At 41.9% G+C, this 133,396-nt stretch overlaps 1 protein-coding gene across 3 annotated transcripts; it reads right to left on the bottom strand.

Annotated features, from left to right (window-relative positions):
* Positions 1-46,058: 46,058 nt before the first annotated feature.
* LOC115568524 (GDNF family receptor alpha-1-like) lies at positions 46,059-98,186 on the bottom strand. Of its 3 annotated transcripts, none has more exons than XM_030395864.1 (8): positions 86,820-86,897; positions 73,301-73,597; positions 70,696-70,767; positions 68,919-69,273; positions 67,269-67,378; positions 58,248-58,382; positions 55,372-55,508; positions 46,059-46,507 (listed from the first exon to the last, which is right to left on the bottom strand). In XM_030395864.1, exons 2-8 carry the CDS (start codon positions 73,455-73,457, stop codon positions 46,289-46,291), a joined length of 1,185 nt encoding a protein of 394 aa, XP_030251724.1. In that variant the 5' UTR covers positions 73,458-73,597; positions 86,820-86,897; the 3' UTR covers positions 46,059-46,288. The 3 variants fall into 3 exon arrangements, with proteins under 3 accessions (XP_030251724.1, XP_030251722.1, XP_030251723.1); XM_030395862.1 differs by lacking the exon at positions 86,820-86,897 and adding an exon at positions 77,243-77,356; XM_030395863.1 differs by lacking the exon at positions 86,820-86,897 and adding an exon at positions 97,558-98,186 and having other exon boundaries at positions 46,289-46,507.
* Positions 98,187-133,396: the final 35,210 nt, after the last annotated feature.

The raw sequence follows: 133,396 nt of genomic DNA, 5'->3' as shown, positions 1-133,396 counted from the left end.
CAGAAAATAAGTCATTACTTTTATTTTACTATATCACATCCGTCTCTCAGATTTATTTTCATCACTCAACTTCAAGAAAAGGGAGAACATTGTCTTGCTTTTGGTTATCAACAGAGTTTCGTAGGTGCCCACTTCTAATTACAGGGAAATAACAACGAAGACTAAGGGCTCTGTCTTATGCCAACAGCACAGCGCTGCCCACATGTAGTTGCTAGTTTCCAGCCAACGTCGTTGTCATTTTCACACCTAGTGACCACAATGTCTGTTAACAGTCATAGCCGTGTAGGTCTTAAAATTAAGCATTGTTCAGACATTGCTTTATTGAGGCGGCAGAAAGTATTTTTCACACATTTTTTTGATAGTTTTTTTTTTTTTACCATAAAATCATTGGACAAAAAATTATTAGGATTCCACTTAAGTTAAGACAGCCTGTGACTTTTCCTAACAATCTTCATTTTCCTAATAGTTTCTAAGCTACAGTACAAAGAGTAACAGTCCATGTTGTCTGTGTGTATTTATTGTTTCTGCCATGTCTTACAACCAAATATGGAACATGTTTTGTTGTTCATCAAATATTCAGATTTTCACCTCTATTGGTGCTAAAATGTTTGGCTAAATAGACAGTTCATCCCGAGATAGATCATTAATTTGTCATTTGATTTTAATAACCCTTTCAGTGTTTTATTGTTTTTTATTAGCTGCTGAAAAATTGTATTGGCCTTAGTGTGCGCACGTGGGTTGTGGCTCAACTCTACAACCTGTCAGTACATCTTGTCATAGTTTATGAGCCCTACACATCTTGTTAAACTCTGACTATAGCAAAGTAACAGGTTGGCCCATGTGTTGTTGGTACTGCTACTGAAGAGGAATAAATTACATTTATATGCAGAATTGTTTTTCTGTGGCCATATATCAAAAGATTTCCCTTTACTACGTTGAAAGAGCCAGGAAGCAGGAGGGGGGATGAGAGGGAGTAAGGGAGACAAAGTGAAAGTGAAAGAAAGAGAGTGCCCAGGAAAGAACTTTCCCCTCATCTGATGTGTGTGTTCTACACATACAGACATAAAACTGTAAAACACACACAACATGATTGAGATATTAACCAGTAGGCTCCTGCTTCACACAAAGTGAAATTAAAATAGTAATTACTGCCCACTGTACATTACACTGTACCTGCAACAGTACTGTTCCAATTTTGTGGCAAAACATAGTATTTTGGAAGTCACTGGTCACAGCACTGATACATGGATGCAAGTACAGGCATGCCCATTCTGTGCAGACATTGCGCCAAGGTGGCAGCTTTTCCAAAACATCATCAGTGGTGAACGTCTTACACCTCTCCACATCATTAAACTGTTCAAAGTGAGGAGTACCATGTGTGTTTGGAGGCCGCAACAAACATAAAATCCTTGTTAGTTACTTTCTGAAACTGCAGGAGGCATGCTCATGATTTGTCTGACATTTCATGGCTTCATATGACGGGATGAAACAGGTGTGAAAGGCGCTTGTAAAACAGGTATTCTTAATTTTTATTTGTCACCTCCTGTTTCAGGTATAGATTTTGTCAACAGCGTCTCAATTAGAGGGTGACTCCTTTTGCCCTTTCAGCTCCACTCGCTGATTTAGACTGAAAGGACAGGAAAATTTCAAATTAGCACGTGCATAATACAGCTCTTGGATAGAGACAAGTGCTTTCCTGGTGATATTGTTAATTTGTGAGTGTTGGCTCGGCCGGCCAAAAACTCATTACCTGTTTTCAAGTTTAATCCATCCAGTCCAGTCTAGCTGCACTGCAGATTCCACAGGGCCATTAAAACAACAATAAAACTCATCAAAGAACGGGAGAGGGTAGAGAGGGGAAAGAGGGGGGTGAGGTGGGGGTGGGGGTGGGGGTGGCGAGCAGATGATGGTGGATAGAACAAAGTTGTTGAGATTTGAGAGTTTCTTTCAATGATTTAGACTTAACATGAAACGAATAGCAAAATTACCCCAAACATCAGTCCTGGCGGCTCTGAAGGTTAGAAAAAAGCTGAGCAGATATTGACAGCTATCAACTTCAGAACTAGCTCTGCAGACTCGAAATGATGAGGCGGCAGACTGACTGTCCTATGTAAGTCTACAGTAAGCTGAACTTCATGAGATGCTGAGACAGAAAAAGACTGCTCATAATCCATTCTTGACTGAATGACAAAACTCCCATTGAAAGCATTCCCCAGGACCCCACTATTTAGTCGGGTGAAGAGCCGGAGAGCGGTAAGAGCAAAGGAGGGGGACTTGCCATTCACATAAACAGCAGATGGTGCAACCCTTGATATTACTCTCAAGGAATGTGTCAGTAGCCCGGACTTGCTAATGTCAAACAAGAATAGAGCCCCACAGCCAATCTTGCAGAGCATATCTTGCCACAAAACATACAATCCCCTTGTCCAGCAGCAGCCTGCGACCACCAGGGCAATCAAGAGATGGTCCAAACACACAAGACCCTGAAGGGCTATTGTGAGGCACAATTAGGAGGTGCTTACTTAACCATAAGATGAAGACATTGAGGGGCTAACACTGCATCACAGGATACAGAAGTTTCCTTGTGGACAATGTTGTTTCTGCCTACACTGTTTCCCCAACGATAAGTCCTCAGTCACCAAGGCACTTCTGAATAGGGAAAGGTAACAGGGAGGTGCTCAAACCTAAAGAGTGCTAAGGGGCAAAGTCTGAAAGGAACCTATGGGACACTGATAGGAGGAAGATGGAGGCCAGACTGCAGAGAGAGGAGAGGCAGGAGGAATGAGAAGTGTGACTAGCTATAACCAACTAAAGGCTAATTTAGACTCAGAATCCTATATTAGGGCTGGGTAGAGTGTTAAGGCTGCAGCAGAGCAGACAGCAAGGGGTGCTGGAAAAAAAAAAAAAAACGTTATCTGTCGATGACAATCACTAGCCGTTTTTAGACAGAGCACCAAGCCACCAATTTGTCCGTCCTTTTAGCGGCTCGGTCCGCGGTTTTAGACAGAGGGCGGCAAATTGGGGGTCTGTTTTGGTCCGCCGATTTTCTGCCTCGGAGGGAACACTTATTGCCACCTCACCTGCTATCTAAAAACGAGGCGGCAATGTGCCGGCCCCTGCGTGAGGTGGGCGGAGGTGTCGATGACCTGCACTGTAGTGCGACTCACAGCCAGGGAGTTTTAAAACCAGGAAACAGCTGATCACAGCAGTCAGTCCATCATTTCATCCGTGGACATTAAGATGAGCAACTGGACAGCCGCTGAGATCCAGGAGATGCTAGTGTCTCCTCGGTCTCTGTAGCTGTTTGGTTCTGTCCGCTTGTTGTTCTGTCGGCAAGCGAAGGACGGTCGCTACTTTCAAATTAAAAGCCCCCCCGCTAAGAACCCAGTTCTAAACTCCAATGGGGTGCAATGTAAAGCTCTTATTTTGAAGACAAATGTGTTATCACGGTTCACAGCCCAACTTCGAGCTTCACGTCACGTCACATGTTTACACCTACCTTTTGGAAAAGGAGGAATATTACACCTCCGTTTTAGACAGACAGGCCGGCACATTGCTGTCCTTACCTTGGAGCAAATGTGCCGCCTTTTCTATCTAAAAAGGGCTACTGTAGGATAACCTTGCGGCCACAGTGCCTGATTTGGTCTGAATAAGGGCAGAAATCAATCAACCAACCTTCCTGCCCATCTGCTCGTCTTTTGTGGAAGGCGAGGTATCTTGACAACAGATGGACAGATTTGTACTTCATGCACTGGAGATATTCACTCTAATTTGAGGAAAAGCCTTTGGATTTTGGACGAAGTGTCCTTGTTGTGTCCTAACTTTATAGGCAGAGTGCAATGAAATCTGCTCAGTACATTCAAGCTTGTAGATGAACCATCTTGAAACCTTATTTTGGTACTGAGGTTATGGTTGTCGCAACACTACAGGTAAGTAATCACCTTGTTCCCCTATCCAATACTTTATCCAATATTACAGGGTGTTATTAAGTTTACGTCCTCTAGGGGCCACTAGCTAATCTTTAGATTTTTAGTCTTGTTTATTTATTATTATTGATATCCTGTTATGAACTGTAATGCATTTGTGGGTATCAGTCAATTCCATTTCATTGCTTTTTGCAGAGTGGGGCTGAATTAGAATTGGGGAGAGACAGATGGGAGAGGCAGGGGGGGATGAGTGAGGCTGATGGGGGTGTACAGCTCCATTAAGACAACAGTTAAAGTAGTGGTGACTACAGAGCAGAGAGGAGACAGCTCTGACCAAGAATTATTAGTCAGCAGCACACTACTCAGCACTGAGGACAGGGCCAGGGTCTCTTCGTAGTACGCTCCAGTACACGTGACAGCGTGCTTCATCCCTGTGCCAGCACACCACTGTAGTTGTTATTGGCAATCACATCTCTACCTGTGGCGCTGGCGTCTCTCCAGCTCTGATGATGATGACTTGTTTCAACTGCGGTGAGAAAGATTCTACCTGCAGTTACGACGCCTCTGCCGAGGATGGAAAGGGAACAAACTGCGAGAATTGCATTTCCACCTGACTGACCCTGGTAGATTCCTAAACATGTGCGCATTTCAAGCTCGCATTACAAGGCATTCTCACCGTTCTCTTACATGGATCACATGTTAACAGCAGGTTAAAATAATAACCTGGCAACTTTTCCTCACTTCCCTCCTCATATCACTGTTCCTTCTTTATATCTGTTAGGGCTCAAACACAGTAGGCCATCAGCTCTTAATGACGAATGACAAAACCTACCGCTGTGCACTTCAGCTACTGCTATATTGTTCTAATACTGTAATGAGACTGAACGAGCAGTGTGTGTGTGTGTGTGTGTGTGTGTGTGTGTTGTGTTATCGTTGTCTAATGGTTAGACTTAAGGGCTCAGATGAAGATTCAATTACTGCGGCCTGTTGTTGTTCGTAGCCCATGGCCACGCACACACGCGCACACACAATCAGGTACACACACCCTCACACAAAAGCATGGATCTATACACTGTCACAAGATTGCCCCCACACACACACTTCATATGATGCTCATAGTTCATTGACTCAATGAAATTTGAATGCCCTCAACACGCAGATAAACAAACGCGCACGCACACACTCACAACACACTCGACAACAAAGTCATTTGAGAACCCTGAAGGAGCAATATCCAAATCTGCCAAAGAGAAAAGAATGATAATTCTATTGAGAGTCAATCTTGGGGCGTTTTGTGATTATGGTTATTTATTTGGAGCCGCGCGGTACAGTCAGCGTCAGAATGAACGCAAATATCGATCTCTTTTAGGATATGAAAACACCTGCAGGCCTCAAATCATTTCTCGTCTCTCTCTCTCCACAACACTCATTCATTGGCTCTATCTCAACTCCTCTCACCCTCCTCCTGCAGCTCCACTTTAGTTTCATTTGCTTTTTACCGCCTTCTCATCTTCTTTCGAGACGGGTCATCTGGGGAAAAAAGTTTGCCACTTGTGTTTTTGGACAGTTGTTTGCATGGATCACTTTTGGAACTTGTTTTCACCAGAAAACAGCGGCCAAAACAAATATCAATAAGTCAAGAGAGTGCAGTGTGAATTTTTTCCTTTGTGAACACAGCAGCAGAGAGGGCTATGGATGGAGGTTGTAAGAGGTCTGAGGTCAGTCCATCAGTCCACCACACATATGGTCTCCAGAAGATGGTTCCCATATTGGTTGTCAGTGTTACCCTTAAATCTTTTATCAACATTGTTTTTTCGAAAAGCAGGTGTCCGGTAACACAATTTTACAGGTTTGGTGACAGGCAACATATTTGAATTTTTTGAATAAAGTCATAGTAATGTATTGAAAATCACCACAACACAATTAAATAATAACAATTATCTACTATTTTTTAATAAGCAGTTGATAAATAGCTGCTAATGTCTTGAAAAGGAAACTTCCAACTGAATACCCATCAGTAGGCCGAAACTAGTTTGTAATTAAGCTGCAAAAACTTAAATTAAAAAGACATGAACAGCAGAAGTTTAACTGAAACCAGGTCGAAGTGTTCTGGACATGGATTCAAAGAAATTAGCAGCTCTTTCTTTAACTGCTTGTTGGAAAATAGCAGCATATTATTATTAAATCATGTTGGGGGAATGTTCTGTATATTTTCAGGTAATTTGTGGGTCATTTTAAAGTGATTTTAAAATATGTTGCTTGGTAAGTAATTCCTACTTACCTCCAGAACCGTTGGATGAAATGTTACCCTGCATCGCATCACACACGTCTATACATACTGAATTTGTTAGATATGTACTTCTGTTACACCATGTAAACAAACCACAAAAGTATCAGATGTGTGCTGGAGATCAGACTGGAGACACTATAGATGAAGAAGTTTGTTAAGATAGAGAGACAATCCTCCTACATTTGTACTTTGGTTCCATGATATAGTATATGGAAAACAAATGTTCATCAAATTTCAATGGATTCTCATGAATCCATGTCCCAGAAGATGTACAGTACTGATTGTCACTCTAAAGACATTTCCATATAACATTAGATTCAAAGCTTTACTTATTAATAAGTTGATACAAATATGACTCAAATGAGGACCTGCAACGAAACAAACCAATGTCATGTTCAGTCTTCAGTTACTGTCTAACCTGCCTTGTCCAGTCATGTCCAGACTATTCAACCGACCGTCCAGCCATGTCTGATCTCGTTGAGTTCAAAACAAGAGAAATTCAGAGAGACGCGCGCAAAAGAAAAGCAGTGGATACATGGATCAATAAAGCAATCACAATAAAGTGAGAGCAATAAGGAAAAGCCAAACCAACAAAGAGGACAGGGTGGTGGTGTGAGGAAGAGGTGGAGGAAGATGTCTGATGAACAAAAGTGTATCGGGCTACACTAAGTTCAGGAGTCAAGCAGACGATACAGAGTGGATGTGAGTGATAAAATAAAAGCGATCATCAGCATGGAAAGAGGTATTTATCAATTATTTACAGGTTGGAGGGATTTACAGTATATGCCAGCTGACTTAGCTAAGGACCCACTTCCTCTCCATCTCATTATTTACTCATCCCATCTTCCACTCTGTTTGACCCCCACCTCTTTACACACACACCACACACACACACACACACACACACACACACAGTACATCTACATAAATAACATCGCTTTCATCTTTTTATGTTCTCTTTATGCCTCTCCCAATAATTTTAGCCCGTCGCCACTTCATCTCTTACTCATCTTTCAGCAATCTGTCTGTCCCAGATTTCTAAACTAATCTCTTGCCTTCCTCCTGTCTTTCTTCACTCTCTGTCACCCTCCACGCTTTTTTTTTTACTTGTCCTCCTTTCTTTTCATTCATTTCTTATCTGTCTCTTCGATAGATTTTTGCACTGGCCATGTTTCTTACAGGACATTTTCACTTAAATCTGAATTTTGGCTTGTTCCCTGCATGTCTGGCTTTCCAGTAGTTGCTTTAGGTGCCTTAGGTGGATTGCCATGAAATTTGGTTCAGACAGTTATGGTCCTCATCGGATAAATCCCAGAAATTTCCTGGGTTTTCCAGTAGTAGCAGTACGTGGATGAGATTTCATTCTGAGGTAATATGTTGACAGCTCATATCAGATGGATTGCAAACAAACCAGGCAGTGATATTCATGGTCTCCAGAGGATGTATACATGACTTTGTTGATCATGAATTCATGCTCCACACAAGATAAATTGTGGACCTTTGGCTGCCTCTGACTTTGCATCATCATCATCATCATCATGGGATCAGAAATTCACTTCGTATAATGCTTTGTTTAAACTATTACCCTTTAAACATCTATATGTTAACAATGTAATTGCTAGCATGGTAGCATCCTGGCACTAGTAGGGGTGTGACGATACGCTCAGCTTACAAGACGATTCATGATATTGGATTCACTAGACGTGACAAGATTTTAACACTAATCTTAAGAAAAGTTTTATTTGAAAGTCTTTGTCGTATTTTTTTTAAGTGCAAACCATAATCAAAGTAGTACTCTCTCAGTACTTACAGTGCAAACAGAAACTGAATAATTCAAGAACAATACAGAGCGGGGGGCTGGCTATAACTACACCGCCCAGCCTAAGATCTTTTTCAAGAATATAAGCATGTCTACGTTTTCTGGCAGCAGTTGAGACCTTTGGGCACTAACTATGTCTTCTGCAGTTGAAAAGACATCCTGACTTGTAAAGGAGGTAGCAGGGATGGAAGGGTATGCCATCTTTGTAGAAGTTCGGGACCACGGATGGTTTATTTTGTCTCCAATGTGTAAAGGAGTCGCGGATTTCCCACCCCAGAAAATGGCCTCATATCAGTTGCAATGAAAATGCCAATGTCTTTTGTTATTGCAGTGGCTCTTGCACTTGACTGTAGAAGTTGAGATGCAAAGGCATTTGTCAGTGTTGTCTGGCCTTTCAGTGTTTTCTTCACAGGCGCAGCTGATTTTAGTAGGCGCTGTGGTGGTTCTGTAGGTGTCTTTGCATAGCGCTCCTGTTAGCTACAGTGTACGGCCCTATTTTCGTACAGTATTGTTTATTGTTTCCACTGGGTTTACTCCCCAAACAATTTACAAGTGGAGGGGGCATCCTCTATGATAATTTTTTATTAAACATCAGACTTTGCCATACCGCTACTGCTCTGTCTGTTATGTATTGATATTGCAAGAAAGCTTTCCACCTCAACGAGAATATCATCATGTTTTAATCTCATGAGATCGGAGTCACAAGATCTCATTACATCCCTAGGCATTAGTACTCAGATCAAAGTACCACTCAGAATGAAATAGAATCTAGAAACAAATTTACCAAAATCCTCTATGTGTACTGGGAGGTCGTGTGATGGTGGAGAGTAAATTGCAGTCCCCTTGAGCTTGTGAATTTAGTATTGAATATGTAAACATGGCACTACACCAGATTGGGATTACGGTTGACAGAAATATAACTGACTTCATATAGAAGTAATTACCATGACCAACTGTAGAGAGGCCTAGTTTATCAAACAAGCCACAATGCAGTTTGATTTGAAAGAATGACTGAAAGGCAATGACTGTGGAGAGAGCCACCCACAGGTTTCTGACGAGTCAGAATGAAGCTCAAAGTGGCTGGTACTCATCTAACTATCATTGACTTACTGCACATTAACTACAAGATAATTTTGTCTCTGACAAAATACCAGGTACTTTGTTTGTTTTTTTTTGTATCAGGCTGTATACATGTTTATTCCTGCTGTAAAATTTTGATAATCGATTTTGGTGACTTGGGGGCATCACAAAAAGCCGAAACATCATCAGTGACACATCACCACCTTATGAGGTCTTCATACTGTAGATAGCAATATCTGTCTTACACACTGAGCAGACATGAAGCACTAGTAGCATTCATTTGGAGACATAGCTCTGCCCAGATTATTAAGTCTAATGCTGCGTTCGGACCAAACACATTCCGTTATTTGTGCAAGTTTGATTGTGGGTGGGATACGCTGAGTGGCAGTTTCTTAATAGGTATGTTAAAATCAATAAATAGTAACTATGATCAGCAGGTAGACTTAAACTGAATTAATCTGTTTATGCACATCAGTATGAAGCCAAAACAAAGAGATTTCTCTGTGATCTGACTGCAATAAATGGATCAAAGGACGTTCCATCATATAATGCCACCTTTCAAAATGCCTGAATTCATGCTTCGTCAGGTCTTTCAGCCAGATGAAAAGCATTTTTAACTCTTACAATTTGCGTGGTTTTTCGCGCAATTGTTTCAAGTCACATATGTCGCGCTTCCGTGTGCAATTAGATGTGATATTGCATCCAATCACTTCTAATTACTGACTTTGTATGTTATCTAGTCGTAGGTCTGAACACAGCATTAGATTCCCTCTTGTTTTAGCTCTGCTTTGTTCTCTACCAACTCTACAACTCTACAAAAATATCTGGCTCTTAAGCTGTTAAATATTCTCTGGTAGTTGCTGCTGTTGTGTGATACAAACAAACAGTACACCTGTTTCACCGCAGTTCCATCGTAGCGTGTTGCTGGAAGCATCAGCTTTTGCCTGCGCAGCTGTTACTAAAAGGGAGCACACAGAAGTTTTGATTTTACCCGCCTAGGCCTCAGTCTTTCACTCGCTGGACGAGCCAAGATTGCCCCGTGCTTACCAAACACGTTCTCATCTCTCATCTCTCTGCTCGGGAAGTTGCAACGCCTTTAATCCACGCCGAGGAAGTAAGCTGGATAACAGAAAACATGCTATCAAATCAAATCAAATCAACCTTTATTTATATGGCGCTTTTCATACAGAAAAGTATCGCAAAGTGCCTTACAGAGATGTACAGAAAAAGAGAAACATCAAATAAAATCAGGAGAAGAAAGTTAAAAGAACCCAACCCTCCCACCCCCACAGTCATGCACAGAGACATACACAAATATGTATACGTTCATACACACATTCACACATACACACACAGCCACGCTGACACACAGACACACAGACACACACACTCACACCTACACAAACACTAGCTGTCACTACAGAGACACGGCCGGGCAGCGAGACCTGAGGTACAGAGGAGGCTAGAGGAAGCTACCTTTGGGGGGCCAACCACACTGGGAGAGATCCCAGTCCAAGGTCGCAGGGAGCACCGCCACAGAGACCACCCCAACCCGGGCAGACAGGAGGCTCCGCACCAAGGTGCAGAGCCCTCTAGTCGCCCGGGCCGGAACTGTCCACGGGACAGCACCCCCCGCGGCCAGACCAGAGACAACTCCCAATCTGGCAGGCCCCCTGAGGAAACACTGGAGATTAAAAAGTGTTGCCTAAAACAGTAAAGGGTTAAAATATGGAGGCTAAAAACATGAGGGACTAAAACATAAAAGCATAAAAGCACAGAGGCTAAAAACATGGACTAGAACATAAAAGCATAAGAGCATAAGACATGAGAGGCCATAAAAAATAAAAGCATGAAGGCTAAAACACAGAGATTAAAACAGTAAAAAAGGATAAAAAGTGCTCTGATTAGCACTGTCTAAAAGAAATCAAAAAGAGTTAAGATTTCAATTAAAAGCCTGGTTAAAAAGATGGGTCTTAAGCCTCTTTTTAAAAACCTCAGCAGTCTCCGAGACCCTGAGGCTCTCCGGCAGGCTGTTCCACAGTCGGGGCCCATAACAACTGAAAGCCGCCTCCCCGTGCTTTTTTGAACTTACCTGTGGTATGGTTAAAAGGCCGGTGCCGGAGGACCTCAGGGTCCGCGGCGGCCAATAAGGTAAAAGCAAATCAGATAGGTAAGAAGGCCCAAGACCGTTAAGACACTTAAAAACTAGTAGAAGAACTTTAAAATCAATCCTGAAACGCACTGGGAGCCAATGCAGCGACTTTAAAACTGGTGTAATGTGCTCCCGCCCTCTGGTCCTTGTCAGCACTCGTGCAGCTGAGTTTTGTAATAATTGTAGATTCGAAATGCTCTTTTTGGGAAGGCCAGAGAGCAGGGCATTACAGTAGTCTAAACGACAAGAGATAAAAGCATGCATCAGCACCTCCGTGCTGGCCTGAGAGAGAAACGGGCGGACTCTGGCTATGTTCTTAAGATGGTAAAAACCTATTTTTGTTATATTTTTGATGTGTGGAATAAAACTGAGCTCAGAGTCAAAAACCACACCCAGATCTTTTACAGATTATGATAGTTTAAAATTCTTTAACTTTGGTAAAAGTTTCTCTTTCTGGCCCTCAGGACCAATGAGTAAAATCTCTGTTTTGTCCTGGTTGAGCTGTAGGAAATTCCCTGCCATCCATGTCTTGATATCTAAAATGCAGTTAAAAAGGACATCAATAGGCCCTGTGTCATCAGGAGACACGGCGATGTACAGTTGCGTATCGTCAGCATAACTATGAAAGCTGATGCCGTGCCTCCTGATGACGTCCCCAAGGGGAAGCATGTAAAGATTAAAAAGTGTTGGACCTAAAATTGACCCTTGGGGAACACCACACTTTATTTTGTGGGTTTCTGAGGAACATGTATCCATACTTACAAAGAAGTGTCGATCTGTGAGGTAAGAAATGAACCAGTTAAGAACAGTACCAGAGAGGCCGACCAGGTTCTTCAGTCTATCTAATAAAATGTGATGGTCTACTGTATCGAAGGCGGCGGTTAGATCCAGTAGTACCAAGACTGTGAGTTCATTGTTATCCAAGTTGCACCTGATGTCGTTTAAAATCTTTAGAAGGGCTGTCTCTGTACTGTGGTTCGTCCTGAAACCAGACTGACACTTCTCTAAAATGTTGTTTGCAATTAAAAAGTCATTTACTTGATTGAAAACAAGTTTTTCCAAAATTTTACTTAAAAACGGTAAGTTGGATACAGGCCGATAATTATTAAAGATGTTGGGATCTAAGTTGCTCTTCTTCAGAAGGGGCTTCACCTCCGCCGTTTTAAAGGAGGCGGGGAAAACCCCCGTCTGAAGAGAGCAATTCATCATGTATAACAGCTGATCCTCAAAGAATCCACAAAGTGTTTTAAAAAACGGTGTGGGAATTGGGTCTAATAGGCAGGTTGTGGACTTTACTTGGGAGAGGACTCGACCAAGTGTCCCCGCATCAACCAGGGCAAAACTCTCCAGTGTTTCCTCGGGTAAAATCAATGATCCAGGTGTGTCGACATTGGAAATCTGTTGGGGTAAAAGACTCGATCTGATGTCACTGATTTTATTTCTGAAGTGGTCTGCAAAGTCCTCACAATGGGCGTCAGTTGATGTTTTGGAGGATCTATTAAAATTTTTGTTTGTTAAAAGGTCAATTGTGGAGAAGAGGAATTTTTGGTTGTTTTTATGTTCGTTGAGAAGTTTTTGGAAATGGGAGATTCTTGACTGTTTGATTGCGTTATTGTATGTTTTGAGATGTCCACGTAAAATTTCATAGTGAACTGTCAGTTTTGTTTTTCTCCATCTCCTCTCAGCACTCCTGCAGTTTCTCTTTAGTTTTTTAGTTTCTGCATTTCTCCACGGGGGTGTCGGTCTTGTAATACTTCTTTTTATTGAGAGTGGAGCCACCAAGTCCAGCGTTGATTTTATTTTATGGTTAAAATTGTCAACAATAAAATCACATGGTGCTGGTAAAATTTCTGCAGGAGTGCTCTGTAAAATCTGGATAAAATTTGCAGCCACTTCAGAAGTTAGGTAGCGTTTCCTCACTGTTCTCACTGGGGCCTCCCGCTGGTTAAAACTGGTGATTGTAAAAAACACACAAAAGTGGTCAGACACAGCCAGGTCCACAACAGAGGGCGCACCAACGGACAGGCCATAGGTTATGACCAGGTCCAAGGTGCGCCCCCTGCTGTGGGTCGGCTGCGTGACATGTTGATTAAAATCTGAGGAATTATCTATGTGTAAATTAAAATCACCGGTTATTAGTATTCTGTTATAAGTGCTATGTGTTATTGACAGTAGCTCTGAGAATTCACTGTTAAAAGAGGTGGAGTAGCGGGGTGGTCTGTAGACTGTCATACAGAGGATGGGGGGGCTGCTAAAAACAAAGGCATGATACTCAAATGATAAATATTTGTTAAAAAAGACTTCATTTGACAACATGGTATCTTTGGTGATTGACGCAGTTCCGCCTCCTTTTTGTCCCCCTCTAGTAGAAAATAAAAAGTTAAAATTTGGTGGGGAAGCCTCAGTGAGAACAACAGGTGCATCAGTGCCAAGCCATGTCTCTGTAAGGAGAATGCTGTCTAGGTTGTTATCTAAAATTACATCGTTAATGATAAAGGATTTGTTTAAAAGAGAGCTATCACAAGTGAGGCTTAATTAGTGTCTGGGCAGATACTGTGCCTCTCCACTCTGTGGAGCTAAAGTGTTAACTATGCAGCCTTTGAGCGTACAATAAGCCGCATTCCTACCAAGGATCAGTGAAAGGTGATTCAAGCCTGTGCTCTAAACACTCTCTACTAACCCACACGTAAACACATGCATAAGCTCAGGTGAATGCATACACATAGTCTCATGAGCATCAGTTGAAAACTAATCGTTAACGACCCTGCTATATAATGTGATGTGTGTCGCGGTAGAATCCTCACCAATTTCAGAACATGGGAGTCCCACTCGTCAAAACCGCACTGTGATTCAAGGCACCTGTTAGATAGACAGACACTGCGCCATTGATTGTTCGGGCCTCACAGGGTCACCTCCATTGACCAGCCTTGGGTATTTGTGGCCACGTCCACCATCTTGAACACTTTGTGACATCATCTTCAAAGAGATCGTTGCTAGCTTGGCTCTCTGCCATCTCTCGTCTATTTCTTTGTCTCTCCGACACACAAACACACACACACACACGCACACACGCACACCTACACACACGCACACACGCACCCACACACACCACATGCTAGTCTATCTTAGTTTATCTTAGTGCTTATTGATTATTGATCAATTTGCTAACATTAACACATCTTATAATATTGTGCAGAGGAGTTTTCTGTGATTATTCGTGCATATGTTCTGTGACGATTACTGTTATTGTAATGGTCAGTGCTTGGATTCATTTCCGTCACTGTTCCTTTAATTCAAAATATTGTACAAGTATTTACAGTACTGTTTTTCCATTTGGTTATTGGTTCCTGATTCCAGGGTGGTTATTTCCAGTAACATAGCACTTGCCCTACCATCAATTTCAACAGTCATCTCATGACATTTTCCTAAATTGACCATACTCCTTCAGTACTTTGTACTATTGTCAATACTGCTGCAGATTTTTGTTTTGTTTATTATTTTTTTTAAAAGGGACATTAATTGTACATGAGCACCAAGGTCTATCATGTACATGTGCCAGATTAAGCCATACAGGCTTATTTTCAGATGCAGTTACTGGCAGGTTGATGACATTAAAAAACACAACACATAAGCACAGACAAGTAAACTAACACAAGCACTACTCCAAAGCATGAGAGCTCTCCCTGGCAGGTTGATGACATATGAAAACATAGCACATACACATACAGAAACATTTTTTTGTTTTTATCACCATGTGGTTCGTCCCTCCATGTCATTTGGGAAAGGCTCCTATTTTCAGTGTAATTACAGTCTCATCAGCTATATCTGATCACAATATTACCAGCCCTTTCCATTCCCATTCTGGGAGCCATGGCTGAGACACCAGTGAGGATCTCTGTTCAGTCATAAAGATCTGTATTTACATGACTGAACACCTCTAGTGCCACCAAATCCCCAAATTTCATACAAGCTCCATATGTTGAAAGCCAGCATAGCGCACTGTTGAATTTCAAAATAGCCATTATTTGAAATGTTGTTACATTTTGTGATTTGGGGGCACAATTTGCACCAAAACAAAACTGGGCAGTGCTTCTCTAAAATGGATGACTTGCATCGTAGCAAGCAAACAAAGAAAATAGAGTGGCAGAGTGTGTGTGCTCTAAGCCCCCTGCCACAATGATCCCTTCACACTGCCTCATGATTTAAGACTGGGAGATAACACACCAGATGCTCTCCTGTGGGGAAAAACTCTGCCATGAGAAAGGAATGGCATCAAAGGAATCAGAGAAGTTTGGATTAAATAATGCATTCTGCATGTAACTTTAAATATCCCCAGTATGGTAGTTTAAATTCAGAGAAACTTCACTGTCCATCACAAAGTTAGTGTTTGATGTGACACATCTTACCAAACAGACTAGCAGATATAGAATAGAACAGAACACAAAAGAGGCATTACAATGTGGCAAGAGTGCATTATTGTGCTTTTGTTCTTTACTTTTTCTTCTTTATGAGAACATTGTTTGGGCTGAAGTGGTACAATAAAGCATTATAATGAATCAGAAGTACACTGTCCCTGCGAAGGATTATAATCATTTTACATAATGGGACACCAGTCGAGTTAATAATGTAACACCAAATTAAGTGTTATTTTCTGATCTTTGCCTGATAATTATAGTGTAACAAAAGACAGCCTTTATCTAATGGGTCCTAATCTGCTGTTATCACATCACAGTGCACTTGAGTAAAAGCAATTGTGAAAACAGGAAATCTAAGACAGCCAGTGAGAGTACATGCAGCTTTAAGATGTAGGGATCCCAGTTACATCTGAGATGAAAAGACAACCCAGCATGAAGATTACAGTAGCCATTTCTTTTGTGTTACTCCAGGCTAATAGAGCTCAGCACTCCTAACACTTGGCAGAGCTTGTAAAAGCACAGCTTGTTGTAAAGGTTTTTCAGACAGCTTTGGAGAGCTTGGAAGGCATATTATTTCCCTTTTATCTAGCAATTTCCCGCTGCTCTCACTCTCTGTGCTAAGCTAGGCAAATCATCTCTCCATTAATGTATGTCGATAGGTCTTTTCTGTTCAAGTGTGTATTTGGGGCCTGTGTGTGTACAAAAAAATGAGTACTGGTTGAAATAAAAGTAAATGAAATTGATAATAAAAAAGATACCTTGCCACTACTTAAGTACCTTCCTACCTACCTTAAGTAAACTTCTTACACCATTGCCAATGAAATACTTGCCAGCACTCACTAGACTGAAATAACTCTAAAACTGTGGCTCATGAGGTAGAGTGGGTTAACCATTAATCACACAGTTGGTGGTTCAGTCTCTCTGTCTACATGTCAAAGTGCTCCTGAGCAAGAACACTGAACTGTACTCATGGCCCAATGGACAGAGCAGCTCCACCACCATTGGTGTGTGTGAATGGGTGAATCACAGGTGCAGGGCTTTGTCTGTTTAGGTAGATGCAGTCTGTTCATCATTATTAGAGCATAGAGAAAATGGTAGGCCGACAGTATTTCTGACCCTCCCGTAGATGTTACCAGGCAATTTGCTGCTGTTTCTTTTAGTCGATATATCGTGTTTGCCCCTTTTGGAAAGCATGTATCAGAACCATCATAACCTGCAAGAGTGGCAAAGAAGGTTTTTATTTTAAGGTTGCCACTACAGTCATAACCATCAGGTGGATTGCTGGAAAATCTTGTATGGACATTCATCGTTACCAGAGGATGAATCCTAATACCATTCAGCGGTGATGTCTTTTCCTCTCGTCCCACCAGCAGGTTGACATTTTTATTGAAATGTCTTGAAAACTACTGGATGGACTGACATGAGATTTAGTCCAAATATAAATGTTCCTCACTAGATGAAAAACTTGAATGTGTTGAATATTTTGGTTTACATCTCCAAAGGAGCTGGACTTTAAAACCTGCGGACACTATGTTGTCCCAGCATGATGTGACAGTGTTTCACAAAGCTTAACGATAAAACCAGAGGGTGGAGCATGTCTCTGAAGGATGGAGTGGTGCTTCTCCTTGGTCAGGGTTCTGTCAGTTCTGTACAGGTGTCCGAATCCAGTATGTATTTGAAAGTACAAATGGAGCTACAGTGCCACCAATACACCTATACACCAACATCTGATCCATAATGAGCAAACACATTACTATTATTATTATTATTACTAAGCTGTTTTAGGCCTTCATGCATCAGCATCACAGAAAATAAAGTTGTGTTGCAGCTGCATTTTCTCTCTGAATTTGCTTCACTTGTTTTAGGGGATTGAATACAAGTAGTTCGATCAGAATTTTTTTTTTTTTTTTTTTGCAGTGCAGCTTAGATGTCAGGCACGTAGCCAGTCAGTCAGCCAAATAGTGTTATTAAGTTTCCTGCAATGCTTCAGTTCTTCATAAAACCATAATAAAGGATCTGCTTTATGGATTCTCGTCAGGATGCAAAGCCATATCCATATTACAGTTACAATTCAGCTCATTAATTTTTGGGCATTATAATAGTTGCTGCTGGTGTGTGTGAGCGTGTGAGACTGACTGTCCTGTTTTCTTTCAGTGTACAGCTTTAGTTCTGTTCATTTATGATACTAGCTTTGTGTTGTTCGCTGTATCAATATGTAATTAGAAGCTAGGAGCCTCTGCAGTGTGTGTGTGTGTGTGTGTGTGTGTGTATGTTTGTAATGCCATGAAGTTCCTTTATGTGCCATCATTATACTTATGAGGTACAGACAACAGCCCTACAGCCACTGGAGTGCGCAAACACACACATATCAGATGCACATACACATGCATGCACACGCACGCACGCAAGCACACACACACATGCGCGCACACACACGGACGGTTTGCTGTTTAATGGAGCTCTCCTCTTCTTTAATGAGCGTTGTAGTCGTTCTTCTCTCTGCTGTCCCCCTCATTACCTCTCTGCCTTCTCTCTCTCCTTCTTCCTCCACTCCTCTGCTCTTTTGTACCTGCACCTCCCTCTTTCTTTTTTTCTTCCCCCACTTCTTTATCCCATGTTATCTTCTTTCCTTCTCTTTCGTACTGTTCTCTTCAGTCTTTCGTGTGCGCCCTACTCTTGCAGCGTTTTTTTCCTTCTTCCTTTCCTAATTCTTCTCTTTCTGCGTTCTTTTGCATCCTCCTCTTATTTCATCTGTATTTTCCCTCCTTTTGTTCTCCTTTCTTCTCTCCCTTCTTCATTTGCTCTTTTCACTCCATTTTCTTAATGGCACAAATGGCACAATGTCATGATAACATCTTGTCTAAAACATTAGTGCTAACTCAGTCATGGGCATCTCTTTGAGAAACTTTTCTCTTTTTTCTTGTGTTCTTATTGAGCCATCGCTCTCACTCTCTGATGACGACTTCAGTGTGATAAACTGTAGACAACATTTAGCTTGCGGTAGTTTATCTCATGTATCTTCTGAAGTGCTAATTGACTGGAGCACACTGATTAATGTATAAACCTTCAGTATGACAACACATTAACATTCCAACAGCTACTGTGCTTCATCATCAGCATAATACACATATTTAGTCCACTGACAGCATGATTATGACTTGATTGGATAATGAATACAACAGGTAGGTGATCTCATTAGACAGCAAAGTCAGCAAATGTCTAGTCATCCACACTGTTGGAAAAAACAGTGGAAAAGTGTTTTACTGACTCAGTTATGATAGCAGTGTATCACACAAGCAGCAACCTTCGGGCCCGAAAAAATTAAGGCAATGCAGAAGTGCCATTAACTGCAGTTCCTCGAATGGCCACTTTCATAAGAACCCTGGTAAAATGTCCTACATTACAAAAGAAATAAACAAGCGGAAATGTGGCGGAGTCAGGTACTGCCAAGATGGCGAACTGTGGCTCCTCATTAAAAAATGCTGTGCAAATGTAAATGGTTAAAATGTTAAATACTAATTTACTGACATTTTAGAAGAACTTAGATAAGACCCATGGGATTTACTCTTATGTCCTTGCTCCATCTGATTTATTAATCGGGATGTTGTTGTTTCCGATATCTCTTAGAGTAGTTCAACAAAATGTTTTCATAACTAAACTAATAACTTGTGTTATTTTGTCTTATCTATGCAGGTTTACTGGCAAAAAAGCTAAACAATCATGTTGTGAATTTGCCCCAATTATACACTTCACCAATTGTGTCTTGATCTGCTGACCATTTGCTTTGGGGTGTCCCCAAATCAAGGTTGAAGCACCGGGGAGATAGCACATTTGTAGTTGCAGCCCCAAACTCTGGAATGAGTTGCATCTTTATAAATCATGTCTTAAAACTCAGTTTTATTCCTTGACTTTTGACTCCGTTCGTGGGTTGCCTTTCTTGTTCTTATGGTCTTTGTGTTTTATTGTGTTGTTTTTCTTTGCTATTTCTGACTGTTCAGCACTTTGGCCATTGGTGTTGTTTTTCAATGTGTTTTATAAATACATTTGGATTGGATTGAATAAGATGACATATGAAAAGTAAACCTAACACATACTGTTTATAATTATGATAAACTGCACTTTGTCTTGTTTTGTTCTTCAGTGTTGTGAAAAGAAAGAATGTAACACATGCCATGATCACCTATATCAGACAAATTGAAGTCCTGAGCCCCCATTCTCCAGGTCTGCGCCTCCTTAAATATATTAAGAAATGTTCCGATGAATCATTTGGTGTATTATCAAGTGAGGAGAACTCGTCTGTGGTTTCTGTGAGGTGAGTGACGACATGTCTGGTTTGGGCTAATATGTTCACAGTTGTGGATGCAGTGAAAGCTCTCTGAATCGATTCTAAACTCAAAGAGCATAGTAAGCTGTACAGCGGTTACACTCATGTTCCATATTTGGGGAATTTTTATGTGCTGTTTAATGTTGCAATGCATCCCATGGCGTTGCACCTGCATCTGTCCATCTTTACCTGACAAACGTAGTTGCAGGGTACCACGCAAAAGCTTGCCAAGTTGTGTACACTTCACACAGGTACAATTAGGATGTGTGTATCACTGAGTGATTTTGAGATATAGCACATCTTGCTTGTGTCTCATCATTTCACAGAAAAAATGCTTAAATAACAGACCTGAGTTTGACAGAATTGTAAAAATGTATTTATTCAGTCAAACTCAAAATAAACCCTCTTACATTAAAGCATGCAGATTTTAGTACACACTGTTCAAAGAACATTCCCTGCTCATCTGAAACCTGGAATTCAGAAACCAGTTCCTTTGTCTTTTTTTTTCTGTGTATCACACACTCACACAAAAAACTGTTCCAATGTGCTTGTAACATGGGATGAGGGGGACAGTGTAAAAAGGCCCATTTAACCAGCACAGAGGTTTTCTGAAGAATTGGATCATGTGGTCAGGTCTTTTATCCTATAGACCTAATCGTGGATCAATGTCATCTAACTGAAGTCAACTTCACGGCAAAACTGTTTGACATATCAAAAGCCCAACCCACCTGCCAAACAGAAGGTTGATAGTGGATAATGCTGTGAAATCCCATCATTTCTAATTTGGTTTCCTAAAATATCAGCACGTTCCCAGTAAAAACTCAATTAGTATTAAAAGCAGTAGTTGGTTTAAAACAAATTAGTTTGAATAAAATGAAGAGAAACAGGAACCTACCACTCACAATCCCCACACAAAGCTTCGAAGGGTCTTCAACACATGATTAAACCATTTTCCAGAGAGGTGATTTTCAGAGGTTGGTCTATTTTTATATACTGATCTGTTATCTTGAACATAATTTTCTCCAGAGCAGGTCAGGTGAGCAGCTTAAGACACCATAGAAATGTACCCCGTTAAGAAGTCAACCACTGTTAGGGTACCACTGGATTAACCTAGGGTTAACACTGAGGTTACTTCGCTAACCACAAATCTGGCTTTGTTATACAGACCCCTGGATGTCTAAATCTATCTATTTAAAAACCGAAGCTAAATAGCAACAAAACAGAGCTCATGGTTGTGTCCCAAGTTGCTCCTCAGGAAGGCTGGAGATCTTTTTCCCTGAAGTTGATGGCTGCTACATCTGCCCATCCTCATCCTGGACTCCATCCTCTCATTCTAGTCACATATCAAATCCCATCACTAGTCAAAAGATAGACCACCATCACCAATCAAAAACCTCTCTAGAAATCAGCTGTTAATTTTAGATTCTGTGGCAGGGACCTTCTTCCATGCCTTCATTATATCCTGTCTGACAATTACAATCAGGAATTGTCCAGGATACCTAGTACAGCCCTGGACAGGTTCTACCATGTGCAGAACTCAGCTACCAGGGTTCTCATCCGCACTGAGCCCAGTCAGCACATCACCCCGACTCTCATTCACCTTTACTGGCTTCCTCATAACCTGTACAATTACCTTCCTGTCCTACAAACCTCTCCATGCCCTTGTACCTATCTGAACTCCTCCACCCCTGTATTTCACCACCCCTATACCCCAGATCGGCAGTCTTCGGACACAGGTCTGCTCCCCATCATACACCAGCCTGCAGACTTTGGGGACAAAACCTTCAGTGTGGCAGCCCCCAGACTTTAGAAGTCTCGTAAGATATCTGCAGAGCTGCATCCATCCCATAACAAACCCTGAAAACCTGCCAGTCCACCAAAGCTTTTTGGTTTTGGTTAATTTTCTTATACCTGGCAGACTTTGCTACTATTGTGTTAATGTTATTCTGTTATTTGCATTGTCAGTTATTATTATTATTATTATCATTATGATTATTAGTAGTAATGTTTATTGCCTTCTATCACACCTTGGAGCTGTGTGAAGTGGGTCAGCTTGTTGGATAGTCAGTTTCAGAGGTTATGGAAATGCTGTCCGCAGGCCCTCCAGTTTCGATGGCTTTATCCTCCCAGTGATTTAATTAAGTTGTATTTTTTGGGTGATTCACTCCCCTTACGTGTCATATTTTGCTATGACACACGTATGCCTTTTTCCCGCCTGTTTTCTGTGTTCACCTACGTTTCATTAGTGAATTAGTCCCTGTCAATTAAGTCGGTATGTTTCCATGTTCCAGTTGTCAGGTTGTCTGCATCTGTACCTCAGTCCAGCATTTAATTGTCATGTTTCTTGAGTGTTTTTATTTGTAATGAATCGTTTCATTTATCATTAGCAGCTTCTGTTTTGGTTCGTTCGGAGTTAAGCATTTGCCTTTATTTTTTTCAGATTTGCCCCAGCCTACTTTTTCATTTTCTATTGAAAGCCAGTTTCTATTGTCTGGACTTCAACTTTATATTATTAAAGCTCAGCTTTTGTTTGTCAACCTTCCTGCCTTGGTGTCCTTTTTTTATTAATCATCAATTAATTAATTAGTCAAACCTGACCAATCATTGACTCAGCAGCTGCAATTTGTGGACCTGATTGAGAACCTGCTATTTCTAAGAGGCTTTTGAGAATAGAGCTTTGTGTGGTATATAAAAAAAAGTGTCCTCAAGGTTTTTGTTAAGAAGCTCCATTCCTGGGTGGATCATGGATTTTATTGATTACTCAGTCTCTCAGTCAACTAACAGCAGCACTTTAGCATCCAGCTTGTAGCTCCCATACAGCTAACCTCCTGCCAGCTCCAGAGTTGGCTAGCCACCTGCCAGCCAACATCCAGCCAGTCTGCCATTCTTCAAACATCGAGCCAACCAGATCCTTGCTTGATCCTGCCCTGAAACCACCTTCAAGAAAAGCCTCCAGAACGAAGCGTGGCTTCTGCAGTGGTCTTGCTTAACTGCCGCGGAGCTCTTCATCCTCACCCCTGCCCAGTTTCTCTTTCTCACTGCTTTGTGGAGGTCCCACTGTCCAGCCACCCCATGTTGGGTGTCCCAGCTGATGCCTTGTCTCATCTTGTGTGACAGGTCCTAGCCCATCCTGTTCCTGGGTTGGCCAATGCCGCTCCTGTTATGTCCTGTCTGCTCCTGTGCTGAAGGTGCAGGCCGACGTTCTGACCATTCCCCTCCCATTCCTGTTTATCTTAGGGTCCCAACTGCCTGCTTTTGTATTGGTGGTCCACGAGCATTTCAGCTGTTGCCCTCTAGATATGCTGCGTCCATCAGACTTGTCCCCAAGCTGCTAGTCTGTGGTCTCTGGTACCCCTAATTCCCTCACCTTTGTGCTGTCTTCCAAAGATTCCCACTTGCCTCTATTCTCCAGCTGTCTAGTATTCAGGCTAAGAATTTTGGCTTTTTGTGAAAGGCTTTTGTCCCTCCCATTGACCCCTGCCACTAATTAGCTAACAGGGACGTCAGTAGTTTTTCAGGTACTTTATCTTAGACCAAAGTTGACCTCAGCTTTAGTCTTTGTTTCTAAATGGAATGTGGTAAGGACTTCCATTTCTGCAGAAGAATTGTAATCTTGATCAGACAGAGTAATTCAGCAATACGGCTCACACGCTCTGTTGCCAAACTCATTGGCATTCTAGAGCTGAACAACTGAGGCATCCAAATGCTTTCTTTCACATATGGTGAAGATTGGATCAAGTACAGTGGAGAAGATGCAAACCATTTGTTCTTGGCAAAATTCAGCTGTATGACTTGGCTGAAATTGACAATATCTGCAGGAATCATCTTGACGCAACTGTGGGAAAAATAGAGAGCTTTACAGGTACATCTCAAGAGTTGTGGTACAAATGACAAATGCAGTTGGGTGCTAATGGATGGAGAGTACGTTCAGCTTTTTACCTGTATAAATTATCTGAATAAAGGTGTAGTTTAGTCAAACAGCCACAGTTACACAACAGTCATAAACTTGAACCTGAGGAGCCTATGACCTCCGACATGGTCACTTACTCAACCAGTTGCATTCTGTTACATTGGCTAAACACAAACACTTACCTGTTCTCTTCCTCTTTCCTTCCATTATTTCCTAAATCTCAAATAATTAATTACCTCAATCTGTACACCATATGTACATTTCTCTTTCCCTATTGGCCTATTCAGCTACCTTCTACTTCCATGATAACATAAATGTCTTTTCATCTCCTGTTGTCTCACTTCTCCTTACTCGTCAGTGAGTTTAAATCATATCTTGCTTTTCTTTAAAAGGTGAGACTCACCTGTGCTAAGTGGAGAAAACCAACAATGGGGACCCAGCCATATTTGAACGATAATTCATCCATTATATGTTTAGATATAGATAGATATCTTTTGAATAAAATACTGTGGTTCTAGCGTGCTGCTGGCATTTTCCTTATTCATGTTTTTTGGGTGTTTTTTCTACCAATTATCAGCTGTTGAGCCTGCTGCAGGTCTGCAGGCAGAGCAAGATGGTATTATTACTATTAACCCCTAACTGCATGATCTTCTCAATAGACTTTGTATTTTGAAAATTAAGTTGAGTTTTTAGCACCAAGCATTTCCAAAAATCACATTTGCAAAAATGCTGAAAAACACCAAGTTGAGTTAAAATCTAAACATAGCTTTTCCACACGTGACTTTGTTTATGTGTTGAGCCATGAATACTATAATCTACCGTGTTATTCCAAGGGACATGATATGCATCCTGTTCTTCACACCAGAAAATATCTTTCCCCCTGCATTGTGCTGGTAAGGTATGTGTTTATCTGACCACAGCAATATACAAGATTAATACTTGTAGAGATGGAGTGTGTTTGCTGCGCAGCAGGCAGTCATCCAGGAGATGTTATTAAGGTTTCTGCATTGCCTCCGTTTATCGTAAAACAATAATAAAGGATTGACTTTATAGATTTCACTCCAGATGCAGAGCTCATATTCATATTATGTCTGCAGTTCAGTTCCTTGGTTGGCTGGTTGGTTGAATGATTGGCTAGTTGGCTAGTTGGCTATAATAAGCTGCAGATCAGCAGTATTGCGTTAGTTGAATCTGGTAGAATCTATTAGTTCTGGAGAATTTCAAGTGAATGTGCAAATAGAGCCGACACTATCAGCTGGCTGCACACCTGGAGAGAGAGCAAGAGAGCGGGAGAGACAGAAAGAGGAGAAAGGAGGAGAGAGAGTGGTGAGATGATGCCTAATGTGGTGTGTAATGCTGTTTTTCTGTCTGTGATTGGCTCCATTTAACCCTGAGTAACCCCACACCCCACCGCCACCCTCATCTGCTCCCCACCTCTTCACCAGCCAGCTGGATGACTGGCTGAGCTTCTGCCAACCTATAGGCAGTACAGATCGTTTATGAGGAAGTGTACTTTTGCTGCTATCGCTACCTGCTTTTGGAAGGAAATTCATCTTTATCGGTCCTGACCCAGTCGCTGTTACCTGGCCGTGCTGTCTCAGCCACATCTAGTGCGAATCAGCACAAACCGGAACCCATCACCGGTTACACGGAGGGAGATTTCGATAAGTGGAGAGAGGTGGAGAAAGTGGAGCAAGAGAGAGAGAAATTATTCCAAACAGATATCATCACATACTGAGAAAGTGGCATCTGCTCCTGATACACATGTATCACATATCTGACCCACGTCTGATATGATTAACATCTGAAAATTCATTATGAAAAAAATAGAGTGATATACTAGAAAGAGACTGTTGTGGTGTGGCTGCAGATCCATTCACTAGTGCCATTTGTAAAAAAAATAATCATCTGATAAAGTGGAATTTTTTCTTAAATGTGGAGTAGCCTACACAGTCAGCTGTCATATTCAAAGGAGATTAATATTCCAGGGAATGTGGGTGATTAAACATCAGTCACGCATAACTCATCATTCATAACAAAGTTTTAACTGGTCTGGAGTCTTCTTCACTATCTATTGAGGATGTGTGCACAGCCAGAAGGCAGAACAAATTGGAACCATGTCAGAAACACTTCTGACTTACTGGAAAAACAATGAACTGGTGTGTTTAGAAGTGCTTTTTTTATGGGACACTCATACTGAGCTATCCATAACCTTTATGACAGCATGCCACTCAGTGATAGACCAATGACGGCCAGCGTTATTATGACAGGCCCCAGCATAAGATTGAGGGTACTTGATGTTAAAGGGCATGCGCACATTTAAGCGTTAGAGAACATACAAACTCATGCACGTACCCCATTAACACTTGTCACTAAAATGTGATCTGTATCTGCAGAAAAATCATTTTAATGCCAGCTATAAATTCACACGGAGTGTATTTGGATCAGCCAGGCCAAGTTTGGAGGTTGTTAGGCCTGGGACCAGCATCCACCGTCTACTTGTATTTATTTGGTATTTATATTTCCTTATCAGCATGGCAAATGTCAATGGCTGTATGTGTGATGATACTGTAGTAAGGTGAGCCAGCTGAGAAAATGCACATCCGAGGCTTCTACTGGCCGAGCAGGCTGACTTCTGCTGGCTTTCCCGCACACTTGGGCACAATGTTTCATCATTCCATTCCCCAGACTTTCCACATGTTATTGTATCAAATGGTTTACTTACTCATCTTTATTGTAGAGCTTTTGACCATCACCTTCATGCTGAAATAAGTGTTTGTAGTATAATTATATCAGTTTTATAATTATGAAATTAAAAGATTTTCTACTAAACAGCAGTTAAGGCTTTACATATGTAAATTACAGGGCGCAAGCTGGCCACCAACAAAAATGATAGTATGACTTTTAATGCAGAGGTTTAACATGTAAAAGTAAAGATTAAAAATAAGAAAAAGGATGTCATTTTACAGATCTGTGCAATCTGTAATGGACACCTTCACACTTTTTGTCCTTCATGAAACATGACTGAACACCACTGCTGTGACAGTGTCACATTAAAAACGTACCATAAGGTATAACAGTATGAAATTTACCACAGGGTATTATCTAACTTAATATCTATCTCAAAACCTTCGCTTGTAAAGTCCTATTCTTTTCAGCTGGGAATGTAGTGAGTCATGAATTTCAGTGAACACACTCTATAAAATGAATATGTGGTGTTTTGGGAGGGAATCCATGGGGGAGACAGAGAGATGTGTTTAGGGAAAGTGTAATATACATTGTGGGATATTCTCCCTGACAGCAACACGCTGTAGTTCATTTACACATTGCAAGATGACTTTTTTAAGAGCTACTATATTTTTCTTTGTCTTCTCCCCTTTCTGTCTCTATTTCTCACACTGTCACTCTCTGTTCTCCCCTTAATACTCAGTCTCTCCCCCTTCTCTCTTGCTCTTTCTCTCCCTCCCTCCCTCCCTCCCTCGCTCTTCCTATAACCAGCAGTGATTTGATTACTCTGCGTAGCTACGGTCTTTCTTTGTTATCAGCCTTCATAAATGTTTAAGGAGCATTAAGGAGACGCAGACGGACAGAGGGGATATCTTAATGCTTAAATGACCATTACCCGTCTCCATTTACAGATTAAAAGCTTTACTTTGTTTCCTCTGCCTACTACTCATCCTCCCCACGCTAACCAACAGCCCTGTCTCTGCATTTGTCCATTGGGGCTCTAGAGATTTATTTTTGTTTAGGTAGATGATAGCAGTGAAGAAAGGATTATACAGAAGAGAAAGAGAAGGGCAAAGGAATAAAAGAGAGTGAAAGAAAAAGAACTAAAATTGGTTTATATAGGTCATAATTGGAGTTGCCCACTCTCATCCCAACTACTTTACACTCCAGGAAAACTGCAACAAGTTTCAAAAAGGATGGTCGAAACCCTGCCATCGACAAACTGGATGTTCTACACTCATCAGCTTCAGAGAGTCTGTTCATAAAAAGCTTGCACAGGCTTTGTGAAGAGCCATTGAGATTTAGGACTGCCTAGTCCTAGTTTCCCAATCCATCAGTCCCTCCTGTTAGGGAAGATGTTTCAATCACTAATCTCTGTAAATTATGCACAACCTTGGAATTTTGTCTAAACACTGCATCATAGTGATGATTGGTCGAAATTGCAGAAAGGTTGCAGTGATTGGAAAAAAAATTCTTCCTCTTGCAGAAATCACAAAGACTGGTGGTGGCAACATTGCAACCTCCTGAAGGCAATGCTGTTGGATGATTCCATACCACACAGTTTAAGTGCAGTACCAATGTAGGAGGGCTTAAGTTTGAGTCCCCAGTTATCACTAGCCTTTCTATGAACCTTAACCATACTCTAACCCCGCTAGGTATTTTACTTGCCCTACCTCATAGATACCTTAATTGTAATTTATTTGCCATAACCACAATCATTTTCCATCCAGTAGTAACCATATGCAGATATTGTACAAAGCAGGAATATTTTAAACAAAACAAAACATGACAGACAAGCTGCTGCAGAAGCTGTTTGAAAAAGGGCAGAACCTTTCAAAAAAAATACTTGGCAGATGATTGGACAAACCATCTGTCTGTCACAAGCTGACTTTACCCGATCAGATAAGTAGGAGGGCTCTAGAACCAGCAGAGCTAGTTAAATCCAACTCTTACCACGAGCCATCAATGCCATGCTTTGTCCATCTTTCAATTAAATATACTCTCCAGTTCTGAAAGCACTGATGCTACAACATTTCAACTCTGTCTGCAAAATGTTGGCTAAATACAATCGTGCAAACCCACAAAGAAATTTAAACTAGACATTTCTTTATGTTTCAACGTTGCTTTTATTTAGGTACATTTTTTCAAAATATAATTTTGTCACAATGCTGATGCACTTATCCTCCGATAAGGTTTAGACACAAAGGCCACTTAAGGTCAAGAGAACATGTAGTCCTTCGCATAAGACCACAATTAAATAAGACCTTAAGAAACTCATTTATGATACATATTTTTGAATAAGCAGCGCAAATATTATATAGTTAGTGAGTGATACATTTAATCTCTAATCAAAATGTAGATTGAAAAGGTTTTACATTGTCCAAAGTTATAAGTAGTCCTCCTCAATAAAAAAAGATAGGAGCTTTTCCTTTTCCAACCTTCGGGATCAGACCCAACTTGGATTCAGATAGGTATGATTGACTTAATGCAATTCTCACTAAAGTTTGATGCTGAGGCTGTTTCCAGTCCTGGTCCAGTATTCAACGTACACAACAACACAACTGCCAGAATAAATGTTGCAGTTAACATTTCTGTGAACCACAGACATGCTGAAACTTTGTATTTCTTAAGGTTGCAACTTGACATTTATTTTGGCTTCAATTTAATCTTGTGTCAATGCTGTGCTTACAGTCTGGGCAAGTTGAAGTCACAAAATACACATGGAAGATAAACTTAAAATAGCTGCTTTTGTCACCACAAACACTATGTCTTGTCAACAACATCCAGTGGTGTGACATGTACAAATACTGAAACACTGTCCTTGTGGCCTGTACACTGCCATCACCTGATATATGAAAGTCAAATATTAACATGGTTTGAATGTGATATGACACATTTTGGAGAAAACCCTATATGGTGCCTAGCCTATGATGACTGAGTCGTACACAGGTATGATGTGGAAGCCCACCAAAAAAAGAAAAAACCCAAATCTCACCAGCCACCACTGGAAATTATGTTGAGATGATGTAAGGGAAAACAGAACGGAGTGAAAAAGTGAGTTTCAAAGTGTACAGTGGTGGTATGAGATCAAAGGAATGGAAGCGGGTTCGGTGGTATAGAGGAGCTGAAGCATAGATTCAAACAGGGTCATTGGAAAGAGATGAGCCATGGAGGCTGAAAATACTCAGAGCTAATTCTGGAGCTGCTCCTCAAAGACGGAATGGCAGTGCTGGAGGAGACACAACACACGCACAGCCAAACTACATAGATGTGTGCATTTGTGTGTGCGCACCTACACACTGACATATGAAGTCATGTAACTACGGGCTCCCTCTCTTTCTGTCGCACACACAGATAACACACACGCAGCAGTTTGCTGGGGAGCAGCCAATTGGTTCTGATTTTTGCCAGTGGGGAAGAAAACCCGTCTGATTATTTAATAGGGTCTCAGAATGGACCTCACAGGGAGATCTGTGTATGTGCACGTTTGTGTGTATGTGTGTGTGTGTGTGTGTGTTCAGGTATCTCTGTCTTTGTGAGACTGTTCATGTATTTCATGAAATGACAATTTATTAACCTGACGTTCAAAAGCTTGTTTGGCATTTGGACTTTAAAGTGAAGTTAATAACCCATTACATATATATAAATGCTCACTTTTCTATTTTCAATCACAAATTGCTACGACACAGTAGTAATTCAAGCAAAACCCACTTTATGAAAGCTTTTATATTTGCTTTCCCAAACACCTGGGGCTCTATCATTGTGAATCAATGGCGCACAGCACCAGAGCACAGGGTGTGGCGAGTGATTTGTGGTAATTTTTGTGGCCTGAGGTGCCCAGTGCAACGGCAGCAGAGTTGAAAGCAGCATGAGATTAGTAAGAATACATTAACAGCTGGTGTGGTGATGACCAATCACATCAGCCCTTTTCCTGCTCTGTAAAAGCAGGACTCTACCGGAGCAGATGGACCACCTGACAATGATGGACAGCAGTGTCCTTGTGCAGAGGAATGTGTAGCATCATCTCAGCACTTTAATTTAATCATCTTTTCACGAGACAAAACATTTAGTCGCTGTTGCTTGAATCGGTGGGGGGGGGGGGGGGGGGGGGGGGCGGGGTGCTGCTCGCTGCTAAATGTAGCAAATGGGAATTAATGGAGGATGAGGTCACTGTTTCTTGACTCCACGCATTGTGGCACATAATGACAGTCTTCTGTAGATTATACAAACGCACACCATTAACGCACGGCTTGCTGGGCATGAAGTGGTAATTTCAATGTAATTTCTTATTTTAATTCCAGCTGAAATAAAATAAAATTTTTTCATGATACAGCATACCTTTCACACTGTCAGTTACACATCCCTTTCTTTGCTGTCCTTTTTGGCATAACAGTGCATGCTGTGTCTTTGCATTAAACAGTCAGACCCTTCACTTCTCCGCCTGTGTAGATGAGACAATTCTCTGCATCAAGACCATCAAGTGGTGTGGGTTTCCAATGCCTTAAACAATTTTTCTTGTCCTAACCCAAAATCACAGGTCCCCTTGGTACAGCTGAACTGCTTATTCTTACACAAACCAAATTCAAGCAAATATCGCTCATTAGAGAAACTGTGTGGCTCCAATCTCCACGTGCCAGACTTCCCATAAGTTTGCAGTCCAAACTGTAGGAAAAGGCAATCAAAGATGAGCAGTTACCAGGAAGCAACAGTAATAGTCCCCCTATCCTAAATATTAGAAATGTTATATAAATGATATTTTACACATGCGACCTTCTGGAGGAATAAACACCTTGAGCCACATCAGATTCTGCTCTGATCCGGAAGCCGTTTACCCGAAGGAGGCGAGATCAGAGATGACTTAACTTCACTCCTGTTTATCAGCCTGACTGCAGCAGTGATCTGTAGTGGAGACCTCTATTGTATTTATAAGACTAAAGAAGTCTTTAGTCTAATATAGAATAAATGTTTAACGTAGCAAATGTCACACATCTCCCTGCTGGCCAGTGAGAACTTTGAGGCAGTAGATGTCTGGCTTGGGAGACAGACCTCGTTCATATGTTTTGGAGGAGTTACAAGTTGGTTTACATTGTTGTCTCTGTGCCCTGCAGGTGCAGCTGTCTAAAAAACACATTCACTGGCATGCCTCACTTAGAGGCTTAAGAATAACAGAACAATAAAAAGGAATTTTGATACTTCAAAAGGCCTGATTGTTCTCAGTATTTCAAATATTTATACATTAAATATGCTATAAACAATATGCATGTATAAAATTAAAGATCAACTGTCATGAGATAACTAACTGTAATTGCAGTTGTACATGTCTTTGTGCTAAGGTTAGGTTCTGAAATAGCCAAAATTCGAATGGAAGTGAACTCTTCAATCTTTAACTGTAACCACAACTGAAGATGACTGGATTAAGGGTAATACATCACAAGTAGAGAGTCCTCTCACAAGATCGTATAAGGCCGCATCCACACAATGTCTTACTGAACTGTGCGAGGCTGTGTGTTGGTGCTCGTGCATTCAACTTTACATCTGTAGGAAGACGATTGTTTTATTTCAGCTTTCAGGAGGAGACCGAAGGTAGTCCAGGAGAGTGAGGAAATTATTTGATCAATGACAGGTGTTTGCATGTGTGTGTGTGTGTGTGTAGGTATGTGTGTGTGTGTGTGTGTGTGTGTGTGTGTGTGTGTGTGTGTGTGTGTGTGTGTGGATGTGTGCTTCTTTGTGTGTGTATTCTTGTGCTTGTTTTCTTTTGCGCCAACATCAAATGAGTTTTTAGATATCAGTGTGTTTTCATCAGTCCCACACTGACAGGCTCTATTAAAAACACCCTTGGACTCATTCTCATCGCAGTTTGACAGGAGTAATTCCCATGGCAAGCAGGATGACGAGATGGGGAGCAGACAGGAGTTAACACATATCCAATTGTAATGTATTTTTATCAAACTTGACTTATTTCACATCAGGACAATATTAACATGCAGGTTTCTCAGCTGCTAAAATAAAAGCTACAGGACAAACGGCTCACAGGGCTTGATTGAACCTGAAAGAAGAGCTCAGTGGTGTTTTTCTTCAGTTGCCAGGAGCAGACTTTTTACTGGGTTGAATGTGGGAATCAAGGTATTGTTACCGATGCTTGGATCCTGCTGTATCAGGCCATTTGTGGGGACTGCAATCTGTCCCGTACTTAAAACTACTGCCTGAAGGAAAATCAATCTGCCTGTAAAGTCGATTCAAATTATAGCGATCCCTGCATGTAGTACGTGTGCATCATTATGTATGTGCATGCCTATTACTGTGGCCATATGTTCGAGCAAATGCCGTCCCTAGTGACTGTGGATATCACTCTGTCGTTTTCCGGCTTGATTAATGCAGACTTTTGCAGATGCACAGAAATGTTTACTCTTCATCCTTCATCTGTATGCACCATGTGCAGCCCGACATGTTCAAAGCAACAGTTAGCGTGACTGTCAGTCTCATTATCGCCGGACGGCTATTCACTGAAAACTTCGAATCAAGAAAAACAGCTTCAGTAGGTTTTAACATGATCTGATTTATGAGACTGAGAGTTAACAGCTATTTTCCAGCAGTAGAGACACTATACTTAAACTTCTTTTTTTAGAGAATAAAATTAATATACGTCCAGTATTATCTCTCTGTCCTGCTCTTTAGCTGCTAATAGTGTGATTTCACATTTTTCATTTATTTTATTGATGTTCCCTGTATTCATGAAACACATGAAAATATACATATAATTACTGAATAAACTGTTATTTTACATATTTATTGTCGAAGCCGTTACTGTAAATTAACATCAAATGTACATATTTTCTTACAGATGTTTTGTCCTTTTCCAATTTAAGTTGTAAATGTTTTATTGAAGTTTAATACTGTCATAACATGCATGACCTTAGTTAGAAGTTTTCATGTTTTACATAGATTTGAGGTTCACAACAAGAACTTGTTTTTTTGATCAACTTAGTAGTAATGCACTTCCTAGTGATCAGCTTTACTGTGAAGCCGTCACTTGACTTTGATGTGTTTCCCATCATGCATTGTGCCGAGGAGTTTGCTGTTTTATGTAATGAAATGCATATAGGCACTTTGTTGTCGCTGTATAAAAGAACACAACAAAACTGTGCTTGCAGCACTATGTCATTGCACAGCCATCTCTGATCACCAAAGGGTCACTTGTCAATGGCCCTTCTATCCAGCTCTAGTGGTTTGTGGGACGGGAACAATGGGCATATTAAATGGGGAGCACAACAACAGTCAGCCTGTTCTCACTCCCAACATGTCAACTACAGCAGCTTGGCCAGTGGTTCAGCGCTTCTAAGTTTGACGCTGTAGTTACCCCTCGAGTGTCATTTCTTGAAGATCCCTTCTTGTGCAGTAGTATAAATAGCAAGCCTGAGTCAGGGACGGGTTGGGTGGGTCACCAGGCTTTACCACTGGAAGCTGGGTTTCACGTTCTATTTGTCACAAAGAGGCAAGAGTGATTTCTTTATAACTGATGGAACACAAGTTAACGTATGTCAATGATGTAATAAGGTAACTTACTTTATGTAATATATTATGTGACGTAAGTTGATTTGCTTATGTGACCTGTGTTACGAGACTGAATGTAGTTTTTTTAAGCCGAAGTATGATTTTTTCCTGAACCTTACCAAGTATTTTGACTATGTCGTAATATGTGAACTCTTTGTCAGCATGCTTTACATTGAGAGTGTGACTGGATCCTATTTATTACAAATCATTGCTATCTTGACCACAGAGCTCTTCATTTTTCCAAGCTGACACTGGAGGGATGGGTAGAGTGTTTAGAAGCTTCAGGCCACTGACCAAGCTGTCGTGTACGAGTTGGGAGTGAGAACGTGTTGGGATGGTGTACTGGTGGGTGGTGTTAAACTAATTGTGGGGAGCTGTTAGGGGCCAAAAATATCAGGGCTGATTTTTGTCATCAACTCAACACTTTTTGCAAAGCTACTTTGTGACCAAATGAAATGAAATCAAACAGCAATAAAACACAGAACTGCTCCAAAAGACATTTGAGGACAAAAAAGGGTGAAGAACCTCAAATAAGGCGACAAAAGTGACACTTTAATCCACAGTTGCTTTAAAATCCAATGTGGTAGAGTAAAGAGCCAAAACAACAACAAATGTACGCATGTACACAAGAAATCACTAGAGAAGAACAGAGACTGAAAGTCAGGGTAAGGAAATGTCAGCTTGTACATTTATTTTATTATTCACAGGTGAACACGGCAGAGGCATGGAGTGTTTCATATCCCCTCAGGGCACATTCAGTGGGGCAAAATGTCAACGAACGAATCAGAAATGAAAATGTTTCATGCGGGGCCGCATATATGCCCCCCGGATAGACAAAGTATTTCACCAACACAGTTTAAAACCAATCAACCACTGATCTCTATCGACTGAAGTCAATGTTTACTTCTATTTGTTTTTTTGTTGTTGTTTTTTTTTAGTGTTAGTGTGGAGGAGAACCCAGTTTGAGTTCATGTGTTTAAGAAACAGTCAAAGTTTCACCGACAGTCCAACAGGCAGAAAGCACAGGACCAAAGGAGCGTTAATATGGATCACACACTAAAATGAGAGAGAGCAGGGAAAGCCCTGTGGTGATACGCCTCTCTCACTCTGGCACTGTACACTGACATGCTTTAGACAGGAAGCGCGGGGGGGGGAGTTGACGGGAGCCTTTTCAGCCTCGGTCAGTGTTCTTTAAATGGAGTACATTTATCTCCACCTGCTTGTCTCTCGAGCCCGGGCTTCAGTTTGGAATTACCCAAAGGAAAGGTTTACATTTGACAGAATGAAAGAGAAGGAGAGATCAGTCCGTTTCCACACAGAGGGATGAAAGAGCAGAGCAGAGTTCCTTCAAGTGACAGCTCAATCCACGCGGCTGTCTTCCCTTTAGAGAGACAACTTTTCATCGAGTCAGACTGCAGCCGCTCACTCATGAAAGCCAGTCTCATTTCCGAGTCCATGACTCTGTGTTTGTGTGTGTGTGTGTGTGTGTGTGTGTGCGTGTGTGTGTGCGCGCGCGTGCGTGCGCGTGTGTTTGTGTGTGTGCAAGTGTCATCGCCTCAATCTCCATGGCGATGATGTTCCATTCAACCAGGCACCTGCCGGGATAAGAGGTGGGGGGGGAGGAGGGGGTTCAGTCAGTCAGTCAGTCAAGCAGGGAAAAAGAGCATCAAAATGGCCACCGTGCCCTCGCCAGGTGTTTGTGTACTGAAAAGAATCAGGCTTCCGAAGATCATTCAGCTCCATTTACCTTTTGGGATCACCTGGGGTGCAGCAACCTAGGTGATACCTGGGTAACCAAGGCAACCCATGCCGACATTGAAGAGCTTGTGCATCTGCGTCGGCTCAAGAAAAAAAAACAACAACATTCAGCTGAAGACAAAAAACGCTTTGCAGAAACACATCTGAAAAACATCATTTCTGGGCCAATGCAGTAAAGCGGTTCTGAAAGAGTCCAGGAAGTCCAGGGGACACCATGAGGGGAGATCTTGGGTGTCCTAGGATGCTTCCGGAAGTCCCCAACAATGAATTCACGAGAAATGTAACTGTATAGACATTTTCCCAGTCAGAGGGTAGAGGGATGAGGCAATTACACAACTGAATACTAAATCAACAGCATTAATATTCTCACATGGGCCTGGGAATTTGGTTCAATTATACAAAACAATGGTAATGAACCGTCAGACATTGCACACTATTCCCTTACTACACACATTATGACACAGTTTAACAAACAAAAGGGCGAGGCTGGTTGAGAGACACTGCTGTGTCGAATCAAATGGTTTGTAAAGAAGTGAGAAGTTTTGTGCTTGTTGGAGGGCTCAGAGTGTGTGGCCTGTATTTGGATCCAGTGATACATCGAGCAGATGTTGGCCTGGACCTCCACAATGACAGGGCTCCATCTCTGACAGCAACTGTTATTAATCTATTTTCCTCATTTTATGTCAAATGTACAAACCTACAGCATCTTTCCCGAAAAAAACTGTATATCCAAAATGTAAATTCAGTCATTATTTCCTCCTCCCCGCGCTGATCATGTCGTAAATAGCGTCTCTTCACATCAGTTTGTGATCTCGGGACTCTGAAGACTTGGATAACAGCAGACGAGCTGTATGGAGCCACTTGATGTTTTTCTGGTTGTTTATCCATTTTAAAACGATTCCCCAGCTACTACAGCTGTTTAGGAGAATGCTGCAACACTGTTCTGCTACGAAGCTTCAGAAATGTTTTGTGGTCTACGAAACTACCTGACTTTTCCATCAGCATGGAGGGAGGAGAGGATGACTGGATTTTCATTTTTTGAGAGGATTTAACACGTTCTCCCACATATGAATGGAAAGTTTAACGCATAAGAAATAAATGCACACTTGCCCAAGCGGCTACAGCCTTTCAGATCTGGTAGGAGTAGTAGTTTTGTTAGCATTTTTCAGCAAAATGTAGATATAAATGACTGTGTATCTGATGTCACTGAGTCAAGTTCTTATGACTCTTCCGACATTTACCATTATTCCATTAATGATGCTTGTGGCCAAAGAGACCACTGTTCAGCAGATGTGACACAGATTCACTTTGATTAGAGTGTTTGATTGCTCCATGATAGCCTAAATGCTGTTTCAGAGTTATATGACAAGATGGATATTACATTACTCTGTGTGTCCAGTTCACAGATACAATCTGTTCAGGAGTGTTTGGCTGAGCACAAATACAGGAAGCTAGGGGAATGGCTAACCTTAATCAAATGTGTAATATCACACCTTTTAAATAATTCCAAAGCTGCCATTGCAACATGTTGTTGATGTAACTGCTCATTAAACAGACCAGTGTCTGTGTAGAGACAGTCAGTGTTAAAATGTTGGATAAGAACGGGTCAACAGAGACAGCAACAGAAACCTACTGGAGCCGCTCAAGGTTGTGTTTCATCAACGTTTGATGAACATAAGATTGCATTTTCATTTTTTTTTTTTTTTTTTTTTTACAAATGATACTTATGTATTAATGTTTGTCTGACAGCAAACAAGTGTTCATGGGTTAGGAATGTCAAGCAGCTCCTTCCCATTTTATACGCTACAATAACAACTGTTGATTTAGAACATCAAAGTTAATCTTAAAAAAGGCCAGTTCACCCAAAATAAATCAATCAATAAATAAGTAAATAGAATCTTTACAATGCATTAGGGATTGGAATCACTGTTAGCATTGTTAGAATGAAATCTCACATTTAAGAACAATGTAATAAAAATCATCATATTTGGAATGAACACATAGTGTCATGCTTTGAGATATCTGTCACCCTGGCAACCGTTTTCATAGAGACCTTCAAACTTTTAATGAATACATTATTGAATCGCAAAAGTAAGTTATATTTTCTTCAGTTTGTTTTTATACTTATACAAGGGAATGAGGAGGCCAATAACCGTTTTGTCAGCATATGTTATTCTGAAGGAGTTGCGTAGATGTTTGGGGCAGTTTTCAGAAGTAACTGTTAAAAAGTTAGTTAGACAGGCACATTATTTCTGTTACTGAAATGAAACCTGACCACTGCAGTGGACATCATGCTCCAAAAGGCGTACTCTCTGTACTGGGGCTGTATTTAGATCAGATCTGAGGGCTGTTCATTTATCTATTCATCTATAATATTATCGTGATTTTAAATAAAACATACCTTATAAGGTCTGAGGATTATCCAGAATAATCAGGATTTCATCCATGCATTGCTGCATTATTAGGACCGTTTTTTGAAATTCTTTTAATGAAACAATCAAACTTACATTCCCATCCAGTGACTTGGAGTGAATGCAGGAGACGAATATCAAACAAAAATGTGCATGTGTACAGACATATACCACAGGAGGGGTTTTTGTTTGTGTATGTTGGTCTCCTCTCAGCGTTTTCCGTTACACTGTGATTGAATAACCCTGTCGTTGCATCAGCTCCTCTCTGACAGTCGGCCATTGGTGCAAAATAACAGTTCTGAGAAGAAAAAAAACCTCAAAGTGGATGCTCCGCGGCATGTCACCAAAGCTGGTTTACAAAAAACAAACGTTGAAATGTTTTAGAGGGGACTCTTGTGTTAATGTCTCTTGAACCCAGTGTCATAGACCAAGAGCGTATCTGAGGAGCAGGGAGAGAGAGAGAGAGAGAGAGAGAGAGAGAGAGAGAGAGAGAGAGAGAGAAGGGCAGAGCTGCAGGAATTTCAGTTCAGCCACTGTGACTGTGTGCTGGTGCATCTTTGTTTATCTGCGTGCATGACTGAGAAATGGCGGGCGAACGAGTGTGTGCGAGTTTGTGAATTACAAATCGAAAAGGGAAGGACTGAGCCTGTGTGTCTATGTGTGTGACCGTGTGTGTGTGTGCGTGTGTGTGTGTCTTTGAGCGCCGATGCGTAAGGACCTACAGAGTGTGAAATGGAGCAGGGAGGTTCAGACTTCAGCCGCCACGCACACACACACAAACACACACACACACACACACACAAACATACGCAGACACACACACACACACACACACAGACACACATCTCTCTCTATGTTTCCATCTCTTGCTCTCTGCTTCATTCTCCTCCTCTCTCTACGATCATTTCCCTCTCTTTCCACACTTCCATTTTCATCCCCTTCCTCCTCTTTTTTCTTTCTTCTGCTCCCTCCACCCTTTTCCCCTCTCCTTCCATCTCTCCAGCCTCCTCTCTATCTCTCCGTCGCCGCTTTATTCCGCCTCTTTATCTCTCAGGATAAAGCTCTCCCTGCTGCGGAGTTAGTTTTTTTTCCCCCTGCTCTGCCTTTATCTTCCGTTTGGATGCCGTGTATGTGCAGTGGCATGGGGAGAGAGACGGAGACGGAGAGAGAGAGAGAGGAGAGAGACAGCATCCCCATGTCAGGCCAATGATGGATTAGAATACTAAAATACTGGAGAGAGAACGCAGACACACTAGAGTCTCAAATCTGACATGGTGTGTGTGAGTGTGTGAGAGCGTGCGCTTCAGTGCGTGTAAATCTGCTGCACGGTAATAGAACAATAAAAAGAACGCTTCTTTCCAAGCACACGCGCACACACACACACACATCCTCCTTCTCTATTCCTCTCTAACCCCGGAGGCTTTCTCTCTCTCTCTCTCTCTCTCTCTCTCTCTCTCTCTCTCTCTCTCTCCCTGAGTTGATTTAACGCATGGCTTCTCCGCTTGTTTATTTCAGTACATATTAATGTAAATCACCGGTGTCCACTCCCTCCCCTCTCTCCCTCTGCCGCCTCTCTTTCTCCCTCTGTCCATCCCTCTTGTCGTCCTGCCACAGTGTCGGCCCTGACGACAAACAGCCGAGACAACAATTAAAAGTGAACAACGGGGCCTGGTAAAAGGCCGTCACTCCGGCCCCCACCGGCCACGTCACTCAGACGCCCAGCCTCCCCTGCTGACCTCAATTAACCCCCCCTTTGGGTGGTAGGAGGTGGGGGGTTTAGACCTGGCTATCTAATTCTGTGTAATGGAGGGGAGGATGGAGGCAGTGATTGCAGGGTCAGAGGAAACTGCTCATCGCCTTTTGAGATAATTTACTGTTCACTATATGCTCAAATTTGGACAAGAATTGCCCTGTTGGTACGGACAAAGCGCAGTCGGGAGACACTGGGCCTCATTCATGAAATTTGTTCTTAAGTCCCACTTAGGAAGATTTTACGAAGATTGTGGCATTCATGAATCTTTTCTTATCTAGGATTTTTTCTTCGGCAAGAACAAATCCTACGAACACTCAGGAGTACTCTTACGCACATTTCAGTGCCGAAATGTTGGCATAGTTGTGTTTTCTTCTCTTGTGTAGTTCAATAAAATGCAATATTACAGTGATAATTCTGTCATATTTATTCATTTATTTATTTATTTCATATTTTTGGTAATTTACAAAGAATTTAAATTCTAAAATAAATTAAATGTGCCAATGATTTAAGATAAATCAAGTAAATTGGAAACATGCCATCAATTAGTAACCCCCCCACCCTATTTATACGTGGCATTTCTCCATCCAAGGCCCGCAAAACAATGGCATATATATTGCTCCTGCGGCTTTCATCAATGTAAGAACACAGCGGCGAACAATTCTGAGGCTTACGAACGAGTTGGTGAATCTGACGTAGGGTTTTCTTAAGGAACCTCTTAAGAACAACTTAAGAAAGAATCTAAGAAGATTCTTAAGAAGATATTGGTGAATGAGGCCCACTGTTATTGCCCTTGAGCAAGGCAGTCAAATCCACCTCAAAAGTGGTTCTATCAGCCAACCCACATGGAGTGGGTCATGATATGAATGTAGAATTTGGAGTCTAGACTCTGACCATGTGAGTCCTCACAAGGTAACATCAAGATGCCCAGATGGGAGCAGAGGCTCAGAGCTTCCAGGTGGATGTCAGGACGGAGGTTTAGCTTTTTCAAATGCCGAATCGGAAGCAACAGTAGCAGGAGTCAGCATAACTTTGAGGTGAGCCCGGTTGCAGCAGGCGCGGCGCATGGACTCATGCTGCAGTGGGAAGAGTAGCCAAGTGAGTGTAGCAGTAAGTAAGATTCTTTTACTATTTTAGCTTGAGAAACAGCCTCAGAATCATGTTGATGCTACACTAGCTTGTAACAGAGTAAACATTGTCTCTGTCTCAGCCATCACTTGTGTCTGCACTATGTAACTTAAGTGGGAGGATAGCATCTCAGTGTTACACTTTAAGACAGTACATCACTCACAGCAGCAGCTGTCAGTGATTTTGGTGAAACTGGATCATATTTTATGGAGAAAATGTGTTCTGGTGTTCCCCCTGATGTCCTCTAGCTGCTCTGACACAACTCACTGTGATTTACAGAGTTTCCTGAAAGCAACCTGTAACTGCTGCGTACAGGTTAGCTCTGCTAGCTGACTCATGAATCATGTGTGCATCCATGAGACACAGTTGCTTCTAAAAGCATGGTGACTGGTTTCAAGTTTCAGAGTCCAGAAGCCCTGTGAATCTGTGATCGTCAGCAGTCCCATCATTAGATGTACGGCTCTTTCCCCCCCAGCTCAATCACTCCAATCAATATTTTCACTAACCAACCAATTGCTGCCCTTTCTCAGTTATAGAATAACTCTATTTAGACTCAGTATTGTGAGCACACATCAAATAACATTCTCAGAAAGAGCTCACTGTGTGATAGAGACCTACAACAAGCTGCACAGGAAAAAACATTTCTAGCAACTTTTCTCAGCTGAGTCATCTCTAATCAGAAACCTCCAATCAACCATCTGCTTGACGGAAGTTGTCAAGAAGAGGAAGAGAAAACTGTACAATCAACTTATTGTCTGTACGTTCCTGTCCTTGCACAGTCCGCTGACTACAGATGTGTTCAAAAATACCTTTTCTACGCTGACACATCGGATCAGTTCCACATGTAAATGGACCGCATTTCTATCGTTCTTTTCCAGTCTACAGACCGCTCAAACCCCATTCACACACACATTCATACACTGATGGCAGGGGCTGCCATGCAAGGTGCTCAAGAGCAGTTTGGGGTTCAGTATCTTGCTCAAGGAGACTTCTGCATGCAGCTGGGGGGAGTCTGGGATTCAAACCAGCGACCTCTAAACTGTGTGTGTGTGTGTGTGTGTGTGAGAGAGAGAGAGAGACTCACTCATGTGTTTATAATAGTTTCTGAATGACATGAACTCTATGGCCCAGAGGAAGAAGGCACACCGATCAGCCCCAACATTAAAACACTGACAGGTGAAGTGATTAACATTGATCGCTGCGCTACAATGCAGCGGTCTCCCGGGAAACCTTGGGTCCTGGCATTCATGACAATGCGGCTTGACACACACCACCCGCCAACATCTATGTAGGTCACGTGAACAGTTGAACCTGCTCAATATAAAGCAGGTGGCGTAAATGTTGTGGCTGATCGGTGTGTATCAGGTGTTGATACACACACAATACATGTTAGGAGAGTTCTTCGTTGTCAACATGCTCTCACTCCCAACCTGGTTCTTCTTCCCCTCATTTAGAAGGAAAATGACTGAGGACAGATGTTTTCAGGTTGTCTCTTTAACCTTTACAAGGTTGTCAGGACCTGCATCTATTCTTCCCTGTACAGATTAATGAAAACACTTTGTGGAATCACTTGCAGTCATTACAATGATTGAATTTTCACTGTAACACAGATTACTGATCCTTACGACTCCGAAAGCCTGATTGCTGTTTATGACTCTGAGTGAACGCTTTGTCAGACTCCCGACTGAACCTCCGTTTTCACTCCTCAGCCCGCTACATGTTTAAAGAAGTATCTCAGGTGAGCCAACAGAGCCTTACACTGCCTCTTATCGCTGCTCGCTGATTGACAGACGCTTTGTCTGAGAGGTGTGTTCAAACGGAAAGCCCTTCGAGTGTGTGTGTGTGTGTGCTTTTCTTAGCCGACGCATGCAGTGCCCGAGAAAAGAGAAAGAGAGGTTAAAGTACACCGCAGACCTGTCACCCGGCTCGATCTCCTTCTTTTATTCCCGTTGTGCGTTGTGTCCTCGGTGCCTTCACAAAGCAAACCTCGTCTTCCTCCTCAACTGTTCCTTTTCCTCTCTGTGTACCCTCTCCTCCCATCTTTTCCATGTCCTTCACCTTCTCCTTTTCCATTTCTATCTCCAACCCTTCCCCTTTCTTCTCTCTTCTATTTCCCCTCATTTTTTTCCCAGCATGTCCCCCTTCTCATCTTCTAACCCTCTTTCCTTCATCCTGTTTTAGCTATACTTCTTTCCGTCTCCATAATCTCTTATCTCCACCACATCTTCGCTCTTTTCATTCTCTCAGTTGCTTTCACTCCCCTGACTTCCACTTTGTGGCCTTCCATATTTTTTCCGATTTCTCCATATCTCCTCTTTCCCCCTTTCTGGTTCTGCCACTTTTCCGTCTCTTTTTTAGGTTCCTCACTTTTGCTCCTTTCCTTTCTCGCTCCCTTCTTCAGCACTCTTTTCCTTGCTGCTTTCTTCACTATTTCCTCCTCTTCTGTCCTCTCCTCACACACTGTGTTCTCTCTCTTTCCTCATCTACCCCCCCTTCATCTACTCCTCCGTCTCCTTGCCCTCCGCCATCACTGGCGCCCCTGCAGATGGAAGTTAATTTTACACGCTCCGAAGAAATAGGAAAGGAATGAGGAAGAAAAAAAAAAAAATGTGTGTCAGCAAAAGATTTATAAGACATAGAAAATCAAGAGCCGGCGATTCTCTGTGCTATGTTTGTGCTCCAGGGTCCTTTCTGTTCCCGCTATAGCACACTATTTCTATCACCCCACTCACACTCACACGCACACACACACACACGCACATGCACACACACACACACTCCTTCCCCCCAGGAGCCTGTCAGATGATAAAGAGATGTTGTCAGGGACTGATTATCAGCCTCCCAACTAAAAACAAGTAAAACATCAAACGCACAAAGACCACACAGGGACTTGGCCTTATTTTCTTTCTTAATGTTCTCCTCCATACGTCTCTCTCTCTCCCACTCATTTCCAAACTCTTTTCATTTTGTCTCCGTGTTCGGTGTCAGGCGTAGCGTGTGTTTTTTCGCCTGCTGGGGAGCTATTTGATTTGTTCTGCCGTTTTAGAGCTCATATTGTTTCTGGTGTGTTGTTTTTATTATGACGGCTTTATTCATATCGGTGCCTGTGGCAGCTCAGGTCCCGGTCCTCAGTCACCGGGGAGGGAGATGGGGACGGGGATAGAGCAATAAAGCAAGAAAGAGCTGCATCGGCTCAAAACATGGCAGGCAGTATGTGTGCAAATGTATGGGTGTGTGTGTGAGTCTGTACAGTATGTGCGGTCATGCTGACGTGGGTGGGAACGATGTTTGAAAGCGAGACTCAAATTATAACAAAGAGCTTTTACCCAATTTTCCATTGCAATCTCTTTGCCTGATCCCAGCAATGCGCGCGCACAGACACACACATCACACACTTGGCACTTGACGTTCATTAAACAATGAGAGACAAGTGTGTAATTTGTCATTCACCATGGCTGTAGAACAGGGGCGGCAGCACGGAGGAGAGGATCCCTCCATTCATCACCGTGATAAAGTTTGAGTGACGCGCCGTATATCAACTTCCCCACTTCGGTGAGTGTTAGGGTGACCCACAGACAGGTAAGTCGCAAACAGGGGGACAAATTATCATCCATCAACAAGTTCAAAAAACAAAAAAAACAAAAAAACAAAAAACCAAACCGAAACCGTGGGGCATTTCTCTGTATGTGTTCATGTCAAAGCACCCAGATTTTTTCATACCACTGACATCCTTTGTCCTGTTTTCTGGCCCACACTCTACAGTCTTTCAGATGTGCTATCCATTTCGCCACTTAAAAAAATAAATAAATGAAATTCAAATGAAATCACCATGAGCCAAATGCAAGAGCACATCTATCTGGAGCTGCTATTGGTTTACTTTCAGAGTAGCCGTAAATAAAACAAGAATAGAAGATGTGTTCGGTGTCTGTACACCTTATCGTTATCAACTTAACCAGCTAAGTTCAGTCGGATGCTAAAAAGCTTGGAAAACGTCATATGGATTAACCGTTTCTGATACTTCAGGAAGTCAAATAAAAGAATTTTAGTAGCCTATAGCCAGTAATCCAATTATGCTGATAGCTCAGGTTTGGGACTGTTGGAACTAGGCTATTTTATCTGTGCCCTTTGAATAAATTAAATTAAAACTGAAGAAAACACTAAAATGCTATGTTTGTTAGCATGGTGTAGTTGCTATGGTGAAGTTATGAGTGGACTGTATGCCACGCAGAATGGTAAGGTGATGGGGATGGAGCGCCCCATTGTTATGTCTTGGGAGAGTTGACACCTTATTTTAAAATGATCGGCCTGCCTCTGCCAGCCTTGCGGGCTCACCAGATAAATGTAAATGTAGCCTAGATATAGTTTATATTGGTTCAATTGTAGCATATTGCTGACAAGTTAAAGCATACATTAACTGTGTGTATTGTATCTTATTTGTGTTGATCTACCAGCAGCAGTGACTCTGCACCCATTTTGGCACCAGTCTGTTCATTCTATTCACCATCTGAGAAATAGCATAGCGTTTTAAAAATGTATGTGTATTACTGATGATTAAAAGTTTCTAAAACAGTTTTTACGACTCAACTGCTCACAGTTACTGTATCTTCAATATACCTTTAAGCCAATATCCTGCTGACACACCTTGGCTGGCTAATAGTTGTATGCTTACAAACCACTCACACTCACAGATGTATTCTGGGCCTTAGGAACAGGAACAACTGCATTAGGCTTGTTGGTTGATGGCGGCATGTGGACGTCCTGCTATGACTAGCTCTCCTGTGCTTTCAGGTCAATACAACACTGCAGCTGCAGTCAGATCGCGTTGAACAAAGTGCCATTTTTAATGGAGGGAAGGGAAGGACAGAAGTGTGGAATCAATGGGATGCTACTGACAAAATGCGAAGTCCATTTCTTCACTATGCTTCCAACAATTTCACAGCCATCAGTCCAGGATTGTAGGTCCATTAAATGTGATTGTGTGCGTGTGCATGTGTGTGTGTTTGTTTGTGTGCATGTGTGTGTATGTGTATTCTCTATGTTTTCCGTTCTACCCCCAGCTGAGGGAGGCAGACAGAAACAGAAGGAGCAGTAGGATTGCTTTTGGAGCGCCAGCGGTGAGCGATGCAGCCCCGCCTGTGCCGGGGGAGCCCAGGTTTGAGACGGTGGCCCTCTCTGAGTAAAGCGGGATGACATCAAACTGGCCACCTTCATCCTCCTCCTCCATCTCTGTCTGTGTCAGCTCCTCCTCTTCCTCACTCTCCACCACCTGACAGGAAGGAGACAGCATTTTACGGTGTTTCAAAGCATCAGCATTATTCAACAGCAGGAAGTGTTCACCTCAATTCTCACACGTGTCTGAATTGGTGAGACTTCCGCAAATGTCATGTTAAATAGGTGGCGATTACCAAGCAAAGTATTAGAAACATATTTAAATTTACCTTCAGATTACTACAATAGTTACCACCTTTACCCCAACATGATTTAACAGTAATATTCTGTTATTTTCCAACAAGAAGTTCATAAATAGCTGCTAATCTTTTTAATAGATTTCCAGGAAACTTCCATACTTTTTCTGGTGAACTTCTGCTGATCAGTTAACTGAAGTAGACGTAAGTAAAAAATCAGGTGTTTTCGTGCTGCACCCTACAGACAGGCATCATCGTGTGCTTGTAAATCCCAAAGAAGAAATTGTTAAGTCTTACTTTGTATTTGATCATTTGAATGTAATTTGTATGTTGGGTTGTGGAGAATGAATGTGATCAAACAGAATTAATTCTTCCATAATCTGAATTTCAAATTGACTTTGATCCAAACACATAATGAAAACATCAATTAATCAAAATGTAGGTGGTGTAAGGCAACTCAAATTCATCTTTTCTGAGACACTGTACTGAAGGACTTAAAAAGAATAAACAAGCACAGAGACGATTCACAATTCACCCTACATTTTTAAAACCACATGAAAGCAATGTGTGGGGGGGGGGCATAGTCTGAAGCTGCGTTTTGGAGCCGTTCATAAGATATTTGGGGCAATAAGCAGAAAACAAAGACAAAGACAAGTGATCAGTACAATTAAATTGAGTTTTTTTCAAAAAGTGGAATTTGCTTGTGGTTAGACATTGAGTTGGCTTGTATGTAAAAGCCATGTCAGATTTTTTTCTACAGCCTAGTCAACTCACATCATGCGACGTAAATAAAATGAAAACGTGACTCAGGTTACAAGTGGGGCACAAACCCTGCTCTCTGGGGGTAAAGTCCACTGTACAGTAAGACCCATTTTTTGCTGTTCATTTGGCCTCTTCCACGGCTTTGTTGCATTGTATAAATGAAGAGTGACAGTACACAGGATGAGAGAGAAAGGGGAAGGGGCCACATTTCAGACCTCAAAGTGGTCAAATTCACCTGTTGAAAATCGCTCCAAACAAATAGGGCAGCAGCGTTACCGCCAACTGTGACTCACTTGCACTCTTTTATGAAGCTATCTTTGGCTGTAGCTACTAACTGCTGTGAACACTGCTGGATTGGAACTGAACACAGCCTACAAGACTGCATGAATACAGTATGGAGGTGATTTACAGCGGCTTTGACCAGGTCTGTGACTCTAGGGATCAAAGTACAGCAGTGGGGACAGGAGAGGCATGAAGTGGAGGTGGCTTGTTAAAAGTCATCGCTCAAACAGATCTCCAAGCTGATATGACAGGGTTGTCACACTGTCAACTGTTGAGGTACAAAGTGGTATTAGTAGACAGGAGGGGCCGGGACTAGGTGGTTAGCAACTTAGTATTCATCTCTGTAACTACAGAACAGAACGTCTTTGACAGACATCATCACTTTTGTTTCTTCAAACTTTCCGAATGTTTCAAACTAAAATTCTAGCCATATCCTTGACATTAAATGTATCATGGGTGTTCTGTGTTCTTCACTTTGATCCAGAGAAGTCTTTATTTAAAACTCCAAAGCTGTTGATGAATATGATTCACTGCAGTGTTATTGGTGTTGAGGACACACAGATGTTTGTTCTCAATGATATGCACCAACATCTGGGGGAGCCCAAGGCTGATGCTAGGTTATTGTTTTCCTACTGATAATAATGCGCTTCTTCGTCATTCTATTGAAATACTGCCTCGCTGGTGACACGATGCTCAGATCTTTTTTCCATCAATTTGAACTTTTCATCATGTAATCTGACAGCTGCAGAAGCAGTAAACAAGGCCGTCATCCAGCTCTCCTTCGGGGCACAGAAATGGATCATTGTCGGGTTGCTCTCTCTTTTATAATTCAAACGACAATCATTTTGTTAATTAGTCGTGACATCGATTCCAAACTTGGACAATCATCCGAGGGGATGTGGGAAACATTCAGCCTGACCTGCAGAGAGAAAACCTTCTTTCCAAGCCTTTAACTTGTCTGCACAGTTATTCTAAGTCACTGTCTGTTATTGAGAGCCTTGTGACCTTTCCTTTGAACTGCTTCTTTTATAACACATTGGTGAGGGACAGAAAAAGCCTGAAGAAAATTCTAAACGTTTCTTTGAAGATAATTGGAGTGAAGACAAGCCTTGGTTTCTTTTTAGGACCAGCATATGTCTAGGTAACGTACATATATTTATTAAATACAGTGTTGTTACGGTTTGTTTAATATTGCTGTTTGTTGGGAGTTTTCATGTTCAGTTGCTTTTATTATCGTATGACATTATCGACCTGGTTTCATTCTGTATCTGGATATCTTACGTGTATAAACAAGGTGCATGTTAACTCAGGTATAACAAGAATTAAGGTAACAAGCTGGACAGTCACACTACTTCTCCTCTTCGAGCGATCACAAACATCCTATCAAAAAGCTACAAAAGAGCCGTTTTTCTTTTAATTTGTTTAAATGTCTACATAAAATGTATCTATCACACAATACAATCTGTATCTACTGATAATGACATTTACCAGAATACTCTTTTGAAAGATGACTGGATTTTTCCCCCTTGCCTTGCACTCTATACTAAAAATTGTGTAATTTTCATATGTTCTCCAGCTGGCTGGAAAGCACACTGTTTACTGACAGCTTGTAGCTTTGTCATATCAAAAATGAATGTATCTACAAATGAGTACATCAACAGGCTACTGGTCTTCAAAATCCCATTCAAATCCATTTCACCACAAATTTGATTGGAGTCCTTATGGAAATGTAACATTTAAAACAAAGAGCAGCAATCTATGTTTCTAACTGTGACATTTTTTTTTCCATCGCTGGAGCAAATGCTCAGCTTTTTGAAGTGAAACCTTTCAAATTCTGGAAAAAATCGCTTTAGAGGAACACGCTAAAGCTCCTCAGAAAGACGAGACAAGCAGCTGAGCGACGGACAGATGAGGAGATTTGGAGCAGGTATAGATGAAGGGGGGAGAGGTACAGTGAGGGCCGGAGGATGAGAACATAAAGAAAACAGTGAATGAGTAAAAGAAAAAAGGGAAGGGTGGAGGAAGTTTAGAAAGGACAGAAGGAAGGAAAGAAGGAGGGAAGAAGGGGGATTTTGGGAAGGAAGAGAAAGAAGGGGGAGACATATGGGCATGAATAAATTCATACTAATGAAGCCTGACTGATGCACCGCTTCCACCCAACACCTCATCTAATCCGCTCACTGGGAGAGAGACACAGACGGACACAGAGAGGGAGAGAGAGAGCGAGTGGAGGAGGGCATCTGAGGAGGAGAGAGAGTTGGAATCCCCTCTTGTCTGGCGGCCCAGATTATCTCTGGCAGTGAGGCATGCTGGGAGCCAGGGAGCCACAGCCACAGCATATTGTGGTCTGGCCAAGGTTACAGTAGCCAGGACCGCAATTGAATTGGACTACATTTAATGGTCAGTGTTGGACAAGGGCAGCCAGGAAGCAGTGAGAGAAGGAACTCTGGGAACATATGTGTTCACAGCAAATTTCAGCATGTCTGCGTGCGCCTTACTGTCTGCACATCACGAGCTGGCATGCTCACGCTTCATCCAACAGGACTGCAATCAAAACACTTCAGGCCAAGACTTGTGCGTGTGTGTCACAGACTGTGTGAAGCCTGATGGGCTGGGACAGACAAATTAAACGGACACAGTCAGGACAGTTTAGACAATTGTTTGGTTGTAGTCTACAGCCTCCTGCTAAGCACCAAGTAATAGGAAAATGTATGTTGTGAATAACCATCGGGTCTCTCCCATCGGTCCTGTTGGAACGGACACATCTTTTAAAATAAGAACATTTCTTCTCTCATAGGACGTTTCATTTTTCTATTAGCACTATCTTTACGATAAATTCATATATTGCTCTAATAAATGTAGTACATCCATGGTTACTAGCCAGCATAGATCCCTTAGTCATATTTTAGCAGCATGGCTAACGGTAGGGTAAAGTCAGTCTGACGGTCAGTTGGTCCACCACTATGGTCCACACCGCTGTCTAAGCAAGAGAACCATTAAAATCTTACAAGCTGTCTTGAGCCAGTGAGAGATAGTAACCCTGCTGACTTTGGTGATCATTTGAATTTGTCTCTTTTACCTGCATAAATAAAAGGTCTCAGTTAGTCGGCTGGTTTGCCATTAAATGTGTTTGACATTCATGTTCCTGTCAGGATGATTCGCCATACCTTTTGTGATCCTCTGACTTTTTCACTTGCGCCATCAGCAGGTCAACATTATAATTCATGCAATTTATAATTTATGGTTCATGACCAAATATCTGCTATAAAAAACTACTGACAGTCCCACCAGTCTCACCGAGCTACTTGCATGAAGTCTTTTCAGGCCAACGTACCTATAAGAAAGTTTCTACTCTCACCAAAGCTACGCCCGAGTAGGGGCCATGATAAAGTTGCGCTGAGGTTAAACCACATTTTAGAATACACAATATTTCAGAAAACAAGACATTTCACAAAAAACTACCTCTGCCTCAGACTGTTGTTGTGTTAGGTGAAATGTGTTTTGATCCTTGGGGCCACCATACACCATTTTGCGCATCAGCTCATAACAACACTTTGTACCTCAAGAGTTGCTGCCCCTGTAGTTTCAATGTAGAAAACAGAGGCGGGTTTTCTACATTTCACAAACTCTTAAAGGAACTTAGGGCAGGATTTGTGAAAAAATAAACATTCATTATAAGTATTTTAATGCTAATGGGTGATGAAGCGTTCAAAACCAAAAAGAATGAGCCCACACACATATCTCCCCATTGCCTTGAACAGGCTGTGTGCTGCATGATGTACTGCTATTCGGGGTCCGAATTTCCCGCGCAGCCCTGCGGACGTGACGTTATTTGACGCTGAATGCGTGTCCTCGACGGCTTGGAGACCGGAAAAACTTTGTGTTGTTATGGACTCTGCTACGGCCGGAAAACGACCCACCACCACACAAAGTCCACTAAAAAGTAATACGAAGAAGAAAACGAAGGTTTTTATCAGTAGCAAGTCGTGAGTCTAAAAGAAGTTATGACTAAATCCGGGGCTGGCACGCGAATATACATTGGATATGCCTTCGACTCATGGAGGCAGCTTCAGCTTGAACTGGGACTGAAAACGGATGCTGACATGGCTAATTTCCTTGTAACCAGGTAAGAATACATTACAGGTCATTTTAAGAGCTTGATTTGAAAATCTTATGAGATCACCGAGGACTCAGAGTGAGCTAAAGTGCAAAGTAGCGTCAGCTTCTAACGTAGCGTTAGCGGCTAACGTAGCGCTAGCCGCTAACATGTAACTTAGTCCACTGCTTGTAACACTGAGAAGTTACAGACTGCGCATTTTCCACGGTCCTTCAGTCTGAAACCGAATAGTTAGAAATATGCCCTTTTAGATATGGGACCGAAAGCCCAACTTGTATCTGAGAGGTGACGTTAGCAGCTGGCTGTAGCAACAGGCTAACGGTTTGTTTGGGTCTGTGTAGTCATATTAGCTGCTAGCTACACACAGCGAGCCGGCTTCCCGGCTGCTTCGTGAGTGTAGGGGATACGGCTATTAAATCAATTTTATTTATATAGCCCAAAATCACAATCACATTGCCTCAGTGGGCTTTAAAATCTGTACAGTGAAATATATCATACACACAGCACCGGCTCCCGTCTCGTTCCCGTCCCTGGTAAATACAGTATTTGGGGTGTACAGTTACGGTATTTACAGGCTATGGCTTGGGGGCTATTGTGTTGACGAGTTGATGATACTGTTGTGATGTCGCTGAATAAAAGGCAGTTTAGAGCTAACCGTGAAGTGCACAATGTAAACGAGCTCAGGTGGTGCTATATAATAATTGATATTTTGCGTGTCTACAGGTCTGATAAAGTTATTATTATTGTTATTATTATTACGACCTTGCTTGTGAAGCACGTCTGTGTGGTTGAGTCCTTTGGGGTGGGTGGGCTAAAAGAGTAGTCTCAACTCATCAATAGAGCTTTTAGCCTTTATTTTTCTCGTGTTGTACCTTACACACAAGATTGCTCCAGACATTATACATTACGTTGTAAGTAAAGCAGGAGAAATTGTTTGTAAAAGTGAAACACACAATAGTACTGACTGAGGCAAGTATTTTGATATTATTATTGTTACAGGCAAACATTGCATGGCCATAGTTGTTCTGACCAAAGAGAAAAGACACCAAGGTAGCAAAGTCACAGCCAGCTTGCTGACTGAGACTCTAGCTTTTTAAAATATTGCTGTTTTCCAGCTATCAGAAGAAGCAGACTCCTGAAGCTGCTACTCGGGGAAGTAAGGAGATGAGAGCATCAACACCCAGCAAGCGAATAGCTGCTAAACTCTCTCATCGATTATCACCAATTGAACCAGTGTCTGAGGGGTTAGTATGTTTTCACTTTCTAAGTTTTGGTCATTAGGAATTTAAATCTTTTCAGAATATAGACAAAACATTGTAAAATGTTATAATATAACATAATAATTACCAGATTTGATTATGGAGCATTGGTATGTGTTCTAACGCTACTGTTCTCTTCTCTCCATAAAGGCCTCAGCTACATGATCCAGAGACGTGAGCAAGAAAAGAGAGAAGACAAGACCGTCTTGTTTACCACACATTTATTTTATTATAAACATGTAAAAAAATACAAAATAAAACTTTGTACATATTGCAAATTTGAAAAATACTGTAAACTTTGAAAATAAATATAAAAATATATAATGTACATAAATAGTTTTTATTTTTGGATGAAAGTGGAATCTTTGGCTAAGAAATGTTTTTTTTTTAGGTATTGTGGTCACAGGGACACAAAACAGGAGAAAATATCAGTCAGGCACCCTAAATGGAGCTTCTTTGTAACCTGTGTAGTTTGCAAAGGGGTCAGGGAAGTTTAACCAGATACGAAGAACACAGCAGCTCGGTATCGGCCTTCAGTTCCCTCTTCTCTGATGCCCATCCTGCCAGATCGTAAATCGCCGGTAGGAGGCAAACCGAATCTCTCGGTTATCGCTGCCCACATCGTGGCTGTCCTCCAGAGCAAAGATGTTGTTCCACATCATCCTAACCAGACGCAGTGTACCCTCATCCAGGCAGTACATCTCCATGTGTGCCACTCCTTCCAGAGTCAATTCCAAATCCTGAAACAAAAAACATTGAGAACAATACTAATAAGAATAACTTTAGTAATCCTCAAAGTGATGTTTTGATTTTATTTGATGTTATTTTTATTCTGATTCAACTTAGTATAATACCAGTTATGACATAATGACATTTGTGTTTTCCTTGTATTTACTTTGTTATGGTGCAGTGCTATTCATACCATTTATATTGTCTTATAATGGAAATGATTTCACAAATAATCTCACTGGCACTGGCACATAACACGTGGCTTGAGATATTGAATCATACTATTGCTGTTGCATGATAATGACTGCACACTAATGTCAGCTTGTTAGCAAGCTTTATCCAATGTTATAAATATTAGCTATGTTGGTAATTACCACAGTCAGAAATTAGCTGCAGCCACAAGCCAAATGCTCGTCAAACACCATAACATTGTTAGCAGTCACATTAGCTTCAATCACAAAGCAATGGTTATTGCGAAATGGTTATGGTGAAATTTGAACTTTAGTAACCATTTGGCCAGTGTAAGGTAAGCGTACTTTACATTACAACTGTCGTTTTGCTGAATTGATGCGCTAATGTTGTCAAAGAAACACACTAAAGCTGCACTAAGATAAACACTTAGTTTACTTACTTCGTCTCTTGACATCATGCTGTTCGCTGATGTAGGCTACCAAGGTAGTTCCGCGGAGGTATGCGAGGAAGTCTTGCAGTAAACGGTCGCGTGAACAGCGAGCAAACAAATAACCGTATCACAGCATCAGCTGCACTGCTGTGAAGAGTTCATGCGCGCTCCCGCGCCGGCTTGGCTGATGGCTGCAGTTACCCAAACGGCCGTCGTGTCGCTATTGAGTCTTATTTCGTGATCCTGCCCTAAGTTCCTTTAACTTTTAGTGTTATAAATGACCAAACTAAACTCACAAAGTGTGAAGAAATGAAACACCCTTAGTCCTTTTATTCTTACTAAACAGAATAACACAACCGTACACCTTCTGAATTCCAATGCATTCTATAATTTACCTAAGATGAGCTTAATCACCTCCTAAACTCCTTGTGAAACACACCTCTTTCAAACTGGACATTAACTAAATCTCAGATAAGCAGTCTTGGTGTGTCTTTCCGAGATCACTTCTGGATAGGCCCGGGTAAGTAAGATGTGGCGACAAACATGTGTGGATAATCTATCTTTAAATCTACTCTAGTAACTCTAACTCATTTTTTTTTGTTTTGTTTTATCATAGCTAGATTTCATGTGGTAGAATGAATCCACTTAGCCTGTAATTGGAAAGATTTGACTGTAAACGTCTGTAAATATAAAGTCAATCTCATGTTGTCAAAATCCAAAAGGAGCGAGGGAATATCAGGTTTAGTGCTTTCAAGAATCACATGGGGAAAATGATAAAAGATAAAAAGCTTGAGCGATGGAGATGAAACAAATGCCATAAATAAGCAACACAGTGTGTGTGACAGTGACAGGATGAGCTCAAACCAAAGATAATGGAAAAGGCCTTGGGTTAAGATTCTGAGAGGTAATTTAAAATGTGAAGGCAATGCGTGTGATGAGCTGAGGTGCACTCACAATGTTGTTGTGTTCGGGCAGGTGGTTGTTGCTCAGCAGCTCATCCTCCTGAACGAGCGGGGAGGGTCTGGGAGCAGGCGGCTTGGTGGCGTCCGCAGGCAGGGAGCCGGGACTCCCCATCCAAGTGATAGAGTTACCTGCATGGAGACACAGCCACATCACTGCCTCTGTGTGTGTGTGTGTGTGTGTGTGTGTGTGTGTGTGTGCGTGTGTGTTCCTCTGGCCTGGCCCGCGTGCTGTGATGCTGCAGCTGAGTGGGCGTGAACCTACATATCTATTTGGCAGCTTTATTGTCTGAGCTGTCGGCGGCTTGATAAATCACCGAGCTTTATGGGAAGTGCATTGATGCATCGATCCAGGCTTTAGTGTTTGGACATACAGGCTCAGTGTGTATCGACAGCCTTATTGACGGCCGCTGTGATTGAGTGACACCTGGAGGGCTTTACCCTCCGGCTGCAGACGCCTAATGCCGCAGATACACACCATAAGACTCTTCTGAATGCTGAGGCTGTAGCATGGGGCTGACGTATAAAGAGATAGTGTTCAGTTCATGCTGTGAACATCGCTGTGGGAGTCAGCCACCCAGACAGATTCAGCAGACATCTTCTTCAACGTTTTTTTTTTTTTTTTTCATTTATTCCCTTTGACTTGTTCCTCAGAGTATCTTTGATGGTGACATATTAATTCTGTTTTCATAATTCTGCTCCTCAGATACATCATTTAAAACAGGATTTCTTAAAAAACAATCTTTTAAATGTGTCTATTTTCCAAACAATCCCCAAGTATCTCAAGTGCCTTCTGGGCAAAAAGTTTCTGAAACAGCATCCAAGTTAAGAGACACGTGTCATTAAATCATAAGAAATCCTTTCCTTGTAGTTTTTAGGACATTTTAATCAGAAAAAATTAATGGTTGCAGAAAATTAGCTTAAGATATGTCCTTAGGAAATATCTTTAAATAAATAAGATTCTCACATGCAGTGAGTAACTCGAAGGAATTCATTTGACCCCATTATCCCAAATGTTCTTAGCAGCAGAAATGAGGAAAATGCTTTGAATAATAAAATTCCTTATCTTGGGAATAATTCTCTTTCTTTTAAAGTGTGAATTGAGAGGGAAGATTGATACAAATCTCAAGTCTGTGCGCTAAGTACGGACCTGGAGGACGTGGTTATCTCAGCTGAGCATAAAGACTGGAGCCTGGCTTGGTCCACAGCCTCCCACAGCTCTAAAGCTTACTGATTAAGGTCTTTATCTCTCTTGTTTGTATACACAAAGAAATGTCAACAAAGCACACTGTTACTGAAACCATCTCTTGACAAATTGCAATGGCATCCAGTAGAGCGCAAACCTCCGCCAGTGCCCAACAGTCCCCTTTACTTCATTCATGTCTAATCCAATATCTAACTCTATAGCCCTGTTTCACCACCTTAACTGCTGAACCAGAACTGAAGATCACCAGATCTAGGATCCCCTCAAATTGTACTCACTCATAGCTAGCAGCCACCGAAACTTGCATTATTCCCATAGAAATTTACAAAATTGTCAGAAAGCATCCTATCTCACAAAGTGAAAGAAAGAGAGGACCGATTATCTGCGTCCACACCAAAAGTTAATGGGGTCTATTCTGGACTGAGACTCATCCTCCAGCCAAGTTTTGGGAAGTCTGTTCAGTAGTTTCTGTGTTTTCCTGCCAACAAACCAACCAAACGATGAACAAACAACCAGTGAAGACAGTTTTTTTCCCACTCAGCATTTTGTCAGAATGTGTCTGACCACAGTTTGAGTTTCCAGATAAGATCATTGAGTAGACCTAGAAAACTCCTTGTGACAGCAAGAACCAAGAGTCCAAATAATCAGTGTGCCTAGCCACCAGGAAAAGTTTCATCACATACAGTGAGTCCCCCTAACATCGCAAAGTCATTTCAGTTTGAGTACAGACTCAAAATGTTTTTAATAGTGTGGTATATTTCAACTCTTTAGACAGACATTCCAGTGTTTATGCTAAGCTAGGCTAACTGCCTCCTGGATGCAGCTCTGTACCTGAAACACAAACATGAGAGAGACACCAATCTAGTCATTTCTCTATCAGAAATACAGTAAAAGGAAAAAATGCATTTTCCTGGAAAATTATTTCCAGGCAGCTTTAACAGCAGCCATCTCAACCAACTACAGTTTTAATTGACAACCAGGATCAAGGTATGTCAGTCTTGTCCAGTATTTCTGGCCACATGTGTTTCTTAAGACCAAAAACGTTCTCTTTATTTATCTACTGTGTAGCATCTATGCCACCTCCCTCAGTCCACTTGGCACTTTTGTCTGTTTTTCTCCAGACATTTTAATAACCTCAATGTGAAAACAACAATAACAACCAGGACTGGGCTAACACACTTGGGAGTGAAAGAGCTGAGATCCTTCACTGGACACCCATCCTTTATTCTCTGATCTTTATTATACCTTTATTATCTGAATTAGTGCATATGTGTATCAAATGCACTGCACATGCCTATACAGGTCCTGACACCAGAAGTTCTCTCCTGATCTACTACCTGGCTGCAGGTTTGCCAAGTTATTTTATGGTAATTTGATCTTAATGTTAACAATGTTAACTGAGACATCCCAACTAGATCCAATATGAACAACGGGTTCTGGTTGTCACGGTGGAGCTGGGGCCCTGGGGGTACTTTCCCCCTTTTTAACCAAGCCTTGTCTGACTGGAGTTAGGATTTGTTTCACCTGTGTAAGATAGTTATCATTTCCCTGCTGATAAGTGAATAAAATAATTTTATAAAATGTTATGTGCAGCCAACAATTCAAATCCTAATACTACTGATTGTAAACAAAAAAAGTAATCAATTGTGTGAAATGTAATCACTCACGCAAACAGGTGTTGTGGGTGAACATGCGCTGCAGTCTCAGGCAGTCCTGCCACTGGTTTCCACTGCCTTCACAGTTGCACCACAGTGACACATCTGCAGAACTGTTACTGACGTAGTTGGGGGTCATGATGGTACCTGCAGGTCAAAGGGGGTGAATGTTAGCATTGGACAGTTGTAGCAGTTTGTTGTTTGCACAAAACAGACACAGGACAGCGTTTTTGTACTTCAAACTGAGCTGAATAGCCTGTAGAGAAACATGGTGTGGACTCTTTCGCTTTTCCTACGGAAGCTGAAGCCGGGAGTCTGCGTTTTTCTGCTGAATGCCATCTTGGCAATTTTTTCATCCAGAAAACCCAAATTTTGATAATAAGCTGAGGTAGCAAATGCACACTCCCAGAACATGCCACCTTTAGAGCGAAACTCACGCCAAAATGCAACTTTTGGTGAATATACGCGAGTCAAACATTCGTATAAAAGCATAATTACGACAAAAGAGGCACTTTTAAGATTTACTGTATTTTCGTTTTTGGGTCATACTCATTTTCAACGAGAATGCTATGGAATTCTCAATACAACATGAAACTTTGCTCGTAGTATCACCAGGATCTCTACACATGAACACGAGCATTGAGAACATTGGGCCTCATTCACCAATATCTTCTTAAGAATCTTCTTAGATTCTTTCTTAAGTTGTTCTTAAGAGGTTCCTTAAGAAAACCCTACGTCAAATTCACCAACTCATTCGTAAGCCTCAGAATTGTTCGCCGCTGTGTTCTTACATTGATGAAAGCCGCAGGAGCAATATATATGCCATTGTTTTGCGGGCCTTGGATAGAGAAATGCCACGTATAAATAGGGTGGGGGGTTACTAATTGATGGCATGTTTCCAATTTTCTTGATTTATCTTAAATCATTAGCACATTTAATTTATTTTAGAATTTAAATTCTTTGTAAATTACCAAAAATATGAAATAAATAAATAAATGAATAAATATGACAGAATTAACACTGTAATATTGCATTTTATTGAACTACACATGAGAAGAAAACACAACCATGCCAACATTTCGGCACTGAAATGTGCGTAAGAGTACTCCTGAGTGTTTCGTAGGATTTGTTCTTGCCTAAGAAAAAATCCTAGATAAGAAAAAATTCATGAATGCCACAATCTTCGTAAAATCTTCGTAAGTGGCACTTAAGAACAAATTTGTTCGTAAGAATGGTTCATGAATGAGGCCCATTGTTTGTGTACACAGAGTTTACTAAAAAGAGAGTTTTTGAACAACTCACATTAGCAGTTGCATGTTCCATTAGCCACTGTCCTGCCAGTTGATAGGTGTTGATTTCCGAATGAAACGTAACATGGAGGACAGTTAAGGTGGAACGCTGATGTCTTCCGGCAACAACGCGACATGATATCTCCCGTGACTTTTCCGGCTTTTTATTTTAGTATTGTTTCTTATATGAGGCTCCTTTTTCAACTTCAAGGTCAATATTGTTTTCCGCTAACAACAAAACAACAAATTATCCGTACATTTATATGGAATTAAGCTTTAGGAGCGGCCCACCTTAACTCACCTCCATGTTATGTCGCATTTGGAAATCATTATTTCTCAGCTGGCAGGACGGCGGCGAGCGGAACAAGCAACTGCTAACGTGAGTTGTTCAAAAACGTTCTTTTTAGTAAACTCTGTGTACACAAACAATGTTCTCAATGCTCGTGTTCATGTGTAGAGACCCTGGTGATAGTACGAGCAAAGTTTCATGTTGTGTTGGGCCTTCTTAGTGTTTTAAAAACAGCGATTTTGATACTAGCATAAAAGTGCCCGTAGCAGTCCCATTGAAAATTAGTTTGACCCGAAAACTAAAATACGGTAAATCTTAAAAGTGCCTCTTTCGTCGTAATTATGCTTTACACAAAGGTTTGACTCATATACATTCACAAAAAAATTCTGGGTTGTTTATCCTGGAGGTGACACTTCAACAGGTCACTAACGCTAGCTAATGTTAGCTTCACGGGCTACAATGTTTACTGTTGCTTGGCTCCACCGTCGTTCACTCCAGGATGCATCTCTCATTGGTTGTTGTGGTCCGGCTTAGACATTACCGATGTAATCATCCAGATTTTAATTTTAAATATGAAACATGTTTGATATAATTGTTACTAGAGCAAGTTGATGTTAATCTCCATTTTGTTTCCATCTGCTTCCCCATTAGATCAGTGAGCAGTATCACATGTGATGTCCAGCTTCAGTCTGCAGAGCCATGAAGCCATAGCACTGAGGCCACACCCCAGTTACTCCACAGAGCACTGTTCATTGTTTATTCAAAATGAATTAATATTGAAACAGCAACAAATGTGCCCAGTGTGAAGAAGACAGAGTAGTCAACATTCACCTCATCATCAGTGGTAGTGAGTCTCATTCTTTTATGTTAACATGTGACATGTAATGAAAAGCTTCAGCTCTCTGCACGTTGCTTGGTTATACCTGGCAGCGCTCCTTTGGTAATAATGTGGATTCTGCTGGTTGAGCCTTCAAAAACACTACATAAAAAAAGTCATCCATCATTGTCAGAGAGAGCAGAGAGCCACTCAACACTTCTATATCCACACCTCTTGTCAGCTGTCATACGTCCTCACTTTCTATCTTGCTGCTTCTTGGATTCCTTCTTCAGCGCAGTCTGATCACTTCGTTCACACACTCTCCGCCTCTCCACACTTTACTCTCTTTTTACAGCCACTTTATTGTGAGATTATATATTATATATATATATTTAACATTTCTTTTATCGGTGTGTCTACCATGGTGTCGAAACTTATGAGGAAAAATGTAGGTTTAACCCCAACTGCATTAGGTTTTTGCTTAATTTGAGTCCCTCGCTTGGTGCTAGCAGCATGCCTTATTTGTCTTCCAACCATAGTTATTACAGACCAACTGATGGTAAGGGCTTTCATCTTTAGAAGTTTATTAATAACAGTGAACTTTTCATTTGCCCTCATTACCTGAGAAAAAAAAAACTCTAGTGCACTTTTCAAGGCCCTAGAGCATTTTTAGACAATACTTCTTTACTTTTTGTTTCCAATGAAGTATTGCATCTGTTTACATGACTATTTATACGTGTAATTAAAATGAATCGAAAATGAAGAACATGCTATGCAGAGGGTTAAAGAGAAGTCAATGCAGCAGGAGCGATTGAGTATGAAAAGATGTCAGATATCACTCTATCATTCGAAACTACTTTTGTATTACATATTTGAGGGAAGGTTCTTATAAAAAAGAACTTCTCATGAATCTTGCTTTTGATAATACCTGTTTATTATCCTTTTATTATCACATATATTAGTACATTTATGATTCCATGTGATGCTGACTCTAGAAAATGAAGGTGTTGTCAACTGTTTCACTAAATCCAAGTAGCAGACAGGGTCAGACAGACCCCTGGAGAGAGGCAGAGAGAGAAGGGGGAGAGAGAGGGAGATACTTTGACTTTGACTTTAACCGCCTGTTATTAACATGTGTTGGTAATCATTACAGCACTTTACAGGACTCTGTACATCCCCCCCCTACACACACACTCACACATACAAACACACACAAATAAAATAAAATCCTACACTTACAGAGCCCTTACATAAACAGATAACCAGTTCAGTCTCCCTTAAGCTACAAACAGCCCTGTCTACACACCACACCTTCTGTAACACATCAAGGTCATTAATGAAAGAAATAATACTTAAACTCAGCCCGAAGACGTGCAGAGGACAGCCACTTAAACTCAGGGTCCGCCAGCCCTGAACCCTGCAACCTGTTGCATCTTTTGAGCCAAGCAGCCAGTTTAGCCTGGCCGAACAGAAAATTCCTTAGCAGATCTCTATGCTTGGTCCAAGCAGACGACCTGCGCCCCAGTACGTAAAGCCCCTCAGAGAACGTCACTCCCATCTTGCCACAGTCAGCAGAGAGTAAAGACAGTAAATACAGCCAATGGTGACATTGAAAAAAGACATGATGAACAAACTCAGGCACCTTACAGAAAACACAGTCCTCCCCCCACATTATGATCCACTTTGGATAGAAACATATTTGTTGCCAGGGCCCCATGTAACACCCTCCCTTGCAGATCCCCTGACCTCTTAGGCAGAGGGAGCTTATACAGTACCCTCCGACTAAAGTTCTTAGCCCAGCACTGATGGAGTCAGGGGGTCTAGTACCTGCCCTCTAAGCCTCTCCAGATTTCTCAGAGATTTCATACCTACACACAGTTGGATCAAGGTTGGTGAAAGATGGCTCCTCCAATCCCCAAGGTCCTGGTCCCGGTCCCCATCCTCGAACGTGTCTGAGCATCCATCAGTTCTTTAGAATGGCAACAGTCCTTTGCTGTCCACAGCCTACAGATTCAACAGGAAGAGCTCTCGGTCCAGCCTAGTGCCACTAGCCTTTTACAACAGTGCTCTGCTGGGTCTCCTAAGTATATACTTGCGCGATACAGCAACCCTTGGACCACTTGGAGCCTGAAGGCCACCACTCTGCTTTCCAAGTCAACTAGTCCTTACTTTGTTGACAACATGTACAGGCAGATGCAGCACAGCAGCTCTGAGCCAGTGATGACCGGATCGCAAGAAATCCACTGGAGTCCGCTGTATCTTTCCCAACAGACCCACATTTGGATTAAGAACGCTGGCTTGTGCCATAGTGAAAAAGCCAACAAATTGTTGACAATCAGGGTCTCTGTAGGAGCCTTGAGAGAGAATCCGCCTCCACTTTGCCAGCCTGGTGGTTATGGCTGACAAGGTGACCTCCATACCCTCTGGTAGTTGTGGAACCTCCAACTGCCTCCAGCCCCCATACAACAGCATCCCATAAGCCAGTTCACATTTGCAGATAAAGCCATTTGGCAATCTTATGTGCACCCACAACAGCCTGCAGGTCCCAGCCATTTTTAACCAGCACTAACACATTGTCTGCATGGGCTGAGAATACAATAGGACTCTTAAACCCTAACTCTAACCCCACTCCACCCTGAACCTTCCTACGTAACAAGGCTAGCAAAGGTAACTGTACATAATTGCCCTGAGGATGGACAGCCCTGTCACATCCCCCTTCCTAAAGGCACCGGTTTACAAAGCTCCCGAGCTACATTCACCTGACCCTGTAAACGAATATTCAAAATTTGAATATATATTTGAATATTTAAAAAAAACGGAGATTTGATTGTGAAAATTAATATTCGACTGTGGAAAAAAGCACATCAGCAGCTGCTTTGGGATTGGGCGCAGGTGACGCACTTGCACTGTGTCACTTACTGCTGAAAGTCAGACGCGACAAAAACCGTGGCAGATGCAGATGACAGGGAGACTCCAACTCTAACTCCGCTGCACAGAGAGTGGTTCGGACTCCAAGCAACCTAAAAAGCCCCGTTTGGAAATACTTCGGATTTTGGTTAGTAGACAGCAAAAATGCGGAGCCTCGAGATAAAGTTGTGTGCAAGCTGTGTAAGCTACAGTTAGCTTACCATTCCACCACTAGCAACATGAGGGCACACACAAAATGTGCACCCAAATGAGCATGCCATGATGTCTCGACTCATATTATAAATCGCCCGCCACAAGCTCTTTGTCTGCACCACGACAAGAGGCGTGCACGAAAGCAGACGAGAGAGAGGTCTACGGTCTTAAAAGTTTTACGGCATAAGCAATTAGTTCATTTACTTATTTTGTAATGTGTAGGTATGTTTTCAAAAACATGTTAAAACTGAAATACAAATACCTATACAAGTAGTTATGTCTCGTTGTATTAGTTTGTCTTCCTGTTATTGACATAATACGCAAATATAGATATTCGAATGGTTCGAACCTATGTGTTTTTTTAGAGGGAATATTCAAACGTCATTTTGACAACCCTACCAGACACCCCATCCCAAAAGCATGTGAAGCTTTAAACAGGTACCCATGTGCCATCCTTCTTGTCAAAGGCTTTCTCCTGATCCAAACTAAGAAGACTAACGTTTATTTAACAGCTTCGCAAAGTCCATAATGTCACACAGGAGAGGTCTGACATGAATTGAATGTCCTGGTACACAGTAATTCTGGTTACAGTGTATTATTGTCTTCAAGGGTCCCTTCATCTGGTTTGCCAGAGTCTTAATATCACCACAGAGCAGTGCCACCAGCCACCAGTTCAAGTGACTCCAGTCCCCAGTCTTAGGTAGCAGAGAAAGGGCTGATCCACCTGGGCCCAGTACTGACCAGAAGCATTTAGAGTAATCAGCCAGCAGACCATCCACACCTGGGAACAGACCAGGCAGTATCGCTCAGCTCCTGAAAGGTGACATGGGAGTCCAGTTCACTCCTTTGGGTTGAGGAAAGTTTCAGCAAACCCTCCAGTAGTTCCACTACACAAGCTAGATCACAGTCCTCTGCTGCATACATTCTCTTATAAAAGTTCACAGCCTGCGCCCACATTTTGAAACAGTTAATATGTAACCCGCCCGTCAGGCAGACGCAAGTGGTGCATGTGCACATCCTCCCCCGGTCGTTTTTCCTGTCCAAAGAAAAGGGGGTAGGAGCATCGATTTCATTCAACACTGGAGATTTTAAGAAAATGTAATACATTGTGCACCAAATAGTGATTGTTCCCTCTAATCTTCTCATCCCTTTTCTTTTCCCTCTCCCATTAATCTTCTGACGAGCCCTCAGATTCCTCTGATGCCCCTGTACATAGAACTGTAGATACAGTTGTTCAAACTAGCACCTTCCAGCGACGCAGCAGCATGTTCTCCTGTCCCCCTCACCTCAGACGAGACCAACGATGCAGCATCAGCTTCTACTGTCCTCTCCATGTCAGTACAGCTGGGCTCAAACTCATTAAAAACCTATCTGAGATCTTCTATGGGGCAAAAACGTCTCAGTGGACTTTCCATCATTAGGAGTGAATCATGTGGTCTCTCAACAGATGTCTACAATATGCATATTGCAGTGAGGTTTATGTAATATAGTTATAGTGCAATAGTCTTATTTATACTGTATTCATTTTTCATTTTGTGCTGTTGTTTATTTTATACTGTCACTTCTACAATAAAGAAAATCGACGTAAAGTGATGTGTGTTTTTTGTGTCATATTTCCAGGGTTGGGAGGGTTACTTTAAAAATGTAGTCCGATACAGTTACTAATTACCTGTGTAGTCAGTAACGTAATCCAAGTACCACAATATTAAAGTAATGTAACTTGATTACTTTAAGTTACTTTTGGATTACCTCAATGCACATGCAATTAAAGACTTCCTCTAAGGAACACATAAAGCAAATTAAATATTTAATTAATTGTAGGGTATGTTAGATTTATTCAGTTTTATTCATTGACTACTAACTATTCAGCTGTATTCAAGAATTACATGACATATTACAATAATATTAATAATAATAATAATAATAATAATGGTAACAGTTATTATTAGCGTTATTGTAACTACTAGGCCTATTTCTAGTAATAGCAGTAGTAAAACACCCCCACATATAGGATGTGTGTCACTTATTTGTCCCCCAAAATTACCCATACAATTTCCTAATATAATCATGCTGTTGTAATACCGTGTTGTGATCTAAAGTGTTAGTGACCCATTTCAGTCACTGCAGGTGTTTCAGGCAATTTTGTAATGTACAAGCCTCACAAGGTGGCAGTAGCTACATTTCAAGTGTCTATGGGGCCCTCGCAAGTCAACGAGTTTTCCACGATGAAGTCCGTGCAAATGTTTCTCAATAAAAGCCTACTAAGCTATTTATGCTGGAGGACTTTAAATTTGAGACGGACACGGGAAGTGTTGAGTTTGTATTAACAATGTAATGTCTTCATTTTAACAGGGCAAACGGGAGCGAACCAAGCGAGCCTTCAAAACTACCAAAAAACCTAAACACGCACCATCCCGGTCACCAGCAGAACCACCCACAGACCCAGCAGTAGTACCTAGTAGAAGCAGCAGCAGCAGCAGCAGTAGTAGAAACAATGACAGCCCGAGCCTGGTTAGCAGGCTAACTAATGTTAACTTTAGCTAACAGAATTTCGGTGTAGCTAGCTAACGTTCGCAGTTTCGCTTACCATTAAATGTTTCTTTAAATTAGATGTGGAGTCCTTGGACGATGGCAGTGTGTGCACAGCTGGGAGGCATAGCTTGCACTGTACAGTGATGTTGTTCCCCCTTACTTCTTTAGAAACAAAGTAATGGCGAAATTTCCACGCAGTGAAAGCATTTTTTTCTCTAGCGCTCGAGTCCACAATGAGCCGCCTGGCTTCACTTGAGAGCAGAGCATCGTTGTGACTGACTTGTCTGAAGTGTAGTAATGTGTGCACGCGTGCATACGGCATTGCCGCATTGGCAAGTGTTAGATTCATTCATTCACATTTATTCATAATTTATTATCATATATTTTAATTGTAATCCAACTAATAATCCCAATTTTTTTCCAAATGTATCTGTAATCTGATTACGTCCTTTTTTTTCTGTAACTGTAACGGAATACAGTTACTGTTTTTTTGTATCCTAATTACGTAACGCCGTTACACGTAGTCCATTACTCCCCAAGTAATGTTCTTCATTGTTCTGTTCTCTCTTGCTCTTCTTCTGAGCTACGAATCTGTCCTTGAATATTCTGAAATCATAACTTTCACGTTGGCAAACAATTTTTTCTAGTTTGTTCGTTTTGTTTAGATTTGTTTGAGCTTGCTAGGCAATTTTTACAATTAATCAATTTCCATAAGCTTTAAATACGTTTTTCAATTTCTCTCTCCGAATCAAAAACAGCTGGAATGAATGTGGCTACCTGGTTGGCACATTTTTTTCTAACGGTGCCTAGTTTTTAATATTGACCAGAAATCAAAATCACTAAATTGTAATCTATAGCCTCTCTATGTGCTGAATTTCAGGGAAATCTGTTTCAGATTTTTTTAAATGTCCTAGACACAAATTTTAAAACATGCAAAAACATCCTCCCTCATCTTTACTAATCCCACTCCCCCCTGCATCCCGTACCGATGAGTCCAGCGTAGGCTCGGAGGCACAGGCCTGCTGAGTCTTTCAGACAGCCGCTGGCCGTCAGAGGAGATGGCTGGCAGTTATTAAGGAAATCGGCCAGTCTGGACCTGGCAACAACACAAATAACAACACAACATCAAACACAAGAAATGGGCAGGAAATCTGGATGTGTACGTTGGAGTTTAAGTCCAACACCAATGTTAAAAAAAGAAATGTCTTGGCACTTTTTAGTACTTGTACATGTTGTGACCTTTAATTATTACTTTCTTCTTGATCTTTTTGCCCTGGACTCAAATGAGTCACTTCAACCTCCATCACCTTACATCAGACCAGTGTTTAAATCAAAATTGCAACGCAATATTTATCAGTTCAGCTTTGGCACATTAATTGGCCGCATGCCACAGCATCTCATTTCATATGAGCCGACTCTGTGCAGGTCTAACCTGCTGCATAAATAAGGCACGGTGTGCAGACAGTCATAAGACAGGAGACTAAGTTTATTATTTTGAGCTACTGCGGCTTGCTAGCATGTCCCTCTCTAGCTAGGATTTTTCTGGTTACAGAGCTTTCACATCACAAGTACAAGTCACACGCTGCAGAGAAGGCCATTATTCCCAATAAAGAGAGCAGCTTTTGAGGAACCTGCCTGAGGCATAATGCTGCTCCTCGTGTTGATTTTCTTGCAGCTACACTTCAAACTTACTTGAACTTTTACCTCAAACACGCTGACCTTCGACACACACGAGGGTGTGATTCTTGATTGTGTTCAGTGGTGCCCAATAAGCAGCATCAGGTCTGCTAGCAAAACGTGTTTTTCTTAAATGTGGTATTTGTGTCATTAACATCAATAATACTCATGTGAGCTATTGTATTGAGTGATCTGTACTGTAATGGTCTGGATATATTCAAGTCACTCTTGTCAGATCCGGCCACTCCAGACATATTTAATGCCAGGTCTCTCTCTCTCTCTCTCTCTCTCTCTCTCTCTCATGCATTTGGCTGGTATCCTATTTATCTATCCCCACATTAATGTTACTTCAGGTTGGGGTTAGTTATTTTTAGAGCACCCACTCGAAGCCTGTGTATAGTGTATAGTTAATTTTTTGCAACTCTAAGTTACTTACGAGTTATAACTACCCTACTGGCATTTAAGGGCACGTACCCTAGGTGAGAACATGAATAGTAATATAGTTAGTATGAATAGTATGAATAGTATAATTTACATTCAAGTGGAGACCGTAACGTGCTACTTACTGCTTTGTAGGATTATTAACTACTAATTCTAACAATTTGCTGGTCTGAAAACAAAAACACTAGCGAGCCCGCTAAAGTAGCCACAATGTTATCAATTGTCCAGCACCTCCAATTTAACCTACATTACTACATTACATTACTTTTCATGAATAACTTGAACACACATTATTACATTACAGCCAAGAATTAATGAATATAAATATTAGATTATATCATTATGTTTACACATATACATAGACCCATACGGTACTGAAGGTGGTAACATTGCTTTCAATTCTACACTACATATATAATCACGCCAATCCATATAATGCCATTTTTAGAGCCCTTTTAGATGTTACAGTCAAACCGGATCAGTCACATGTATCTGTCTGTCTGGGCTTCATGTCTTACCTGCAGAGGTCATCTCGACGGCAGAAGCTCTGCTGATGGAGGCAGTTAGGCTGCAGACCCTCCATGTCCTGGTAGGAGCAGGAGGGTACAATGGTTTTCCTTCTCCTCTCACCACACAGTGTGTTTGTGCAGGGGCAGAACAGGACACCCAGGCTGTACTCCTCAGGCACTCGCTCCAGGAAGCGCCGCAGGGCCCGGTGGCACTTGTGCTGGTTGCATCGGCTGGTCCCAGTCACCCGTTTGGTGCAGGCCAGCACGTACTCCGATCGCAGAGAGCCACACTTCTCGTACAGGCCGCAGTCCTGTGCTGCCTTCAGGCACTGATTCTCATCATCCAGCTGCATGAAAGACGAGGCTGAGGAAAGATAACAGTAGAATTAGCCAAACACCTGTGAGTGTGCAGAGAAATGGACAAATGGAAGCCAGGCCTCATATTATATTAGCTCAAAAAAACGACATCTCTTCTGATGTTAAATCTCTGAATTGCAGCAGGAGGAGAGGATGATTTTATGTGTACACAGTGAATGCAAAAAAGGGAAGGGCAGAAAATATATTTCCATACAGTCAAGGGTCAAAGTTCACAAACTGTGAGTTTAGGGAACACTTTCTTTTCACAGGTTTGTACATTTCATTACAAGTAGGTATTAACCAAGTAACTTATCGGAAATGGCCACAATAATGACCTCAAGATGCATAAAAAAATTAACCTAACATTATTTCATCAAAATATTCTTTGATCTATACCAGGAAACTTTTAATTGGTTTCTGCTGATCATGACATTTGAATTTACAACTACACCCTGTCTAACTTCCCCTCAACAGGACTCGCAATTGAAGTGAGTTATTGCAGCTTGATTGACAACTAGTTTCCGTCTGATCTCAGCGGATCAGTCCAACTTTTGGAAATGTCTTTACTAAACTAAATTCTATTTTATGTGTAACTATACACATGTAGGTGTGTTTTGTCATATTGTCATGAACAGCGGAAGTCCTGCAGACGAAGTTTCCGGGAAAAATGTTATGTGAATTTGCAGCTATTTATCGACTGCTTGTTCCAAAATAGCAGAATATTATTATATAATCATGTTGGGGTATTTAACAATACATTTAAGGTAATTATTGTGGTATATTGGGAGTAATCTCAAGCTTGTTGCTTGGTCATTTCCCGCATCTCACCATGACAGATGTCGAGCAGATTCCAATCTTCTCAGGCCCAAAAGCTCAAAAACAAGCTAGCTTACAAATCATAAACTCTAGAACAAAATGAAACAGCATGTCTGGTAGAACTTGCTAATCTAGCCCTGGTTATCCAGCACCAACAATATGAAAATAGGTAAATAGGTGCTGAGACAGAAAGAAAAGCATGCAAATGAAAAGAGCTGGTCACTACAGAGCAGCACCGTGGCACAGTGGTTGGTACTGTTCCCTCAGATCACAATGTCCAGGGTTTGGATCCGGGCCAGGACAGGGCCGCTCTGTGCACTGTTACATGTTCTCCCCTTGTTCACATGGCTTTGTTCCAAGTGCTCCAGTTCCCTCAGAGTTGAGTGTCATTGGATACTGACCTCAACTACCAGGGCCGTCACCAGGGATGTTAGAAATACTGAGCTCCTGCCCCCCTACCCCCACCCATATGTCAAGAAAGTTTGAAGACTATATAAACCTGTGCATTTCTCTGCATTTTGACAGGACCAATTATTGCTTCGGAAATCATTTCAGTGTATAATAATTCATAATTCTGTGTGTGTGTGCATGTGTGTGTCAGAGTGTGTTTTACCTGCCACCAAGGAGGCCATGCGAGTATCCATTAGCGTGTCATCATAGGGAGATATTTCCAGCTCCTCCTCCCCTGGTCAAAAGGAAAGAGATAAGACAGTGGTGGAAAGTCCTCCAATGATAAGAAGAACATGGCTGTAAACATGAGTCATCTGAACTGCACACATGTACAGTTTGCTCCCATCTCCAAAAATAATCACACATCAGTACTCGCCTCATTGTCAGGCTGCTCTGTGTGCAGAGTGAAGCATCCAGGGAAATGTGTTATCTATCTCTAAATTAAGTTGAGCGGTGGATCTTCTGACGGGTCACTCCACTGAATTGACATTTACTTTACAAAAGCTAATTAGAAGAACAAAGGCGTCCTCCCGCGTTCCCTGCAGCGCACAGAGGTCCCTGAGGTAAAACAGCCCTTTGTTGATTAAGCACGTTAGCCTCCTTCTTTAGTGAAGAGAGCATACCTCCACCCCCACGGTCTGGCACCCTCTATTATTGAAGTCGATACAAAGAACTCCACCGTACAGGTTTTTATTAGTTCAGCGTTGGATTCCAACTTTCAACCACACACAAGAACACTGCAATGTATCATACATGATCAAGTCATGGTGTTAGCTTAATAGGGGACTTCTGCCACACTAGATTATTTCATTGGCTATAGAGAGGTGATCACAGACCTTTGTCGTGGCAGTAGCTTTACAGATGAGTGATCTTTAACTTTGCTTGATGTTATCTTCAATATCAACTGTCCTTGTTCTTTCCAAATTCATGTTCTTCCTTTCCTCAAAATAATGAAATGACAATATTGACATCAATCACCAAAGTCAGGACATGGATGAGTGTGTTAGCCTGTGCCACAGTCCCTCTGTCGTTTGAATCTCATTAACGTGGCCAACGTTAGCGAGACAGGAGGGCAAACCCAAAGTCACCACGAGCTCGTGTCATTGAAGACAGCTTTTGTTCGGTTGTGAAAGCCAATAGCAGAGCCTTGATTGACTCGTGGACAAGGCGTTTGTTCCTGCAAATTATCTAAACACACTCCAAAGTACAAACTCAATCAAGAATGTAATGGCATGTAAAGTGTTTATGTATGTAAATCCTATTCGAGGCTATATATTTATGGTAATGACACGCTAGAGCAGCCAACAGCGTTAGGAACTGAAGAGTGTGTAATTACACTAATGCTCCGCTGACTAATAGGCCACAGGGGAGGAGGAGTCCGCTGGCTAGTGTTCGCTCACTTACAGATGCACGCTTCACACCAGCACTCCGGATATGCTTCTGTTACTCTCCGTGTGTGTGTGTGTGTGTGTGTGTGTGTGATCAGAAACAGGTCTCTTTTTAACTGGACCTGACTTCCACATGAGGCTGGTTTGGGATTCTGATAAATGTTACGGATAAAGTAGAAATTTACTAGATTTGTGTAAAAGTAGTAAGATGGTAAGATGATGAAGGGTACTGAGTAAAACACACAGTCGTTTACAGAAAGTCTCATGTTTCTGAGACAGACATCACACTGACCACCGTCAGGCGTCCTCATCACCTCCAGGATGTTTCACTGGATGTCTTCATCTGTAAATGGCACCAAACACTGATGCTCCTCAGCACACCTGTGTACATCTTTATGTAAGGTGCACAAGGGGTGTTCTACAGCTATCAAATGATTAACTTCAAATGATGGCACACTTAATATTTTAAGTAGCTTTAAATGTTATTTTATGTTATTTAAACTGTTTGAAATAAAGGCTAAACGATTCAAGTATAGTCTGTAAACTGTCGTCAGCAGTGTTACGAGTTTCATAAAGTTAGCAGAAAACACAACTCGTGTATGCAGGGACCATCTACAAGTGCCAGACCAAAAAATAACAACAAAACATTTAGAAACCTTCACCAAAATGACTTTACATAGCCTCTGTTGGTTTTACTACAGAAATTGGGAGATTAAACCTTCTTTGTATTTTCCATGTGTGGAGAGGGTATGGTGCATAAGATTGACAGTATTGAATATTTGCACTGTGCACTTGCCCTGCATATTACAACCTGGCTGCTCCTGACCTTCTCTGTCATCACTTTGATCATCAGTACAGCTGATGTCATTGCACAGCTGTTGGCTGCTGTTCAACATGTTATGAGTCGCAAATATGCCAAATAGACTTTAATAATAATAAGAGAGAGAGAGAGAGAACAGAAAAAACCTGTAGCCTTCGGTATGCATTTTAGAGACATAAGAACAGCTATTTTGCACATCTCCTTTGTTAAAAAAAAAGAAAGAACAAACAAAAATGAATATCTGAATCTGATATTGAAAAAAAAAACAAATCAAATCAAATGAACAAACATTTGAATAGTCAGATATTCTGATCCAGGCCTACGTACGACAGACAAAAGCCTGTCACATACTACTGAACCAATATGACTATAAACTGGCAACCTGTCTAGAGTGTACCTTACATCTCACCAAATCCATACTGACATTAGCTTCAGCCCTCCACAACCCTGCGCTGGGTAAGCTTATAGGTAATGAATAGATAGGCGACTCAGTCAAATGCACCATCATACTTGGCATGCATGTCCCTCACACCCTAAGCCCCAACAGAGGCCTGACTGACCTGGCAGCAGGCGAACTCTCCAGTATATGCGCAGACACTGCTCCTCCTTGCGGAAGCCGCGCTGACACTTGCAGGATGACAGAGAGGGGTGTTTGGTAAGCAACGCGTCCTGTCTCTCCAGGCACTCAGCAGCCACCTTATCCCCGAGTGGGGACATCTCAGCATCGGCCGCACACAGCTCCAGGCCTCGGTACAGCGCCTCACACTGGGGCTCAGCGGAGCATACCCGGTGAGCTTCGACACAGTCAGTCGGGGAGGGAGTGAAGGAGAAGATGGATTTTGTGGATGGCAACACACCTAAGAGAGGACAAAAGAGAGAAAGATGTGGCGTTAAGGTCAGATATATAGCATCACTGTTGTATGAGCTCCTAACATACTGGTTTTAGTGAATGTAGTAACCAGGTACAAAAGCAGAAAGCCTCATACCATAGGGAACCTAACACTTCATCAACAAGCAACACATCTAGACAGCCATGTGTTAAAGGGGAATTCCAGTATTTCTAAACCTCAGGCCCATATACATACAAAGTCTGAAAATTGGTCCAGCAGATCGCCTCAGCTGGACACGGCAGCAATGTCTGCTACATCATCCTTTTGAGGCAACTTGTTACCAAAGACAGTCAAGTCTCCCTCAGAAAGTTTGTCAAAATCAGTTCAATATTCATCCTTGACTTTTGAGATAAATTTTTTCTTACAGCTCATCGTAATAAACTCTGAATCTCCTCTCTCTGAATCTGATTCACGTTTCCACCGTCGTCTTCCTCACCTCAACAACAGATTCTCCTTGAATGAGAGTTGTGTTTCTGGTATCATTTAACAAAAAGGTCTCTCTCTGTAGGACTTGCTTCAGTAATGTTGTCAGACTCTTAGAATAACAACCTCAGCCTGTCAGAGACAAAAACAAGCACATTTAGTGGACATAACTTTGATGGTGGGAGTTGCCCCACAGGATTATGTTGCACACATTGCAGCCATGTTGCAGCTTCCAGCTGAGGTGATTCCAAAACTTTTGGTAACAATAAATCAATTACACACCAACACATGTAAATCTGAGGCCCAGGTTTAAAATACTGGAATTCCCTGTTAAGCCTTGATCTCACCAGAGAGTGGTGTAAAGTGTTAATCTGAGTGTCTCTACATTCTGTAATGGAGGGACTATATTAGCAGGGATATATATAGAACTGCTGTAGCTGCAGGTGTAAATGCTTATCTGCTAATCTCTGCTTCACGAGCCCTGCAAATGCACTTTATAGCATCCCAAACATTGCCTAGGCAACTGTCGCCTTTAATGGCAAAAAGGCTCTGCAGTGGTTATTAAACCCACCAGAACATCACTGGTAGCATCTACAGAGCTCCAGTGACATTGGTGAAGTGAGATGTCTGCACAGAGCCCAAAGATACTGAAAGAGAACACCCACCCAGCCACAGTCTGTTCACCCTGCTGCCATCTGACAACACATACAGGAGTATCCACTGCCGTACCACCAGACTACAGAGCAGCTTCGTTCATCATATAAATATATATACATACGTATGTGTATATATCTATATATATATATATCTATATATATATATATATATATATATATATATATATATATATATATATATATATATATATATATAGATAGATAGATATATTATCGTTTGTTATTGCTCTTGAAATAAAAAAACGTCTTCACAGAAGTTAAGAAAATCCAGAATGGAATGATTCAGTTCGGGAAGCAGACAAGTGAGTCTGAGCAGAAAGTCTATAAAGAGGAGGACACCAACACCATCCTGACGGAACTGTTGAAAGATTATGAAGGAATCGCAAAAAAAGGAATTGGCCATATGGAGAACAGGAGCAGCCACTTCAATCTCCACTTCCATGGCTTCCCAGAGAGCTTTGGGACCCTGGAGACAGAGAGTTTCCTGAGAAAAGTTTTACCAGGGATGCTGGGTTAAAGATAAACTTCTCAATCAGACCACAATAGAATGCGAGCAGAGAAGGGTTGTAAGCCAAGATGTATTATCATCAAATTTCTCAGCTACTGGGAAGAAGAAGGCTAATAATCTTTTGTTGGGGGGTTGTGTTTTATGTTCTTGTTAGGGCCAGCTTTGTTTTATTTATGCAACTTATATTTGCATTTCTACTCTTAACTCTCAACTGGAGAAGTAAAGTATAGCACACCAGTGAAGGATTTCAGATTTGCAACATGGATTGTCCCAGGGATCAATCAGGTCGCCAACAGAGGAAGTGTCTTATTGCTTCTGAAATAATCCAAAGTTGGGATCCACTTTGTGTTCACACTGTCTTATTCCAAATGAACCGTGAAGCGTTCATTCGACTGTCATCCTTGCATTGCCCGCACTACCTGGACCTACAGGCTGTAAATCAAATTCTCGTGACTGGCAGTAATGTTTTTCTGTGCAAAAAGTGAATAATCACCTAGTTTATGCATTTTTCTGATAACTTAAAGATCTAGACTGGTACCCTGTTTTCCAGTCTAGATGTTGGAACCTCTAAAAGGTACCCAGGCTACACTTAGACTCCTCTGGTATTAAACATTCAGTGATGTGCTCAGGGGCCTTGAAAGTGATGATTCAAATCTAAAAATCAACGATCTGCAATTACCAATAGCAACTCTAAAAGTCCTACTTCAGAGGTAATGATAAAAACCAGTGGAATACAGTGCCAGGTAGAGAATGTAAAGAGTGCATCCTGTACTGTACTATAATCATCCAGAATATGTCCCTAACATAAATCAGAAATGGCTTTCTCAACAGTGCTTACATGCTTACAAATAGATCGTATTTATTAAATGCGATAGAGCTTCAAAGTAGTTTGGTCAACAGTTTTGATTTTTTTTAAAAACTGCACCAAACAAGCAAACTTAACGGTTTGTTTAAATTGCTCCGAGGCATGATAGCACCCTAACAGTCCCAATACACTTCGGACCAGGCATCATGACAATAGTCACGGACAAAGAACACAAGTGATTCCACTCCAATCTAACTTTCAATGGGGAACATCCCATTTTCTCTCCCCTCTCAACACTGACCTCTCTCTGTTTCCTTTTCTTTTGTAGATAGACATGGCCAGACGTTATGATGACATTTTTATTTATGACAGACACCATTTGGGTTGTGTGCGACCCAAAGTTTTTTCGGGGGTTTTTTTCGAGAGCTGTTGTTTTCTGAAGTGTGGCTGCTTCGATTTGCAACGGCAAAGAGGAGAGGCTCCCCTGGTAAAATCGAATCGCTGATATGCACTGGGGAAGTGCAGAGAAGTTGTCTGAGGACAGCAGGAATGTCATATGGGGAGGAGAAATAGGGGAACGGAAAGATAGATGGAAAAAGGGAGAGGTGGGCGCGAAGGAGGGAGCAAGAGAGACGGAGACAGAGACAGAGAGCGAGCGTGCCAATGTGAACCTTGATAGGTTGGACACGCGCACAGTATGAGGCACAATCAGCATGCACCACTGAAAATGATGTTCTTAGAATCACACAAAGATGTGCACATATGCACACACACACACACACACACACACACACACACACACAATCACAAAAAACAACACACACAGGATGGCTGCCCAGAGAAGGACCCTTTTATGTGTGTGTCCTGCTGGGAGGGAGACTGGGAGGCACAGAACCCATCATTACGACCAGAACACAATACTGCACAACCACAGGGGAGGGGGGGGGGGGGGCAAAGCAATCTGTCTAAGACACACACACACACACACATAGTTTTCCACGCACACACACGCATCTCTGTGTCAGGATAAAGTGGCTGAGAGAGCATAAACAGCTTAACATTCAGTGCCGGATCAGTAGACAGTATGTAAATTGAATACTGAGTGTGCTGATGAAAGACTAACCACATACATAAAACATTGTTGGTTGAACAAACAGCCTTTGTGGACCGCCGCATCCCGACACTCTGCCACAACTCACTTTGTCCGCACATCAGTCTAACCGCCGGCTGGAGCAGCTTGATCCTGACCAGAGACTGTCCCGTCTCATGCCAGCGTCTCATCATCAAACTTCCACAAACAAATCTGTTTGCATCTCTGACGCACAGGAAATGCGGCTTTGTCCCTTTAAAACATGACGTCCTCCAGTGTCTGCAGCTCCCTATGGAGTCATGAGACGCCCAGGTCACACACATGCCGTCTGCCAGTAGCACACACACAACAGTGCAGGGAGTTCGTCTGACGTACTAAATCTCAAAGCTACAAGTCAGTAGAGTGCATACCTTCACTAATGCCAAACAGTTCCCTTTTTATTCAATCAAACTGAATCCAATATCAAACTTTATACCATGGTCTGGGGGAATACTCGATTCTGATTGGCTGCAGGGTGTCCATTAACCCCTGATATATGGACACCTACTAAGTAGTTCCAGTCAAATTGACTGTTCACTGCTGTAAATTAATGCGCTAGCTGGCATATCAAACCTTAATATTATATTCCAAGCACTGAGTTCAGTCCGTGAGTCCTTAAGTGTCTTATCCTCTAAACACCACAGGGTGGCGACTGTAACACACAAACTGCAGAAAGTACACTTCCCCTCTAAATTTACTGATACGCGAGTTGTCTCACATCCCGTTCGCTGTTCAGCTCTCTAACTTCAGGCTGCGGCCACAGTAACGTTACACACGGCCGGTCATTTGTTCGTGAAAATTTTGCTATTGATTTGGGGACAATGACATGACTGGTTAGCTAGCTAATCGTGTTAGCTAGCATACTGTCAAATTATATTTTCTGTTTGTCAACCGTGCGCAATGTTATTGACTTTGAATCTTGCTAGCATAGCGTTAGCTTTCTGGCTCATTGCTGAGCGGACTAGAATATCTCCCGTTGCCAAGTCGTATCTATGATCCGTCCTATTTACTGGAGGAGTGAACAACGTCTCCGTTGCATAAGAATCTTACGGGAGAGTAATGATTGTTCCAGGTATTAGTCAAACCCTCAGGCGTTACCAGGGAAACCAAGTTATGGCTTGTGAAAAAGTTTATATTTTGATTGTAAAACGCATGAAAATGTAAATTAATGGTCCGAATTTATTTTCTTTGGCAAGTGACCATGGTATAAGCGGGATAATGCCCTTCGAGGTGTCCATAAACAGGAGTTAATGGACTTCACGGAGGCAACCGTCCGACGCGCAGCGGAGGACGGTTGCCTCCGCGACGTCCATTAACTCCTGTTTATGGACACCTCGTCAGGCATTATCCCTTACGTATAGTCCTGTATCACTTGAAATTTGAACCAACCCATAACTGCTCAACCATTACTTAAGTTCATCAGATGTGTAGCAGGTGACCACAGGATGACAACTCATGACAGAAATGACAGAAATACGTTTCTTCTTTCATCTATGTCATGTGTGTTTACATGAGGTTTAACCTACACTTTTAACCAATAATATCATGTCATCCACCATCAATCATTCTTTGCCTGTAAGTGCTGAGCGAGCGGCACAGAGCTCAGAGTTCAGTGTACAAAAACTGTTTTCTGTTGTCTTCTAACATCCTCCAGCTGCTCTGCCTGAGCCCTCTCTGAATTTACGGAGTTTCCTGATCAACAGATGCTGTACTTGTTTCTATATTAACTGCTAACAGCTGCTAACTGTACCGGGCTCCAGGTGAACACGGCCGGTGTCGGGACCAAACATGAACTCTGAGGCCAACTGCAGCCAGTTTGATGACAGTGAATCCTGAACTGAGGTGGTTTATAGAGTTTGGCTGCTGTTAGACAGTTATGGCCTGCTCGCTAAGTCTTGCAGCTAACGTTAGCAGTCCTTCAATGAATTCACTTCAGTGTGGATTGAGTTTACAAGAAGCCAGTGACAGCAGTTTTAAATGTACAATTTCTCCCTAAGTGACGAAAGGATAGCGCATCATTTTTCGGTAAATATACGTATTCACTTTCTTGCACAGAGTTAGCTAAGCTTAGCATGAAGTCTGGAAATGGGGGTAAACAGCTAGCCAACAGGCAACAAACTCAGCAGCTTTTGTTTACCCAACTCCTGACACAATGAAAGAAATATACAAATGTATTCATCTCAAACACAGAGATGACAGATAAATCTAACCAAGTGGCGAAAAGGCATGCAAAGCCAACTTTATGTCATTCATTCACAGATCTTTTTTCCTCAGTAGATCATTTGATATGTAATTTTCTATACTGTGACACTAATCAAAACCGCTTTATTCCACGCTGCACACCTGAGTGAATCCAGCATAAACAGACTACTTTGGCTGTGTGTCAGTCCTCCAGACAGCATTAAAGCTCACCAAAAACACTGCTGGCCTTTACTCAACTGAAGACAGAACAAACAAGGGTAAGGGACCCCATCTACAGAACATTTACTGCTGACTCTCACAACTCTCACAAAGGTGTTGCCCAGATGAAGAAAATCATTAATGATGTAATTCTAAATGCTGTATCATAAGCAACAGACTTTTTTCAGTTTCTTGAAGACATTTCACCTCTCATTCAAGCATCTAGAACTGAAGAGGCCTCTTGGATGAGAGCTGAAATGTCTTTAAGAAACTGAGACAAGTCTTGGATGACTGAGAAACCCTCATCAACATTAATTATGTAGATCACACATTAGATTTGTCTGCCATGTGATACTTGTTAGAACTACACTCTTAACCCACATTAGTTGACTTTGAAAATTACGAGGAAAGCATTTGCCTTCAACAGCTAGTTTTTACACAAGCTGAAACTAAACATGGAAGCGTTACTCAAAATCAGTAGATCACATAAATGACTTCTTCCCTGGAGTCGAAGTTGCATGAAATCACTTTTTGTCGTTAACTAGACAACTCAGTCCAACAGAATTCTACTGTTCATCAACACAATCCTTCCTAACAGCTGATGCTGTTGCTAGTGGAGCTACTTCGTTCCAACATTGGCACTAAGTTAAAACTACTCCCAAGCTTTTCTTTGTCAAACTGTTAGCAGCGTGAGACAGTGGACACTTAATTCATAACTGAACTCTGTCATGGTTAGTAATGTCTTTGTGATTTATATTAAAACGTATTAAAGACACACAGTAGGTTTTTCCTCATAATGAGTTTTCTTCAAGCTATAAAAAAAGACAGGTCTCAGTGCAAACAATGCATGCTAGGAAGTCTGATAATATGTTACAAATCAGGCCCTTAAAGATCTGTGTTTAACATGATCATTGTACTGCATATTTCACCTGACAGGTGCAAGCAGCTAGTTTGATTTAGCAATGGGAAAGGTGATATCTGGGTTTACAGTGTACATGTAGCAGATGCAGTATATGTTCTCAGCAAGTTACAATGTGAAATAGCCACTAATTGTCACTGCATCAGTTACAGTTCTTCATGTCTCTCACCTGGCACGGACACCAGTAAACAAACACCTCTACCATCATCCTGAGCGTTTGTTAGTGTTTGTCAGAGCTTCTTATTTAGAGGCAGCTTGACAACACATCCAAATCAACAGTATATAACTGAATCAGGCAAAATAAAAACCCAAGATACGCCGACAAAGACTCACTGATCAGGTGAAAGTGTTGATTTGAAATGGTGTTTGTCAGTGTCACTAAACACAGAAATATCAGTCACCCACACAAAATGCAATCATTAAATTGCATCACTACAAATGTCAATGTGATTCTGAATGAGAGTTTCTGAACCAATAAGCTAAGGTTTTACACTAAATGTTTTTTCTTCTCCATTCAATGCTGGTGAAGTAAGAGGCATATTAATACTACAGTGAAAGACACAGTGCCAACGAGTGCAGGAACCAACTTTTTTCCAGCTACTCTATTCTATGATGGGACCCTGCACTAAACCCAAGCAGGTCCCACTGAAATGAATAAGGTAGCCAGTGTTTTTGTTGCCTTGTTATTGTAGTGGCAGGCCCCTTTAGGAGTTTCTCAAGAGGTGTTCCCACAGGAAGTCCAAGATGCACTGTGCACGTTGCCAAGCTAGAAGGGCCAGTCTGACTACAAACAAGGCCAGCATGGAAGTGAAACTGTTTAGCTAACCTTAGCTTTGGCAGTAAGTCTTTTTCCTCTCAGACTCCAAATGTTCAGAGGAAGAAGCTCTTCACTCATTTATCTTTACTGGACGAGAACAACGAGTACATGTGGATAAATAAATGTATGTGCCACCATTTTGGTTGGATCCCCAAAACGTGTTTGTCACCAGCAGACAGCAGAAGGCAAGATTAAAGTTTTTTTTGCCACACAGTGACTGCAGGCAGCATGCAGCACTCTCCATCAGTGCTGCTGGAGTTTATCTTTGTTTTCCCACTGAAAACAATGAACATCCAGTATGCCATCTGCTGCACACAGGCACTGTGTGAATACACAGAAGAGTCTGAGAAGCTGCTTCCGGGAAGACATGTTTGGTACCAGCCACGAGTATTTTGAGTATTTCAGTATTTCGAGTATTCTGCCAGGTCTTCATACAGTCGTGGTCGTCTTCACCTCCAATGGTTTCTACAGCTCTCATGTCTCTGTGATGAATGAGTGGAACACAAACTACCTTGTCACAAAAACATTCATGAAGTTTGAAGATGTGCTTTTTGGTTGTTTTTGGTTAACTCTTGACTATCCTGACCAGTTTTCTCTCAGCAGCAGGTGATAGTTTGTGTTTCCTTCCTGATCGTGGCAGTGACACAACTGTGCCATGCACTAACTTACAAACAGTTGTTTGTACAGTTGATCTCTAAATGCTTTGAAATGGTTCCAAGTGACTTTCCTGACTTGTTCAAATCAATAATGTGCTCTTTCAGATCAATGCTGAGCTCCTTAGACTTTCCCATTGTAGTGTCTGCAGCTCTGAGTCTAATGGCAGCATCAAACAAGCCCTATTAAAATGGGCCCAGAAAAGACTCCAGCTGTTATCAATCAGAATCACTCAGAAGAAGTTCAGAGGCCATGCTACCAAGAACATTTGTTCACACAACTGTCAATAATCACCTAAATCAATTATTCAAGTTGCTGCATGTATATTTTTGGTCCAGCAGATTTGGTCACATTTTCAGAAGACCTATAAAAATGAATTACTGAAACACACTTTATGAATGTTTTTGTAACAAAGTAGTTTGTGTTCCTCCCATTCTAGCACAGAAAAATAAAAACTTATTGGAAGTGAAGACTGCCATGATATAAATGTCCTTTATGAGTGGATGGAAACTTTTGGAAATGACAGTATGTCTCTGTCTTTTGACTGACTGAAAAAAATCAACCAGTTTCACAACAGTGCACAATGCAGTCACAAAACTTTACAGGTTCAGATCAGATCACAATGAAGGACAGAACACACATAAAGATTTTACAGACAGGTATGTTTACCTTCTATCAATTCTTTAATCAAGGTATGCGTGGGATCAGATCTACATGAAAAAAGTGAGAACAGATAACTTACTCTGTCTTAATTTTTAGTCCCCATGGGGAAATTTGTTTCACCAGTAGGCCACATCATGCTAAAGTCAATATGCATCCGTTCAGAACAGCTGACAATTTGGCATCCAGTGATTAAAAAAAAATATACACTAGCATAAATGTACTGAAATTGATACACAAAGGAAACTAATTTTAACCATTTAATATTTTTTACAAACTAACAAAATTGCGTTGATGGAGGCTGTGTGCCAGCCTGTTTGTTGGCTGGGTGCCTGACAAGCTCACGGTGAGAAGACTCCAGGGAGTCACTGCTCCCAGCCAAAATATAGTCTGACACATAAACCTCCATCAAACCACAAATTGTCTTTTTGAAATCTCAACAAAAACGATATGAAACATGTTAAATAATGAGGAATCCGCATCAAAGCAAGATGTGAGCGACAGTGTTACTGAAGTGTACACTTTGGTCAGTCCACAGCGACTTCCACCTCCATTTATCCGTCTCTTTCTTTAGAACCAGGTGACTGAGACAGGGGAATAAATGGATGTCAAAAACCCAATGTGGACTGGCCTGGAAGTTGCTGTTTGAGCAGATTTTGTTACCTTTGAACAGAGCCAGGCTAACGTTAGCCATTCCGCCCTGTTTCCATTCTCTATGGTGAGTTAAGCTGACTGTCTGCTGTCTGCATGTGTTCACAGACTGAACATACACACACGAGAGTCTTATCTTACTTTCGGTTCGGACAAAAAAGTAGGGATAAGTGTGACTCTCAAAATGTCTGGAACTCCTCTAGAATTTTGAAGGTATTTGGCTTGGACTTTATTGAGAAGGGGTGTGTGTTGACCCAGATGTACTCTAGGCAGTGAACTGAAGCGAAGATGTTCGTTAAAATGTTTCAACACCAATTTGCACTTAAGGCTGTATAACCCAAAAAAAGGAGCTCTGAAAGAAGTGGAAATTCTGGTGTGTTTTAAGATCAGTCTGAGGCTTAGCTGCCAACACACTGTAGCTCACACTCTACACACACACACATTCACACAGGCAGTGCATGTCTTTCTAGCTAGTCTGTACAGCTGCTAGATTAGCAAATAAAAAGAGATTACCAGTGTCACTTGTTACGAAAAATGCCAGGTTAAAATTTGCTCAGTGTCAATACTTAGCTGATGTGCTGTATTTTGGTAGGAACCGGCTATTGATCTGTCAGCCTCTTATTCTGAAATTTCCACTAGACAGAGGAAACATTTGACCAACAGCTTGTTGTGTGTACAGTTGTCAAGTCTTTTCAGGTCTTAAGGTCATGTCTTGTTTTTCCCTTGTTCTTTCAGTTCTGTTTCCTGTTTTAGTTTGGTGTCTAATTCTCCTTTCGTTTCAGATCCCTTCCTGTCCTTGTGTGTTCCCCCCATTGCGATGGTCCGCCCCTTCCCAATGTGTTTCAGCTGTGTGTTATTATCCCTACCTTCCTTGTTTGTTCCTTTGCCAGTTCATCTTCGCCCTTCGTAGCATGTGTCCCAGCATTGTACCCAGTGTATCTGACCCTATTCTTTGACCCTACCTTGCCTCTGTCTCTAATTTTTATGTGTACTGAACCTGCCCTCAGTGCCGACTGCACTTTTGGAAGCCCTGAACTGCCTGTGAGTCGTGCATTAGGGTCTACACCTGGTGTGTCTGAATCTTGTCAACAACTAGCCCAATTCAGACAAGCAGGGGAGGATCAAGGTAAGTGATGTTCATTGCCATGGTAATAATAGTCTGGTGACCTTTGTCATCATGGTAAACAATAATAACTGTGGTTAAAACTGTGAAATGGTTGCAGTTTGGAAAGGTTCAAGAAAAGATTAAAAAAAAAATGGTTTATGTTTAAGGAACAGTTTATCCAAATTGAGTTATTATCGTCTGACACTTCCCAGCAAAACAGCATCACAACATTGTCCATGGAAAAACAAACAAACAAAAAAAAAAACATCAGAACACAGAGCTTATTTTAGGAATTTAACTAAAAAATATCCCCAAAAAACAAAAATGTTGACATCAAGGCCGGCTAACCAGAAGCGCTTAAATGCTAATTGATATTCACAGTGTTTCCCACACGTTCACTTTTTTGTGGCGGTCCGCCCCAATATCAACACTAGCCACCACATATAGATTTTATATCTTTGGAGCTGTGCGTCCTGTTCTCACTCACTCAAGAGAGGGCACCCGTCAGTGAATAGCCTGATGTTATATATTCCGATACAGTGGATGGCGGTGTGGTTTGTAGCCTGCCGGTAAAACCAACAAAGAAGAGGAGGACTATTTTATTTTATTTATTTTTTATATTTTTTTGGCCTTTTTATGGCTTTATTGATAGAACAGCTGAAGATATGACAGGAAACAGGGAGAGAGAGAGGGGGAGTGACACGCAGCAAAGGGACCCAGGCCGTGAGTTGAACCCGGGTCCGCTGCAGAGCCTCGGCACATGGGAGGCGCGTGCTACCAACTGAGCTAAACGCCGCCCCAAAGAAGAGGAGGAGGACTATTTACTGCAATTGCCGTCCTCGTCGAGATCAGGCCCCCCAAAGAGTGCCACGCCTTAAAGCCAGGTTTTGTCGGGGCCAAGCCATGTATTGACATTGTCATGTGATGCACTGGGGACTTTTTTTCCCAAAAGCTAATTGCGAAAGACACGTCTGTGAAACAGTAATAAAAGCCTCACAACACTCGCAAAATGACAAGTTTTTACCGTCAGAGTTTGGACAATTCGGGCCAATAAAAATTGGAGAGTCTAGAAGGGCTGCCGGATGACATTTTATTCCCATCCACCGCCACAATTAAAATCTGATTCTGTATGGAATTAGATTTGTGCCAAAAGAAACAAACAAAAGTTCTTAAATGTAAAAAAAACAGGAATTTGAGAGAACATAAAACTCATTTCAAAAAAAAAATTAGAACTTGCAATCAAATAATTTGTCAAATAGTGTAAAATATTGGTCTTTTACTCTTCTAATAATGCATTAGTTTGTTTACGGTTCCCTCTGCTGGTCTCTCTCCGCTCAGACTTTTGCGCTGACTCTCAGCTTTGCGCTCTCTCTGCAGCTCTTTCTCGTTTGCGCTCCCTGACTTTTTGTTTGCAGTTTTGGCACAAACCTCTCGGGTAGGCGGGCCTTTTCAGCAGAGCGTCCCCATTGGCTAGGTAGATTTTGACTGACACAGCTCAGTACCCATGTGTAGATAGCTAGCGCGCTAAATGACCCCAGCTTTAAAACGGAGAGAAGAAGATGACGACGACAATGAAGACCAACAGTAACAACCCACACCAGAAAAACAAGTGAAATGTAAGTAGTTATGACATACATATATTGTTCTTCAGTGTCATTGTGGTCATCGTCATCTCTTCTTCTCTCCGTTTTAAAGCCGGGGTCATTTAGCGCGCTAGCTATCTACACATGGGTACTGAGCTGTGTCAGTCAACAACTAATTAGCCAATGGGGACGCTCTGCTGAAAAGTCCCGCCCACCCGAGAGGTTTGTGCCAAAACTGCAAACAAAAAGTCAGGGAGTGCAAACGAGAAAGAGCTGCAGAGAGAGCACAAAGCTGAGAGTCAGCGCAAAAGTCTGAGCGGAGAGAGACCAGCAGAGGGAACCGTAAACAAAATAATGCATTATTAGAAGAGTAAAAGACCAATATTTTACACTATTTGACAAATTATTTGATTGCAAGTTCTTAGTTTTATTTTTGAAATGAGTTTTATGTTCTCTCAAATTCCTGTTTTTGTTTGACATTTAAGAAGTTTTGTTTGTTTCTTTTGGCACAAATCTAATTCCATAATTCTGTGGGAAACACTGATCCAGATTATATTATTCATTCCTGTGGAACTGTTCTGGATAGTCACAATAATGGCTCATCCTCCTCGTGTCAGTGCAACTCTGAAATAAACAATATATTATCAATTATAAAGAATATCCAACAGAATTCTCCCAGTTCTTCTGATGTTTGACATTGAAGGTCTAATAAACATTTAAAAAAAACATGATATAGACAACAATCAACTGTGGCCATTTAACCTATGACAGCCAGCAGCTCACACACCAGCTCATCATCTTTTAATGATGCACTTTAACATCAGATGGTGATATAAGTGCACAATATCTCTGACTCACCTGGTCAGAATATACTGGCTGTTAAATATATATACCAGCTCTTATGCCTCTCTCTGTACATCCATATTCCTCTTGCACTGGAGACTCAGAGCTCGCAGTGGTGACGCAGGATAAAAGAAGTGTTTCTCTGGGTGAAAGTATTCCCACCACTGTGATGAGAAGTGGAAGTGATGCGTTTCACATTTTCTGGTTTGTCCGGAACAAAGAGAGAAGTAACTGGTTGAGTAAAATGAGGAATAATGGCAACCACAGCCGAGTGAACAAACAAAGAAAAAGACAGCCATCTCTAAAAACCCAAAGTTAAATTGATCATTGAGGAGTGAGGTCATCAGTACATGAACAGAAAGTTTAATTATTCATTAGTCTTACATAGCCAGACCTCACCACAGCTCCACAGAGCTGTGTCAGCACAGGGGAAATCTGGCTGCACCACCTCTTATTCTGGTGTAAGGGATAAGTACTCGAGCTTGTTTGTATTTCGTTAAACCAGCCACAGTTATCTTCTCAGGATGAAGTGACAGTGCTCCATATTGTCAGGGTCAACTTATTTTTGTATGTGGGGAGGCGAGCCCTGGCATTAAGACAGCTGCAAAAGGGAAAAAGGTAACAGCTGCTATCTAAGTTAGTGTTAGAGTAACTTCCCATTTTCAGCATTAAGATTGCTAGCTCAGAGGTTGTTGTTGTTTCCTGTAGCAGCCGGGATTTTAACAACACAGATAGACAAAGGGAGGAGAAAGCCAACTGATATAGTGTAATAATGGCTGGCTTTATATCATCGGTCTACATCAGCTGAGTCAGACTTATTGTTCATTAGTACTTCTGCTGAAGTAGAGCCGTGTACATCAGGAGTTTACATTGAGTCCTGCCGCAACAATGCAAAAGTGTGGTATCCAACAATTTTCTGTTTTTTCTTTTTGTCACTTTAAAAACTGTGATTTTATTGGAGTTTTCAAAATTAAACTACTATTTGAACAAGACATTTGATATCTGATTAAATTCAACTTCAAAAGTCTAAGTATGACAGACCATAGCTAACTCTTCAGCAGGGGGCAGTCACGGTGGAACATTTACATTTTACATTTACATTTAGGGCATTCAGCAGATGCTGTAAGCGACTTACAATAACTACATTTGTCACAAGACAGAACACAACATATCAGCATTGTTAAGTAAGAAAGAAAAAATACAAACAAATTTCAAGCCCTCGTCTGAGCAAAGTAGCTGCTATTAATCAAGGGTCAACCAATATGTTTTTTTTTCAGGTCTGATAAACACTGTAAGTAATGCAAACGACTGATAACCAATATTTTGAACCAATATGCGTTCACAATAAAAATTGATAAAAATTGTAAGGAATTTGATATAGCGCTAACTCCAACACAAAGTCTAGCTAACAAGCGTAACAATCTGAATCAGCAAAGTAACTTAAGTTATCAAATACGTGTAGTGAAGTTAGAAGTCTAATACTTGCCTCCATAATGTAGGAGAGTCAGAAAATGCAAATACTCGACTAAAACCAATCAAGTAGTTCAAAATTGTACTGGTACAGTCACTTACTTGACTAATGTACTTTAGTATGTCACTGCTGGGATTACCAGAGACCTTAGAGTTTTTTTGCTCTAAAGGACATCATCACATAATCACCAGCAGTAAATAGCAGACCCTGTCTGACTCTCACTCCCAGAGAGGGAGGCTGTTTTCTGGGCAGAGTTCACTGAAGACTCGGTCAGGGGTGATGACTCGTCATGACTTTGCCTCATTGAATTTTATGATTTTTCTCTATATTCGTTTCCAGAGACATGAACTACAACTACAACAACACAACAGTGAAGGAGACAAAGACATGGTGAGTTAAAGTTTTTTCTCTAAATCTCATCACATAATCACCTCCAGCAAACAGCAGGAGCTTGCTGGCTCTCTCTGCCGGGGACGGACTCTGTTTTTCAGGCTGAAGTGTGACGAAGAGTCAGTAGGACGGACAGGATGAGACACTTTTTATACATGTGAATTCTGTATTTCTTTCCTCAAGTAAGACGCTGAAGACACGACCTGCTATCACGTTACTGTTGTTTGGTCCTGTAACAAGTCTTCGTGAGTTGAAGTTTGGGACGTCTCTCTTTTATTTGATGAGTGAAGGATATGTCTGCAGACCGAACACCATCAGACCGTCACACTCCTGTACTGTTCTGCCTGCTTACCCTGACATACACAGGTTGTCTCTCCTCTGTGACTACCTCCTCTGGAGAATAAGAACATGTCTCATGGCCAGGAAGTCTGAAGGCCTCATACTGGAGTGACAGTCTGGAACAGGGTGAGGACAGACTGTTTACAGCCTGTGATAAGGGGACATCTAAGGGTCGCTGCATCGACTTTGGCTCCCTATTCTGTGCTTCCTTGGTAGAAGCTTAAATTGAGAGCCAATAATTGGAGTCTGAGTGACCTTTTAACAGAGCAAAAACTTCATCATATTGGTAAAATTAGTTCTGCAGCACCAGGGTAGGTCAACCAATCCAATAATAAAAAAAAAATTGTGGGAGCAAGATCATGTGGAGCAGTTTGCAGGAAATCAACAGTATGAGCTGAGCTCTGTTCCCCTCCCTGCCACTTTATGCCAGCAGCCCGGCACTCTTGCCTCTCCTACATTTACAAGAATCGTTCGTACAGAAGTCAGTGTGTCACCTGCACATTTCTAGACACATTTCACAGACACTCAGACTCTAAATCACTAAGCCACTACATTTCTTACTCGCGCTTGTTTGTGAAACCCGAGGTAATAGGGGAGCTATAATTAGGGTAATTGTCATCGAAGAGAAAATAATGGATAATGCAGGGATGGTTGCAAAGGTCTCAGACAGTGATGAATGCCTCCCATTTTTATTTAGCTTTGCAAAGGAACCTCTTCCGTGTCATTGTGTGTTAAAGGAGGTGCCACCTCCAGTCCTTGTGTTCTGGCAGAGTAGTACAATCATCAGGTGAGGCTCCAACTGTTAGAGGGGGGATGCAGGGCTCACATACAACATACGATAACTCTAACCTGTGCAGCGGCAACACAACAGGACGCCAGTTGTCGTGAATTAAACCTGAAAAAACATGCTGGCCACACCCAGCACTGCTCAAAGACTCAAAAGCCAGAAACACATTTGATTCAGTACGTTTCCAAACATATTTTGGATTTAAGGACCCAAACTAAATGTCTGGCAGAGGTTCCTCCCCGCCAACAGCCACAGATCTGAAGCCAGTCTCTGACACATCTGTCATCATGATAGCAGATGGGCCTGAGGTCAGGCCGCGGCCGACCTGGGATCAGACCAGGCCCTGACCACAGAGAGCAGCGGTACCTTCAGGGACCACTAACTCCAGTCGGACACTGAGTTTGAGTAAGGACACGCCAACATACACATGCACACACACAGCACTCAATCTGACGCCTGTTCACACACTTCACACACACACACCCACATACACACACACCACACACACACACACACACACACACAGCCATGGAGGCAGAAGCCAACACACCATCTGCCGGCCCTGTGTTTGGGTTCCAAATCCCAGTTATCAACAAAACACACAGAAGACCTCCAAACTACCCCCTTGGATACACCATTCCCTTTGAGAAGAACGCTATCACACACACACACACACACACACACACACACAAACACACACACACTGACCCATGAGCACACCACACACACACCTCCGAACCCTGATCAGATGGAACGAGGTGGATGGAGGCCAGGTAAGTTGCTCATTTTTCATTAAATGTGACTGAAGAAGGAAGATGGATTTCCTTACTTCATCCACCCAGTTCATTTACTTCACACACACACACACACACACACACACACACACACACACACACACACACCCCTAATCCTCATCTTTTTCTCTCTCTCTCTCTCTCTCTCTCTGGCTCCCTGTCTCTCTGTGTGTCTCTCTCTCTGTCTCTGTGTCTCTTTGTTGCTGTCTCTCTATCTCTATCTCTCTCTCAATTTATCTGTGTCTCTCTCTGTGTCTCTGTCCCTCTTTGTCGCTGTCATTCTTTCTGTCTCTCTGTCTCTGTGTGTCTCTATATCTTTATCTTCATCTGTCACTGTCTCTCTGTCTCTGTCCCTCTCTGTCACTGTCTCTCCGTCTCCGTGTCCCCTCTGACGGGGGATGATGGCCTCTCCTATTTCGAGCAGCTTTTTACACTTATCATGAGAGTAGGTTTATGATGCTCATTTCTCTGGCCTCATTGCTCTTCATAGATGTCATCGTCAGTCACCGGAGATCAATACAGATAAGACATTCTCTCTCTGTCTCGCTCCACCTGCTGGAAGGACCCCTGTTGTTCAAAGCACACACCCCTGCAGCATTGTGCAACCTTCAGTAATGGGTGTGTTAGCACAGTAAGAAACTTTAAAACACCTGACACCTGTGTTTGTGTGTGTGTGTGTGTGTGTGTGCGTGCGTGTGTGTGTGTGTGTGTGTGTGTGTGTGTGTGTGTGTGTGTGTGTGTGTGTGTGTGCTATAAGTGGAGGTGTGGTGTTTAGCTGTGGGAGTGTCTAAAGTTAGACACACACTGTGTTACATACTTTATTCAAAGGTTAATTTAGTCGTCAACTCAGGGTTTGATCATCAAATGTAGCTTGTTGTCCCTTAATGCTAATCAAGAAAAGGAGTGTTGAGGATGAGTTCACCAGACTCACAATCTGAGGGATGAAGCTGCTCTGTAGTCTGGTGATATGGTAGCAGATACACCTGTACGCGTTGTCAGATGGCAACAGAGGGAACAGACTGTGGGTGGGCGGGTGTTGTCTTTTAGTATCCTTTATCAATATATATTTTTGTCATTTACCTTTTATTTTAAGATTCATTCAATTCATTTTTAACTTGAAGGTTAGTTCAGTGGTCATGTTGAATGCCTGAAGTCTAAAGACATGGTCACACCAACATTTCAAACTGAGATTTTACGACAAATTTAATAATTCCAAAAGAATTGCCATCGTTAGTGAAATAGCTTGCAGATTAGTGACTCACAACTTTTTTCTACAATGTTAGCAGTTAACATTTCTGCAAATCACAGTTCCATAGTCAAACCTGTGCTTGTCATATACACATACCATATTAACAAGTCTACAAAATGTGTTGCATCATGTTCACAGTATATGGTCATTACCTGACTTCCATGACATTTATAAGGAGACCTCGGGACAATTTCCAGCTGTGTTTGTGGCTTTTTTTTTTTTTTAAGCTAAAACTAATGTTTTCCTAAACTTGACCTAACCAGAACATTAGCACAAAAACTGAACTGAACCTGAAGAAATGTAATGTTGCATCATTAACTTATGGTAAATGTGCTAACCTACGCGAGAATGGGCAGCCAAAGAGTCGAAAAAGAAGGAAGCTATCATAGCTTATTGGCTATGTTCAACCAATGCTTTTATTTAACCTCCTCTGACCGTTTATACTGTTCTACAAAAGGCATTCTGTTGTAACCAGGCCTTAAAACAGTGATAATATTCATCATCTTAATTTGGTCTCAGAGACTCTGATGACGGCGCCACTGAAAACCTAGTTTTAAAAATGCTTAACTTTTTATTTTCTACATAAGCCTCTAGCTGCCATAGGTGCAATTATTTTTTAGTTGCCGTTATCTTGAGATTACCAATATAATTTTCTTCTGATTATGAATTAATTTATCTTGTTATCCCGAGATAAATTAACTGTGGCAGCTATTCCTCACAAGTGTCTCACTCTGTGCTCTCTACGTGAAAACAAGCATTGCGCTATAATGTAATACATAGTAATTAATAATATATTATCATACGTTTGTTGTATCTATCCCTACAGTAGCCATTAAATACCCTGATATCAAGTCTAAAGGTAAAACATTCAAATGGTTCACAAAACTTAATGGGGTTAGCTTTGAAACTCTCAAACCTTGTATTGTCATGATAAATGACCACAACATTTGCTAATCCGCGATTATGACATAAATAACGTGTGATTGGGAGACAACAATTAACATTTAACTCAGTAACACAGGGAAACTTAGGAAATAATACGTTAAACAGGTGGCTGTTTGGGGATTAAAGAGGAATGACTGCGGCCTAGACTATTTTGAAGCACATAACACTCAAAAACTCAGCTAATCTGCTTAATCTGGACTGTGTGGGTGTTGTTTTTTTCACAAATGATTCAAATGTTGCTTAACTTTATTTGGTGCCTACATGACACAACAAACCAGGGAGAAGCCTCTCAAAATGCCCTAGTAATATGCATTGTGTAGGCAAAACTAAACAGAGTTAAAAACCAGAATCTGTGAGCATTAGCGTTCTTTCTGTAACTTGGATGTTCAATCGTCAGTAGCCAGGCACTTTGACAGTCATAACCACCGTTTAAGTGAACTACATTACAAGGGCATTGAGGCAGTGAGAATGCCTTGGAGAGATGGTAACAGGGACACAATCCTCCTCCAGAGAGAAGCCCATTGGATACACTTCCTCGACACTCGGATTCCAAAGGGACTGAACCAGGAGATTTCATTTCCTTGTTTCCTGTGAGGCAAACTTGTGCTTTGTGGTGTCTATGATACAGTTAGGTGCTATTCCGTTGTGAGATTTTGGTTTTGTTTTTATGAGACCCTGCGTGGTCCTTTGCTCTCCTTCAAAAACATACAGCTCCCCCTATTGGGGCATGTATGTTGGGCAGTTTTGGATAACCTATAATCAGCACGCCTGTGTAGCTTTACTGTGATTTTGCCAGAATACACGCCGAAGAAGGGTGTCTTGCCCAAAACGTCCGTGTGGCAAGAACAAAGAGTTTGACAGGAGTGCTGTCCTTTATTTTTGTTTTTTCCTTTACTTTAAACCAGTGAGAGGAACACCACGAAACACCACAGACAACTTTCTTTCGAATTGAATACCAAGCCTGATGGAATTCAAATTGAGTTGGAAATAGTGTACTGTTCTGTAGGAGCCCAGCCCTCACAAAGAAGCTTCCAAAGCTTTTTACAGGGAACCGAAAGGAAAACAGACGTATGTTAAGGGGTTATGATCTAAAAGAGCAGGTAAATATCCCCGGTGGGCAACTCCACTCCCGAAGTATCAGTATCAGTATCCCTTCAGAAACCCACTTGTGGTGTCTAAGCAGAATGAGTCCTTTCACTCTCCCTCCCACCCCTAAAAACACACACCAACATGCACACCTGCCTGCACACCGATAAGACGTCAGCCACCGCCGCTCCAAATGTGTTTGCACACCGGCGTCGGTTGACTGCACTTCCTCATTGAACGACTTGAACAATTTATTCTGACGCGTCGCTGAATCCAAGGAGGAATTTAGATTGAGATTGAAAAAAAAAAGAAAGTCGAATCAGACACGACCTGAAAGCCTTGAGGGTGGGGGGGAGGGGGGGGTAAACCTGAGGCCAAGAGACAGGGAGATATATGAGCCTGTCACTCAACATTACAGTGTCACTACAAGCCGGACAGTCATTAACACGGCTAATGAACACAGCGGGGCTGTGCAGCAGCACGGACCACGCGCACATAAAACCACTGTGGGGGAATTTCATTAGTCCTGCTACAGCAGTCATATAACCAACACTGATTCCCAACCAGGGGTATCTTCTGCTGTCACCAGGGGTACTTGGCAGGGAGGCAGAGTGGCCTGGCTAATTCAGAAAATGGAAAAAGGTAGAAATAATGTTTGATATAACAGATCCACATACGCGTGTTTAGGAGGAAAGGAAACCCACAAATATGCCTTCACATCAGTGCGAGGTTGATCTATAGTATATTTCCTGTCACGATAATCTACTCACTACGGCTGTCTGACTGCGTTAGACACAGCTCAGTCTTACACCGGCCAGGTCCATATGTAACACCTGCCAACAAGAGTGCATAAAGAATTGCTAAAAAATTACAATGGTATACCCCTGCGTTTTGTACTCACTCTTAGACATCTGCAATTTCAACACACCTGCTTTATTTTTTTTTGTTATCCAGATCCATGTCTTACTCTCTGAGGAATCAGTGTCGATGTAAAAAAAAACAACCTATCTCACAATGTTAAAGAAAGTAGAAAAAAAAATCCTGGATCTGCCATGTATCCAGATCAGCAACAAAAGTCAATGAGGTCTAATCTGGGCAGAGGATCGTCCTCCATCCAAGTCTAATGGAACTCTGTGTGGAATCACATACAGCTGAAATCAACCAGAACCCCTGTGATGATACTGTTGAACAATTACGATTATGATGAGGCTGCAGGGGTTTGTCTGACCAAAAGGTTGGAAACCACTGATATAATCTTCATCCAACAGGTGTAACTGCAACAAGAGATTGTTTTCAACAACAGAGGGCTTAAAATGATTTGTAGATATCCACTCTATAGATTTAACACTATGTATGGATGTAAATTAGTACAAAATTTGAATACATTTGAGTGGTAATAAAAGTGAGCGAGCACATCTGAAAGAGAGCGATGGCTGATGTGGCATGAAAATTCCTGCAGGAACTAAAAGTGATCTGTCACCCTGCAGCTTTTAAGGACCATCAGGTCCAGTGTGCTCCATCAGCTCCCTTCTTGTTTGCCAGACATAAAACTGTGAAAAACATCCAACGACATGAGGCCGATATCGCCGTGTCCTGTTAAAGTGCGCGCTAACCTCCTGAGGTACTCTTAAGACCAAACAACACTCAAATTTTGTTTCATGCTTCCCAGTCTGTCCCTGTGTGCTCCTAAACTTTGAGAGATTTAATCACTTCCATGCATTTGTCTCTAACGAACTTCGGTATTTACCCAGAATGTGTAGGATCAGTGTGTTGGCAAATCTCCTGCCGTTATCTAACCTCCAGGCCCTCCAAGGATTTGCCTCACCTCATTATTGTAGGTGACAGGAGAGGTTTTTGGCCCACTGACCCGGGCCTGTCATACCCACTGTATGTCTCCACATTTATTGACCCTTCTGATTTTCTCTAGCGAGCGCTCGGCAGTATTTTCCTCTCTGCTCAGTCACGATCACTGCCAGAGACAGATAACACATTCTGGTTCCTTGTCCAGCTTTGGTGGATCTTTCCCTCTGCACACTGACCCCTATATATAATAAAGTATGTTATGTAAAAACCATGGATGGTGACTTGAATGTTGTTTCCTTACTGGTCTGCTGTTTCTTTAGTTTAAAGCTTCCCTTTATCTCTCTGGCTAACACTGCCTTTTCACCTGTCCGTGAGTCTCCGCACATACTCCGCCACTGAACTCCACAAAATGGTTGTTTCGGGCTTAATCGCAATCCACTACTGTGCTCCGAACAACCCTGTCAGAGAAGTGCCCTGCGTGTATGTTTTACAGCGCTGTAAAGACGCCTGTTTTCTTTTATTTTCATTTTCATTTACAAGCTTTTAGTGCCCACACACACTCCTGCACACATATAAAACACACAAAGAAATAAAAGTAACAAGGTCGTCAACAAGACAATACCTCGCTCGAGCCAGAACAAGTAAAAGCATGTCTGCTGCAGTTAAGAGATGTACACACAGGGTCAAATATCCCTTAATAATCCTTTAAAATGCCTTATTGTGTACTATACGATCAAATTCCAGGCCTGAGTCTGTTTTTCTCACGGTGTCGTAGAACAAGCTGCTGAAAAAAACCTGAAAATAAAGTGGTTGAACACCTCAGTCATCAGTGAGGGCTTCACGTAATCTACGGAGGATCAAATTCTGTTTCAGACAATATATTTGCATGAGACATTTGAATATAATAATGAAAACAATAAAATAAAGGCAGTCTGCTGTTCCTGTGATTCATTTTATAATTATCATGAAAATTCCGCTTCTGTTTCGTAGGGTTTTTTATCATTCAATTCAATTCAAGTGGCTTTATTGGCATGACTGCATACAATACAATGTTGCCAAAGCATCTTAATACAAACTATAACAGTAATAATAAACATAATTAATAAAACTATAATTTTATCTATGTCTTGTAAATTTTGTCCTTTTATTTCCCTTTCTCATCTACAAGAAGTGCGATATCAAAACACGTTTAAAACATTAAATGTCGAATGTTATTTTAGTATTTTATTATAACATATCAGAGATTTCTTTGAGCGTCTGTTTCCATAAATAAACCAATCATTCCTGGTTTACCCAAATAATCAAACCCAGAGGGTTCTGATGGCTGTCAGTCAGTCAAGTCAGCACCATGTTTCTGGGTCCACTCATCATTTAAAGTTTCAGTTAGGGGCTCGGAGCTTGAAGGGCGTAGCCTAGTGGCGTGTGGGACCAAGACACAGCGGACACATTAATTATCTATTCTGAACTGAGCGCAAAGCCAAAAGACTTAACTATTGGGACAACGACGAAAAAATGATATCTTTGAATTTAAATCATCTGTAACAGCCATGTGAAACATTTTACTCTGCAGAAAAGTTGCGAGAAGAAAGATTAACTTATTTACATCCCCGTGGCCGCACCACCGTGAAATTGAGCAAACGAGCCAAAAAAATGGAAAAACTGAACCTGGGAGTAGATAAGAAGAAGAAGAGGCAGAGCATCTCTTTACTTTGGAATGAAAAAAAGAAAATGTGAGGCCACAAATGAAGTGTAACTTTTCACTCTCCATCCTCCTCTCCATCCAAGTTGCGAGTGGAGGAGCACTGAGACAAAGCCTGGTGTTCCTTCCGAAGCTTCACCAAACACATTTCTCTCCTTAATGCCGAGAATAAACAGAGGAGCGCACGTACCTGAGAGGAAAAGAGCGAGCACGGTCCCGAGGAGAATCATCTTTGCCGTGTTCGGGACACCTGGGATGAGGTGAGGGGGGCGGCGGTGGAACGGGGACGTGGGACGGGGACTTGGTGCGTTCTCGGCTGGTCCAGCAGCACCGCTGTGCGCCCCGCAGACAGATACCCAGCCTGCCTGCTACATTCACCGCACCGACACCGTCCGTCAAGTCCGCCTCTCTTCTTTTTTTTTTTTTTTTTTTTTGTCCTCTGCCTTTGCGACGGTAAAGTCCAAACTCAAGTTTCAAATCCCCAGAAGGAAAGGAAAGAGAAGCCTCGGAGGAGCGTGTCGGAACGAAGTACACACCAGAGAAGCAGCCTGGGAGCGTGTGTGCGAGTGTGTGTGAGTGTGAGTGTGTGTGTTTGGATGATTGTGCCAAGGCTCCAGCTCTCACACCGCGCCGCTTGGAGAAATCAACTACTGAATGGAGGAAATGTCAAGCGTCACCGGGCTGCAGCTCTCTGCCCGCGGACAGTCATCACGACGCGGCTCCGCTGGTGAGGGGGTCCCGGTACATTCTGCGATCATGACGCTGACAGCAGGAGGCTGGGGTTATTAGCCTACTGGTGATATCCCTCCCCCTCCTCTCCCTCTCCCTCCTCCTCTTCCTCCTCTTCCTCAGATCATCATCATCATCATCATCATCATCATCACTTTCAGGGAAGGAGGGATGAAAAGCTCCATTATTGAAATTAATTCACATTCCCAGAATCCCAAAAGCTTCCGGCTTTGCGTTTGTTTTTTTTTGTTTTTTTCAATTCCACATGGCTGTTGAAACGTGCAACCAAGAGCAAACATGATTCTCACTTTTATAAATGTAACCCCAAACTCTTTTTGTATTTCTAAACAACTGAATACCATTAACCCAAAGATTACATTGGGTTTTTTTTTTTTTTTTGGGGGGGGGGGGGGGGAGAGAGAGAGAGAGAGAGAGAGAGAGAGAGAGAGAGAGAGATGATCTGACAGCTAGCAGACCACTGGAACAGCATGTTTAATGGTTTGGACATTACTGGCATCTTCTTCCTTTCACTTCACATCTGGCTTTGTTGTTATGCACGGAACCTTCAGAACCTTGTGGTTTCACATGGGACATGAACATCTGTCTCATGGATGAAAGTCCTGTGCTTGTTTAACATGACTGTCCAGTCCAGTCCTGTACTGACTTTTCACTCTTTATTCCACTCCTCCTCACTTCCTCCTTTGCAGCTGTAATACTCACTACAGCCACTAGAGGTGGTCATCTCACAACAGAAGTAAATATGAGTTGTAGTACGCTGCTTTCATTTTTAACTTAAATGATCATTGTTCTGATGAGGACAGGCTCGAAAATATATATTGTATTTTAATAAACAAGATTTCACGAGTTCAGTGTTGTCATTAAAATATGCACTATAATCTTTTTCTTATTTACAATAAATCAAATATCTAAATCCCAACTAACATTGAGATGTTGTCTGTTGTATGGAGACTTGAAAGTCACAGCAAGGTGTCCTGGACAACGTAGTACATTGAGATGTGACGTTACTTGCTCACTTATTCTGCAAAAATACACGGTGTGCATTCAGCAGCTTTATGCATCATGTCGCATTCTCACCTCATACATGAAATGTTGTTCAGGACTTGTTGGAAGAGGCAGCACATCCAGTCATTAACTCATCAATTGATTATCAACCAGGAAGAAAGTTGTAAATTCTAATTACATTGACCTCTGTCATAGAGGGAAACACAATAACTTCATCTGAAATATTTATTGAACTACTGAGAGACATGGGTGATGAATGGAGACCACTAATCATATATGTACATGCAATATATAGAACTAGAGGGGATGAATGAAAAGGCGTGATGAGTTATAAATGTAGTTATTGACAGACAGAGCCAATAGATGAATGAATTATCAAAAGCTATTCAAAAACGCAGAAGAGTGAGTACTTCACTTAGAACGATAAAAGCTAAAATCATTTTAGAATTAGCTCTGCATCAACTCTCAGACAGAACGCAAGAAGATGGTTATTTGACACTTTTTCTGTGGTGATGAGTGCTGATGATGACGCAGATTCCCCCGGAAAGGGGCAAGCATGGCAAGCGGACTCTGTGATCCTCGGTCGCTAGGACAGAGCTAGATGATGACTGCTGTACAGTAGGTTCAATCAATCAATCAGTCTTATTTGTATAGTGCCAATTTACAAAAGTCATCTCATGACACTTTCCAAACTGAGCAGCCGCAGCAGTAATAACAGCTTAACAAACAGTTCAGTGAAGCAGCTGGTCTCGCTCAGTCCAGGCTCAGACGAGGCCTATCCAGGGCCACAGAGGAGACACACCACGTGTTCTCCGCTCTAGTTGCGTTCAGTGACAGGTTACAAAGTTGAGTCATGAAGCCCAAAAGTCTTCAAAAGTCACAAAATTAACTACACAAAAAAGGAGGATTGCAAAATGAATAGTTATTGATATAGCAAATGGTGGGCTTTGCTTGTAGCTTTCAGGAATCTTTGCAGTCTTTCTTCTCAGCTCAGACTAAATTCGTGAGCTTTCTTCAGCTCTCAGTAAAAACTGATAAATAGTCAGCACCCTTTAATGCCTGTTGGCCACATGGCGAAGTGGGGGGGGGGGGCTTCACCATGGGGAGCCCAAAAAGGGAGGTATGTCAAGAGTCAGGACAAGAGGATAAGCTGAAAGAGCCCAAAAGACAGAGAGAGGGCAGAACATGCTGAAAAAGTTTTGTAGTCTGAGTGCATGTTTTGGAACAAAGAGCATCCTTGGTGCTCTTTTACTGATTACTAATTAATTACTTTGTTTGGGAAGAGAACTGGCCTCTACTTAAAGGGTAGTAATTGAATTGATTTGACTGCTTAAAATTTGAATTATATGCACTGGCAAATTGGACTCACTCGTTCCTTTAGTCAATATATGCAACCTATAAGAACCAATGGAAGCACTAAGAGCTTGTAAGATGAATTGATCAAATCACAGAGTGACAAGTAACATAACACACATTTTAATATCTGTATTTTAGGATCATATGACAATGAAGCATATCTTAAATAATAATTGATAATATAAATCAAATCAGAAGTAAGTTAGTTATTACCAAAGCTCATCAGTGTGGTATCCTCTAAATAAGCAGATTTTAAAGCAGTTAGAGAGTTCCATAATTTGTCTTTTATCTGATAAGTGAACGATGTTGTCAGATTGAATGCCATCAGACCGACACACCCCTGTCCAGCACTACTGGCTTACACTTTCACACAGAGGTCGTCTCTCGTCTGCTGCTGCTCTCACAATACGTCCACTGGAGGATCAGAGGTGGAACGAAACTGTCCCCCCAATCCTCAACCATAACTCTCATACAGACAGCGAGGCGGAATATCATTGCAAGATTCCCGCCTTGAAAAGGCAGTGTGAATGGAGCTTTTGACTCTTGAAAGGTTTAACACACAAAGACGAGGATGCAAAATATGTGATTGGTGGGATAACTTGTGGTTTCTCAGTTGTGTGTCTCATCTTTCTTTATATCCTTCCCCCTCGAGGCGTGGGTCATTATGTGTCATTCCAGCACAGTTACAGAGAGCCTTCTGATTAAGCATCAAAATATTAATGAAATAATTACATTTCTTCATATATTCCATTCCAAATCATATATCATAAAAAACAAAAATAAGAAATTAACTATGTCCTCACAGACACTGTCCCTTTGTGTAACTCCAGTGCATGACCGCAGATTTATAATAGATACCAGACCAAATGGGAGCCTATTCAGTCAAAAAAAGAATCTCGGTTTACTTCTTGGTTGTCCAGCCTGCTGAACAGTCAAGTTTCTCAAATAAGAATGAGTCCCACTGCATTTTGTGTAAGACCGGCCCTACTCTACTTCTGATTGGTTGCTTTCTCTACACGTGACACAAATTGTAAACAACGATGGTTTATCAGCTGTAGTTTCTCCTGGTTAAACCCACTCACCTCTTTGGCCCCCTTTCTTTCTTATTTTCCCGTCTGCTGTTCCTCTTGTGGTCACTCATAATCCGGAGCTGCTCTTCGTTGCCAGAGTGTCTCTGGGTTAGGGTGGACAGGCTGGGTGTCCACAGGGCGCGCTCCTGGCTCTTTGTTTGATAAGCCAACTGAGAAGAGAACACAAGCGCAAGTGGAGGTTCTGGAGGATGGAGTGATGTGGTCACGGGAGTGGGTTAGCAGGCGAGCAGCAGACTTTTGGACGTATCGAAGTTAATTTAAGAGTTGGATGCTGTTGCATTAGTCAATTCTGGACGTGATTGTGACGGCCCTGTATGTCTGTGTGTGCTTTGACTTCCTGTGTTGTCTCTGAGGTGGGAGCTGGCTGCAGTGGTGACTGCGAGGACCTGATTGTGATTATTGGAGGCACCTGGGCTCAGTGCTCCAGAGGATATAAAAGGCCCAGCGTCTTGCCAGTCTCTCTCTCTCTCAGACCCTGACCACATTTGCATCTTCTTGGTTTTGTTATCTGTTGTTTACTTTACTGCCCAACACCCATCACACCTCCATATACATGCACCCACATGAACACCACTGATGATACTGATTGAAACACATCCCATTCTTTATTGATTATTTTGAGTTACAATAAAACATGGACTTGCCAGTTTTTGTTGTCCTTGTACCTTCGTTTGTCATGGCCTAGAGCCAGGTTTGTGACAAAATGGGGGCTCGTCCGTCTTTGTTTAGTTATAATATTTGTAGATTTGGTTGTGGATTCTAGTTGTTTAGTTGGAGTTGCGCTTGTTGCTTTGGTGCACACGTGCGTAAAAGTTGTGTGGGGGCGTTTTGCGCATTTGGGTCCCTTTTGTTCTTTGTTTCTTTGTTGTAAATATTGTTGTTTTAGTTAGGAGTATGATTTTTTTTTTTTTCTGAAGGAAAGGACATAGTACTTGTTGGCTGGCGAAGTAGTGGATCTATGTAGCGTTTGGGTCCAGGAGCAGTTACAGGTGGTCTGGGTGACTGGCGCTGGTTCTGGTGCGCACTGCATTTTGACGGTGCGGAGTTTTCCATGGTAGGCTGTAGCGGCGTTCCCCTTTGGGTTCGTTGGGCTGTCTTGATAGTGTTGTGGCCAACGTGGGTGAAGCATTGCTTGGGAGTACATCCGTGGTTTTCGGGAGGGTTACTAGCGTGCTAGTCACCCGACTGATCCATCGGGCTTTAGTACATAAATACCCACCACAAGTAGCCGCATGAAGACTAGGGGGGAGCTTAGCTAGGGCAACTGGGTGATTAGATAGCGGGGAAACTCCAAACCGATGGGGGATTAATTCTCCGATGCGCACAGAGAAATTTTGCAGTGTCTTGTCGGGCCTGTTTTGGGATTACGTGTGTTGGTTCAGCTGTTTATGCGTAAAAGTTGCCGGTTAAGATGGCTGAATGTGAGGCGTTTACTGCGGCTCCGTCAGAGGAAGCCTTAGAGAAGTGCACAAAGGAGCAGTTACTTAAGATTGCGGAGCATTATTCAGTGGTTGTGGGGGATAAGCGACTCAAGGAAAATGTAAAAACTACTTTGAAGGTAAAACTGGTTGAACTGGGGATTATGACAACAGATCCGAGTGAGTTGCATTCAGTGACCTCTGCTCTTCCTGTCCAAGCGCAGGGACTTACGTTTGAACAGCAGAAAGAACTACTCTTATTGCAGATGGAACATGATGAACGGAAACATCAATTGGATATTAAAAACAAATTGAGTTGGCTGTGATTCACCAGCAGACAGAAAAAGCTAAGTTGGACCTCGAGGGATGTCGGGTAGCTCAAGGGAAGGCATCTAGTGAAGATCAGGGCGGACAGGGGACTGGATCTGGAGTCAGTCCGTTTGACGTTCGTAATTTGCGGTTAGTGCCACACTTTAATGAGAGAGAGCCAGATGTGTTTTTTCTATTGTTTGAGCGTGTTTCTAAGGCGAGGGGCTGGTCGGATGCGGACTGCGCGCTGATGCTCCAGTGCGTCCTCACGGGAAAAGCGCAGGAGGTGTACTCATCCTTGAGTATGGAGAATAGCGCTAACTATGAAAAAATAAAATCTGCAGTACTTAAGGCTTATGAATTGGTGCCGGAGGCATATAGACAGCGTTTTAGGTCATGGGAAAAGAGGACTGGACAAACCTATGTTGAATTTTCTCGAGACATAACCAACCACTTTAAACGCTGGTTAACTGCGCTGGAGGTTAACACTTTTGATGAGTTGTGTGATTTGGTGATTTTAGAGCAATTTAAGAATACGCTCCCGGGTCGAATTGCGACGTACATCACCGAGAGGCAAGTCACTACAGCTGTCGAGGCTGCTGTGTCAGCAGACGAGTATGTTTTACTTCACAAGAGCAGTTTTGGGGAGAGCGCGGCTGTGCGTAATGATTTTGGATGGAGAGGGAATAATTCGGGTACAGCTTCACTTGACCGGACGCTGATGGGGAAAGCTGCTTCTAAGTTTGACCTTAAACCACGAGGTAACTATGATAAAGTTGGAAGCTGCAACTACTGTCGTGAGGCAGGCCACTGGAAAGCCGAGTGTCCTATGCTGCAGGCTAGAAATGGGGGAACGAAATATAATGTTAAGCCTGTTGCGGCTGCTGCGCCAGTCAGGACTGCCGGTGCCTCTGAGCTGCTGTCTCTTATTCCTTCTGTTTCTTGTGAGGCTGGTGTGTTGGCTGCATATGCGCCTTTTATTCGGGATGGTTTTGTTGCTCTGGTTGGCAGTGACGTTAAAGTCCCGATAAAAATCCTGAGGGATACAGGGGCCTATGACTCTTACATTGTGGACTATGTGTTGCCTTTGTCGAAAGAGACTGACACTGGTGATTGTATTCTCAGTCGAGGGATGGGCTTAACTGTCTTGTCTATTCCTTTGCACAAAATGATCTTTAGCTGTGAGCTTGTGCAGGGTGAAGTTTCTGTCGGGGTGCGGTCGGCCCTGCCTATTGAAGGGGTGCAGTTTATTTTGGGAAATGGCTTGGCTGGTGGTCGGGTCTGGGCTGACACTCCTCACTCACCTGTGGTTAAATTCTCTCCGGTTGACGGTCAGCCTAACAGAGGCTCTGATGGGTTACATGATGTTCTTTCAGCCTGTGTGGTTACCCGCGCAGGGGGTAGAGCTGGACCGGTGGCTTTGGCAGATGTGGAATGTGATAAAGCGGATGTGGTTCTGTCACTGTCTGATTTTCCATTGTCGGTGTCACAAATGAGCTGGGGCAGGAGCAGCGGAGTGACTCCTCATTAAACGAAATGTATGACCGTGTTTTGTCTGCGTCTGAAGTTAGCAGTGCTGCTAGTGGCTACTTTTTGCAGAATGGGGTGTTGTTGAGGAAATGGGTCGCTCTGGGTTATGACAGTGTGGGGGAGGCTGTTTTTCAGGTAGTGGTGCCAGTTAGATTCCGTCCACAGGTTTTAAAAGTGGCCCATGATGAAAGTGGACACTTTGGCGTGAGAAAAACCTATTTGAATGTCTTAAGGCATTTCTTTTGGCCGCGCGTAAAAAGGGACGTTGCTTTGTATATTAAAACATGTCATGTGTGTCAATTAACAGGAAAACCGAACCAGGGTATCAAGCCTGCCCCACTTCAGCCTATTCCAGCTGTAAGCGAACCATTTGAGCGTCTCATTGTGGACTGTGTGGGGCCGCTGCCGTGCGCAAAGTCTGGCTGTAAGTATCTGCTCACGGTTATGTGCCAAAGCACCAGGTATCCTGCTGCGTACCCCCTGAGGTCCATAACAACAAAAGCTGTGGTAAAGGCATTAACCCAGTTTATTTCAGTGTTTGGTATTCCGAAGAGTATTCAGAGTGACCAGGGCTCAAATTTTTCTTCACATATGTTCGGGCAGGTGTTGAAACTTTTACGCGTAGGACATGACCAGTCATCGGCATACCACGCGCAAAGCCAAGGCGCTTTGGAAAGGTTCCACCAGACGCTGAAGTCTCTCCTGCGCGCATATTGCGTTGAGCTGGACAAAGACTGGGAAGACGGTCTTCCATGGCTGATGCTGGCCGCGAGGGAGGCTGTGCAGGAGAGTACGGGCTTTAGCCCGAATGACCTGGTTTTTGGACATAAGGTGCGGGGGCCCTTAACCCGTTTTGCCCCACTGGCAACAATTGTTGCCGAAGTGTATCACTGTCATTTTCTACTCATAATAAAAAATCTCAAAGGTACTTATGCAACTTTTTCCACTTATATGCTAGTAGACAACTTAGACAAAAGTTTTGTTTTATAAAAAATTGTTTCCAAGTGCTTCCTATCACATGACATCATCTGCTTCCTGCTACTTCTGACTGAAGACATGGTTGATGCAAATCCTCCTGGAAAGAGGCAATTTTCATAAATTTCTTATGATTTCCCCCCAAAACATGTTTATAATTATTTAATCATTTAAGTCTCTAGAGTAACCCTCCCCCAAAAAATTTTACCTTGGATGAATATTTTTTTGTTCATGGGCTTATTTCTGTGAGTGGCAACAAAAGTTGCCAGTGGGCACATAGCTTGTCGCTAACTAAAGGAAAACACTGTCTGTAGGATTGCTCATAATTAACTTATTTCAAATTGAAGAATGATGTACAACGGCTCATTTTAGTCCTCTTGGAATACTCTTCCTAGCTAAATAAATTCACAGGTATTCAAGGCATGTGTCTATAGGATTTTTAGGCGGTCGCCACCCCCTCGTGGCCCAATTGTTGAAAAACGCGTGCTAAAGTGCCCTTTTGGGAGCCAAAACGCACGCTAAAGTGCCCTCTTGGGAGCCAAAACGAGCACTAAAGTGACCTCTTGGGAGCCAAAACGCATGCTAAAGTGCCCTCTTGCTAGGCAGAACACACTAAACTGCCACCTTGGCTGGTTTAAACATGATAAACTGCCCTCTTAGGTGGCAAAAATGTGCGCTAAACTGCCCTCTTGGGAGCAAAAACGCACACTCAAGTGTCCTCTTGGGAGCCAAAACAAGCACTAAAGTGACCTCTTGGGAGCCAAAACGCATGCTAAAGTGTCCTCTTGCTTGGCAAAACACAATAAACTGCTCCCTTGGCTGGTTAAAACATGATAAACTGCCCTCTTGGGTGGCAAGAATGCGGGCAAAAGTGCCCTCTTGGGAGCCAAAACGCACGCTAAAGTGCCCTCTTCAGTGGCGAGAACGCGCTGTATTTTCGCCCCTGCCCTTTGAAAAGTCTGTGCACGCCACTGCTGAGATGTATATCTGATAAAAAGGTTATTTTAAATAAAGAAACTAGTTCAAATTGTTTTGTTTTGAATTTTATACAGGGGGAACCAAGGTTTGAACCATGATCATTAGCTACCTTCCTGGGATGGTAATATCCATTGGTATCCATGTTCAGTTTTATATATATATATTTTGTTTTACACCCCCCACCCCCCTCCATCTTTTTGTTATTATTCATTATGACTATATTATTATTTTGTTATTACTATATTATTATTATGATTATTATTATTATTATTATTATTATTATTATTATTATTATTATTATTTCTATGTTATTATTACGTGACATTTGACCTAGTGACAAGCTGTGTGCCCACTGGCAACAATTGTTGCCAGTTATAAAAATGCTATTTTCTTCAAAACTAAGTACAAAATGGAAAAAATAAATACATAACATGATTCAGAGGGACTCAACTGATGGAATGATATGCCTTACAAATCTGGAAAAAATCTGGGCACAAATGGGTTAATGGTCCTCAGGGATAAGTGGGTGGATGCAGAACCGCCTAAAAATCTGGTTGACTTTGTGAATGGTTTTAGACACCGGTTATTTATGGCAGGTACTATGGCGAGGGAGAAGTTGCAGGTTTCTCAGAGCAGGATGAAAAAGCTGTATGATCGGCGGGCACAACACCAGGAGTTTAGCCCTGGCGATCAGGTTCTGGCTCTTATGCCCATTGTGAGCTCGCCATTTCAGGCCAAGTACGTGGGTCCATACACCGTGACTGAAAAGATTTCAGATTTGAATTATTTGATCGCAACACCAGGACGGAAAAAAGCTAAACAACTTTGTCATGTGAACCTTCTGAAATCTTATTATAAACGTGACTCCGATTCAGAGCAGGATATTATAGATGCCATCTGCCCTGCTCTGGTCGTAAGTTCAGTGTCCATTACGCATGAAGATGGTGTGCCGGAGCCTGATGACAGTTTGCTATATGGTCGTCTAAAAAACTCTGAAGCATTAAGTAATTTGGACAAATTGTTGTCTCACTTGCCAGAGTTGGGACGTAGTGAGTTATCTGAGTTGGTGCTGAAATATCCTGGTTTGTTTGCCGATATCCCTTCTCGTACACAGTGGATAGAGCATGATATTGACGTGGGAGATGCACAGCCTAGTAAACAGCGGTTCTATCGCATGTCACCTGAGAAGCGTAGATACCTGGATGCGGAAATAGATTATATGCTCCAAAACGATATTGCTGTGCCTTCTGCGTCAAGTTGGGCCTCTCCATGTATTCTGGTGCCAAAGCCGGATAAAACACCTAGGTTTTGCACAGATTTTAGAAAGGTAAATGCGGTCACGAAACCAGACTCCTTTCCACTGCCAAGAATGGATGATTGTATTGATCAGGTGGGGCCAGCTAAGTTTGTGAGCAAGTTCGATCTGCTCAAGGGATATTGGCAGGTGCCGCTGTCTGTGCGCGCACAGGAGATTGCTGCATTCATCACGCCAGCAGGTCTGTATTCCTATACGGTGATGCCATTTGGGTTAAGAAATGCTCCAGCGACGTTCCAGCGCCTGATGAATCGGGTTGTGGCAGGGTTAGAGGGCTGTGCAGTTTATCTAGATGATTTGATCATTTACAGTGACACATGGCACTCTCACCTTGAGCGCATCCGTGCGCTGTTTGAGCGGCTGGCTGAGGCGCGGCTCACCATCAACCTCGCCAAGTGTCAATTTGCTAGGGCAACTGTCACTTATTTGGGCCGTGAAGTGGGGCAGGGCTGTGTGGCTCCAGTCCAGGCCAAGGTCATGGCAGTTGCAAATTATCCACCGCCTACAACAAAAAAGGAGCTCCAGCGGTTTTTGGGCCTAGTCGGATATTACAGGAGCTTTTGTAGAAACTTCTCTACGGTCGTGTACCCTCTGACCGAGTTGCTTAAGACCAAGGGAAAATTTGTGTCGTCTTCTGAATGTAGGCAAGCCTTTGACAATGTGAAATGTCTACTGTGCTCTTCCCCTGTTTTGGCAGCTCCACGTTTTGATCGGGCGTTTTTGGTCCAGGTAGATGCCAGCCAGGTGGGAGCAGGTGCGGTCTTGCTGCAGGAGGATGATGCGGGGGTAGTGAGACCAGTTAGCTTCTTTTCAAAAAAGTTTAATGGCTATCAAGCCAACTATTCTGTTATAGAGAAGGAGGCACTGGCACTCGTCTGGGCTTTGCAGCATTTCGAGGTTTATGTGGGAGGAGCGCCTCTAGTGGTCTATACAGATCACAACCCCCTGACATTCTTGCAGTCTCTGAGATGCCCGAATCAGAGGCTTATGAGGTGGTCTTTGTTTCTGCAGGCCTATGATCTTGAGATCCGGCATATTAAAGGAACAGACAACGTCATGGCAGATGCGTTGTCACGTGCTCCTTTGACTTGAATTTCGATTTTTTTCTCTGACATGACAACAGTATACTGCCATTTCCTACTGACTTACTCTTGCTCTGCCTCTTTTCTTAATTTGCTTCCCAGGTACCAGGGTTGCTGAGGATGGGTGAGTGAGCAGTAGGCCAAGGACAGGAGGAAGGTTATGCGTACATGTGTATATATATTTTTTCTTTTTTTTTTCTGTAGTCTCAATTATTGGGAGTGATTTAAAGTGTTTTGTTTTGTTGATTATAGAATGCCGGTGGTTCCCTTTGGTCACACCGACTTTATGGGGGAGGGTGTGACGGCCCTGTATGTCTGTGTGTGCTTTGACTTCCTGTGTTGTCTCTGAGGTGGGAGCTGGCTGCAGTGGTGACTGCGAGGACCTGATTGTGATTATTGGAGGCACCTGGGCTCAGTGCTCCAGAGGATATAAAAGGCCCAGCGTCTTGCCAGTCTCTCTCTCTCTCAGACCCTGACCACATTTGCATCTTCTTGGTTTTGTTAGCTTTTGTTTACTTTACTGCCCAACACCCATCACACCTCCATATACATGCACCCACATGAACACCACTGATGATACTGATTGAAACACATCCCGTTCTTGATTATTTTGAGTTACAATAAAACATGGACTTGCCAGTTTTTGTTGTCCTTGTACCTTCGTTTGTCATGGCCTAGAGCCAGGTTTGTGACAGTGATGAAGGCGGGGATCAGGGTTTCTGCAGCGGAGAGTGATGGGCAGAGACCGGTTATGTTTTTTAAGGCAGAAAGCAGTTCTGGTGATTTGATTAATGTGTTGTTGAGAGTGGGGAGGGAGACCAGCTGGAGTTGTCAATGGCAAGGCAGAAGTTGTGAGTGGTTTTGATGAGGGATTTGGGGCTGATGAAGACTAGTCTGTTTGCCTTTGATAATGTTCCCACATTAATCATAGTAAAAAGTAGTAGTACAATTCAAGTACCCATCTTTTGTGTCATGTCCTGACTTTTTAAGACTTGGATCTGCTCCAGATGTCTAAAAAGTCTATTATTTATTTTGTTATTATTGGTTCATCTGTTTTTTGACCTGAGCCTTTCCTGAAGTTATAGTTGATATTATTCTTTATTACCAACAATGTAGTCTCCCATACAGTTTATTCACATTCTTTAGACATTCAATTTGTTGACTTCTAAATTAGTTGATCCTGAAATTTTTGCTTAAAGGAGCTCTGTCAGACTTTTGTGTTGTGTTAGAAACTGGACGTTAGTTTGTGTTACTGGACTCCATTTCTAAGATAATGTTAGTTATCAGTCCTTCACAAACCTATAACACTGTTGGACTAATTTTGGACAATTTAAAAAGACATGTTAAAAAACAATACAACAGAACCAGAGATATAACCTTTTTTATTCCACACATTCTTCTTCAGTTTCAAAACCTTGTGACTTCATTACCCATAATGCAACATAGCCAAAGAGGGAAATCACTGGAGCCACTTTATCAGATTACATGCAGCCTCCTCTGGAGCCACAAAAAGCTTTACAATATGTTTTTCATATATGCAGTAACACTCCTCTGTAAACACAATTTAAAGTGTAAATTGTTTAAGTTTAAATATATATATATATATATATATATAAAAAAACATGTTAGAAAGTGTATTGAAGACTGGGATCGGGGAAAACAGCTACAGTAGCCTTGCTCTGTCCAAAGTTAAAAAACTAAGCTTATCACCAACACTGAAGCTCACTATCACAAACAGTATCACGGTCGTTTAATCTATACGCAAACAAAATATTAAATCAACCATTTATTTAGATGATTTTGTGCCGATATAACCAGTCCTCAATGAACTACGGAGGGTTGTCAGATCCAGGATGTTTGTTTGGTCCCTGCAAATATACAATGGTATCAAATCATTTAACCTCACTGTGTTGACAAGACTCTGGAGCACTGCTCACAGTCACTGTGTCTCTTTTAGGAAATGGGTAGACAAACAGGCTACACTGTGTTGTGAGGTCAGCTTTACAGTGGAGCTGTTGGTAGGCTTATCTATGCACTTAGGACAGCACCACACTTTCTCTTTCCCCTGTGTCAAGTCATTATGTTAAGCTACGCTAACAAGACCTGCTCACAGGTCTGTACTTAAAGGAGGGACATGCAATTTATATTCAACTATGAGGCTAAACTGCATCAGCTAATATGTTTCAAAGGAATGTAATGAAAGACTACATATTTGTAGCATTAGGAAGGTATCTTGTTCAATGTATCTGAATGTGTCACTGTCTCTATTTGTATTTTGACATATATTCAACTGGAAATAGTACAAAGATGATCTATTTTATGTTTTATTTCAACAATTTCATTATTTTTGGTAATTATTTGCCTATTACCTGCAGCCTGGAGGTTATGGTTTTACCCGCGTCCATCTGTTGCTTAGTTTGTCAGCAGGATTACGCAAAAACTACTGAACAGATTGCCACCAAACTTGGAACAAGAATGGGCCTCAGCCCAGAACAGGCCCCATTCACTTGCAGTGTGGATCTGGATAAAGGGACGGATCCAGGAATTTTTCCTCACTTTCTTTTGTCAACATTTTTCCTGATATCTCATAGAATAACACATGGATCTTGATGAATATCGGCATATTTTGGTGGCTGGTCTCTATGAGTGAAGACAATTTGACGGGGATCCAAATAAAAATCCAGATCTGGTGGAATCAAAAAATGTCTTATCCAATTATGGATTAGCTTGGCCGTGGCAGAGGTAAGGTTAGGGTCAGTCTAATCCAGAATCTGATGCCAGCAGCACATTTCAAGCAACATTCCAGGTTAACAGGTTCATTGGTAACAGGTGATAGTATCTTGATTGGGTATGAAAGGAGCATCCTCTAAAGACTGAGATGTTCAGAAGCAAGGATGGGGCGAGCTTCAACACTTTGTGAACACAGGATTACATAAAGGAGATTACTACTAAACACAGTTCATCTTCAGCGGACACATTATGTCTTATTTACGTTTTACACAGCGTCCCAACGTTTTTATGGACAGAGCTTTGTGGGAAAATTCCTTTGAGAGGCTTTTGTTTTGTGCTTGTTGCTCTCCAGTGGTTTTAGTGCTGAAAGTGTAGATGTTGTCTGGACGCGGTGCCGAGCAGGTGTGGAGGGGAGTGCTGGGGCTGTGCTGCTCGTCCTCCACACTGCTACGGTGAGGGCTGTTAGGTGCACTGCTGGACTGGATGATTGTATAAATGGAGGAGAGAGGAGCGGGAGGAGACACTTTTATGGCTGGCCAACCATAAATAGCAGTAACACAGAGGCACACGCACATGCAGTGCAACACTCACTCACACACACACACACACACTATCATCATGTGCGCTTAAATTTTCTCACATGCAATTTCTATAATTGGCGATGGAAGCAGCTGAGATGGCACGCAGCTTTTTATGAGCGAGCATCTGCATCATGGCTGAATATCGCAGATTAGTTTCACTGACAACAGGAGAAACAAGATAATGGTATCAGAATGTCAACCAAACTATTGTGTTTGGTTTTGCATAGAACCACGAGCATGAGTTCCGCCTGCTCTATAGACGGCGGAGCAACAGGGAGTTCACACAAACAATGACTGGCACAATGCTTTTGTTCATGTATTAACAGCTGTTCGAGCTTCACTTACCAATCAAAAACCGTAATCAGAGAGTCCACTTCCGTGATGACATGCACATACAAACATACTATACACACACACACACACACACACACACACACACACACACACACACAGAAGTGTTATAACCTTGTCCCATCAAGCAAACGACATGCCTCTCTGAGCACCCCCCAGAGGTCATTCAACCTCATGGCCTGTTGGGCAACAAGCTGTTCAGCTAATCAGTGGAGAGCCTTCTCTCTCCGGGGAGAGACATATGGTGAACAGCGCTGTGACATCATAACAAATAACAACCACTGTGACATCACAAATGAGGCTTTGCAGTGGTGTCATAAATCCCTTTGTGGACACATCTGCTTCCACCATGGAGGTCTACAATAGTATGGCCTGTATACCTCGACAAGGCTAAGAAGAATGTGCGGTGCTGGAGCTCATGCTCATTTCAAGTAATGGAGTGATGTCACATTACGTAGAATGATCTGACAGATAAAACCGCCTGATCTTAGGCCCCTCCTATCTCTCTTCATATACACATAATAACAACTAGACAGAATGGGGGGCAGCATGAGTTCTGTATGTTAGTGTTTTCGGTACATTTTACAGTTCAGTCACTGAACGCAACAGATTTTTATTGATGCTTTACTTAATTCACACTTAATTATTTTCTCTGAATTAATATGTGTGTTAATATACCCACTCTTACAAGCAAGCATCACTGTCACTGTGTTATTGTACTGACAATGAGGTCATCTGACTGGTCAAGGGACAAACAGTAGTCTTTAAAAAACCTTTATTAATGCCATATTTATACTGATCTTTTGAGCTATAATTATAATCTTACAACTGCTGATGTATTTATCAGAGGAGGCTCGTCCATAGAGGCAGAGGAGGTTGGTCCTCCTCTATTTTTGAGAGGCAAGAGGAAGATAAAACATTTTTTTAAGAAAGGGTAACTGGTTGAAATAAATCATTATCAAATCTCAGTATCATTTATAAAATATTATATATATATATTATATCATTAAAAAAAGTTTCTTCTTTGGAAGAAAATCCACTTAAAACGGTTCAACAGTGACAGCTGCAGACAGAGGAGACAGAGCAGTCTGTGAGAGGAGCAGGGAGCAGGAAGGTGAGGCTAGAGGAGGACGGAGGGCTTCTGTCCTCCGTGGGAGGGATCTCCTTCCATTCACTCAATAGGCGCGTTCAAGTAGACCTCCTGCTGCCTGACTGCATCAGCGAGAACTGCTGGCGACAGCAGGGGCGGGGCTACAAACGCTGCTATGAAGTCGGACACTCTCTCTTCCCGTAGACGTGACGTGACCTGGCTGAGCTTGCGGTGTTTGCCTTCTTCGTCGGCGAAGAAGTGGAGGAAATTAAAAATTCCATTAATGTTTGATTACAATCAACAACGACTGCGATCAGTTTTCTTACCTGATGCTATGGGAACTTTGCTGGCCTTTTTCTCATATTAATCTCCTTCAGAAATTATTCAATCTGAGATGTTCAAAATATTAGTCAACCAAAACATTTGGGCTGAGGGAATAGTTATATTATATTATATTATATATATATATATATATATATATATATATATATACAGTTCATATTTAGAGACAACACAGAATGTGACAGCTTTGTCACAATAACAACTTCAAATTTGGATACTTTGTAATTGCTTCACTTCAAACGGTCACACAGTGGCGCATCAAGAGTAGATGAAGAGCCTAAATGTTGTCTTACTGTAAATGATCATGTTCTGTTTTCCTTGTAATGTCACCATTAAATACATTTGAACTTTGTCTATCTGGTACATTATAGTAAGTTTTGCACAATAACAATACATTTACAACAGTTATTCATTATTATGATGACAACTGTGCTTAGGTGCATCATGATTAAATCACAGCTGAGGGGAATTTGCTGACTACATTTAACAAATAAGCATAACTATTGACACATAAGATGATGCATTTTCTCATAGCAACATTATTCACAATGAATTAAATACATTTCACTGAATGAATGAAATACAATAATCAGAACAAATGACTGAATCAGATGCCTTGTCCCGCTGCGCCATCTCATCACACGCAGAATAGCTCAGGATAATTCTTTGTATTGTTAATGTGACGGGAACAGAAAGGGTTAATTAATAAGAGTGGATAGCACAGATAACACTGGACACAGCAGTTAACCACTTCTCCATCATCACCCTAAGCTGACAGAACTGAGCAGTTTATTGACGACATCTTTCAGGGTTGTTGCGTTACATGAAGGATTTTATAGGTTTATTCATGGTGACTATCCCATAGGTGCAGCCACACGGCTGCTACTGATCTGAAAGTATTTGATATTTGAGTAGAAAAGAGGCAGAGGCCTTATGGATATGGAAATTCATCGAAACACACGTCATATACGTCAGCGTAGATGAGAGCCAATTAGGGCAAAGTCCTGACGTCATGAAGGTGGGTCTGGGGTCGCACAGAACCTGGAGAGCAACTGCGCAACTGCTCTGCAGCAGCCTCGCTCCCGCGATAACTTAAGGTCATGTGACATCAGATGCGGAGCAGAAACCACTCCCATCCAGGTCATCGTGGACACATTTTAACCAGCATGCATCACGATTTATGCAGCGCTGCGCAGCACTGCGTGATCTTGAACTCGCCTAATGCATTCAGGATTTTTTCATGCTGATCTATGATTGGCTAAGACACGTAAAATGACGCGCTAAGGGAGGACGTCCTCCCTTACCAATCAGCAACCAGAATACAAGATTGACAGCAGGTTGGTCCAATAACAGTTCCCAAAATTCATTCTCACATTTATACAACCGTAAACAAAAAATACTTCTATGTATTTTACAGCTTTCACTGCCAGCCATGCTCGGACAAGAAATATGGAGTTTTCAGCGATATTGGAATCGGTTTCAAAGGAAATATAAGCAAATTTCTGAAAGAAAAAAAACTGTTCGGAGAAATCAGAGAGAAGCAGTCAGAAAGATAATTCATAGTTTTCGTTTCGTTCATCCTGCTGGAGGATATAACGTTAGCGGCACAACCGGGACACAATACAGAGCAGCAACACAGTTGTTTTGGGCGATTGTGATGAGTGATGAGTGTGATGTCCTGTGCTGTCGTGAAGTATGTACATTGATTGCTGCGGTAGCACAGTGGGTAGAGCAGTTGCCTACCACACAGGTGACTGGGGATTGAATCCCGGAAAGGGTACACATTGGTAATTTTTTTGTCTTGTATATTAGCCCACTGTTCATTATTAGCTGGCCCATGTTAACCAATTGTGTCGTTTACACACCAACAGCCAACAACAACAGCCGTTTGCCATTTAATAAAATGTTTTTTAAAGAAGTCTTGTAAGTCATTGTTTTGTTGCTTAATTTTCATTGAATATAAGAAAGTAGGGATAAGTAGTTGACTTGTATAAAATAACATGACACCGTGGACTAGTTTTCCTCCTGTCCTCCCCAATTTTTTCAGTCACCAGCCGCCACTGGTATTTATGCTGTGTTAACATAAGCAAAACAATGCATAGATCAGAGTGAACTGATATACAGTATTATGTTATATTATGTTGACAAATGCAATTAAAACAGAAGTGCAGATGTAATGTAAAATGATGTAATCTATTCATGGTTTGATAATTAAATCACCCCAAAAAATATTTTTCACTATGTATTTTTTAATTTTAAACAAGTGACAAAAACTATGCCAATACCATTTGTTGATGTGTGTTATTCTTTGTGTAGTTGACGACTGTGTCAACAGTGCAGAAGGTGATTCGGGATTTGTTGAGGAGGAAACCTTTTGTCCTCAGAAAACCAGGCAGATAAAAAATAAATACAGAAGATTAAATGTTTACAGAATAATAAATTAGAAATACTTTTTGATAAGACTGCATCAATGACTGAAAAACATGTGCACTCCAGTGGACGTCACGCCATTTTGACCTTTATTAACATCAAATGGACCAATCGCTTGATAAAATGGACCTTAGTTAAGATACAAACTGATACTATTTAATTAGCTGTTGATGCAACAATTCAAGTGTGAATTTGATCATAATTTCAAAAAATTCATGCAAAAAAAGCAGATTAAACCCTTGGTGCATAACATCCACAACAGTGGACTGATATATTTGAAGTCACAGGAACATAGATGTACAGGAGAGATGTTATTCAAATCTGGATAAACATATTTCTAACATCTTATTTAATTATTTATTTTACCTCTCTGGTTTTCAGAGAATCACAGTTGTACCAGAGGGACTCATCTTTTCCCTCTCTACCAATTCTAAATTTATAATGCCACATCTCAAAATCACAAAGTGATACAGAGGCAAGTATGGGCGGGACACGCTACACCAACCTAAGTGCTTAAAAAATATTCATGAAAGGGTTAAAAATCTATTGTAGACAGACCCTCGGAGCGCTTTTATTTCTTGCATTTATATTATTCACAACAGAACCCCCCCCCCCAATCTGATGGCAGGCTGGTGTGGGAGGAGGGGATTTATCAACAATACTTGACCATCCAACTAGCACATCTAATGGACTTTACTGGCTCGTTTAAGTTCGACCAATATGATGACAAGATGAGGAGTGAGAGCATTCACTAGCACTAACACATGCCTAAGAATCATCCTAAACTTGTGTTATCTCACTATTCTAACTGTAAAGAAACAAAAAAAGGCATTCAAGAGGAAAGTTACCTTAAACATAACTTAAAAAAAGAAATGAATGTAATTTGGGTGATTGGGTTTTTTTCAATGTGTCTGAATACACAGCTAGTTTAATCAGTCACCTGTTTCACATGTATATAGACATTCACCACAAGGTACTCCGACTGAATGTCCAATCCATCACTGTTCATCTCTCAGGCTGATGCTGACAAACCATCATGTCAGTTTCTTACATTGTCTCATCACAGGAAAACAGCTGAATTACTGATCAGTAGCTTGAGCTGCCTGCTGAATGGAAACCACACTCCATGTATAACTGAATTCATCCAATTTTCGCTTGATAAGCAAACAAATAGGACTGGGAGAGGAGGAGAGCGCTTCATTGGGCTGGATCCAGGCTATGGCAGCTTGTGTCGGTGAGGGGAACCCTGGGTTGCAACTCAATAAGGCTGAATGAGAAAATCTGACATCAAAGAGAAAACGCTCCACATCCATGAGGAACATCAGCTGGGTCACCGACAAGTAACTAGTGTGCTAATATTTAGTATTTCATGTGGTTCATCCATAAAACATACCGCCCTCTCCAAATTCCCAACAGAAATCTTCCTCCTCTGCGGTGCCATTGTTTCATGGCTTCTTGTTTTCTGCTTCTTGTCAAGCCTTCTGTTTGATGATACTGATCAAATGGAGGGTGCTTCTGGTGCAGAGAATCCGCCCGGTAAAGTTATTAACATCAGAAACTCTGTTGTTTATCTTTATTTCACATTCATTTCTTAGCTTTGTCCGTTAGATGTTGTCTGAAAATTGAGTGTTTGACAGATAATGGAAAACAAAAGTGAAGATTAACAAAAACTGACAGTTTGATGGAATTCAGTCAAAGAAATGTAGGGAGACTTTTTGGGTTCAGCAGCACCACCATCACTCGAAACTTTTTTCTGTGATTGAATATTTTGTAAAAACTTTATTTACTGATGAGTCCCAGTGATAGATTAGTGTCAGTGACAGAAGGGTGTATTTAAGGAGATGAACAGGAGACAGAACGATACCACAGTGATTGAGGCCCACAGTGAAACATGGTGCTGGAAGATTCAAGTTTTGGGGTGTTTTCAGACTCCTCTACAGAGCTGACCCCACCCTGACTGAAGAGAAGCACCTTTCCGTTCTTCAGAGACATGCTCCACCCTCTGGTTTGATCTCTGTAGAGACAGATTCATCCTCCAGTGGGATAATGAGCCTAAACACACCTCAAAGCTTTGACAAAACTACATTTACATTCATTACATTTCTTGGTCCTGAGAGGGTTCGACACGAGTTCAGTGCTTGGTTGGCTAAACCTGCACTGCTTTCCTGAATGAGCTGTTCTCCAGAGGATACACTGCTACACCCCTCACCCAACCTCAGGGCAAAACCCCTGGTATATCATGCAACCATCATCAAAAATTGTTGTGATTTGGACAAAGTTGCACCCAAATGTCGACCAGGAAAGGTAAACTCCAGTAAACTTCCACATGCCAAGTTGATTGAGGCTCCCATCACAGTCTTTACATCTGGCAGAGGTCCAGATACTGTGATAACCATCTGTACAACATGGACTGAAGGAGACAAAAACTCTGGGCAGCTCAGTGGCAAAGGCGACCAAATTCTGCAGTTTACTTCATTCCACTTGCGGGCTGGATGAAGCGTCTGAGGTCGAGTCAACTGCAAAATATCCTCTGCTCTATCAACTCTCAATCAGGGGGAGGCAATCACTGACCTGGACCCCCCAAACCCTAAAAAATCTCCTGAAAGCTCAAGGACAAAAAGACCTGTGCTTATCAGTCAGAGTGAAGTCAGCTTCAAGAGCTTGTGGAAATTTTGGCCACATTGTCTTTAAGCAACAGACCTGGCACAGCGCTATCTCTTTGTGTGGTACTCCCTAAGCGCATCCAGCTCATCAGTATGCTTAATGCGACTCATCACCCGGTCAGATCAGTGAACGCACTCCAGAAGTGACCCCTGTGCTGTTCTCAAGGGATCTTTGCTAAATGTCAGAATGGATCTACTTGCAGTAGATTTCCCATTTGGTAATATGGTCTACATGATGTCTACGCTTCTAGACTCATCTTTCTGCACCACTTGCAGTCAAGAGTGAGTTCAAGGAGATGATGATAGCTAAAATAAATAAACATATTAACATTATGCATCATTACCAGTATAAATAAAATCTAATTTAGGCTCATCAATGATTCATTAATGAATCTTGTCTTGGTAGAGACGGACATGAAAGTCAGGCCTGAGCGATGTACAGGAGAAGAGGAAGGCTGCGGAGGAGCTACAATCACCTGCTAAAACTCCTTTCTTTGACCACATGAAGGAAGGTAACAAGAGGAATGTTGACCATGTCTCATCTGTCAAGGCTGGGCTCATTCGCTACATCCAGATGTCCCCTGATGAAGGGGTGCACTGCCTAGATTCCTAGAAAAGGCTAACTCAGTGGCAGTGTTGGGAGTAACAACGTTTAAGTATAATGGCGTTACTAACGGCGTTATTTTTTCAGTAACGGAGTAATCTAATTAATTACTTTTCCCATCGTTACAACGCCGTTACCGTTACCGACTATAAAATGTGGCGCGTTACAAATTGAAGTTTCTCATTGAGGCTGTTGTCATCTGACTTGGCTCTCAGCCACCGGAGCTGCAGGGCTGCTTTATTTTTCTCCGGTGAGGCGAGGCAGGATGGAGGGGCGGGACAACCGCAGAGGTGATGATTGGCTCTCTAAGGTAGAGTGAGAGTTCGTAAGCCAATTAGAGGCTGTGTTCGGTTTACACACAAACCACACAGCCTCGCACACACAAACTAGCAGAGGTGAGCTGCAGAAATGGCGAGTCCAGAGGGAAACTTCACGCTTTCAAAGTGGAAGTACAGACACTACTTTAACCTCCTTTGTCCACGTCCATTTTAAGCAACTCTAATCTAATGAAGCATCTCTCAACTACACACGCTTCTACAACACTAGTGGCCAAAAACTCTGTTGTTGACACTGTTGATGATGATAGCAGGTGTGGCTAACGTGAGCTCCGCTAACACAGAAGGACACGGAGCCGTCCGAGCAGCTACAGCTGGATGTTTCTGCTCCAGCTTCACTAAAACTTGTGACACAGACTGAACTGAATGCAATGATAGACAGGTATGTTGTTGAGAACATGCTCCCGTTATCAACAGCTGACCCAGACTCCTTCATTGGCTAAATACCAGGGAGAGCAGGTGCCGGTCCGCCATGCAGAAAGACATTTTCTAAATACATAGATGCAGAGTACATTAAAATCAATGCCGAGCTCAAAAGGGGAAGAAAAGAAAGTAACGCAAGAGTTACTTTTCCTGGTAACTAATTACTTTTATATTGGAGTAATTCCATTACTAACTCAGTTACTTTTTGGGAGAAGTAACTAGTAACTATAACTAATTACTATTTAAAAGTAACGTGACCAACACTGCTTGTGGGAAAGAGAGTGCTTACTGTTCCTGCCACCAGTGCACCAGTGGAGAGGGCGTTCAGTCACAGAGAGCTTATAATGCCCGCTCACCGAGTCAGGCTTAGTGCAAGGACACTGCCAAGCTTGATCTTTTTAGAAATGTAACCATTCTGTTGCATAAAACTTTCTACGTCTTTGGCCACTGGAGGACTTCTGACAGCGTGCTACTGGAAATGTCTGGCCCATAGCCAGCACATTAAGAGGAGAAGGACAACCAGTCCAATCTTAATGCAGGCTGAACAGTTGTAATTGTTTTATGTTTCCATCCAAGTCTGTTTGTTGGTTGGTTTGTCAGCAGGATTACACAAAAGCTACTGATGGAGGATGGGTCTCGGCCTAACATAGACCCAATTCACTTTTGCTGTGGATCTTGATCAAGGGACAGATCTGGGAATGTTTTCTCACTTTCTTCATTAAAGGTCCTCATGAAACAGAAGGCAGAGTAGGCAGCGGCTGCTGAGAATTTTGATCAACATTTATAGTAGCTAACAGTGTTAGCACTAAATGTGAATTAATCCCAGTGAACACAGCAGCTTGAGTGATGAGAAGGCTGCCAACCACACACGCAACACAAGGCAGCATTCGAGACCGACGGCTGCCAATTTGAGGTCAGGTAAAACATTTTCTTGGCAACCTGAGGACTAACGTTAAGACCTTTTCACACTGCCTCGCCATAACTCGCCACCTTCAGTCATTTCAGTGAGGGGCAGGCGGCAGAGGGGAAGCAGTTTTGAACATGGAGGTAGGACTACTTCCTAAGGTCTCCATGCTGAACTTCTGGTGGTGATTTACCATTGGCCAGTCAAAAGAAAGGGACGGGCCACTGTCAGATTGTATGACAGTTGCAACAAGTAAAGCCATCTGTTCATAAGGGAACTCAGCAGCTGGAAAACCAGAACAAATTCACAATCTCCATAAAATGTGATCCAGTTTCACCCAAATCGCTGAGTGAAGCCCGTCCACAGAAAAGCAGAAACACTGAGACACTGAACTCTGAGCTCTGTGCCACTCCCTCAGTTCTTAAAGGTGAAGACTGATTGATGCTGGATGACATGATATTGTGGATTGGTTGAAAGTGTAGATTAAAGCTTATCTAAGCACATGTGACATTTTGTTTTACCTGATGAAGGTGTGAATTCTGATATAAAAACACAAAGAAATAGATTTTAATTGATGCTCTGTATCTTTTTTCATTGTGACTTGAAACCGACTCTGCCACACACGCTTAATACACTGTGCTAATTATGTGTAAACTTAGAACTGATAGCAGGAAGAAATCCTTGGAGAAAAGCATGGTTTGTTGTGTTTCATTCTAAAACACAAAAATGTCCTTCAGGATAAAAGTTAGTTGACGTTCACGAACTTCACTAACTTGTATCCTGTTAAGTAACACTGAGGGCTGTAACTACATAGGTGTTACAGTTTTGTAAGGAAAGGACTGAAGATAGCCGATAACAAGAGTGAGATAGCGTCATGGGTAGAGGAGCAGAAGAACCATCAGACACTTGAGACTTAACTTGTGCTGTAACTCAGAGGGCTTGAGACTTGCACTTCATCGTGTTTGTGAGCGTGAGCGCTGCACACAGCAGAGACCTTTCATTCTTGTGGAGTGACGTGTGCTCACAGTTGAAAGCCATACAGAAGGTGAGCTGGAAGTATCGATTATATTTAATTACATTAATTACAATGAGTGACTTGTTCTTGATTCACAGCTTTGTATTGTAGTTAATAGCTGCGGAACAATCCTGCGGTTTTTTCACCTCATGCCAGGTACTGTGACGCATTTCTTTCTTTGACAAAGTTGGCAGCAAAGACACAAACAAGAAGTGAGCTATATATCAAAATTGCTGATTGGATAGAGTCCTAATTGTACCTGTGTAGCGTGTTAACAGCTTGACATGTTTCTAACTGCAGCTGCAGCTGTTTTGGCTTTATGCTTTACCTGAATCGTTCACAATAACAAGATTTAATTTTTCTTTTGCTTTTGTGTTCTCATATTTGATTAGCTTGCAGGGGGTTGAGGGCTGTACTTTTCCTCACAACAGAAAATTATAGCATCCAAACTAGAGCTATGGACTTCAACCTATATAACTGAATGTTCTGAACATTTCAAAGCATTCTTCTGTTGGAAACCAGATTGGTTCACTCTTACCTTTCAACCCGGCCAGTGTTACAATTGAGCGATACTTATCCAGGCAGTTTTCCAGTCTTTTAACCAGGATTTTAGTGCTCAACAAGAGCAATTAAATGTGATATAGCCAAATTTCATATGTATACATGGATATGAACATGTCTGTGTCATGATTTTGGTTTTCACTTTAGATGTTTTCTGAATCTTATAGTATTTTACAGAATTAATCTACATGTGTCGCGTTGTGACTTTCCACTTCCGGCCTTTGTCTTGTTCCCGCCCTTTTCCTGTGTACACCTGTGTTTCATTTCATTTTTCATTAGTTCTTGTGTATTTAATGGTACATGTCCACATGTCCACGCAATGCTTTCCAGCTTTGCTCGACCAAAACAGGCTCACTGACTGCACCCGGGTGGACTGACGGCTCTCGTTAGGACCAACACGGTGGTTCGTTTGAAAACTTCCTCTCATGTTACCAAAACAGCTTAGCGAAATGTTGCACTGGACACCCCTGATTTGCATAAAGTAGCCAAATTTCAACTTTTTACAAATGAGGAGGAGCAATGCGCCCAGCAGTACGACTGATTTCCAGCACAATGCAGAAGTAACACGTCTCTTTGCCTCTTTGTTTTGTTCTTGGTGTCTTTGAGTTTGCTCCGGGTGTTTTCTGAAATCCTGCCTAGTTTGCCCAAGATCCATCCTGGTTTGTCGTCATCCAGCTTTGTATTTCTCTTTAGTTCCTTTTAGTTTTTTTCTTTATTTGCCCCAGTGTAACCATGATTAGCATAGTCTTTAACTGAAGAAATGTTAAAGAAAATAAGGTCAAAACAGAAACTGCACATTTAACATAATTCCAGATTTAATGCGAATTTAAATTAATGATATCAGGTGTAAGGAAACAACATTCAAAGTAGCCTACACTGTTGATTTATGTTATTTTAATTTGTGTACTGTTCCTTCACCAAGCGCAGTGATAACAAACCAATCAGTGTGGTTACAGCGCCACATGCTGGTGAGAGAGGAAAGAAACTATAGCTGATAGAGACATTGACAGGGACGTGGAGACGGAAAATAAGAGTCAAGAAGCAAGTTTGTGTTCACCTACTGTATATCTTTGCTGGATACTGTGTTTTGTTGCGTTAGAACATGTATTTGGTGTGTGGAAAAGCTTCTTCTTCAATTACCATGTGCACCTGGATTTGCCATTAGCTTAGTTAAAATAGCTTGAATAAGTTTTATATTGTGTTCTCAACAGCAGGAGCTGCCTGGCTCTCTCTGCCGGGGACAGACATTGTTTTTCAGGCAGAAGTGTGACGAAGAGTCGGTGGGACAGCCAGGGTGAGACACTTTTCCTCATGTAAGACACTGAAGACACGACCTGCTCCCACATTACTGTTGTTTGGTCTTGTAACATGTCTTTGTGGGTTGAATTGTGGGACATTTCTCTTTTATTTGATGAGTGAAGGATCTGTTTAGTTGTCAGACTGACACACTGTGATGTTGTTGACTTGCTCAGATTGTGTTTGTTTCATCATTTCCTTGATTTGTGTGCCTCTACTGTGGATGAGTAGGCTACGTAAGTAAATTGTGTGTTATTTGTCTGTTTTAGGTGTGTTCATTATTATATATAATATTTCTGACTTTGTGGGGCTGTAGATCCTGAGTCAGCACACAGTGTTTATTTTTGAAATTTGACCGGATGTACTAGCTATTCCACTCTCTGACTTCGGTCTGGCTCGATGTGCTCTGTGCAGACTGACGCACATATTCTCCACAGAGTGCAGCGGAGAGCTGCTTCTGCAGCGTGCTGTTGCACAGCCGAATGAAACGCGATGGGCTCTGGCGACCATATCGCAGCCATAACATGGCAGAGTTGGACCTGGTGGAATCTGGGGGACAGCGTCTTGCGTTGTGTCCTTTTTCTATAACCACAGCAGTTACTATTACTATAGCAAAGTGACTGATGAGATTGCCGCTAAAAAAAGTGGCGTTTATGTACACATTTTTCGGGCACAATGCTCTGAACAAGTTAAGGGCACCGGCTTGTTAATACTTTTCATCGTTCAGTTGGCACTGAGTTGGAGAAAGAGACTCTCGCTTCAACAAGGGGTGAAGGAAGATCACACCATCATATTCACTGATCATTATCAAACCCCGTGTAGAAAGTAGCAGCGACGTGGTGCAAGCGTTACTCTAACACCTACCTCCTGTACCTTGTGTGCTGAATGGCAATGCTGACGCCCAACACAGTGGATTTGTATACCGTACACCTGCACTACATGTTTAGATGTCCTGTACAACAGCACAAATGATCAAAGGTTCGCGGAGGTAGAGTTTGTAAGAACACGGCGTGCTGTGCTTGTTACTGATCTCTCTCAGCGTGACATTTTGTATTGAGCGAGGCAGAGTGTAGGTGGCAACTCTGCATATAGTCAAACAATGCTACCCAACAAACAAAACCGTGGCTTGCACGCATAGAGCTACAGGGCTGACAGAACTGTCAGTAGATGAGGTGCCATTATTGAACTTTACATTCGGGTTATGATTTCATGTTCTTAATATAAAACATATCTCATTGGATTCATTTGGTATCAGACTGGACTTGGTGTTGAGGGACTCCTGGACGTCCTGGACTGTACTTGGCCTTGGTGCAGCAGTGATTCCCCCCCCCCCCCGTCTCTCAAGGCTGCTGCTTTTTGCTTCTTGGAGGGTGTTTGTTTTAACAGTGAAACTCCACTGACCCCTTCAGCGCTGGCTTCGACACTCCAACTGCATCCTATCACCGGCACTGGAGTGGAAATAGGAGAAATAATCAGAGAGGAGTGGGAGGAGGTAGTGCCGATCCACGCAAGCATGAAATAACCAGATATTGTTACCAAATCTCACAAACAACTTCACGTGAAATCTCTCCCACTCAACCTCGTCCTATCTCTCACAGCTACACCTCTCATTTTCTCCCGTACCCTTTGTCTCTACCCATCCATCTCACGTTTCTCTCCTCACCTCTCCCCTCCACCTTCCTCTCGCGCTCTCTCTTCTCCCCCCCCCCACCCCCTGTGAATGTCTCTCTCTCTCTCTCTTCTTGCCCTCCGCCCCCTCCCTCCTTCCTCCTGTACCATTTTATAGGCTTGTTAGTTCCACTTGAAATGCCAAATGACAAACAATCTAAACCCAGTGAGCCGCTACCTTGCTGCCCTCATAGAGCTGCAGATTCTAAACAAACAGGATATGAGCTGAAACACTCACACAGTCCGCCCCCGCCCGCCCACCATAAATCCTCATATAGGATTTAGACACTTAAACACACACATGAGCCGAGTCATTTCAAACCTTTGAATTCACAGCGAGCAGAGTTCAATCGGTTCCTGCTGCTGCGGTGGATTCTACCTTCATCATACACTTTGAATGACTGTTCTTCCTGAATTATTACAAAATGATTATTTTTTGAGTACATTTTCTAATTATATGTTATATGCCTCTAACTCTGTTTGTATAGGTTCAGTTTTAAACATTTCTTTTGTCACAACACTGTGCTTGTGCTCTGGTTAGGTGTAGGCACAAACAATACTCAGGGCTAGTAAAAGATCATGTTTTGGCATTTAACACCTGTTTTAGTTGCCATAAACCGACTGGAGATGTCCCACCAGCAGCCAGTCTTGATTGCACAGACATGGCTGCAATTTTCACCAATTTCCCATCAAAAATATCTGGTTTATGTGACCAGAAACGTGGCTGGAACTTGTCCCAAGGTCTCCTTAACATATTCAGTGGTGTCATGCTTGCAAATGCAGAGTCCCATAGCACTACTAGAGGTCAAAGAGGTGATGGGGAACTTTAAAGTATCACAATGAGGTATGAACCACACTGTATGAAACCAAATGTCATTGTAAACACCAGTCAAAAACGATTCCGTCCTAGATTTTTGGTTTACCGCGCCAAGCCATTAGTTCCCCTTCCAGTTAGAAGTGTGTTTTTCTTCTGTTGAATGGTTGAGCTTCACTGTGTCGAATGATGTGTGTGCAGAGTTTGACACTAAAAGGCCATTTTCACATTCATTGTGCTGATTGAAAAGCACATTTTAAGAGGTGGGCGTACATCAACAATAGTGTGGAAGCCAGTCCTGGCTTGCTACATTTGGTGGAAACAGGTGTGATGTGGAAAGTTGAAGTCTCCACTGCACACACACACATACACGGAGAATGGACTTTACAGTGAAGCAGAACACATCTTGTTTCCAGCAGCTAAACGTGTGAAATTAAAACAATTCGCATTTGCCTATATTCTGTGATTTTTAATGGGGAAGGAGGAACATGTATAATTTTAAGGATTTTATTGTGGGAATTATACATCTTTTCCTGTAAAGTCATTTCAATCAATTATCTAAAAATGGAAAGTACTAACTGCCCTGATTTCTGTGTCCATGGAGCAGCCCTGTCAGTACTGAGATAATTACTTCTGACATCACCTGATGAGCTCAGTTTGTGCTGAAATTATGCAAACAGGCACAAAAATGTGTTAATTACTTCAGTTTCAACCATGGATGTGGGTTTATTAGGGAGGTCGTGGCTATCGTGGCGCATGCAGAAGCAGTAGTCGGCAGTTCCTTCAAATTTAGCTTCGTTTTTGGCTTTATGCTTGCAATTTATTTTTTCTGCCTTATTGCTGAAAACACAAATCACCTATTGCAGGAATTAATTAACCAGCATTGGAGAAGAAAGCATGGGTGGTAGATTAAGAGCAGTGGACTTTGAGACGATTGCTGCCCACAGCATCTTTCAACTACCCAACCCGTCCGGCTGGGTGGAGAGGTAGGAGCCAGGATGGGAGTCATGCTAGACCAGCTGGCTTTAAAGCTGCTCCTGCTCAATGTACATCAGAGGAAAATGTTATGGTACAAACAACAGGAAATAAGAAACTGTTGTGCCTCCATCTTTACAGACACCTGTCTCCACCACAACTTCCAGGATCTAGTCGTTGCACTCGATGAGCAAGTTTAGGACAACAGCGGGATGAGGAGAGGTGGGGAGCATCACTGTCACTTGGTGCTCACACACATATGATCATCACCATTGTGTTGCTACTGTTTGCATACACCCTTAGGCAGATTCAAGAGCCAATCACTGTGTATATTTTCCATGTTTTCATAGCATGAAGGAGTTTAACAACTTTCATTCCATTATGCAACCCTGTGTATGATGACAAATGAATCACTTGACCCTTTAGAAGTGGATGTTCAGACATGGTGCACCATTCATTCCCATGAAAGTTGCTTACTGGGCACATACACCAAAGAAGTCAGTCGGTGAGCTTCCACAGGGTTGCTGTGAGTATTGACGTTCTGTTATGTGGACCCATAACAAGAAGAATGGTAGAAAGACCCCAAACCTCCATTCAGGACTAACAGGACTGAGTGTCCAGCAGCACCCCATAACTCAGCACACATTAAAATAATGACAGTACCTGATATGGATCGGTGTTAACAGAGCATGCTAGACTACTAACTCCTACTTTACAAGTGGTAAACAAACTTAACAGGCACATGGATCCTCCAAGATGTTCAGTGTTTAAGGGACATACTGTACATAAAATGCCTTGTATCAGCATTGGATCACTGGAAGTTGTCAACTCTCACTGAACTTATGTTATTAAAAAGGCTTCAGCGTATGCCCCAAAAAACATTTTTTTGCCACAATCAAACAGTAGAGTATGTCTCCTTTATCAAACATCTGCCACTGCTGTTGGCTCTCGGCATCGGTGAGTGACTGTTCCATACTATTATCAGAGCCATCACCACGCCGCATGTGTGCCTGTGTGTGAGCGTGTGTTCAAAGTGTGTGTTTGTTTTCTGTTGTGGAGGGGGGGTTGCAGGGTGAACAAACATGTCCTTTTGAGTCAGTGGATGCAGAGCTAATATTGACCAGCGCGCTTGGCGACATGCAGGTCAAATTAAGCACAGTAGCGACGGTCGCAGGGCACAAAGAGCCAATGACATGCCTTATCACCTGGATGAATTAGCCTCCGTCTGTCAGACTGAGCCCCAGCACACCAAACAAGAACAGGGGAGCAAGACACGGGGCTGAGGACGAGCTGCACATACACAGCACAGTATGCTGCAGTTGTACAGCATGTATATTTGGATCTGTAGGTAATGTTATATTTTAAATTACACTCATTTCCCCTTTTATGGGTTAATTCTTTTCCACCACCTCAAGCACAGATAAGAAGACCTGAAAAGGGGATTAGGATGTGACACAGAAGACATGATGTTGGGCTGGTATTTTTTCTTCGTTTTTGCTTTCTCCTTTTGCCACTTACTATATAAAAATCCATTCATATTAAAATAACTGAATTCAGTCTTAATTTGGCTTGAAGACAAATCAAACACCTTCCAGGTTTTGATTTACACATTGATTTGAAATACTTCAAACACCTGTTAATTATACATTAGATGCTAATCTGATTAAATTAATTATATGTTTTTAAAGAGGTCTTTTTAGCTAACAATAGGCAAAAATGTTGCTGGTCAGTGGCATCTGAGTTTAATGCTGCAGCTACCCCTCTAGTGTTTTATGCATTTTGAGCGTAGTTGCCCCACCAGTAAACACACCAGCACTTTTGCTGTCACACCTGCAGTGTCTCTGCGCTCATTATGACGAGCAGATAGGCTGGGTGGTGGAGCAGCATTAGGGCAGCCCAGCAGCAGTGGACAGTCATCATGTCTGCTCTCCCTAACAACTCCAGAGACATTCTGACAGTGAAGAGCAGCTCCGGATGAGTGACTCCGACAGGAGCATCGGATGACAGAGTGAGATGCAAAGAGTTCAGTGTGTTTGATCCATGAAAACATGGCTCAACAACATTGAACAAAATGAAAAGAAAAGATTTTCAAGGGAACACAAAAGTATTTAGAGATAATGCCCTAAAGAGTTCTCGCCATGACCCTTAGGGTGCTCTGTATAAATGAGTCTCTACTGTGCTGTGGTATAATTTTGTTAAAAGTTATTGCTCCTGCTGTTTAATTTCAACTTGCTGGGATATCATGTTTACGAAAAGCTTTTTTTTTTTTAAAGTCAACATCAAAATGCACACTGTGCTGTGGACTTAGTATGCATATGCAAGTCCCTTGAGTTGATTTATTGAGCTTATTATCTTTGCTAATTGAACAGAGCGGTATCAGCAAGAGTGTCTCGATACAAGGAGACAAACAAATAAGCGGGGCGGATGGCTAAATGAGGGTAGACGGATCTCTAAAATCAAAGCAGCAAAGGGAAGAGCTGCATAAATACAAATATGGGGCTAGGGGACGTGTGAACTGTCTAGTAGAGCTTGTATACACTTTTTTATGAAAAATCATTATCATAAAGGGATAGAATAATATAAAATGTACATTTACATAGTCCAAAAATGTGCTTAATATCCCCATATTGGTTAGTAAGATGAACAACTAAAACACACAAGAACAATAGGTGTTTTTTACAAGAAAAAGAACAAAATTGACTTTATGTATCAGCCTCTTATCCCTGACACCAGTAATAAAGGGGAAATGGCAACACCCAGGTGGTGTTAGTTTGAGCACCCTTATAACTGCTGCAGCTCTGGCCTAATTGTATTTTGAAAGATTTAACTAATTACATTACAACGGAAACAAAAGCCAGTTTACCCTTTCCTGAAACCAACTCGAAGGTTCTTAATTTGATCAGTGAAAAAAAAAGATTTCACTTGATGCCTCCGTTTTATGTATTTAAAGCTGAGGGTGATTATATACAGATAACACTGTAAAGACGAGCTGTGTTTTTCAACCAGCAGGAAGGACGAGTTTGTTCTCACAGCAAAGCATGCTGTCTTACTGTACAAAGCATGGCTGCACATTTGCATAGCTGTTTTGTGCAGACTACAGACAATGTGGAGGACAATTGTGATATGAATGGGCTGCGGAGCTGATTGACAGACCTGACATCAAGTATGTCTGCTAACAGTAGAAAGACTACTTTGTTGTAGTGCCTCATTACTCGGATGACTAGATGTCCGGAAAATTTGGGGAAATTTAAAAGCTGTTTTCACAAAGCCTGAATCTTTTCTTGTTTGAGTGAGTGGTAATAGTTAATAAAATTAACAATCTAAAACAAGAGCTGGCTTCCTGAGTATTGTGTTTTTCACGTTTCATCTCAGGTGTCAGTCGTTGGCCCCCTGCTTTTATCTTTTTTTTGTGTCCTACTAGGACACTTATAAGGACAATATAGTGTATCCAATGACACACACATTTATTTATTTATTTATTTTACAAGGGCACGCTTAAATGAGGTCCAAATCTGGCTGTAGTATAATTTCCTGCAATTTAATACAGACAAATCTGAAGTCATTGTCATGGATCCAAACAACACGAGCAATCACATCTCAACAGAAGGTGGTTCATTCTGTACCAGTTTCACCTCTAGCTGCAGAAATCTTGGTGTAACTTCTGATAATAATCCCAGATTCATACAGCATGGTAAACTAGTTGTCCAGTCTTGTTTTACCCGATTATGCAGAAAATCTGGTCCATTCTGTCTCCTAAGATCCTAGGGCTGTGCTCTTTATCGTGATAAGAGGCCACATATTTTCTTGAATGTTTTGTGATATATCATACGTGTTGTCCTATACTGGTTTAAAAGGCTGCGTAACCATAAAGAGATGTCATTTTCTGAACTTTCCAGACTGCTCAACTAGTTCTAATACTTGGTTTTTCACACTTTGATTATATCCACACAACTGATCATTATTGATCAAAAATCTCATTATGTTCATATTTACTCAGTAGTACCAATAGTCATCCATAGAATACTGACTGAAGCAGTATCTATGTCCCCCATCTTCGCGTGCTGGCCGTGTTTAGATGTATTAGGGGGTGGAACATCAGGAGGTTGCATGCAATGCTTGCTGGTACATGTAGGCAGGTTGTGTCTCTATTAAGACACCACGCACTGGGGATTTTATTGACTCATTTAACTACGTTTACCATCAACACTGATTGGGATATCCACATAAAACATCGCAAATTTCTCCTTTAACACCAACAAGTAAATGTGATGATATGACCAGTCCTAGCCTCACTTCACTGACTTCCAATTCACGTCAGATCAGACTTCTTCTGATGACTTAGAAAACTGTAAATGGCCTTGCCCTGTCATACCTGTCCGATCTCATTAAACCATACATTCCACCTCGTGCATTACAGTCTCAGAATTCAGAGCTCCTGACAGTTCCCAGGGTTAAAAAGAAGTCAGTTGGCTGCAGGGCTTTTTCCTATTATGCCCCATTCCTCTGGAATAACCTCAGACATCAGACAATCTGGCACTACTGACACCTTTAAAATTTAAACTCAAAACATAGGTCTTTGACCTAACCTTTAACTAGTTAGTCCTCGATTGCTAGCTTCTTCACTGGGTCGGTCTCAGTCTCAATGAGTCTCTTAACTGTAGTGTTAGAGTTCATGTTGTCCTGCCGACCAGCAAACAACAATCTGTTTATTTGTGATAAACATTACATTTCTAAACTTTAATTTTTGTCCTTAACCTGTATGCTGTGTCGCTCTCTCTCTCTTCAGATTCCCCCTCCACATCCTCCTCCCCCTCTTCTTGTGTCTTCCTATCAGCTGGACCATGAAACATGGAGACCCGGAACATCCCTCTCATGGCTTCTCATCATACCTTCAGGCACCCGGGCTCTCTTCTGTTTTATCGCCTTATGTCGGTACTGTTGTGAAATGTACATCTTTATACATTCTGATATTGGTCTTTGCAAATTGATAATATCTCCTGTGTCCTGTCCTTCTCCAGGTCACCATGGTGGAATGGAGGTCATGTGGAGAGAGGAGATGCAACTGCCAATCCAAACTCTCTGGGGTCTGCTTGTGAGGAAGTCCAAATTCCAGTTCCAGAGTGGTCAACAAACAGCATCTTGATGGAGCTGTTCTTATTCTTCAGGTGTGTGAAGACTGAGTGAAAGGCAGTAGATACAGTGTCCTCTGTGGATCAGCTAGTTGTAACTAAGGCTGCTAACAAGTCTGAGTTAAAGTGAAACTCGGGCCAAAATGCAACTTAGGCTTTTTTTGTGAATGTATATGAGTCAAATCTTTGTGTAAAAGCATAATTACGACGAAAGAGGCACTTTTAAGATTTACCGTGTTTTCGTTTTCGGGTCAAACTCATTTTCAATGGGAGTGCTTAGGGCAAATTAGCGTTAGCAGCAAAATTGCTATG

The sequence above is a fragment of the Sparus aurata genome, chromosome 18 (genome assembly GCF_900880675.1).
Source record: "Sparus aurata chromosome 18, fSpaAur1.1, whole genome shotgun sequence".
NCBI classification, from domain to species: domain Eukaryota; kingdom Metazoa; phylum Chordata; class Actinopteri; order Spariformes; family Sparidae; genus Sparus; species Sparus aurata.
This window is presented reverse-complemented; position numbering and strand designations above follow the sequence as displayed.

What these genes read in the sequence shown, in the direction of transcription:
- LOC115568524 (XM_030395862.1), bottom strand. Translation starts at nt 77,327, where the DNA reads ATGATGAGACGCTGGCATGAGACGGGACAGTCTCTGGTCAGGATCAAG. An exon ending in CATGGCCTCCTTGGTGGCAG is followed by an intron (nt 69,274 to 70,695) that starts GTAAAACACACT and finishes ATCTTTCCTCAG; the next exon opens with CCTCGTCTTTCATGCAGCTG. An exon ending in CACCCACAACACCTGTTTGC is followed by an intron (nt 55,509 to 58,247) that starts GTGAGTGATTAC and finishes GTCTCCATGCAG; the next exon opens with GTAACTCTATCACTTGGATG.